General features: G+C 38.8%; 5 protein-coding genes and 1 non-coding gene across 10 annotated transcripts; 3 read left to right on the top strand and 3 right to left on the bottom strand.

Annotated features, from left to right (window-relative positions):
* Positions 1-4,193: 4,193 nt before the first annotated feature.
* adrb2b (adrenoceptor beta 2, surface b) lies at positions 4,194-8,309 on the top strand. Of its 2 annotated transcripts, none has more exons than XM_053477781.1 (2): positions 4,194-4,454; positions 5,056-8,309. In XM_053477781.1, the coding sequence occupies exon 2, from the start codon at positions 5,059-5,061 to the stop codon at positions 6,238-6,240; it is 1,182 nt and encodes a 393-aa protein (XP_053333756.1). In that variant the 5' UTR covers positions 4,194-4,454; positions 5,056-5,058; the 3' UTR covers positions 6,241-8,309. The 2 variants fall into 2 exon arrangements, with proteins under 2 accessions (XP_053333756.1, XP_053333757.1); XM_053477782.1 differs by having other exon boundaries at positions 5,031-8,309.
* A 21,090-nt stretch (positions 8,310-29,399) lies between these two features.
* LOC128507656 (actin-binding LIM protein 3-like) lies at positions 29,400-104,060 on the top strand. 4 transcript variants are annotated; one of them, XM_053478712.1, is made up of 23 exons: positions 29,400-29,699; positions 44,429-44,575; positions 64,237-64,420; positions 68,883-68,998; positions 70,984-71,110; positions 71,608-71,701; positions 74,191-74,278; positions 82,348-82,406; positions 83,747-83,818; positions 86,481-86,636; positions 87,257-87,286; positions 89,263-89,392; positions 90,021-90,110; positions 91,958-92,008; positions 93,495-93,590; positions 94,580-94,644; positions 94,757-94,910; positions 98,293-98,322; positions 99,577-99,635; positions 100,034-100,094; positions 100,642-100,649; positions 102,082-102,162; positions 102,716-104,060. In XM_053478712.1, the coding sequence occupies exons 1-23, from the start codon at positions 29,687-29,689 to the stop codon at positions 102,827-102,829; spliced, it is 2,025 nt and encodes a 674-aa protein (XP_053334687.1). In that variant the 5' UTR covers positions 29,400-29,686; the 3' UTR covers positions 102,830-104,060. The 4 variants fall into 4 exon arrangements, with proteins under 4 accessions (XP_053334687.1, XP_053334684.1, XP_053334685.1 ...); XM_053478709.1 differs by lacking the exons at positions 86,481-86,636; positions 100,642-100,649; XM_053478710.1 differs by lacking the exons at positions 86,481-86,636; positions 87,257-87,286; positions 100,642-100,649.
* A 522-nt stretch (positions 104,061-104,582) lies between these two features.
* On the bottom strand, positions 104,583-112,191 carry cct6a (chaperonin containing TCP1, subunit 6A (zeta 1)). Its single transcript, XM_053479218.1, has 14 exons — positions 111,931-112,191; positions 110,423-110,486; positions 110,200-110,334; positions 109,816-109,989; positions 109,150-109,253; positions 108,842-108,952; positions 108,384-108,543; positions 107,986-108,068; positions 107,281-107,377; positions 107,016-107,163; positions 105,753-105,886; positions 105,245-105,347; positions 105,067-105,139; positions 104,583-104,948 (listed from the first exon to the last, which is right to left on the bottom strand). The coding sequence occupies exons 1-14, from the start codon at positions 112,065-112,067 to the stop codon at positions 104,876-104,878; spliced, it is 1,596 nt and encodes a 531-aa protein (XP_053335193.1). The 5' UTR covers positions 112,068-112,191; the 3' UTR covers positions 104,583-104,875.
* LOC128508118 (small nucleolar RNA SNORA15) lies at positions 106,615-106,715 on the bottom strand. The gene has a single exon (XR_008355877.1). It is a non-coding gene; the product is annotated as a small nucleolar RNA SNORA15 (small nucleolar RNA).
* A 2,763-nt stretch (positions 112,192-114,954) lies between the features above and the next one.
* LOC128507721 (protein NipSnap homolog 2-like) lies at positions 114,955-125,982 on the bottom strand. The gene is made up of 10 exons (XM_053478796.1): positions 125,848-125,982; positions 123,369-123,508; positions 122,679-122,724; positions 120,758-120,852; positions 120,583-120,653; positions 119,555-119,695; positions 119,418-119,449; positions 116,477-116,571; positions 116,314-116,397; positions 114,955-116,217 (listed from the first exon to the last, which is right to left on the bottom strand). The coding sequence occupies exons 1-10, from the start codon at positions 125,940-125,942 to the stop codon at positions 116,153-116,155; spliced, it is 864 nt and encodes a 287-aa protein (XP_053334771.1). The 5' UTR covers positions 125,943-125,982; the 3' UTR covers positions 114,955-116,152.
* Positions 125,983-127,797: 1,815 nt separating this feature from the next.
* tmlhe (trimethyllysine hydroxylase, epsilon) lies at positions 127,798-141,638 on the top strand. Its single transcript, XM_053478492.1, has 8 exons — positions 127,798-128,047; positions 129,840-129,996; positions 131,636-131,812; positions 136,965-137,244; positions 137,386-137,505; positions 139,095-139,331; positions 140,120-140,258; positions 140,366-141,638. Exons 2-8 carry the CDS (start codon positions 129,843-129,845, stop codon positions 140,495-140,497), a joined length of 1,239 nt encoding a protein of 412 aa, XP_053334467.1. The 5' UTR covers positions 127,798-128,047; positions 129,840-129,842; the 3' UTR covers positions 140,498-141,638.
* Positions 141,639-144,179: the final 2,541 nt, after the last annotated feature.

Genomic DNA, 144,179 nt, shown 5'->3' with positions numbered 1-144,179 from the left:
TGTTATTTCAACCGTTCACAGTTTAGTACACAGTGAGACGAAACAATGTTGCTCCGGGCCCAAGGTGGTACATGTGCAAATGTGAAAGCAAGATGACAAAGTGACGACACGACAACATGACACATTTCAGTACTTTGTGGTGATGAGGTAATTAGTTGAGGTAGTGGGAGGAGACACAGGAAACAGTAAATATTTCTTGTAAGTAGCAGCGAATATAGAAAAGAAAAGAAATCCATTATTGTTATATTATATATATTATAATCCAATTATTTTTTATTGTAGAGCGACTTACTGTATAGGACAATTGAGGCAGGACACACGTGAGCAGGTGAAGGTTAACATGCAAGGACCAAGCTAGGTTATGGATGGATGGATTGATGGATGGATGGATGGATGGATGGATGGATAGTTTATTGATCTCTCAGGAATTTTTAAACAAAGGATAGTAACAGGTTTGTAGTTGCCACTGCATCATGTAGAGCACACACACACCCAAAAAAGTCACACAGTACACACGTGTTAGATGACCCATAATCTACAGGAAAGAGGATATATATATATACACTTATGCAAAACACATGCTGTATATATAGAATGAATGAACTGAACAAAACAAAATACTTCAATAAAGGGTAAACATGGGCAAAATACATTAAAATGAGGATGAACAGATCATTCAGTGGAAAGAAGACTGAGATAATGAAGATCAGTGCAGATTAGGATAAGAGATGAACAAATAAAATTGATAGTGAACAGTTGAGTCTTAGTTCTAATCAAGTGTTATTTGTTTAGTGATTTATTTTCTACATTCTTGTACAATATTGGATTTTTTTCAAAACTATTAAATAAGACGTATGGCATTAGGTAATTAAGTAACAACAACAACAACAACAACAAAGAGTTTTAAGACATGAAGGTCGGCTGTTCTGGAACACGTCTTACAAGAACAGTATTGTGTCGAGTGTGTTTGTAAAACCCATCGAGCTCCATGATGATGAAACTGTCTCTCATGAAGACCTTCCCAGGAGAACAAGACCAACACTGAGCTCTGCTGCAGAGGAGAAGTTCATTTAGAGTCACCAGCCTCAGAAATCACCAATTAACAACCAGCACCTCAGATTAGAGCCGTTATGAAGCTTTACAGAGCAGAAGGAGCAGATGTTTCTGTTAAACATGTACTCTACCAGTCAAAAGTTTGCACACCCCTTCTAACTCCATAGTCGTTCCTGATTTATTATTATTTTTTCTACACCTTAAAACAATACTGTATCTAAAATACAATATGGATACAAATCTCCATATCAACTGTTCAAACGAGATTATTGTGTATTTTGGATACAGTATTGTTTACAACATGTAGCAGCAAAGGGACAATCAAGATTTAAAAAAAGAAAAAAATCACTCAATCACTTATTATTTCACTGCAAACATTTTCCCATCAGGCCTAGCTTTATGTCCAGAATTTGTCATATACACCTTATTTTTTCATTAAATGCGGTGTGTGTTTTTATTTATACTTTAGGTTTCCTATAAGTACAGTAGGTGATCATATTGTATGTAAAGAGTTAGACCTACAGTACCTGTGGTTTGTTATGCACTCGCATGTATTTAAGTCTTTTTGCTTTTTGTTTCTCATGGTTACCTGTTGTGGTGGTGGTGGTGGTGTGTTGGCGCCTAGCTCACATTAAGAGCTCATGTTTCTGTGCTCAGTAATTATAGTGGTGTGGCTGCGCTCTCGGTTTGTGTAGTCCTTTTGTTTCGTGTTTAAAAGTGAAGATCTTTACTCGAATCAAACAACAAAATCATTGATTTGTTCCAAAGCATTCTAAAATAAATAAATAAATAAATAAAAAGCTGGTTAATAATGTTAATTATGCTGCCTGCACTAAGAAAAATGTTGCATGATGTTAGTAAATTCAGCATAAAACAATTTAATAAAAATATTTTTGCTTAGGTTAGCAGTGTCGCCTTCCACCTCCAGGTTCTGGTTTCGATTCCCACCTCGGGTCTGTTCGCATGAAGTCTGCATCTTCTCCCCGTTCTTGGTCCAAAGACCTGCAGATAAGCCTAATTGGTGTTTCCAAATTTCCTGTAGTGAGTAAGAGCAGTGGTGTGGCACCATGCCCAGCGTGTTAGATCCCCAAGTCCCTTGTGATCGGCTCCAGGCTTCCTGCGGCCCTGCGCAGGATAAAGCACTAGAGAGAATGAGTGAGTGAGCAACAGTTTCAGGATCACTGAGGTCTAAAGCCAACCTCAACCTGAGCTTACAGCTTTCTGTCTAGCTCGCACCCCTTGATGGTTTCTTAGCCTTAATGTGAACATTTGTTCAGACTTAAACAATTATACGAGTGATACATTACACGTACAGGCCAGGGGTAGCTCAGTGGTTAAGGCATTGGCCTACGGTTCGGATGATCCCAGGTTCAAACCCCACAACCACCAAGTTGCCACTGTTGGGCCCTTGAGCAAGGCCCTTAACCCTCAACTGCTCAGATGTGTAATGAGATAAAAATGTAAGTCGCTCTGGATAAGAGCGTCTGCCAAATGTGAATTACATAATAATTTGAACATTTAATGCATGTAAAGAAAATTATGGAGTTTTGGTTTGTTTTTACTAAAAATGTTTATGGTTTCGGCAGACCCCCTTATCCAGCGTGACTTTTATATAATATATCGTATTATACAGTACATCTGGACAGTTAAGGGTTAAGGGCCTTGCTAAAGGGCCCAGTCATACTGTGGCTTGGTGGTGCTGTGGTTTGGACGCCTGAACTTTTTGATTGGAAGCTGTTTGAAAGAATAAATTAGTTTGGCATAAATGTTTTATTTTGCATTATCAGACACTAAAATGAAAGGCTGTGGTTTTTTTATATCATCACAGTATGTGTGTGTGTGTGTGTGTGTGTGTGTGTGTGTGTGTGTGTGTTCAACATCCATGCCCACAGACCAGAGGAGGCAAGTTACGAGAACCAAACCATAAAGCTGTGACATGATATTGCTAACCATTAAGCTACCACACACACACACACACACACACACACACACACACACACACACACACTTAACCAAATTGCAGCAGTCTACTATTTTACCTTTTATGGTACCTTCCAAAGGTCAATACACAGTACCTTGGTGAAAAGCAGGGTACCACAGCAGCTACTCTACCAAAGTACAGTTATCTAATATGGTAGGTTTATTCATGCTGTACTTCATTAGATATGGTATAGTACATGCAGTACCGTATTAGATACCTGAAGTACCCAATATGTACCATATATCTTTTATGTAGTAACCTTTAGACCATTATGGTACATACACATGTTTTGGACAGTATGTGTCCTATTAGAACCATACTGTACTACTGTACATGGTAGAACCAGGTAGCATATAATAGTACATATACCATATATATATGCACATGAACCATGGTAGTACTATAGTGTGGCACTTGTTTATATCAGCAAATATGTACCATGGTACCTTCAAAAACCATAGTACCGGTACCATTGGACATCCATGGCCCATTGACTATAGGTGATTGTGGTCTGTGATGAGATGACACCTCGACCAGGGAGCACAGCAAAGTGGTGTAGAGAATGACTGGAGAGACGTGTAATATGTAATTAATGCAACTGAGCTAAATACTGGATGTGCTTTCACATTTGAAATAAATTAATTAAATAAAATGTAATCTACTGTATATGCATAGAAAAACTTTTTATATTATTAAAAGTTATAATAAAGTAAATAGCTCTAAAATAGAAAGGTCAAGTAGGTTCAATTCCATAATCACACCCAAATACAAATTAAATGAAGTTGGCCCTACTCCTTCCCTTTATTGTTTACGTAGTACGATTTGAGTATATCACGTTGATCTCTACGTGTAAGGCCATAAAGCAAAGACAACAACTAAGGAGATAACTGACTAATTATCTCTAAACAATAAAACTAATAGTAAAATAATAAATATCTGCAGGTGTATATATATATATATAGTAGGTGTGTGTTTTTTGTTGCTGTTTTTTTCCTTTGTTTTAATTAGAAAAGGAAAGTAGTGTAACCCCTTTATAAACAGTTATCTGGAGTGTTCGAGGAAATGCAGCTTCTGGTTGGCTGGTTGAGGTGTGAGGTCACCAGCTGCTATAAGGCTCTCAGTGTGTGTCAGAGGCACATTCAGTCACCGAGATCTCATGTGCTCGAATGCTGTAAGTGCTTTGAGAGAGAGAGAGAGAGAGAGAGAGAGAGAGAGGGAGGAAGGAAGACAGACAGACAGAAAAGGAAAGTACAAAGAGGAAGGACAGACGACCCATTAAACACGCAATTGTTGAAGAGCTCGTCTTGAGAACAACATAAACACTCCCGGAAAGGAATCTCTGTCAGGACTTTAAACAGACTATTTTATGGGTTCGAGAATCAACAGGAGCGTGACTGGACGACTGCGAGGACCTCTTTAGGTGAGTTCAGGCTTCAGATTGTTATCCAGATTGGTATATTTGTGCAAACAGTTTATTATGATTTAGTTCTGATAGCTGACTGAGTTGGTTTGCACGATCTGCTGCTCATATCCCAACAACTTCATTTTAAAAATGTTCAGCGCAATGTTAAAGAATGAGTGCGACAATGATTAGTCAGGTGTATTGATTAGAGAACATACTTTAGATATAGTCCTATGAAGATTGCAAAACTTTATCGGTTTGGAAAAGTAAATGACATTGCATGTTCAGCCAAGACACCTTACGCTGATGAGATTTTACTTCCCTTTTCATTTCATGCAACCAAAGAAACCAAAAAAAAACTTTATCTTCTCTGTTTAACTATTTTTAAAGCCGCACTTAACAATTCTAACCTCATTTGTTTTTTAACAAGGCTTTTTTTAACAACTTTCTTTTGCATTTGGTGCTTAGTACATTCATTATCATTATTAGTAGTAGTAGTAGTAGTATTTCATTTACCTATAAAAGTTTTAAGCTTTTTTTCTTTAAGTAAATTATTTCGTTTACAATTTAAATTTCTTTGCCTTGCCTTCTTAGACACTGTCTCTCTTTCATTCTGTAGATCATGGCGGAAGTTCCTACGCTCCACTGCAACAATACTACATCTCTGAACGCTACTAAGGATGCTCAGCCGTACAATGAAGCAGAGACGGTGATCCTGGGCATCATAATCGGACTTCTGGTCCTGATTATCGTCTTTGGGAACGTTCTGGTCATTACTGCGATCGCACGCTTCCAGCGTCTCCAGACCGTCACCAATTGCTTCATCAGCTCGCTGGCGTGTGCAGACTTGATCATGGGGCTTCTTGTTGTACCCTTTGGCGCTTGTGATATCCTCCTCGACAAGTGGTACTTTGGGAACTTCTTCTGCATATTCTGGCTGTCGACAGACGTCCTGTGCGTAACAGCGAGCATCGAGACTCTGTGCGTCATAGCCCTGGACCGCTACATGGCGATCATGTGGCCACTGCGATACCAATCGCTGCTGACCAAGCGCCGGGCCCGCTGGGTAGTGCTGGCTGTGTGGGCAGTCGCCGCGCTCATATCCTTCCTGCCCCTCCACATGGAGTGGTGGGTGTCAGATGAAGATGAGAGCGCACGGTGCTGTCTGAACAACCCATACTGCTGTGAATTCAACATCAACAGAAGCTACGCGTGGACCTCATCCATCATCTCCTTCTACATCCCGCTCGTCATCATGATATTCGTCTACAGCCGGGTCTACCTGGAAGCTCGGCGGCAGCTCCGAAACATCTATCGCACCGAAGGTCACATTCGGCCGCAGAACTTTGGCGGACAGGACGGGAACGAGGTACGGAACCGCAGGATCAAGTTCTGTCTCAAAGACCACAAAGCCTTGAAGACTCTCGGGATCATCATGGGCATCTTCACGCTCTGCTGGCTGCCGTTCTTCATCCTCAACGTGGCCACGGTGGAGATGAGCACGAATTACCCCGATTGGCTGTACAAAACCTTGAACTGGATCGGCTACGCCAACTCAGCCTTCAACCCCATGATCTACTGCAGGAGTCCCGAGTTCAGGCGAGCCTTTAAAGAAATCCTGTGCAAGACGAGGCCTCAGTGTCCTTCTTCGGTGAACAAATCAGGATATATGTACAGCGGACAGATGCCAAAGCAGGCGCCCTTTTCAGACTGCGGATCGTTAGAGCTGGGTACTTGCTCTTTGGCGGCAAGTTCCTCCAACACGAACGGAAATTGTAACAGAAACCTGACAACCATGATTTAGCTATTTATTGCATTCACAACATGATTTCTTGACTCTCATTTTCCCTTGCCATGCATTTCTCTGTAACGTCCGAATCAACTGGTGAGTGAACAAATGGAATATGATACATACGGCGTACATGCACGACCTTTGCTCCGAATATGTTGTTCTAGTCAAAACCAGCAACCAAAACCTTTTCCGTGAAATGAAATGATTCGGTACACAGACAGACACAGCGGGCGAAAAAAAGTGACGTTTAGAATGTCTATTTTTATTATCACAGCCTGGACACGTATACATAAGCTACCTCATGACGCTCTGGCACATGTCTTCACCATAACCACTTCCAGAAGGAGCTCCGGAATATCAGCGCGTATCATCTTCTTAAAGTATGAAGTCTGGATTTGGTTTAGATTCTTGTACACTACACTACGTTGTTAAATGAGTGTAGCTGATCTGAGACCAGCAACCTTATCATTATTATTATTATTATTATTATTATTATTATTATTTGTTTTGTTTTAAGATAGGCTTGTTACATTCCATAGAAAATCTACGCTCATGTTTTAAACCCAGGGACGTCTTTATTTTTTTTCTTTTTCTTTTTTTTTATTTCTGCAATTCCTTGTCTGAAGGCGAAGGAAATCTGAGCTGCTGATGAGACGCAACAGGTGGAGTTCTCTGGCTTCGTGTGCTATAACCAGCTGCTGTTATGAAAAGGAAAAGAATGAAATAAAGCTCCCAGCCTATCTAGTTCAACCTTCCCCCTGTTAACATTTTAGCTTGATCCCATTCAGCCGTAAGGGACAGATTTAATAACCGATCGGTAATACCATTAAAAAAAAAAAAAGTATCCATTTGCTTTGATGGACTCGGACGAGGACAGAACGTCGTGTCAATACCGCTGACACGACTTGATTATTTTTCCGTAATAATTAACCAGATCATTTGTGTTTGAATGCTTGATTGCACTTCATGCAAGAAGGCTCAGTACCAGGCTCCCATATCGCATTAATCCTTTCAGAACATGTACAGTGTGTTACCGTTTCTATTAACGCCTGTGTCCGTGTGCAATGTTTACAGAGATTCTTAAGCAAACTGTCCAAAAGGACAGCCAGGAAAAAAAGGCAACGAAAAAGAAAAAAAATCTCCTGATAGGGAGTGTCATTTTTGGTTTATAAACCTTCGCTCCTCGTGTTTACAGTGTTAGTGAGGGAATTTAGTCAAAACCCAGGAGGGTCTGGTTCTTCTACAGGATGGTGCGCTGGTCAGACTCGTTGTTATACCAGGATCATCCTTAGAATATGAGCGCAGATGTGTTTTTTGACATGACCAGAGCTTTCTTTCTTCTAGTTGTGTGTATGTGTGTGTGTGTGTGTGTGTGTGTGTGTGTGTGGTAAGGGGCAAGCTCGCTGCTACAGGTTGTCTGATTAAATGTGCACATATTTATGAGACGTGGTTAAATGGGATGTTCAGCTATGGGCTTGACGTCGTTATGTAGCATAAAGCACAATAAAAGGTACTGTATTTATGAGGCTCTGGAGTACATGAAGCATGTTTCAAACATAAAAAAAAAAAAAACTAAACGGATTGCACATTGTATATAGAGTGTATATATAGCTGTCTAATCAGCAGAGGAATAATTTATGGACGTGCACGTGACCTTATATAATGCTACAGACATTACATATCATATCATATCAGACAGACCTGCTCTGTGTCATTCCACATAAAAATGCTCTTAACATTTACAAAACTGCACTGATGCTCCTAATGCTACCCGACTGTGTGTATGTGTGTGTGTATTTTTTTTTTCTTGTATGTATGTATGTATGTATGTATGTATGAGCCGATGGCAAATGTGAAGAATTAAATGTGTTTGTTTTTAACTCAGAGCCTGAGACAATTGAGTCGTTATAAATAAGAAGTCTTTCCACCATCTAGTGGTCACAAGCTCACACTGGGTCTTAGATATTTTATATATATATATATATATACTGTATGGTGGAGCTACAGTACAGCAGGTGAATAGTGTATGGGTATCAAAATGCTTTATTGTTCATTATAATTACAAAAAAGAAGTCAATCTTTGCCGAAATATTAGTACTGTCAGCCAAAACACAGTATTGGTGCACAGTATTATTTATTTATGTGTGTTACATATAATACAGAAAATGTGCGTGGCCAAGGAAGCTACTTCTGAGGTTTATGCAACATGGAAGTGACCAATCTTCCTTCCTCATTATTCATATTTCTTTATGAGTATTGATTCTAAAATTGGTACAAGCTTCTAGAAGCGTATGACCCATAAAAATTGTGGCTTAAATTGAAGCATTTCATGCACAATTAAAGATTTTTCCCTCCCAAAAAATCTGTAGTGTCTGTAACCATGTCAGATTCATGTTGCGATGTTTTAATAATTTAACATTTTGTAATTTTACACTTTTTCAGGTTTATGTCTTTTCATGTGAAATCTAAATCGGCCAAGTTTCATCTGAATGACACTTAAGATCATGATTTTAATTCAAAAAAGTTACGGACACTACATGAAAGGGCATGAAATTGTATTTAGCAAATGTGTTTCTTTTTATCTGATAAAAAATGTCTATGTATATTTACAAAAAAAAAGGATGTCTCTGGAGCTAAGAAGCATTAATTATTATAAAAAATGGTGCTATTTGATTTTATCTGAAACTTAATTTTTTTTTACCTACTGTAGGTGAGACAGTTTTTAGCGCCAATACCATGTTTTGGCCGTGTGTATCCAACTTTTACTGAATGTCCTGTGGTCACTGTGAAGGGAATGTGGCAATACTGGAAATCTATGCTGTGGGTTTTAATGATAAAAGTAAAAAAATGTTGTGTATGTTGATGATCTGAAGTCAGGGGTTTCCACCTGCCGTCCTGTAAGGCGCGTGTCCAGCACAGTTTGTAATTCATCAACACCTAAACACATCCACTGAACCTGGAGATTAACAGATTAGTAGAATCAACAGTAGAATCACCAAACTGTGCTCGACTGCGTCCCTCCAGGATTGGGTTCGAAGATCCCTGATCTAAACAATCATCCAGTTGTCTATTAAGTAAAGCAAAATTACTATTAATAACGAATAGCATTAAGAGAAAAGTTTTTCTAAATATTAAAATAGAATGCATTCCCTTTACATAATAAAGCTTTAATTTATATGAATACATGTGCAGAAAAAGTGAAAAAAAAAACATTTATGTAAACCGAAACAATTTGTAGCAATTTATGTTGAATTTTAAAGTTTATAATTCAACAGTTAGTTCCGACCGAGTAATCTAATTGTACGAAAGCCTTTCCGCAAGTGGTGATAATACCAATGAGAATTTTAACTATACGTATCACGGCGTCACAGATGTTCTAACAATCATTAATGACACTAACTGTGTGTCTCAGCGTGGGTGAGAGTAGGTCTGTACGGTCCGCAGTACTGAGGAGAGAGCAGCTGTCTGACTAAACACTTTCAGTAAGAACACACATCTGATAACGTTATGGCGTCTTAAACAACACGCCGTCTCTGCACTCATCACTTCTAAGTCGTCCTGAATCACCTCTGAACCGTCTGTATTCAACTCCAGATGTGGATGGATCTGTGTGGGCAGAGCCAAAATAACTGGTTAAAACAACTTATAATCTGTTGATAATAAGTAAACTGAAGTGAACGTCAAGTATACAGTGAAACCTCAGATTACGAGTAACGCGGTTTGCGAGTGTGTTCCGCAAGACAAGCAAAGATTTTTAATAAATTTTGACTTGAAAAACAAACAAGTCTTGGTTTACCAGTACTGAGTATCATGTATTATGCATACGCTTATAGTTTTGACAATGTATTTTCTCTCTCTTGCGCTGCGGAATTGTGGGTAATCGTCTCCCCTGCTGGGTCTTAGTGCCCGTCTCTTAATGTTATAATCAACATCCGTGCTCGTGTGTACTGTTTACTATAACACTGTGACCACGTGTGTGCATAAATTTTATTTTGTGTCTGTTTCTTATAACACGTGTGTGCGCGCGTGTAAAGCAAAAGAAAGTCTCTTTGGAGAGGTTAAAGATCCGTTTTCTTTCTCTCTGTCGTTATGTGTGTGTGTGCGCGCGTAATTTGACACCGGCCCCTTCACACACACACTTTCGCTGTTACCCCATTCCCCCCACCCCCTCTTGGCTTCAGACACACACACACACACACACTTACTGCTGTACACAGAAACATTGCTCTTTTGCAATTCTTTTTAAAGGTAAAGTGGTAAATTTTTATTTGTTTGTTTTACTTTACAGCAGTGATTCCGTTAGTATGCACTCACGCGAGTGTCATTAGCGATGTTCCTTGCAAATTTTTCCGCAAAACTTTCCGTTAATGTGTGTGTGTGTGTTTCTGTGAAATTTAATTAAGAGAGAAGAAAGGTTTACTGTGTAAAATGAGAAGGGGGAGGCTGATTCCTCATCTTATTTCACACACAAACACACAAACACACACACAGCGCCTGCACGCTTAAACCCGAATTTTATTTTCGTTTGTTGTTGTTTTTTTCTTTCTTTCTTTTAAAGGTGCGGATTAATTTGTTTTATTTTTACTTTATATTTTGTATCATTTATTTTTATGTATTTATTTTTTGGGCTGTGGAACTAATAATTTGAGTTTCTATTATTTCTTATGGGAAAATCTGCTTTGGTTTACGAGTATTTTGGAATATGAGCCCGCTTCCGGAACAAATTATGCTCATAACCAGAGGTTCCACTGTATTCCTCACGTATACTTTATGAAGTAAACGGGCTAAATAATTTAGTTTATGAAGGTATACGCCCTTGGTAAACTACTAGTACTAAATATGAGGAATATATAAATATGTTCATATAGGTGAACTGGACCTTTAACTGCACTTTAAGTAGACATGAAGTTAAAGAAACTTGACAAGACCTAATCAGGATTTAGAACTTTTTTTTTTTTTTGTAGAAATAAAAAATTTTAAACTAATATTCTACAGACACCAAAATATAATAACTTAAATCAACATTGCAGGTCAAAACAAAAATGTGACAAACCCACAGTGTGAGCACAGTGTTGATCTGGGACGGTTGAGATTAGAACTTGTGTCATGCAGCCTCTCACTAATCAGTGAACCCAGGCTGCTCACTACCAGGCTGTAAGTTACCTCTCGACAATTTCTGCTTTAAATCCAACCAACCGTTCAACTAAATGAAAACAAAAATGATCTTATTTGATGATCACATGACTGCTTTGTATTGGTTTGCTCAGTGTGTCAGAAGTCCCGTGTTGTAAATGTTGACATCACTGCCTTGAGGAAATACACCACACTGTGGTTCTTCTCTTAACGATAGACTTGTGCTTAGTGCATTACAGTATCATAAATCCACCATCAAACACTTCAAACACATGACTGTGTACAAAATAAACACACACACACACACACTGTAGAAACCAAATATAATTATGCACATCATAACAAATGCAAATAAATCTATTTCGCCGGCTGCACACACCCAAGATGGAACAAGTCCGCTTGGAGAAATATAAAATATATAAAATAGGCAAATGTTAAATCTCAATTAAATCTCTTTCACTGTTTCAGCAGTGTATAAACGTAGGGAAATTACAACATGTACAGTAAAAGTGTCGATCAATATCTATTTAAATAGTCCAAAAAATTAATAAATGTAACAAAACACATCAAGAAATGACAAATATTATTAATGTGTGATATAATTTTATTTTATTGTAAGAATACATTATTTATGACCCCCAATAAACTGACATCCATTAATAAAGATTCAAACTAATGTACAGTTAATATCCTGTGCATGAATGATTACACTCTGTCAGGAGGAAGCAGCATTCAAAGTGTTACACTGGAATAAAACAGGGAAAACTAATGAAAGCAAACAACATTAACTTTGCATGCATATGTGTATTTGTGTGTGTGTGTGTGTGTGTGCACACGCGCACTGGTGCATTAAATAGTTTTTATTGGTTTTTTTTTGTAGTTTAGTTTAAAAAGTAAAACTGTCATATATTCTGGATTAATTATATATTAATTACAATATTTCAAGTATTTTCTGTTGTAATTTTTAATATTACATATCATAAAAAAACAGTATCTGAAAATATTAGAATATTCCCTAAAATTAATCAAGAAAGGATTTACAATACAGAAATGTTCCCATTCTGATACTTATGTTCATTTCTACACTCAGTACTTGGTCAGGGCTTCTTTCGCATTAATTACTGCACCAATGCTGAGACATTATTGATAAAACCAGGTTGCTTTGATGTACTGTTGGGTCGGGTGTTTTTCATCTTCCTCTTAGATTAGCAATAGCCCAGAGATTCTTTATGGGGTTCAGGGGTCATGCTGGAAAATGAAAACATCATCTCCATAAAGCTTTTCAGCAGACCGAAGCATAAAGCTCTCTAAAATATCCTGATAGACGCTGCATAGACTTTGGACTCGATAAAAACACAGTGTAAAAACACCAGCAGATGACATGTCACACCAAGTCATCATCACTGCGTGAACTTCACACTGGACTTCAAGCTTGCATTCTGCTCCTCTCCTTTGTTCCTCCAGACTTTGGTTTGATTTCCAAATGAAATGCAGAATTTACTTAACCCAGGGATTCCTGAAGACATCTGCGTGTGGTGGCTCTTGATGCACTAACTCCAGGATCACGACACTCATTATGAAGCTCTCCAAAGTTCTTAATTCGTTTTACTTGAGAATCTTCTTAAGGCTGCAGTCATCTCTGTTCTTCGTGCATCTTTTCCTGCCACACATTTCCCTTCTACTCAACGGTGCAACGATACAGCTCTCTTCGAACAGCCAGGTCCTTCAGTGATGACCTTCTGTGGCTTATGATTCCTGTGGGTGTTAATGATCATCTTCTGGATAACTGGATAAAAGTCAGCGTAAGGTGTAATTATTAAAAATTAAAACAAAAAAGAATTGAAATATTTAAATTTACATGTAATGAATCTAGAATATATGAGAGTTTCACTTTTACAATTCAATTATAAAAAAAAAAACACTTTTCCACAATATTCAAATGTTTTGAGATTAACTTGTATTTGGTTATGGCTTATGATATCAGTCGGTATGAATGAAGTCTTTTACAACACTTCCAACCGTATGTTTATCCGTTTCTATGTGGGTTAATAACACTGAGTACATAAAAGATCAGGTTCAGCTCCACCCGTGTATTATTTACTCTGAAATATTCCAGCCCAAACTACAAGACAAGGTTTTTTGAACTTTATGTACAAGGCAAGCACACATAATTATACTTAAGTATAGAACAAAGTTTACTTAAAGGTTTAAGCCAAGTGTACTTAAGTATATTTTTGTATCTTTATATCTTTGATAATTACATATTCAGTAATCTGAAAGCATACTTACTTATTTTTAGTTTAATGGGAGTATACAATTAGTACACTTGAGTAAACGTCTTTTTATAAAGGGCAAGCCTAACCTTTTCCCTCTCTTATATACACTGTATTATATTTATTATGAAGGAAACAGGATGTCCTCAGAGGTTCTCGAATCTGATCCGATCTGATCTGATGACTCACTGGCTTTTTATTGCTTTCTTCTGCTTTCCTTAAAGCAACCGCTTCCCTAATGCAGCTTTCTAAAGCTATTCATTTTATTCCACATATTTAATTTCAGATGTTTTATCCAAAACACACGCTACCTGGCCAAAAGGATACTTGCCATGATTGCCATGCATATGTGCATAGATATTGGCGCATTACGAGCATTAAGATGCTCGTGTAGAGTGTTAAGATGCTCTATAAGAACATTAGTGACACTGTTCATCCGGTTCATCCCAAAGGTAATGGTTTAAGCAAAACTACAGACCTGCTACTACTACTACTGTCATGTTAAGATACACACACACACACACACACACATGTACAGTCCATCCGGAAAGTATTCACAGCGCACCATGACATTTTTTCACAGCCTTATTCTATAATGGGTTAATTTTTTCTTTTTCAGAATTCTACACACAACACCCCATAATGACAACATGAAAATCATTTACTTGAGATTTTTGCAAATTTATTAAAACATCCTGTTTCCCCTGAGCAAAAAAGAAAAATTTCTGCCGCTTTAAAGTTTCCAATGAGCACAGTGGCCTCCATCATCCGTAAGTGGAAGAAGTTCGAAACCACCAGGACTCGTCCTAGAGCTGGCCGGTCATCTAAACTGAGTGATGGGGGAGAAGGGCCAGAGGTAGAGTGGCCAGAGAGTCTCATCACACCTGAGAATTTTGTTTCTCATGGTCTGAGAGTCCTTCATGTGCCATGTGCCTTTTACTAAGGAGTGGCTTCTGTCTGGCCCTCTACCATATAGGCCTGATTGGTTGATTGCTGCAGAGATGGTTGTCCTTCTGGAAGGTTCTTCTCTCTTCACAGAGGACCTCTGGAGCTCTGACAGAGTGACCATCAGGTTCTTGGTCACCTCCCTGACTAAGGCCCTTCTCCCAGATCACTCAGTTTAGATGGCCGGCCAGCTCTAGTTAAACTTCTTCCACTTACGGATGATGGAGGCCACTGTGCTCATTGGGACCTTCAAAACAGCAGAAATTTTTCTCTGGATGCACTGTACTGTATATATATATATATAAAGCCTACTAAAGATAGATTTTACCGCTTGCTTCTAACTGATCTGTTTAGACCTTGTCCTCCCGAAATATTCCACGGCTTGTCCTTCAGAGTAGAATGTTTAGTCTGAACTTCTGAAGCCTGTAGCCTCATTTGCTAGCTTGTTTGCTTCCCACACAAGGAGCCTTAGCATCCCCAGATGTGGGAGAACCATGTTTCATGTAGCTGTTGTTATATTGTGCGGTGAATTTTGTTGTCTCATTGTCTTTAGTGCCCATGTGGTGTGTTTTAGCAGCTTCTGTGAAAAAAGGTTTGTTACTAATTTATTTGTTTCATAACTTTCTCATTCATTAGCCTCTCATTAGCCAGCTAGCTCATCACTGCAGACCTTTGACCCAGAGACGATGGATGCAAGCTATTGGAAATTGTTTTATTCAACATTTTATTTGTGAAATGTGTGCTGTAATGTTAATAATTCCAGGATAAACAAAATAACACAACACAATCCAGTCGGCCTACATTTAATGCTCCCTATAGCTTTTTGCCGCCTGGTTCGACCCGACCCACAGCCCACGGGTTGGAAAAAAAACACTCAATAAATATGTAATAAACATGATTAATCCGTAGCTCAGAGAGAGGCAGTGGAGTAGCAATAGTCTCCTTAGGAATGTTGTAACAAGCGCAAAAGTGACAGAAACACTCGGTCCATGAGTGTCTCTGAGCTGTTAATGAGATGACCAGTGTGTGAGAGGTCATAAAGGCATGAGGGAAAAAGGGTCCAGACGGCCTTCAGGGAGAAACGCTTCCTTTAATCTGCAGGATCTGGATTTAATGCTGCAACACAGTCTCGTGATTTTCTCTGGGAGCTATGAAAAAACATTCAGGCGTTCAAGTGAAAGTGGGACTTCATTTAAGGCATAAAAAAGCGGTTGCCATTTACAGAAGACTTCAAGCACAGGACGGAAATGAGACTTAGTAAAACATTTGAGCGGTGTAAACGTTTTATCTCGTTGATCCCGGCAGAGATGGCTCGGAGCTCACTGCAGTCGTTCACGTGACCATTCAGCAAGTAGAGTCTCGCACCACATTACACCACATGCACATTATTATTATTACTTGCACTTTATTATAGCCGCATCTCGCCCGTACAGTCTGACCTCTCTCCAAGTCATTTCCACATGTTTGGAAAAGCTGTTAAAGGAGTTCCTGGGAGGCCGGTGTTACAGACATGGAGCAGGCATGGCAGGATCGTGGCTTCGGCATACTGAGAAAACTTTTCACCTTGACGGTGTCCAAGCACTAGTGAAACACTGGGATAAGTGCATTAGTGTAGCAGAGGATTATATAGAGAAGTAAAGAGTGTTTACTGCACTATTAAAAGTCCCGCTTTGACTTGAACACCCCTTATATGTTTGTTTCTCTAATGAACAAATTTGTAAACCGAATGACCCCCCTCTATGCGGGGTTGCGGCCGCTAGTTTGGGAACCCCAGCTGCATGCTATCTATACACGGTCAGTCCCCTCTCTGAAAGATTTCCTTACTAATTAGTTTGACTAAAAAAATATATTTTTATTCACCACCTTATTCCTGTGAGTCTAAAAGCAGACCAGAGTCACCCACTGGGCATGAGAACAGGTGGAATTTTACTTAGATGGAATCTTAATCCATGACAGGGCATTACAAATATGCACACACACACACACACACACACAGACTGGCATTCAGGGGCAATTATTTTGGAGACTAGAGTAAAACCGGATAACCAGAAACAACATGCAGGACATGTCTATGGACAGGCAGTGATACAATCTGCTGCGCTCAGCATCCCACGCCACAAAAACAAGATTTGCATAAATGTGTATTTATGCTCTCCCACAGACTTTATGTACAAGTGATTATCTAATAACAGATAACAGCACGCTCTGTTCTTTACTCTGTGCAAGGGGAACTTCACAGGTACACCACATAAAGATCTTAAAGACAAGAGACAAACAAAACTGTTATGTCTAAAAATAAAATAGAAAAGAAAAACCAAGACTTGATAAACTTGATAAAATTTCTGGTGAATGAAGGCATAAAACTGGTGATTGACATTCACAGACTAGCTGGAGTAAAAGATTAGAATGGTGAGAATGTCGTCCCGGCCGACTTGGCTCGGAGCCCACTGCAGTCGTTCCCGTGAACATTCAGCCAGTGGAACGTCTGATCCTTGAAAATCGACAGATAACTTGCAGAAGAGACGCGTCTGTCTGTGGGAACTGTACACCCGATCATTCACCAACACCACAATGTTGGAGTCCTGACCGCGCTCCAGGACGTTTCCACATATTTGGAAAAGACATTAAAGGAGTTCCTGGGAGGCCGGCGTTTCAGAGATGAAAAAAACTAAAATAATAATAATAATAATAATAATAATAATAAATTTGCATGTATGTTGTTTATCTTTTTTTATGTCCAAGTAATTGAATTGTGTAGTATAATTTATGTACTACTTCCTGCATCTGTTTAGAGTGTCTGGAAAGCTCTGTCTAGGTTATGAGGGGACAGTTTTGGAGGTACAGAAAAAAATAATATAATTATATAAAGATTAAGACACATTAAGTTTTGTTCAATTTTTTTTTAACCATCAATACTGAACGACACTTAAAAAATTTTGAACACCCATTCTTTTGTCTTTTTTTTTTTTTTTATGATAATGATCTTTTCTGTGCTTCCATTGTCCTGTTAATGCTGGTGACATTCTGAAGACGTTCCACTGTGACAGAGGCAAAGTTTAATATGTGACAATGAACTTAAATAAAATGTTGACACAGACGGAAAGATACAGTATGTGATGGAGAGACATCACGATCCACCCTGCGGAGTGTCTGACCAGTGCAGAAACGCTATGAAGAAATGCCTACTTGTGTTTTTTCATAAGTTAAAAAAGGAAAATTCACATTCATCATGCTTCTAATCTGCACTGATCTAACTCATAAATAATTCTTTGTTTATCTGCAAAAAACAAGCACAAGAAGTCTCAGCTTCCGATAAAAATCTAGAAGAATGGCACACAAAGGGAACGAGGAAGGGAACGAGGAAAATTAGCTAAAAGAAATCATGAAAGATGACGTCATCTGAACCGCAAACAATGGTCGTTCAAGTCAAAGCGGGTGTTCGATCGTACGTCTTTCCTTTATCCTTATTCTTTAACTGTTTAAATACGAGGGGCGTTCGAGTCAAACTGGAACTGTACACCGATACTGCTGATAAATCTGCTTCCAAAAATTGTAATGAGAAATGATCAACTATGTTTTTCTCACAACTTGAGAAAGAAAGGCCACGTGAAGACAGTGTACCGAGTTCAGGTCAATAACCACAGTAAGTCTCTCAAATCCACAAGATTATTGTATTTTACTTCATCCATCAACCTGGACATTTACAGGAACCTGTCGCAGAATTGTACTGTAAAAAAAAAAAACCTCTATTATTGTAAAGCATTATATTCGCATGTCTAGTCCTTTCATGCATATTAACATTTAAACATAAATGCAGTCCAAATCTCTTGGGAACGTAATTGGTAATTGTTACATTAAAAAAAATTGCTATGGTATTGTTTTTTTTATTATTATTAAATTTTTTTGTAAGTTCAGAAATTATATTTTCTCAAATATAACATTTTTGTTCTGAACATTACATACTGTATTTTAAACCTGAATGATTAAAAAATTATTTGTAGTTTGGACATTCTTAAGTTTGCTCTTCTCTTTGTTTTAGGTAAACTGGAGATTTATTTACTGAAATATTTAGGTATTTTGAGAATCAAACTTCATGTTCGTGGGTTGAATGGGAATTCTTTTTCTATATATATATATATTGCAAATTTTTAAGAAATGGGCTAGACTGTCTAGAAATAGAAAATAATAACTTTTTAAAATTTATACAATTCATAGACCGACCAGTAGATGGGTACATTTCAAAAAACAAGATGGTTAAATTTCTTTGTAATAAATAATAAAACTGTATTTTGTGAATTTTCCGATGCCCTCAGCAAGAGCGCGACCCCAGGTGGGACGAAGGTGCTTTTCTCTCACGTCCGTAACTCTCCTTCCTTTATGAAGTTTGTGTACAACTCTGGAATTTAAAGGTTTTGGCTCGACTTCACAGCTCCGCTCCGTCCTCCGGTTCTTTAAACAAACTCCTGCGTGTGTCTTAACAACGTCTGGTACGCAAAGGACCAAACTCTAGAGTCGAGCATCCAGCTTTACGGTCTGTGATGCCCTCGAGTCTGAGTTGTCTTACGCACTAAGGAGTGAGTGATGGTTTGAACGTAATGGAGGATGATTTTATACCGTTTATAAATTCCAACCGGACTGATATCTTATCAGCATAAATGTTTAGCATACAAGGTTTATCTGTGTCATAAAAAAAATTATATTGCAGCTCATAATATAATAACACAAGTAATCCAAAAGTCTTCACTGTAGACGAGTTTCGAGTATCAGAATCTAAACAGATCAAAATAATTCAGCAAATCAAACCCAGCAGGAAACTAACAAATGCTATGCATTCCATAGCTGACAAATTGGATGCATGTGTGTGTTTGTGTGTGTGTGTGTGTGTGTGTGTGTGTGTGTTACTTGTCTAAAGTGAACAAGAACCAGGTACCCACTGTCTGGGCTGTTATTAATTTTTGTTATGTTGGTTGCCGAGCCAAACTAGTATCCAAATATTCGCTCATGTCTGACCTCTTGACCTTTTGTTTTAACACGTGCAGCTTACGGTAACGTGCCTGTGTCTGGGCCTGTAACGCTGTACTTTTCCTGGACGTTCATCTGTTCACTTTAAATGGAAGAATGCGACTCGCCGCAGTGTTTCTATTTACGTCAAAATGATTCTTATCTGCTTAACCACACGGGGGTTTCACCAAACATCCTGATTAATATACAGTTCTTTTTCTGTCAAAATTAAAATAAAACATAAATTTAAAATAATTCATTTACATTTGCAACTTGTATTTGCAACTTTAGGCTCAAAATTCTAATTTTATTTACATTGCACTTTAATGTAGTACTGTTGAGCTTTAAGAGAATCTTTATTTAAATTAAAATGTAATTCCTATATTTAATTCTTATGTTGCTTTTGGTTATGCATTTATATTATATAATAATAATATATTGGTGTCAAAATGACCATTTGAATGTTATTGGTCTTATTTGTGTCTGTACAGACTAGCAATGTGTTTTTTGGGTTTTTTTTCATTTTGAGACTCATCACCTGAAAGCAAGGAGACAACAGCGCCTTCCTGCATTATTTTTATTTTTATTTTTTTATACATGGTGGCTGCAGAGCTGACTGGTGTGATGACGTGGAGGTGGATGAGAGTGCATTTACTTATGATCAATGTGAAGTTTCTGCTTTGTCTCGCATTGACACCAATGTTGGTACCAAAGTAGCCACAACCGCACCAACCATGTATCTGAAAAAAAATCATAAAGAATTAATCAGATAACAAGTTCACTTCAATTGAGCTGTAGATGGGTAATTTTATATCTTCATAAAAATGTTTTGTTTGTGGTCTACATGCATGTGAAAACAAAACGATAACCATGAAACTATCAGCGCTCTGTTTTAAAGTGTTCGTACTGAATTATAAATTATTCACTTATTAGTATATTTACATTTAGGGCACAATTTCTGTTTAAGTAAAGTATGTAAGAAAAGTAACAAAAATAAACCAGTAAACATTAGTATAATTATGTAAAACATGTTAAATAAAATTAAATACATTTACAATTGTTGTAAAAAAGGCATTACATAAGGGTTTGTTGCGAGCAAACAATCCGATTAAACAATGCGATAACAGACAGTAACAGCACTGTGATGTGTAACTCTGTGTATGAGTGGGCGTGTCCCAGGTGTTGTCCAGTGGTTAATGACACTAACTGTGTGTCTCAGCGTGGGTGAGAGTAGGTCTGTACGGTCCGCAGTACTGAGGAGAGAGCAGCTGTCTGACTAAACCCACATTCACACCCAGTCACAGAAGCACTTTCAGTAAGAACACACATCTGATAACGTTATGGCGTCTTAAACAACACGCCGTCTCTGCACTAATCACTTCTAAGTCCTTCTGAATCGCCTCTGACCCGACCGTGTCGTTCTGTTCACGGCTAAGCTACAAAGCTAACTAGCTTCTAACACAAGACTGAATCCCAAATCCCTCTCTAACCCCTGATCAAGGGCACTACTTGGTGTGTGGAACAAGGGGGGATGTACACCCTACATAGTGCGCTTTCCATTTAACGCTATTTAGGATTTTACTCCAGAACCCGGAAGTTAAGAAATTCGATATTCTGAAGTGGAATAAGTAGAAATATAAAGTAAATGTCATAATCTTGCGATTAGTTAGTTCCACGAGGCGCTGAAGGATACGTGTGGGTGGAGCAAAATAACTGTTTAAATAAACAAACAATTCATCTGCTGATAATAAATGGTGTTTGTGGACTGTTGTATAAAAGCAATATCGCACTCGAGGTTGTGCTGTTGTACTGAATATCAGCACACCTGAGTGATGATGATATTGCTTAGTTATATCAGTATGTAAAATCTACAAGAAGACATAATATTATTTTGGAGTGTACATGAAAATATTCGTTCTGTTTTACAAGCTGATCACGTCCATAGTCGTCATCTTCAACAGAAGCAAACAGATGAAGGAAACATCGCTCACCTTTCAAAAATAACGAATGCAGCGGCCTGATGAAACATGATCACATTTATTCTTATTACTGTACGGCTGCCGGGGTTAATTTATTTTATGATGGAAACTTACAACAGAATTTATAATCTAAATAGAACAAAGAGAGAGAGAGAGAGAGAGAGAGAGAGAGCACGGTCCTAGATCACTCAGACGTCTGAGAGCTGTGATGAGGATGAAGTTTGTCTTGCAATTGAATTAGCTAAATGAAGTAAGACTAGAGACTGAGAAAGAGACCCACAGGCGGTGTTCAGACCTCATGAAACATGGAATTCATCACCTCAGTTACTCTCAGCTCGCTCTGGGTGGGTTAAGTAAGTTCTTAAATTCCTCTTTTCAATTCTATTCAAGCTTTTCTAACATGCAAGCCTTTCTAATTCTGTTTAAGCTTTTCTTAGCGTCTCAGCATAAACGTGTCCGCAAACTTCCTCCTTAACTTTTCCGAAATAAAAAACCCATAAATCTGCACCCTGTGTGTCGTTCGCTGTGTGTATGGCCTCATAAATGATTATGCAGTGATAATTATAATAAGCTATTAAATAATTATTATATTTTAATAATAATAATAATAACTCAAAATATTAATAACCCAAAATATTAATAATTAAAAATAGTACACTGATCAAGACAGAGATAAGACACACCTAGTCATTTTACTTGTCAAGTGTCTTTCTGAATCCTTATAAATGTTTTTTTATCGCTTGACTTTCACTACTTGAAAATATTTTTTAAAATATAAACTAACAAACAGATAAATAAATTAATGAAAGAAAGAAAGAAATAGTACCCTATGAGATAAAAAATCATGAAAGAATAAATTACAATCATGTGAAAATGAACGAGTCATGTAAAATTAAATCTTTTATGAGTAGAGAATATGAAAAAATATCATCATAAATTATTTTAAAATAAATTATTACAATTAAACACAATGAAATTACGATTTGTATACAACCTCAAGTTCTCCTTGTGTACCGAAAGAGGTATAGAAAAAAGTAACATAAAAAAGGAAAAAGTATAAAATGTCGAAAGAATATACTGTAAGTGTGCAAAAAAATCTTGTATGGGAAAATTATAATATGGAGTCCTTAAAGAGATGTGTTTAAAAAAAACACAACACCCTTTAGGGGTCCCTTCAGAAACTTTTCATCAAATAATTATAGTTTTTGTTTGTTTGTTTATTGATTGATTGATTGATTTTACTGATGTCCCTTTACGGCCTCTGTAACATAATAAGTGGAGAGAAAAATCAATAGTAAAAGCCCTAAATTAATTCTAGCACATCTGAGATGTGGAAGTGACTGGAGAGACCCAGAGCAGTGATTGTACAAGTCGGTAAAGATGGTAAAGAATTACACTTTGGGTCTCAGGCGGGTTCTCTGGTCTGATGAGACTGAAAAGAGCTGGGCATGAAGAGTTTAATTTAGCAGAATGCCAAACTCCTGAGGGGAAAAGCATGGTGTTGGTAGCATTGTGTCCACCAGTAAGGACTGGTTAGGTTTGAAGGAAGCCCTCATGGTCCCAGATTGAAGGTTCTGGAGACGCTAATCCTGAGCATCCAGGCAAAGAAATGGCTCAGTCTATGTCAAGAGTTATGGGCATTACCCACAGTACGGGGTAGGGGTGAGTCAGTGGTTAGGACTATGGGTTACCAATTTGCCCCTGGTGGTCTCTGGAGCAAGGCTCTTTACCCTCCCTGATCCAAGTTTCCTGTTTTATGTCTGACTCTGTGCTCTGTAAAAGTTTCATTAGCTGTAATGTATGTGTGACTGTAGCAAGACCTCAATTTTGACCTGAATTTGAGACTTTGGATCTGTCTCTAATAGCCACCAACATCAATATCCAGATGTGCTGATAAATGCAGGGCGTATCACTTTAATGTTGCATTTATTATAAATATTTATCATCCTCTGATTGCAGAAAATTCCATTGCATTTCAGTTTCTATAAACATGGAAAAGATCTGGAGAGCGAATGATGTAATGACACAATATCTCTGCTGCACGACAGAGACGCTTCAGTGATGCTCTAAATCCCTGATACAGTCAGTATATCTAATCTAACTGGGATTTATGTTTCAAGAAAGGATTAGGAAGGTTTAAACTGTTCGACTTTATCTTGCTGCTGTGATTTTGCGAGTCTCCAGCGCTTCCTCTGAGGCTTTTATTCCTGTGTAAATCACAGAAATGCATCCGATTGCTTTCCAATGAGCTGTGAAGAAAATGAAAGGCACGTCCAATGATGCAGCAGACAAATCAGACACTTCAACACCTGTCCTCATGTACCTCCAGTCCACTTGGAGCACTTATTGGAAATGACAGCACTTTTCATCCAATAGCCTGTTCTTCAAATTGGGGCTGTTAAGACTGAAATGGGTTATTAGAGGAAAAAAAAAATGAAAAGAAAAAAAGCCAGATTGTTCTTTCAGGAATGTTCCTAGAGCAGTAATAGCCAGCGTTTATGGCAGTTTATCAGAGATGGGTGTGTCTATTGAACGCAGGCCGGCTGATATGGTGAGATCTTAGAAATAAATCCATATGTTCAGCATTACAGCAACAATACATCATTACCGCTGTAAAATGTTCTTCTATCCAAGCAGCCATTAGAGAGATCTTCATCAATTCACTGTGCACTCATTCATCCCTGAACTTTTCTCTTTTGCTTGGTCATGTATTGAAAGGTCTTAAGATGCCAAGGCGCGATGTGATTACTGACAAATTGCTCAGGGCTGTTTATTTTAATTATTTTATTTATTTATTTATTTATTTATTTTATAAAGCACTGCCTGTGGTGTTAAAGCGATGTGTAATCCATATTCTAAAGGATGAATAGCCTGAGGAACGAATCCAAAAAATAACTAAAGATATACCCATGTTAAGATAAATAATTTCTTTGCTGTTATGATGAAATCCCCCAGCTATATCATAATGAAAAATATACAAATCTGATTATATAATAACATTAATAAATATCTAAACTGATCCGCTTACATCATGGATATACAAGTCCAATGTTTATGATGGTCAATATCACTTCAAAGTGCCTTTGAGATTTCAGAATTTCCAAAAAGAAAATCTTAAATTTTGCATTTAACATCATATTTAATTTATTACGCCGACTTGGGCTGTTAGAAATGCATTGTGGTCAAGCTTCAGCACTTTTTATTAATAAACTGCATGCAGGCAATGTACAGTACAAGCAAATGTCCATTCTGTCATGGACAAAATGCGTAAAGAAGAGTAAATACATTTTAATCATATAGTGAATACAAAATGTACATTTTCACAAAGTTCCTGTATATCATCCTCTTCTTAACAAAATCTAAAGACATCCAAAGCTTGGAAACATCAAAAACAACCACAATATGATGAAAACAAAAACCAGGTAACTTAACTGTAAATACTTAATGTGCTTACAGCCTTTGTTTTAACCTGCATTGAAGAAAAAAAAAATAATGGTGGTGATGTCACTGAATACATCAGCCAGTTTCTCAAAGGGGAACTCCACCCAAATGACAAGGTGGACATATAGGAAATGTTTATTATTATTATTATTATTATTATTATTATTATTATTATGAACAAAAAAATAAAAGTAATTTTGTTTTAGTGGTTTAATTTTATTTTATGTCATTAAGCACTTATTAAACTCGCTGAGGTTAGCACAGCAGCATGTGGGACATGCCAAAATGACACACTCAATTATAGAAAATGGTATAAAATTAGGAAAATTCAATTTCAAGAGACTTAATTGTAATGATTGTCCTGATATGTATCTAAATGTTTGGTCATTTATAATAAAACCTCAGAATTTCATTATTTCGCAATATGACAAATAAGCGATTTTGATGAAGATACCAAAGGAACTTCATAGCTAGCTTCCTTTTGTTATCCTGAGCTTCATAACTATATAATGAACACATCCAGTGATAAGGTTATCTATAAAAGCTAATAAACTCCACTGTCCTCCATGTTGTTGTTGTTGTTTTTCCTTTAAATTGATTGGCTCAGATTTTTTTTTAAGTGACACAAAATAAAGATGTACAGTATACAGAGTGTACCGCGCAATAAACCAGCGCTAACATCACGCTTGGTTTCTCTGCTTTGAGAAGCGTACAACCCAAATCATAAATGCTTTCTGTAGTCTTTTCTTTTTACGTGTGTGAAAAGGAAGACAGCAGCGACGTCAAACTGAATGGAGCTGTTCAGGGTGAAAAAAACAAAACAAAAAAAAAAAACCATCATGATAGATCTGACAAGTGTAGCATCTGTAAGAGCCGGAGCTGAAGGCAGAATGCTTTTAGCGAGTCAATGGGAAATTCTGATGAATAGATGAAGGTAGGGGTGGAAAAATCGCCTTTTTGGAGGAACCTGTGTAAAATTGAATAAACGCACCACACTAGCAGGATAGCTAATGACAATTTTAATTAGAAAATCCATTTACTTTACTTTCACCACAAAATGAAATTGAAAGAACAGTTTTTCCCCGGATGAGAAAGGTGTTAAATGATCCATTAACCTGCTCGGTGTACAAATCTGACTGATGTAGACTTAGCAATATTGTTTTGCTAACATGCGATGACTCAAATAACCTACTGTACTTGTTTTGTACATCGATTGAATGTCAGTGCTTAGATACATATCATGATTTCACCATTTTAAAAAAAGTGTGTCCAGGTTAAAACACTGTTTTTATTAAAAACAGCTACTACACGGCTTAAAACCCTCATTGTGTGTGAGGCTCGTCGGTTGTCATTAATCTTACAAAACCAGAAGCTAACTGTGAAACTAGCTTGAGTGATTTATCCCATCTCAAGGTAAAAAATGATTTGAAATTTAATTCATCCAGTACACAAACACAAAAATGTAAATTCTAATATGTAACCCAAACAAAAATTGTATTTAAAAAATAATCTACTAAATACAAATCCATATTTTTAGAACAACACTGACACCATGTGGACATTAGGTGTAAAAGACACTTTGTAAATCCATTAGAAAGGTTTTATCAGATGTAAAGATGCTGTTATACTGTACATGACTTGCTACAGGCTATAATAGAATGATTTTTGTAGAGTCGTCCATCTTCTATGGCGTGGTCTGTTGGTGCAGCCGCATCTCTACTGCAGACGGGAAGAGACGGGACAGGTCATAAAGAAGGACGGCTCAGTTCTACGGATTCCCCTGGACACTATACAGGAGGTGGGAGAACGAAGAATGGTAGCTTAGCTATCATCATTGCTGAAACACTTCTCACCCCCTGTATGAAACAGTTAGATTTCTAAGCAGCTCCTTCAGTGACAGACGGTTCCATCCCAAATGTCTGAGCCCCACTGAAGGTCTTTTACTGCTGCTATTAGACTGTACAATCAGAGCTGCTCCCAATGAACCGTGCTCCATATTTCACACTGTTCTATACTGTTATATAAATGTTACAATATCTTAAATATAATAATACTATCTAACAAAGCAGTTATAATATCTTAAATTTGTGTGCAAAAGCAACTGTGCAATAAAACCATTTTCAATTACCCTTGTGCACTATTGCGTTGTATTGTTACTACTGTATTGTTTTTCTTTTTCTTTTGTATTTATACATTGTACTGTCCCTATTTTCTATTTTCTAATTTTTTCTTTTCTGCTGTAACAAAGAAATGTCCCCACTGTGGGACAAATAAAGGTAGGCCTATATTCTATCTTATCCTAAAGTCATGCAGCATACAGACCTTGGTTTTGAGTGTTTTTCAGTCTACCTGTATTTATTGATGTTCATCGATGCACAGTTAAAACACACACACAGGACAACAATTAATATTAACCAGGGTTGCCAAGTTTCAGCCCAACTACAAGCTCAAAAACCACACAAAAGAGCAGAAACAGATCATTTTATTAATTACTGTTTCTTTAAAAGAGGTAATTAGTATTTTAGCAAAATCTAAAATGTATAGACCGGTTCCCTGGTAAATTAGTGAGTTAGACTCTAATCAGCTAACCAACCTGAGGCATTGGAGGTTGCACAAGTTAGTGCACCCTTACTACCAGTTCCACGCCAATATTCAACATTTGTTAGTTAGTGGCTAATTATGCCCCTATGAGCACATTCCCATACAAAAACTAAAAAGATTTTACACTTTTTAAGTTTTATGTCTGAATTAAAAACTCTGCAGCTGTGCTAAACACTGGACATGTGTTCTATTTACAACTCTAAGTGTTTAGTCAGTCCTGTTCAGGTGGTAATGCTTATTGTTTCCTCAGTAAAAATGCTGACTGCAGATGCATGTTGCCCAAATCACCACAAGATGTCAGCTTTGGTATCAGTACAATTCAAGGCCTTTTACTCCTAATCTCTGACTGCTGCGGAAATAAATGTCAAAATTCTAATATTTTATATGATTTAAACCTTTAATATATTTAAATATTTAATAAGGTTTATCAAAGCCATTCTCCGTTGGATCATACTGCATACAATATACAGTACAATAATAATAAACTGTTACAAATACTATAAAACAACTTAATTTAAGTACATGCACACACACACACACACACACACACACAAATGTGCTATTAAATCAGTTTTTTGGAAGCATTAAGTTTAACTTGCTTACTTAACTTAATCTTCTTAATACCCTGCTGGAGGTGTTGATTAAAGACTTGATGTGTTAACTGAAGATTATGGGCGGTGATTCAATACAATGGACAATAATTAAGAACCTGCAGTATAGTGTTAAAATCAAGAACAAGGAAGAAATGCCTTGTGCATCCGAGCTGACAGAAAGGTGACAGTAAATCAGAGAATGACGTTTTACAACCGTGGTGAGCAGAAAAGCAGCACAAAATGCACAACACATTAAACAATGAGGGGGTCAAAATGTTGTATCAACATTCTGATTTAATTTATGGTGCAGGTTAAACTTCAGGCAGATATCTAATCACTGCAAAAGATTCATACAGTTCTTTCCTGCCAGTTTTGCGTGATGCTGTGACAGACAGAGAAAATTTTCTGAGACTGATTTAGGATCCAACAATGTATGAAACACAAAACCTTCATATATACTCCCCACCCTGGAGATATATCCGTGGTTTCTGTAGCAGTTACTTAAGGGGTCAGGTTGCCAGTCATTCACACATTAAAGGCAAATTGGGAATCTGCATGTCTTTGGACTGTGGGAGGAAACCGGAGCACCCGGAGGAAATCCACCAATCATGGAGAGAACATGCAAATTCCATGCTCACACACCCTGAGATGGGACAAATTTTATTTTTAATCTTACATTTTAATCTTATGTTTAATATAAACATTACCTGCATGACTGGAAGATAACTTTGTGGATTATATTATATTATATTATATTATATTATATTATATTATATTATATTATATTATATTATGATATGATATGATATTATGGACAATTATATGAATTGAACAGATGTAACTAATAAAGTAGCCGGTGCGTCTTTGATGTTTTAAATTTTGCAACATTTAAACAGTTTAGTATCAGTTGACTTCAAAGCGCCGTGTGTTAGAACTGAAGAAGTGAAGAAGTCAGGTGTGTATTAGGGTTAGTTGTGTGAATAAGTGTGTAATACCGGGAAGGTCCAGAGGGTGGAAGTTGTACACAGTGATGCAGGGCAGTTGGAGCTGAGAGAGGGGCAGAAAACACCCTCTCTCTTCATCTTCACACGCGCGTCTAATCACAGCAGTGCGGAGTGTCCGTGTCTCCATCATCATCATCATCATCATCCTCACCATCAGCACCACGGGACGCGGCAGGAGGAGATCGGACCTCGGTGGAGAGAGAGAGAGAGAGAGAGAGAGATGCTGCGCGCGCTCAGTCCGACTCTCTGCGCAGCAGCACCGAGCTGGCACCGATCCAGTCCGACCTCCAGCCGCTGAGTCGGTGTGTGCTCGGGGGGGGACCAGGAAACATCCATCCTGCTCAGGAGTGTGTGTGTGTGTCTCTGGGATCGAGAGAGGAGTCGGACCTCAGAGGAGCCCGTGTGGAGAGAGTTTAGTCTCCTCATCACACACACACACACACACACACCATGCTGGACTAGTGCTGGATCAGAAGACACTCTTCACCATGAGCACCAACGGTAGGAAGGGTTTATAATAATAATAATAATAATAATAATAATAATGAGCGTCTCTTCTCTAACAACCTCATGTTCACAATCTCAGGTGTTTAATGAGTGTTTAATTAACATGCTCAGTGATTTAATTGACTCTTTAATTAGGGTGTGATTAATACGATTCCATTTTGCAATCTGATATTTCTATTTTTCATAAGGCTTAGTAGTTATCACTGTCGCCTCGCACCTGCAGGGTCTGGGTTCGATTCCAGCCTCGGGGTCTGTGTGTGTGGAGTTTGCATGTTCTCCCCGTGTTTGGCGGGTTTCCTCCGGGTACTCCGGTTTCCTCCCACAGTCCGAAGACTTGCTGATTAGTCTAATTGGCGTTCCCAATGTGTGTCCCAGTGTGTAAATGAGTGAGTGTATGTGTGTGTGCCCTGCAATGGGTTGGCACCCTGTTTATTGTGTACCCCGCCTTGTGCCCTATGTTTCCTGGGCCCCCGCGACCCTAAATACAGGATGAAGCGGTAGAGACGGTGAGTGAGTGAGTGAGTGAGTGAGTGAGGGTAGTAGTAGTTTCTTCTCTAAGAACTTAATTTTCACAATTTTAAATGTAAATTTTAGGAAGGTTTTAATTAACATGCTCAGTGATTTAATCGGCTATTTAATTAGGATTTGATTCATTCGATTCTGATTTGCAAATCGACAATCCAATATTTAACGATACTCCTGAACCTACAGTACGATGCCAATTAAGGTGTCTGATTCCATTTGTATAACTTTGCCCTAATTCTGGGTTTATTTACGCAAGATGATGTAAGCCCATTCAATTATTTGCATGTAGTTTTTTTTTTCCCTTTTTATGATTGTCATTTTGATTCTTCCCAAATCATCATCTTTTTTTAAAGATGTGTTCCAGATAGTTGACCTCAAAGAATTACAATCAAAGACTGAATGTGAAAAAAAAAAATATATATATATATATATATATAAATGTGTTTAAATAAAAACTCAGTGTTCATTATAATATAGGACTCATTATAATATCTGAGGAACAAACGTGGCTGATGCTGAGCTGAAAAGTAAACAGTAGCAGATTCTGTAAAGTAGAAATGTAAAGTGACACTGAACACTTTTTAATCAGAGCCGAGTTCGTATAGGACAGCAGGGGATTTTTACACACTTTGCACAAATTTGCATAAATTATCCTCCAGCAGTGCTCCCCGGGTTCATGCAGTGGCGAAAGTCACGCACGTTCAGAAACAACATCATATTTATTTTGTACCTTTACACTCCCATAAAAAGTGTTATTTCGTGTACACATGAAAATCTTAGAGGGTCAAAAGTCTTTTAATCCAGTGCTACTGTTTTTTAAAATGATGTTTTTTGCAAACTGATGAATTACTTTCAGTATTTGTTATGTTCATTAATGTCATTTAAAAAACCCTGGGATGTTTATCGATTGTATGAAATGAATCAGAATTTAAGTCAGTTCAATCAACACTAATCAACAGTCAAACTTTCCCCTTGCTCCTGTGATCCTGTTTGGGATGCTCACATATTTTATTAGAAACACCCCTTTCTGCTGCAGTCCTCCTCAATCTAGCCTTCAGTCCATTATAGAGCTTCTGTTTTTGGATTTTCACCGGTTAGTTTCGGTGCCCAGTGCAGCCTCAGATCTGGGCTGGACCCTGATGTGATCTCCTGCTGTTGCAGCTCATCCATTCATTAATTTCATCCGTCTCACGGTTCGACATTGAACATTCTGAAATGCTTTTCTTGCTCACCATGGGAGTTAGGCTAATGTGGTTGTTCTGCTTAGATTTCTCTCATCAGTGCTAAGATTTTAAAAGTTGCTCTGGTTGGAGTTCAGTCCTGGACTCACTCAAAGCCATTTTCACATGTTTGGGCCATTAATGGAGTTCCTGGGAAGCCAGTGTATCAGATGTAAAGCAGGAGACTATATAGAGAAATAGATTTACATTTGCATTAGGGTATTTGCCAGACACTCTCATCCAAAAGTGCATAAGTCACTGGGTTAGTAGGCAACCAACTATGTACCATCCGTCAAACACTGACTCTCAAACTATGTTCTTCTGTTATACTGCACATAATCAAAAGTCCTGCTTTGACTCGAACACTATGTCTGTTGCAGTGTTCCATTGCATTGAGATTGCATTGATATCCGCATTCTCTGAAATTCTCCCTTTAGCCAGTATGGTGCCAACAACTACGCCATGATCGATGTCTCTGATATCACATCCTCACAACTGATGCAAACATTAACCTGAAACCTGCATCTGATGATTTCAGGCATTATGCTGCTTCCACAGCTGACTGGCTGCTGGTGTAATGCATGGGATCGTAAAATCATTCAGATACAGGTTTCAGATCAAACATCTGACCCGTGCTTGTTGTTCCAGACAGAATGTTTACTGTAATAGTCTCTAATCTGACCAGAATGTTTGGTCACCATTAAAAGAAACTGCTCTTAGAAGATTGTGCCTTCCAGCGGTGCCTGCAGAACATCTGTTTTTAGGGGCACAAAGGAATTCTGTGGATCTTGAACAGGAAAGAACAAGACGGAGAATGCGACCTGTGGCTACCTAAGGCTTGAAAAGTTACTGCTCCTAAAAAGAGAAACTCCTGACACCTTTTCTAACGAACAAGCAGAACTTACAATTTCCCTTTATGATTAATAAAGTACTCTATCTATCTATCTATCTATCTATCTATTTATCTATCTCGGTAACTAGTGCTGCTCTGACTTGGTGTGGTCACGTGTTACTAAGCCAGTATGGTACTGATTTTTCTCTACTCATTATTTCATTTTTTTTTCATAAATGATCCAATCATCCAGAACTAAAACAAAATGAGCAGTTTATTGTTAAACAAATTTGGGAGAAATGTTATACTACTACAAGCTGTAGTTATTTCATCCCGGTCCGGTAGTTAATCGCCTAATTAAGGGGTTAGCGAGATTGAGCTCGTACTCTACACTGATGATGAACGCGCGCTCAGACAAAACTGCTGCCTGGAAGATCCAAATCCCGCTCACATCTGGTGCACATGAACAGAAGAAAAAGAAAAAAAAACTTCTGGAATCTTTATTTCCACTTCAAAAGAACGTTTAGTGACTTGGCTTTTTCAAATAAAGTGTTTTAAACATATTGGAATCTTATCTTGTGCAAAAAAAAAAAACAGGAAAAGATATCAGACATGTGAGGGTCAGCTGCAGGAGGGACGGCTTTAACGTTCAGAACGTTCAGAAAAATCCCACCAGCCTTAATGCAGTTTAAATTCACTGTGTTGCACATTACAGGTGCTGTGGCAGTGCCATGGGGCGAAATGAGAACGTGCTGCTGCGTTTTTGTCAACCAGCTCACGTGTGTGTCAGAACCGACGTCTGCTTGCAATCTGTCACTCATATGGAACATACGAAACCCTTGACTGTCAGGAAGTGTTCGTAAACAGCTGTAACATCAGGGACGCTTCTGAAGAGAGCCTGAGTTATTAATGATGCGTGGTATCTATGAGATGTGTTCGGGACTTTTGATTGTGCAGAATGACAGAACACATTTCTGAGAGTAAAAACTCCCTTTATTATCTATATAATCCCCTAAAACACTAATGCACTTATCCCGGTGTTTCTGTTTAATGCCTGAAACGCCGGCCTCCCAGGAACTCCTTTAATGGTTTCCCTGAGGTCAGAACTGTCCGGGTGATGTGGTAATAACTCCCAGCATGTGCGGCTGAGAGTCTCATCACTGCATTCTGCTTGAAGTCTTTTGTAAATCTTCATTCAACAGAAATTTCAACACAAGTCCTGGTTTGACTTGAACGCTAGGTTGACTTGTGTATCTGGGAATCTTATCCTTTTTTCAGTCAGAACAGTGTATCTCGTGCTCATGAATCCTGGATGGATGACCGAAGAAATCGAGCTCGGCTCCACGTGAGCTTCAATGCAGGTTGCGTAATCATCCTTTCGATAAGAAGCAGAACTTGCTGACAGCGTGAACGTTGCAGGGGCGTGCACAAAAAAACATGTAGTAGAAATGCTTACAGTATTAATACAACAGCCAAATAATCAGTAATATTATGAGTAGCATCAGTGCACACGTGCAGTACTGAGTGGTGTGGTGTACTGCATGTACCGTATACTGTGTAATGTGTGTAGGGAGAGAAGTGAGCTAGAGTACAGGAGCTTAAACAGAGCATCGGGGCTGGCTGCCTGCCAGAGCATTAAGATCAGGAGATGAAGGAAACAAACCTGCTGAAAGAGGGAGTTTTATTACCAGCCAAGCACCGAGGTTACTACAACCCACTGAGCAGACATGAGCGGCTGAGCAGCTAACGCCCCCGTATATGTTTAGCTATTTACTGATGCAGCTTTACACAATCAAAAGAATTATTTAAGTTTGTATGGAATGTGAATGTGTATGAACCAGAATGATCAGATCGTCCCTGATGAACGAGCCGACGGCGACAGTGGCAAGGAAAAACTCCCTGAGATGGTAATAGGAAGAAACCTTGAGAGGAACCAGACTCAACAGGGAACCCATCCTCATCTGGGTGATAATGGATAGCAGGGATTGATCTGCACTCATACTGGGTGTTAGGAGGCTGGAAGTTTAGTATAATATCAATTAACATCAACTGTTATATAACAGTTGATGTTAATTGATGTTAATATGGAGTCCAGGTGGTTATTGGAGACTCAGGTAGACTTTAGGAAATTCCAGTCCTGAACTATCCTCAGAGAAACAGCCGTCAACACCAGTCGAGGCCAGAACCGTCTTCTAGGTAGAGAGAACCATCCCCAGACACCAGACGCATCCCAAAGAGACACACGGGGCATCCATGTGACGAGATCTCCAACCAGAAGCGGGGCACCAGGATGGGTCAGACAGGTCCGGAGGTCAGAGGGAGTCTGGATCACTGGCAGCTCAGGAACGACATGTGTAGCTCAACAGAGAGAGGGAGGGGGAGATTAGGCTTGGGTTTAATGGGACAAATGTTCATTTGGAGGTTAAAATGAGACTTTAATAGGCTGTACGTTCACGCTGCCCAAATTTTATAAAAATGTTTGGGTTTTTTTGCTTATATGCGATTTGGATTTTTTTTTTTTCATGCTGGCGTAAACAGATCAAACCTCATGGCATCAGATCTTTTCTATTCTAATGTGGCCCACTTCCATTTGTTGTTCTAAATCAGATACAGATCTGATATTTTTTCGCAATGCGACGTCAGTTTGAAAAAAATGCTAGCAGCAAGCACACAACAACGGCGAATTTCAACATTGCTTTGCGGGTAACCTGACTTTATCATTGGAAAGCATTTGAGCTGCCCATTGCATATTAAGTCTATTTTTTAAAAAGATGGCTTTCACAAAATGTAAGTATTTTTATTCATTAACAAAATGGAAAGTAAATGAACAGAAGAGAAATGCAAGTTGATCCAGTATTTGTCTGGAATTGCCATCAAGTCTTTTAAATACGGAGGACAACATTAATCCTGACCAAATGACTCCACCTCAATTAGCAGAAATTGCGGCACCAAGCCGTCAGTAGCAGATCCTGTAAGTGCTGTAAATTGTGAGTTTGAGCTTCCATGCATTCGACTTTTTTTTCCCAGCACATATCACATACAGAACACTGGGTCGGATTGAGATCTGGGGAATTTGGAGGCCGAGGCAACACCTTTCTGAGCAATGTGTGCAGTGTGTCAGGGTTAGGGCTAACGCTAACCCTAACCCTAACCAAGAATCAATATGGCATTAAAATATACGGATTTTTTTTCGTTTTCTTGCTTCTGTCTGTGATGAGGCATTACGCTCGTCTGGTGTGTAACTGTGCAGCGTGCCTCTGTAACCTTTTTCACATCATACTGTAGCAGTATGCAGGTGCAATTCTAGCATCGGACCTGTAGGGGGCCTGTAGGGGCCCTAACGAGAACGTAGCGTACAGTGTCTGACTATTATTAGTCATCTTTATGTTATTAGTAGATGTGCCTGCGACTTTGTCCGCGTGGAATTTATTTGCATATGTTAAAAAATGTACAGCGCCATCTGTTGAATGTTTGATATTAACTTACATTTTTACGTGTTACTGTGAAGTGCGCGGAACGAAGGTGTGGGATCGCGTTTATTTAGATTATATTTCAATTGCACATTCATAAGCACCTATTAATAATGTACAGCGCCATCTGGTGAATTTTGAGATGAACTAATGATTTTTTTAAGGTCGTTTTTTTTATAATATATGGGTGATTTCCTTTTAAAATTCAAAAATGGGTGATCCCATCATATACAGACTGTACGCTTCACTATTATTTGTGTTGATGAATAAAAGCTTTCCTAGACTTGCAATCAAAGAAATGACATCATGACTGTTTTTCTGTTTGCTCTGCTTTCAGAAAAGGAAAGGACTAAATCTGGTCCTTTTTTTTTTTTTTTTTTTTACATTTTGCACCAAAAGCAACCTTTAAGAGGCTTTACAGTAGCTCAGACAGAATCATTGAATGGAATCATTGCAGCTTTGGATGATTTACAGAACATACTGTATGTAAATGTAAGGTATTATGCATGCATGGACCGTCCGTGGCATCTTTTTGTCAACAGTCTCGTAAAGAACGCCATACGGACGGGCTTTACGAGACGTCATAGCGAAGCTCCTTCATGACACGGGACTTACAGCTGGCCATATGGACGCGTCAGACTCTCTGTGACGGGTAAAGTCTGAACACTAATCATGTAAATGTTTTTAAGACGATACTCCATATTTATGTCTGGTCTCCTGAACCCGTAGCCCGTAAAGCTCAGAGCATTTTAGCAGTTATTAGTTTCACTGATTTTTTTAATAAACATACACTGGGCTCAGGATTGTGCAGTATTGAGTGACGTCTCCTTTTTCCCAACACAAAATACAGTAAGTAATATAATGAACTGAATTTTAGTTTATTTGAACCAACTTAGCAAACATGACTGAGCGAAAAGTTTAAAACAGGCGAAGGAATATCACGCACACGATCTCGTGTTTTTATGGTTGTTTTTTTAGTTGTTTCTCAGAAATGAATAATAATATACTCATTAAGAGAGTTCTACATTTCTGCAACACCATTCCCATATTCCAGTTCAGGTCAAAGTTACACATTATAAAAGTAACTGTAAGTTAAAACACACCAGCAAGGCTTCCATATAAGCATTGTTTTATTAAAAATTTTTCTGCGTGGAAGAGTTTTTAAGCAGGAATCTTGTTTCTTTAAATCTTCAATGTTTGATGTTTTAAACTCTTAATGTTTGGGATCAAATAAAATTTTAATCAATGGATTTTTTTTTCCAAAGTATTATTTATTCGAGCCGTCACGTCACACCACCAGAGTTAGGGCTCTGAGACTCGACTCAGTTCGCATGTTCCCCCCGTGCTTGGTGGGTTTCCTCCGGGTACTCTGGTTTCCTCCGACAGTCCCATGACATGCAGATTAGATTAATCCCAGTTTGACTGAAGTGTGCATGTGCCCCGCCTTGTTCAATTCAATTCAATTTTTTTATTTGTTTAGCGCTATTAACAATGGTCGTTGTCACACACCAGCTTTACACAATGACACGTCAATGAACCCATCCTCATTCGGGTGATAACGGATAGCAGACATGGTTGTGCAGTCTCGTACCCTGCGATAGTCCCCTAAGTCCTGGAGTCCAGGCCTGCATAATATAATAAAAAAAATCCTGACATCTATTAAAAATACAAAGCAACTCCTGTTTAACCGAATGTTTCTTTTGTCCTATGAGGGTCATACGGTATCCGCTGCGCCTCCAACATAAGAATGAAATCTTTCTGCTCCTAAGGGTTGTTAAGATCCAGACGCAGCCCCACAGCTCTCAATACACACCCTCTTATTAGACCGAAAACATTTCCAGATTTTATTTCCCTCTCTTTTCCGAGTGACTCCTCGTGGACGAATAACCGGAAACCCATTTCCGTTCCGGAACGCGCCGTGATCCTTCTCTCGTCTTTAAATTGAGCGAGTCGGTATATTACTGTACGTCCAGGAAGTACTGTACATCTGAGCACTTTCTGGACACTAAATCAAGGCTCGGACACGTGCTGAGTAATGCTCTAACTTACTGCCCCGTGACTATCTGCAGTCGTGTTATTAATAGCTTGCTTAAGGAAAGAGAAAATTGCTTGTGCCTCTGAGTGCCTGGTGCAAAGCTGTATATCAGATGAAGCGAGATAGAAGACAGATCCTCTGCTCACAGGATCTGGCACCACTCCTGAAGTTTTCCAGTGTGTCTCATATGCGTGATCGGTGCCTCCTGATTGGCGGGGGTCTATGACGTTGCCATGGTGTTTTGTTTTTTATTTTATATGGAAGTTTGAGGCTTACCTAGCAACGCCAATCGGGATGCAGGGAGCGGGCGAAGTCAATTCAGAAGGAGGGTGGCAGTTCCGGCGGGTGCCACCCTGGAGTCTGGCGCTCGTTTCTGTGCCCAGATGGCTGAAGAGTGGCAGAGGCAGAGGCAACACAGCCAAGCCACACTAAAAGCCACCTGTGATGCGTTTGTGTTAGGGGATTCAAGAGGCGGTTTAAGGACGAGGAGTTTTCAACTAGGATTTGTTGTTTTTCTCATCACGATATCCTTCTGTATATTCAAAAAAATAAAAAAACCCTAGTTAGTCCACAATCACAAACTACTGTATACAGCAAAAGTCTGTTGCACAGAAATAGTGATTATATGCTGTATATACTCTGATTACAGTCCTGAGCAGCGGAAGGACATGTACAGGGACTTTCTGTGCTTGTGGATTTGTTAAATAGCGCTCTGAGATTGTGCACGCTGCCATCTTGGATCGAAACCCAAGACAGACTCTGACGAACGTGTTATTATTCCGTGTGTTTAGAGTGGGACGAGTTACTTCCTCCCAGAGTTTCAGCTTTTAGTTGTCTAATGATAGACCTGTGCTGCTTCCATGACTTTTATTACACTGCACTATTGCACTTTTAGCTGTCTGTGATGACCTCCAGTAACCTTCTCGTCTCTACTGTATTTCGTCTATATCTGTTGTTATATTTCTATTTTTCTTGACTTTTCTTTTAAACATATTTCATTTCAGCTGGAACGAAATAACCCGCTATTACAAATATTACAAACCCGCTATTACCGATTCCCGCGTTGTGTTACGGCTGCAATGGTAACAACCGCCATGTGGTCCATTTTGGTCTGTCTGTAGTTGTCTCCTCCGCTTCTCCTGTAATTTTCTTGTAGCTTGACTGTGTCTTTGACTTTGTGATTAGTTTGTACTTTTATGCCCCGCTGTATCTGGGAAACTTCACTTCTTATTCCACGTTTGTGTGGCTAACTTTTAATTATACCTTGTGTTGCTTTCTGCCTCTTACTTTACCCCTGCTAGGAATAATGAATGTTTAATTGCCCTCATTTAACAACGCGCCATTTTAATGAATCAAACGTTACGCCTGCGATCGTGGCACAAACGTTCAGTCGTCAGACTTTGGGCTGAGTGTGAAAATGTACAGTATAATTCAACACCCGGTCTCAGAACACTGGGCTTTATTTGGGCCACGTAATAAAGGAAATTTAATTAACTCAAGTTGTAATGGTGATTTTTTTTCCCCCTTTGTTCCAGGCATCTCAGTCTGTCTTTATTATCACTGTGCTACAGATTTTTATTTATTTATTTCCACCTCGAAGCTCGTTATGGATTGTACTTAGTGTTGTAGTGTTTAGAGTGTTTTAGTTTCTTAAAAACGCAGCAAATGTCAGCTGTTTGAATCGATGCCGCAGTAAACAGTTTCTCTGCTTATAGTAGGTTTTAAACGACTTCTGTCCCTGTGACGATTCCTTTTACAGCGTTACCTGCTCACCTAAGCTTAATTGCCTAATTATGGTGTTAATTATGTAACAAAAGACAGACCGTGTTGTTATGGGAAAATAATCCATAATACTGAAATACCTTGTTCCCCCAATGTGCTCTTTTTGTTCTATTTATCTTTATTAATAAACAATACATTACAATTTTAACGATTTATATTTACACATGGTGTTACTTTACACTCTCTCTCTCGACACTTTATATGTTTTAGTTTATGATGATTATCATCTCATCTACAGTACAAGTCCCCGTTACCATAGAAACGATAATGTCTCAGAAAGAGCACCTGTGATTTATGTTATAACTGTTAATACTGTTATTCAAGAATTGTCACAATATACAGGATAATAGTAATAATAATAATAATAATAATAATAATAATCATCATCATCATAATAATAATAATAATAATAATAATAATAATAATAATAATAATAATAATAACAATAATAATAATAATAATAATAATAATAATCATCATCATCATAATAATAATAATAATAATAATTCCAGCCATCACAATTAGGCCCATGGACGTATATTATTGTACATAATTCTACAGGCTTTATGAAAAGACATTTTGCCTTTTTATTTCCTTTATATGGAAATGTTTTGGACACTCACTATATCTTAAATGATCTTAAGTTTTTATGTGGGATAAATTACTTGCATATTAATCAGCATAAATTTTTATCAACTTCCACCAATGTAAAATTTGTGTGCGGGCATGTGTGTGTGTGTGTGTGTGTGTGTGTGTGTGTGTGTGTGTGTGTGTTTACCATCATTATCTAAGAGCAAGCGACAGAGCAGAAAGTATAGGCTGGACCTTTCAGCTCTAGTCTAAACCCAGAATTATCGGCCCACGCTCCTGCTAAACCTGTCTTACATTAACGTACACGCCAGTGACAGGACGCTCCCACCATTGCGCATCGCATCGTCTGCGGCTCTTCAGCTTTCTGTGATCCTCAACAGTTCCTTCATTTTTTACACAATTTCTCAAAGATCTGTATTTTTATTTTTGTTTTTTAGTACAATCTAGTGTTTCTTCTTATTCTTTTTGTATTTTTTTAAATAGTTTGCATTTCCCTTCAGTTAGCTCACCTTCCAATTCCTACCCATAACAGATTATATATAGGTTAGGGCTAAGCGCTATCGGCCTTCTTCTGCGTATGTGAATCACAGACACCAATGATTGGCTGATGTGGCCGTGATTGACAGGGGAAAGAGGTAGTGCCCCTCCCACCCAGAGGGCATGCCCAGTTTGGCTCCCTTTGGTTCCTGGTCACAAGTAGATTTATTAACATGTAAACTCACTTAGTGTCTGCTTCGGCTTTTAGACTTGATGATATCTGGCCTCATCTTGATCCAGTTATATCCTAGAATTGGCGTTCAAGTCAAACCAGGACTTTGGACTGTACAGAACTCAGTCCTGAGAGTAAAAACTATCAAGGGAGAAAGGGACTGTCTGCTTCACGTCTCAAACGCTGGCCTCCCAGGAACTCCTTTAATGGATTTCCCACATGCGTAAAATGTCTTAGCTCCTGTAACGTGCAGGTGGTGTTGGTGAATGATTGTGTGTTCTGTTCCCTCAGACAGATGCATCTCTACTTTATCGCAAGTTGGGGACAAGCCATCGGTCGAGTTTCCATTTTTTTAAAATCTTTTTATTTTAATGGTTTGTATTCCTGTATTATATTGTCTGAAAACAAAAACTCTTCCTCTGTTTGGATTTCCTTCCATTGTGGTGAAAAAAAACAACAACAATCTCTTATCTTCAGTGTTCTTGTGTGGAAAAGTGAGATTTCCAGAACAATCTCCTATTGTGGTTTGGATGTTGGCAGGCGATGGTGGGGATATTTTGGATGCCGCCTACTCTTGCTTGACCCTTTTCTCACTTCTGCTAGGTTGTGAGTGTGAACGTAGTACGGTGTTGCAGTACAGATTTCACTGTTGGTTTATGATAGAAGAGAGCTTCACATGAGAGTTCGCATCAGGACATGCACTAAAGAGCCGTCTCAGAGACGCTGAAAAGCCTCTCGGTGATGAAGTGGTCTTGCAGTTCCACTCCAGCTTTCCAGTCGTCATTAGGAAAGTCAGGAAATCGGACTTTATTACTAACAGACTCATCGGATGCTTTCGAGTATCTACACTCGTGCACCGTATTAGTTTAGCTCTCACGCTTCAGCAGGTCATGTCTGCGCATTCACACCACAGCTTTTACATTTTACTGCTTCTCACAGGAGATTATAAGACTGAGATTGGGTTGAATTTGTGTCATTGTGAGCGGTCTTGCCAAGAAGATCAGGCTTGAGGTGTTTGACATGCTTTTTGGTGCACCACTGCTGTCAAGAGTGTTTATTTGAGCTACGCGTCAACTCGAAACGGTCCTTGTGGCCAGTCTCCAGGAGAACATCAACTCTCTTTACTGTTCTACATTTTCAACCCCATTCCGTACCAAATCCAGAGACTTTCAGTGCAACAAAACTTGAGCACTTTATACCAACCATGCCAACATGGTGAAAGTGTACAATCACATGGACGCCGTGATGTGTTGTTGATCCGCCCCTGGCCTTGTTGGCTTCTGACTCCTGACTTAACGAGGAAGACATCGAGTCAATCCAACCCACATATTTCCCGCACTCTTAAACGAGCACCGAATCACGAAGCGCCTCCTGCGACACCGAACCCCGTTTGTGATTCGACCAGCCTACGTTACTGCTGCTGGCGGCTTCTCCTTTCAGCTTGTTAATGGAAACATTATGTGCTCCTCCAACCCACGCAACATGTCCTGTTGGAACGAGCATGAGAAAGAATGAATAAGTGAAATCTAAGAAAGAAAGGGACAAAAAAAAAAAAATCGCTCGATTATTTTGGATTTAATTTCCCACAAAGAGAACAAGTGCAAGAAGTCTGGAGGCGTGATCACGCAAAATGTGAATGCCAGATAAAATATCCAGTATAATAACTTTTAAGTGGTTCAAGTAAGCCGATTGTTGAGTATAAAAAACAAAACAAAACAAAAAACTCAATCACCTTTCCTGCACAAGCCTTTGTGTTTATACTGTAAATGTGCATCTTGCAGTTGTTTCATTGAGCTGTTGAATCCGTGAATCCTGACTCTGCCGTGTTTGCCAGTGAAGCTTTCTGTTGTTTGTTTAATCAGGGTGTATTGTGGCAAAATGGCGTGGCGCGTGCCGATCCGCCGGCATTGTTAAAGAAACAATAGAAAAACTGACACTGAGAGCGACTGAGAGAAAGAAACAGAGAGAATCTGGAAATCACTCGGCCTTGCATAACACCACAGCGAGAGCTGATTTGGAATAAAAAATAATGTTTAGATATTTGATGATTTTATTTTTTGTGGGTAAAATCCTGACTTGTATAGTCTGTTCAGTTCTGGTTTATTATGTTTTGAATTAGAAAAAAAACTAAAAACGAATATATTACCTCTTATATACTTTATATATCTTATATTGTGTTTATATATTATCTCTAAAGTTTGTTTGCGAGATTTCAAGATGCTTTATTATAAATAGAACAGTTTTTAAACCATTAATCATGTAGGATATACAATACTGTCAATAAATGGATTCAAATTAATTATAACACATTTAGGTTGTGTGGCTGTCATGTTAATCACTGAAACACAAATATGTAAAGTAATATACAGTATAATGTGTATTATAATATAAAATAATGTATATAAAGTAGAAAACAGTACTATAAGACAAAGTGTATATACTGTGAATAAGGATCTGCCTTAAGATTCACTTTCAGCAAAAAAAAAAAACATAACGTTATCTCATTTAAACATCTTAATTATTTGATCGCTTCTCAATCGCATCTGAACCGTCCGTCTTGTTCCGTGCAGAGACGTGAAGGACATGAATCTAACGTGTTCCTCAACTTGTGTTTATAGAAAAACATCTTTAATATGTGTACAATCACATATTAAGGAAACTTATTTCGAAGCATCGGTCTGCATACTTAGTTTTATTGAGAGAGCTGTGTAATAATAATTACATGTTTTTATATAAATCTGTACACAGATGTTGATTCATTATTATTATTATTATTATTATTATTATTATTATTGTTGTTGTTGTTGTTGTTGTTATTATTATTTAACCATATGCTTGAGTTTTATATTTTGCTTACATTGTCAAATCAGTAGCTTTTTATTAACAACAGAAGGTAGATGCAAGAAACACACACACACACACACACACACACAATTCAGTTATTACACTAACACGTTAATATTTTAAGCTTTTGCTCCCTGGGGCAAACTTCCCTCCTTATCCTTCCAAAGTCAGCCTCACCCTGCTGCTTCATAGTGGTCACAGATGTTGCAAGATATTACATCTGGTGGAGCACATCTGGTACAGATTTAAAGAAGGTCCTTATTTTTTAAATGCAGTAATCAGTTATTTCACCTGAAGTGGACGAAAGATGTTTACTGTGTGTGTGTGTGTGTGTGTGTGTGTGTGATATTAGGACCTATTGATTGATTGATTGATTGATTGCAGTGTGTGAGGTTGGAACGCATGTATGCATTATATTATAACATGGCACTGCTGACAGACCGTGCTGTGACATAAAAATAAATTATGGATGACATCTCCAGTGTGTTTTTCCAAAAAAGAAAAGGAAAAAAAAAGCATAAATTTATTGGTGCTCCAACTCTGCTCCAGAAAGATTAGCTCTTTCCCTGCTCACGCACTGATAATTCAAGTCCTCATTCCATACAAAAAAAGTGTTCTTGAATAAAATCAGTTGACTTCCTGAAAGGGGACAAGCAAATACATCATTATTTTTTTTACATTTTTTGAATAATATTTTCTTCTCTTCTTTCCGCAGGCCCCTACCGACACCCCAGCTACGGTGCGGGAAGCGGAGGCCACGGCCAAGACTCCATCTCCTGCTTCCGATGTGGGGACGTGTGCAAAGGAGAAGTGGTGCGCGTTCACAACGTCCACTTTCACGTCAAGTGTTTCACCTGCCAGGGTACGGAGCTCTTCTTTTTCCTACACAGAATCATGCTGAATATGAGATTATGAGATAGACGACCGCACATTGAACAAGATGTGTGCGGCGTGTAGGATCTGTAGCCCGGGTCAGTACACGTCCGGCTGCTGCTGATCTGCTACACGAGTCACTGAAAGCCTGAGCTCCCCAACCGTGCAGTCCCATAATGCAATTATGCTGAGGACTCGTCACTTGTGACATGTCAATAAAGAAGGTCTGTACTGCTCCATCACTGCACCAAGTCATGCATGAAATTGATTTTCACTTTCCAAACAAACAAAAAACCCTCCATTAGTCACAGAGCGTGGTGGAAGACTGGAAGACTGAGTGTTGCTCGTCAGCAGCACGACAACAAGATCTCGAAATGCCTTGTTTCTGATTATACCAGATCTTTAACGTGGCTTACAGGAGAAAAGAAAAGCATTACAGACCCATTCTTTACCACTCCGGGTTCGGTTCTTTTTCAGCATAAACAGCCCTTGGTTTATGATAAATATATCAGAAATATCGCAAACAAGCTCTAGTACTGTCCCATCCGACCCCCTGGTGGTAAGAGAACTCTAAGCATGTAGAGTCATATAAGGCGAGTTCTTAAGGTGAAATGTTGTATTGTGAAACACGTTGTCCCATAGGAAATAATGTCAATCCATATAATCCGTTCCAACCACCCAAAAATGTTACCAATTTCCAACACTAAAATTATATTTTTGCATATAAAAACAATCAAAACATTTAGAAAAGACATGTAAATGAAGTAAAATATAAAACAAATAGACATTTGACCTCACTTAACCTTAGTTTATGATTATGAAAGCGGCTCCCTTTTCTTCTTGCTACCATCCTCGCTAACGTTCTTGGTATGCCGAAAATGCAAGGGCAAATTTCTTGTAAAATTTCGGTCCTTAAGACAAAAATTCGTGAGGCGTGGAGTTAGTTAGCCGAGGGTCCACTGTATATGTGTGATTTGATCAAGCTAAAAATGCTTTGGTTATATCACAGAGCTCTCTTATTCACTTCCATACTGGTGTTTGATGTAACCTTAGCTAAAACCCTAAAACCTGTGTCTGTGTGAGCGGACGCATCACACCGATGCCACACGAATGAGCATGAATGAGGATGTATGCAGGTGTTTCTATTAAAGTGGCCAAATGGTGTACATGGCGTATTAATATGTTACATGACATTTGAGATATCGCTAGTTAAAGGTCTCATATGTTACTATATTTTTAACACGTTACACAGGTTTTAGAGCTCCACCAGAGAGAGATAGAGAGAGAGAGAAAGAGTGTGTGTGTGTGTGTGTGTTTTGTGTTAATGCCCCAGCTGAAGCACCACTTAATGCAAAACCGAGGAACAAGCCAGGGGAGGGGCTCTTCTTATGAGGTCACATTAGGGGAGAAAGCTTAAAGCTTGTTTAAGATCCAGCCAGTACAAACATGAATAATGAACAAAAAGCAGGAAATGGTGTTGGTTATTTCTTTTTTTTTCCATAATAGATGCATTTATTTATCTATTTATTTATTTATTTATGCATTTATTTATTTATGCATGTACAGATCGTTGATTGGTCGGTTTGAAATGGGGGGTTATGAAAGTAACTGAGCTAAAATTCTTGGTTGTCAAAACATTGATGCAATGTTAATTTTGTGATGTTATTATTGGAACACTATTGATGTTGGTTTTTGATACAAGTTACAATAACTTTGATAAAATGACGTTGGATCCGCATCGACTACAGTACGTGACGTTGTGATAATATGAAACAGAAAATAGCAACTAAGGTGTTTTCCAGACATTATACACCATAAATGCTGTACATAAAAGTTGCTATTGTGTAAATAAAGATGTATCGAGATTGTATTTGCAGCATTGTGTTAAAGTCGTTACTTTATATCTCACTGTCATTTATCGAAGTAATTCAAGTTTCATAAACAGCATCAGTTGTTTTTTGGGTGGACAAAATTGCAGCCTACTGTATAAAACAACGTACATAACTTTTAATGGTTTAAATGAGCGTTCGGGTTGGAAATAACTAAACATCATCCTACTATTAGAGGAGAAGCAGGTAGAGGAAACCCGGGTTAACTCACTCTTCCAAGCTGCTGTGTGATTCCTGGCCTTTCTTACCTGAGTCGCTCTTTCTGTTCACACAAAAGCCGCTTTGGTTAGTGCAGCTTGATTACTTAATGATATTGATCCAGCTGTTTTAACAGCTGCACAATCTTTTGTCCTTACTACAAAACCCTTACAGGCTTAAAAACCAGTTCCCAGGCCAGTGACAAATTACATTTGCATAACGCTGACTGGCTATTTATTACCGTCATTGGAATTTCTGGACGAAACCTTCCAGCGCGTAAATCACCGCAAGTCAAGAGTCCATATATCATCATCATCATCATCATCATCAGCTTCGTCTGGTGCGTCCGCAATGCACAAAAGCACAGCTGTTTCGGAAAGACAGTACGTTATTGTCGGCTCGGACAAGGAGCTAGGTCGAGAGAGGGTGGTGGAACAAGTGAGCTGTGTGAGCCGTGGTCAGACAATGGCATTTCAGAGCTTTGTGCAGAATTTCCAGCTACACATTCACAATTGTTTTCCATGAAATGTCTGGGAGGATGAGGTTTCTCTCTCTCTCTCAAGGCTGGCATTAGCAGAAATGTACGGAGCCCCTAAAGGGACATGAAAGGGAAAAATCCATCGGAGAGAAAATATTCAACTCTTCAATTTAATTCTTGCTAACAGTTTTCTCACATTCTCACTCATCGACTATACCGCCTTATCCTGTGTACAGGGTCGTGAGGGGCCTGGAGCCTATCCCAGGAGACGTAGGGCATGAGGTGGGGTACACCCTGCACGGGGTGCCAATCAATCACAGAGCATATTCACACACTATGGGCGGTTTTTGGGGACGCCGAGTAGCCTAATCTGCCTGTCTTTGGACTGTGGGAGGAAACCAGAGTACCCGGAGGAAACCCAACGAACACGGGGAGAACATGAAAGCACACAGACGGGCGGGAATCCAACCCAGACCCTAGAGGTCGCCCCCTACAGTGCTAACCGCTAAGCCTCTGTGCTGTTGTATTTCAATAATCATTGTCATTATTTATAAATGACTTAATTAGGCGTAATTGTGGTTTAGACTGACCCTGAGATTTAATAATTAACAAATGCTGTGCTAAACTGCACTAAAAACAATCATATAAGCCTCTGCTTCATGCCGAGACCTTTTAACCAATCATAGACCAGACAGACGAGACGAAACTTGCTAACAGTTTTGCGTACAGTTTTTTTTTTTTTTATGATTATTTTGTAATTAACTTTACAGAGACTACTCGTCTACTTACATCTCTTTAAAAAAGGTTGTTTTTTCTCTTCTGTGCATTTTTTTCTTTACCGAAGGGCTCAGTAGAAATGACCCGGAAGAGAATGATTCGTTTGGTGTGATATAATCACATAATTATCTAAAAACCACTTGGGAAACCACGAAACTTGATCTTCATCGAAAGCCCATGAGGATTGTTGTTCTGACCCGCCTTGTCTCATGACTGATGGCGCTAATTAAACTCATCGTCTCATCTCATTTATTATTTACGGACTAGTTCGCCGTCGCACTTCAGTCGAGGCCAAAGTCGGATTGGTTTTCCACAAACGCCTGACATTCTGAACTAAATGATGTCTTTGTCACTTTGTTTATCTTAAAGTTGAGACATGTCAAGTCAAGTGGACGTCTTTATTGTTAGGTTGGAACACTTCACTACCCGTCCATGCAGCTTCTTCGGTCTGAGTGAGGATCCACAAATCTGTGTCCAAGGTATGTGTATAAGGTGAGACTAGGAGAGAGAGACGTTAGACAGTAACCCGTCGACACACTAAGACAGAGAGACTCGTCCACACCGAAGGCCGGACAGTGAAGTTTAAAAAGAGCACTTTACAAGGGTGAGTCAAAAATTATCCTCATTCTGGCTTTTAGGAACTTTTGGGAAAGACAAATACATAATTCGTCAACATAATCTCCTGACTTTTCAATACACTTTGTCCGTCTGTCGACGAGCGTTCATCTTTCCTCATTAAAAATGTTTTAGTCTGAGCTGTGAGCCACGAATGCACATTTCATCAGAAGTGAATCTTCATCTTCGTCCGTCTGCTTTCAACCAGCCGTACCAGATGTCGAGAAAGTCTGATGGAGTGAGATCAGGACTCTAGTGAGGACGCGTTAAAACCTCAAATCCAAGTCGACAGTGTGGGCAGAAGAGTGTGGACGTGCATCGTCACGCGAGATCAGAGAGAATCCGTGTCTCGTCACCAGTAATGATTCGCTTTAAGAAACTTTCACCTTGTCAGAGTATCGCTCCACATTTAGTTTGTAGATATCCAAACACTTCTGTTTATGCTCTTCAGTGAGTTGTTTCAGCACCAGGTACACCCTTAGAGCACAAAAAAATCACTGCACGCTGCTCTTATTTTAAGGAAATCATAAGTGGGGATCCATATTTGCTCAGACCACAGTTATAAATGAACTGCAGTGACCGTGGAGAGAGTAGCCTTGAACGGAAAGAGCTGATAAGACATTGCGGCCAACAGAAGTTTTAATATAACCGGAGTGCAGATCATTTTTAAATCTCACCATCGTAATATAGGCAGTGAAGAGATGTACATTGGAGAGACAAAACAACCTTTGAATAGGAGGATGTAACAGGGCAGAAGAAGCAACATCTCAAGACCAGAATCAGCAGTGTACTTATACCTGAAGGTCGATGGTCGCAGGAAGATCAAGACCTCTTCACAGGTCCGTCAGGAAAGCCACACCTACTGTAAGGACTTCCTCTACTCTCGCCATCTTTAGTCATTAGATCTTATTGACGCTCCCTAATCTATCTTCATTATCCTCCTCATAGCCCATAACGATGGACGCTCCGCCCCACTTTCACCTTCACCGAATGAGCTGTTCAGGAAGAGGGGAACCTTAGACCCTGGAGGAGATACATTTATGGAATCCTACAAGTTGAGGAGTGAAACAAGAAAGAAGTCCAGATGACACGACTCAACTCCCGGATAACCTGACCTGAGAATCTTCAGACATCTTCCCTGTTGAGTCTGGTTCCTCTCAAGGTTTCTTCCTATTGCCATCTCAGGGAGTTTTTCCTTGCCACTGTCGCCGTCACCCTTGGCTTGCTCATCAGAGACATTTCATTTATCATTCATTCATTTCATTATTATCTAGACACATTTTTCTCACACATACACACTTCCAAATATTTTCTTTTCTTTTCTTTTCTAAAAAAAAAAAAAAAAAAATCTTTAATTTTTTTTTGTGAAGCTGCTTTGGGACAATGACCATTGTTAAAAGCGCTATATAAATAAAATTGAATTGAATTGAATCTTGTATGTCTTACGTTATACAACATTCCTGAAGAGCAGATCTGAAATGCTCTCTCTCTCTCTCTCTCTCTCTCTCTCTCTCTCTCTCTCTCCATTCCTCGTGCCTCAGGAAACTGCTCTTCTGTACGATGCATTCATCTGAGACAGATCAATAAACTTGGCTCAACGTGTCCAGGCTGTTAGATGGAGCAGAAGGAGATCTCGTGTGCTGGGAAAGAAACACTGATGCAATACTTATTTTTCTTTAATAGACCTGGGAATGCTTTAGCATTATCCCTGATTGTTTTTTTTGTTAATCAATAAATATCTTTGAGTCGCAGTGATAGTTTATCAATGGGATTCATTTCTCAAGCTGGATATGAAGGAAATCATTTATACACATGTAGTCAGATTTACTTCATTTAGTGAAGTCTAAACACCTTTAAGGAGATGATCGACTTTAAATTAACCTTAATTCAACAAATAATAAAAACAGGAAGAATACCAATGATTAAAAAAAAAAAAATCAGTTCCCAGCAAGATTTTCCCTTTATGGAGTTTTGTGGGCGTGGCTAAACACAAATGAGCTTGTGGGCGTGGCTTTGCACTTTTAAGGAACATTAAAACTGTAATGAATGAGTACAAAACAAAACTAGAAAATCTGACCGAAAATTTTTGATTTACCATAAAAATAAGAAAGTAATCGTGTGAGCGGTGAACGTGTTTCAGACTGAGTGAAGGTAAAATAAATCTGCTGTGCGTCTGAGCAGCGACCTGGTCAGGTGTTGGGACTTTGTTTTCCATTACAGTTCCCAACAAATCGCTTAAATCAATTAGGAAACGGCGGGACGGTTTGTGTCCTGGACAGCTGAGGGTGATACACCAAGGTTCTGTCCATCTCTCTGTCTCTGCCTTCGTCCATCTCTCTGTCCATCCCTCTGTCTCTGCCTTTGTCCATCTCTCTGTCCATCCCTCTGTCTCTGCCTTTGTCCATCTGTCTGTCCATCTCTCTGTTGGTCTCACTCTCCATATGAATATCTTTCTTACCCTCTCTCTGTCTGTCTTTGCCTTTGTCCATCTCTCTGTCTCTGCATTTGTCCATCTCTCTGTCTGTCTCTGCCTTTGTCCATCTCTCTGTCCATCCCTCTGTCTCTGCCTTTGTCCATCTCTCTGTCTCTGCATTTGTCCATCTCTCTGTCTGTCTCTGCCTTTGTCCATCTCTCTGTCCATCCCTCTGTCTCTGCCTTTGTCCATCTCTCTGTCTGTCTCACTCTCCGTATGTATATCTTTCTTACCCTCTCTCTGTCTGTCTCTGCCTTTGTCCATCTCTCTGTCTCTGCCTTTGTCCATCTCTTTGTCCATCTCTCTGTCTGTCTCTGCCTTTGTCCATCTCTCTGTCCATCCCTCTGTCTCTGCCTTTGTCCATCTCTCTGTCTCTGCCTTTGTCCATCTCTTTGTCCATCTCTCTGTCTGTCTCACTCTCCGTATGTATATCTTTCTTACCCTCTCTCTGTCTGTCTCTCTTTCTTTTTCTCTTTTTCTGTTTTTTTTTTGTCGGTCTCTGTAGGTCCGTCTCTCTCTTTCTTTCTCTCCCAACACACAGTAACCCGGGTCACGGGTTCGATATATATCGATATAATAATATTAGGCTCATTACAACAGTGCGTACAATAACATGAAGATTAATATAACCCTAAAAGAATTCATCAGGTCCATGTCTAAAATCAGGCAGGACTTATATATGCTTTTTCCTCTCTTTTCACTGGACTTTATCTCTCTGGTTCATGTCACTCCGTCTCTTGTTCTTTTTCTCCTTCTCTTTTCAGTTATATTAACTTTTTTTTTTTTGTTCAGAATAATTGTGCAGCACAGATTTGATCAGAACGCTCTGCTGCTTAGGGCCCGTGTCCGCGAGATCTTTCTGCCGCAGGAGCGAGGCTGTGCAATACGCTAGATTTAGATCAGTATAGTAATAAATCCAGTAATGGGTGGAAGTGAGGGAGAGAGGAAGCGCTTAACGATGCCATCTCCCTGCATCGGAATATGGGATGGAGTGTGTGTGTGTGTGTGTGTGTGTGTGTTACTGAAAGTCAAGCTGTCAGATTACATCTCTTTCCAAGCCAGCTAAAGTCTGCATGACTGCTCTCGTTCCTGAAGCTGGACGAGAAGCTTCACAGGAAACCAGGCTGAGTTCCAGCCGTACAATAAAACGAAAGGGTTTTAATGTGATGGTGAAATGTAATGCAGCGGAAGGATACGGCGTATCGTAGCGTAGAATTTGATACGCAGCTCCTGATGCTCGTGTCTTGAGTATCACACAGTCCGTTCAACAGATAATAAAGCATAATAAAGTTTACTTTCATTCTGTACTATAAAAAAAAAGGCTAAAAAAAAACCAAGAAGTAAAAATACGGTGTCTGTCACAGTCTAACACGTTAACGTGGTGGAATATTAATAACATCCTATGGACCAAAATACAAAGACGTGATACACTCACTTACACACACTTTATTTCTCGGCTTTAAAAGAACATTTTCTGGCTCATGATGCAGATGTGAGACTGAAGCGGCTTTCCAACATTCCTGAACTTTGTGCTAAAGCATGCAGGTTTGTCAGGATTGTCATTTTTGTCACTCGACACCTGACGAGCTGCTATGAACTGTCACGACTTGTGAAGACCTGCTCTAATACACATTTTAGCTGTTAACAATAACCCGAACCCCTGCGTGTTCTGGGGTTTTACAGAAGTTACACATCTGTAATAAACCCCATCATACGTAATGTAGAGTCTATTGGAGTGACTATTTAGTAGTTTAGTGTGGCTCAAAGCTCTCGATCGTCAACACTAATCATTTAATCGTTGAATTCCATTATTTTACTTTTACTTATACTGCACTGCTTATCCATGACTCATACTTGCACTACCCATAATTCAATGCTGTCTCTGCACTGTTGTACTTTACAGCGGTACCTTGCTGTATAAATTAAATTTGTTCCGGAGGCGAGGTCTTAAGGAGAAAAATTCGTCTTGTGAAACACATTGTCCCATAGGGAATAATGTAAATGTAGATAATCCGTTCCAGCCGCCCAAAAATATTACAAGTATTAACAATTTCCAACACTGTAATTATATTTTCCAATTCAGTTCAATTCAATTTTATTTGTATAGCGCTTTTAGCAATTGTCATTGTCGCAAAGCAGCTTTACACAATCAAAAGAATAAATAGCATTTTTTTTTAAGTTGTTTATTTTTGCAGATAAGAAACAATCAAAACATTTAGAAAAGACAAACTAAAATATGAAATAAATAAATATTAAACCTCACTTAACCTTAATTCATTCCTCTTGGCACCAGCTGCTTTAAAAATCAAACTGAAAGTTTTTTTGCCACTGTACTTGATTGCACTATGGGTCCCAAGAATGTTATGTCTTTACCAAATCTAGCAAAAAAAAAAAAAAAAAAAAGAAACCCGCACACACACTTATTCACTTGGCTTTCCATTGACGCAAATTCCAAAAATCGCTCGTATGCTGAATTTGTTTGCCAAGGCAAATTTCTTTAAAAAAAACCCTGGGTGCCAGTCCAGCCCTGGGCACTGGTGATGAAAAGTTTGGATAATTTTAATGACTCGGTTCTTGGAAACTTGTTCATCAAAATGAACGGATCTTTATTTAAGTCATTTGGTCCATTTCGTTCTTTTGATCAGAAATAAAATAAAATGTTACATTTTCAATAGACAGACCCCCAATATGTCTACACACACAAATTTTGATTATCGTTCCATTAATGAAAATATTACAATGCAGCTAAGGACATATTATAATAAACAGAATGAGCAGCTCACCTCTCATATCCTCTAGTCCTAGTCGTTTACTCTTTTGAATCTGAGGCAATTCATAGCGTCTATCGGAGTCACGTGACAAAAGAACGAACGACTCGGACTAGAAGACTCAAACGTAACCACTCATTTCTGTTTCCTGTACATAACCTACGGAGGTTTTGCGATGCTTTGCGCGTCCAGTAGAAAATAAATAAATCACTTTCCGAGACTACTCGTTCTTCTGAGTCACGTTAAAGACTTGCTTAAGAAGAACGAATCGCTCATAAACGACCCATCACTAATAGGCACAAGCATGCACCCTCTCTCATACACTCATTCATACACGCACTCACTTATACATGGTTAATTAAACTTTATCTCTCTGGCCAAGCTTTTTGCAGGTATACAGGGTTGCCAGATCTCCAAAATATTTTCCCCCTAACTCCTTCTAAAACTAATGCCCACATCCCAGGCACCAGAAAGTCTCCGTGCCTTATTTTTTATTTAATGTGACACCTTGTTTTAAAATAATATCCCAATCTGATGTAAAATATGCACAGCTTTCCGTCACTCAATCGTGTTTTTGAATCCAGGGATGGACTGGATCAGGTCCATGGACTGGTTTAGCGCATGGAGTCGTAGTCATGCTGCAGTTTGGTTACGTGACAAATTATGAACTACAAGAAATAAAATCTGTACCTTTACTGATGTTTGTTTAAGTGAAAGTCTCTCTATAGGTACCTGACAAACAGGATTAAACGTCTACCCCGCCCTGCGCATTTCCCCCTGGTTCAGATAAACCAATCAGAGCGGCTCGTCTGCTCGATGGATCGTATGTCTGTTAAAGCAGACCTGTCAAACCGTTCCCATTACAGTCAACTTGTCCGGACTTGTAGCTCTTGACAAATTAATTGACAGATTGGAACGTCAGCATGTCAGACTGGATGTCTTATATACGTATTGAAGTGAAGAGTGCTTGCAGGAATAACACTCCATTTATCTTTATTCGCTTGTGATCTGCAGCCTGGCAATTTGTGTGAGCGAAAGCTTTTCAAACTCAGCCAAACCTCAAAGCCCATAAAGTGCATCGACAAGAAGAGTGCTCTGGGTTTCTGATGGTGTCTCGGCTTGAGTCGGATGCTTGTGCAAAGTCAGACGTCCTGTCTGCGCTCAGTAATCAGGAGAGAAGCGAACACACTGACTTAATGAAAATACTCCCAGTAATAACTCAGGCGGCTAAACGGAGAAGGAACGACGAAATGAAACTCCAACAAGAAAATAATAGAGAAAAAAAAATTTACTCCTTAACCTGATTTAGCTAAGCTAAAGTGAACGCAACCTTTATTTTCATTGTTTGTTAGCTAGCTAGCATAGCAAAATTCTGTTGGATATTCAGTAGTTTGAAAACGTTCTCCCTTGATGGTGTCCAAGCTCTAGTGAAACACTGGGCAAAGTGCATTAGTGTATCAGGGGATTATATAGAGAAATAAAGGGAGTTTTTACTCTCAGGACTGTGTTCTGTTATTCTGTACAATCAAAAGTCCCACTTTGACTCGAACGCCCCTTGTATATGCAAATGTAAAAGTCTGAAGTGTCCTGATGAGAAAGTGGAAACGTTCACACTACCAATCTTTTTTTTTTTCTTAAATGCAAATTTCGTACAGCCTTCATCATGTAAGTCTCTATGAATGAGCCGTTACTATAGAAACGATATTGGTTTAAAACTAGAGCATTTATTTATTTTACTATTAATATAAAAAAACTAATGCACATTCACTGATTTGAGAACACCCCCATGCTGTGGTATAAACATGTTTAAATGGGATCTTTGGTGCTGTTTATCTCCGTAGTCATGACAGAACACTTGTTATAATCACGTGAGACAGTCTTCTTATTTTCACTGCTTTCCTCAGAATAATCTGTGTGTTTCACGGTCTCGAAGGCTTTGTGACTTGCTCGAGCATGTTGGATTAACACTGACGGCTTTGTTTTTTTTTTTAAGGTGTTGATGTGCGTAATTACATAAGAAATATTCTTGTATGAAAAACAACTGAGGTTGAGGTTGACAGATTTTTGAAGATCTGGGAACTCCTATTTCACTCAAACAAACTCGGTGATGTCGCAACACAAAAACGTTAAATACCGCGCATAGCGTTCCACAATCGCACAACATCAGCGACACATTCCTATAGGCAGCGAACACTGAAGAAGAACCTGAATTTCTTATACGATAATTGTATTAATTTCCATTAAAGATGTAACTGAATTGGTCTTTGATCCTGCCCCAGTTCCCACCCCTGTACACAAAGCTCCGCCCCCAGAACCTATGATGGTAGCCCAGAAGTAGCATTAGTGATGCCATGTGTTGTTTATATAATAAAGGGATTAGCTTTACATGTACCTGTGCAAGTGCACTGTTGCTAACTTTGATTCATTGTCGGGGGAGGGGGGCTCCGCCCACTTTTATTCTGTTTTTTTTTGTAGCTCAGCATCAGCATTTTTGCTTACATGAGAGTTATCTGCTGCGCAGCGCTCTTATCAGTTTCAGGTTTTTCTTCTTTTTAAACTGATTGATAAGGGGCGGAGCAAAAGCAACTGGTTCTGGCATCCTGAGGGCGTGTCCCCGGAAAAGACACATGCATTAACTAGTAGCAGAATAATGTGTTCTGGTATGCACCCTGGTTTTAAGGTCATGGTTCAGTACATTTTCGATATAATAAGGTAAAAAAAAAACTTTTATTATTAAATAGTGCAAACTTTTTAAAGTGCAACAATTTACAGTGCAAGCTTGTTGAACACCGGCCATAATTTCCTAAACACATAAGAAATGCACGTAGAGCACGTGCCCTTGATCGTGGGTTTTGATTCCTGGGTGATGCCACAGAGAAGATTCTAGAGGAGCAGCACACTCACACTTCCATATCGATCCTCTCAATAGTGACACCAGCCAATCAGGAGCATCTGTAACCTCATGCAAGCGGAAGCGGCGGATAGCGCTTTCGTCCCAGTGAGTTATTGCCGCTGTAATGACGGACGAGCAGCAGTTTGAAAAGATCCGGTCGGCATCTGTTACTACTACAATGATTTAAGAACTGCTATTATCGTAACCTGTGGTGAGAAAAAGAAAACGTATTCAAAACCTCCATGCTCAGCTAACAGGCTAGGCCGTGAAAGCACAGCACAGACGTTTGTTTCCCGTAAAAAGATTTTACCTGTCAAAAAGAGGACATTTTGCTGCCTTTTAATTTTTATTAGCTAGCAAAGAGGGGCAGCGGGGGGTTCAGGAGGTTGCGACTATGGCTTGCTGATCAGAGCATCAGGGAGTTTGAGTCTCTACACTGCCAGGTCAGTTGGGTCCATGGGCAAGGTCCTTAAACCTAAATCACATTCAACCCAGCCAAAGCACATAGCGCCAGTCTCGAGCCTGGTTAGGAAATGGAAGGGTGGCGACAGGAAGGGCATCTGGTGTCAAACCTGTGCCAGATCTTGCAGATTAAATGATCTGATGTGGCGACTCCTAGCATAAAACTGACAAAGAAAAAAACATCAACTAGCAACACTGACAAGCTATAATCATTGTGCTGCTTGGACCACAACTCGTACCCAACGATGTCCTTCAGTGTGGGACAAATACCAAATATGTGTACTGTTACACTCATCTTTATTGTTATTTGTCAATCAAGTGCTTCATAATTCCGAAGGTTATTTATATAAGGAAAAAATAGTCTATTTGAATTCTAGTGGATTCTGACTTTTTGGTCGCTGATGTTTCTTTGAAGCAGATCAACAGGAGAATCCTTTTCTCCCCTGTGAGCTCTGGTCCGGCTGTGGCAGGAATCAGCCTGGTGGCTCGTGCGCCCAATAGCATTTGCGTCGGCCGGTTGTCAAAAGGTCAGCATGGTATTTGATTCCTGCTGACAGAAGCGAAATAATGTGCACATTAGGGGTGTGTGTGTGTGTGTGTGTGTGTGTGTGTCAGGACTGCAGGACTGGGCGGAGCGTGTTTTTATGTCTGGACCAAATGTCTCTATGAGGAGAGAAATATATATACTGTAGGTTCGACCTTGGAGGAAGATTTGGCTTAGTTTATTACTAAGATTTGCTTTTGGTTTGTATGATCTGAGCGAACGCTCTCTCTCTGAGTGTAGGGTTGCTCTTCCGCTCACACTCAGAGAGCCTTCTTTCTTTCTTTCTTTCCTTCTTTCTTTCTTTCCTGTTGGAGCAGATCATCCATTACTCTGACACGCAGCAGTAGCAGTGTTCAGCATTCTGCCTGAGTCTTCTCACTGCCTCCTTAAACCAGATATCGATTCAGCCGTTTGCACCGCAGCGCCAGACGCTTTACACGTCTGAAGCACTTTACATGTCATGACTGAGAATATGTAGTGAATAAGCCACACACCATCAGTCTGAATGAGCGGAATGACGCTGTTATAAATGTTTAATTAGCCATTGCTCTAGTCACTAACTCGCTCACTGAACGGATGGGAATCACCAGGGCTCACACGATACGATATCATCACGATACCCACAGTACTGTTGGTGCTGATCCGATTTGTGTTATGATCATTTTATTCAATTTTTTGTTTGATTTTATTAAATAACCAGATTTGCGCACGTGGAATTTAATTGCACAATCATAAGCGCATATTTAAAAATGTACAGCGCCATCTGTTGGATTTTTAGATGAACTAATGATTTTTTTCAAGGTCGCTTTTTTTTATGATATAAGTGTTTTCATTTTATTTTCAAAGTGGCATATTATCTTCCCGTGGACTGATTGCAACATATGTATAGATAAAAAATAATTTTTAAAAAAGGCACAATTAGTCACGTGACTAGGGCTCATTATAATATTGGAGTCAGAAACACAGCGTATGCTGAGCTAAAGGAAAGAGAGCAGAGTTTACACAGGAGAGCAGGAGGAAACATGACATCAGTGGATTTATACCCACTTTGCATAAATTTGTAAATGTAACTCAAATGCATCACACTCAAGTATTTCACGTCTCGTGTTCATGTACACACCAAAATCTTTAAAGAGTCAAAACATGCGATGAGAAAAGACGGATATATCTTTAAATAAAACCTGAGACCGACTTCCTGTTCGAACCTGAGACGGATACAGAGAGGTTTCGTGTTCCTCCTCTAATACATTAACCACACGGTGATATGATCATCCACAAACTGGGTTTAAGGAGATGAAAGTCTGTGATTCAGAATTTCACCAGCCTGCTTTGACCCAGACCACTATGCTAACGAAATGAGCTAAGTGTTATAAATGTGAGAGAAGCCACAGAGCGCATTCAGCATGCTCAGCTGAAAGAAAAACGGCCCTCATCCACTTAATTCTCTCGGGCTTCCACAGTTTTATAGTATTGGAAACCTGATAGATGGTTCATTCAGATGGAAATGTCCATCATCCCCAATCCGGAGTGAGACAGGCGTGCATTTGTGTCTGCGCAGAGACGTTGTGATGTAACAGCGCTGTGATGGTACGGGGAAAACGTCCTGAAAACGTCGCGAAATTAAATCGATCAGTTTCAACGTTTCAAAATCTCCAATCACATGTTTATTTATTTAAATGACGTCACGCTAATCAATATTCTTAAAACTCCCTAACTTCTGCTATTTTTTCTATTTACTAAGGGTTATGTAATGTCTTGTTTAAAAATAATGTCGAAATGGTGATTTAGTGAGTTTATTATTAGGGACGTTCAAGTCAAACCAGGACTCGTGATGACTTCAGGCGCAGTAAATGTTTGAAGGGGGCAAACGTTTTAAAGAAGGCCATACGTCAGTGAATGACGAACCTGGCGGAGTTGGCCATTTTCTCATGTTTGGGACATTAAAGGAATTCCTGGGAGGCCAGAGTTCCAGAACTTTCTACCTTCATGGTGTCCAAGCACTAGTGAAACACTGGGATGAGTGCATTAGTGTATCAGGCGATTATATAGAAAGATAAAGTGAGTTTTTACTCTTAGAATTGTGTCCTGTCATTCTGCACAATCAAAAGTAGTGTTTTGACCTGAACGTCTTTCTTATATTTGTGTTAATTACGTGACAGACTGTGCCAAAGATAGTCATTGTATTCAATAGAATTTCTTTGTCATGCTAATATGGCATGTTTAGGTGAACAGGTGTAGGATGTAATAAAATACCAGACACTCACATGGTTACATTTCTTAATTTTTTTATATATAAAGAATAAAGTTTTATTCACACACAAAGCAGCACAATCAATCCACAGTAATTACGTTAGATAAATTAATGGAGCTTAAAAACTTTAAACAAACAGCATATAAGAAAAGCAATAGGGCAAGCGAATTCTGAACTCTCATCAATTAAAAAAATTCCTAAATTCACAATGTATTGCACACTGCCTGAACTCCTAGTGCGCCCTCTTGTGGTGCATAAGTTAATAGATATGCGAGATACAGAGAAATATTATGTAAAACAAATATCAATAGTTAATACATGTCTAGTAACTTAAAATTTTAAACACACTGATAACATTTTAAACCGTACTAAATTTTTCCCCAGACAAAAAACAAAGGGCTAAAATAAGTGATTATCTGAAGCTAATTTACACTGAAGAATTTAAGATTTGATGAACAAAAGCTATTCGTTTATGTTTTTATCCATCTTTAAGTAAAAGAAAAAGTAAGGAAATTAGAGTGTAAAGATCTTATATAAGATGTATTCCGCTTATCTTACTAAACCTATTTAGTAAGATTTGCTCACCTTTAGGGGGCGCTGCAGAGGATCACTGGATGTGCACTTTATTCGTGACATTTACATTTACATGTAGGCGTTTGGCAGAAGCTCTTATCCAGAGCGACTTACAAAAAGTGCTTTAATGTTTACATCATTGGATACACACTTACACTGGGTTAATGACTAAGTGACACAGGTGTTACTGTTACTGTTCGCTTGCGTCTCTTTCGTTTCGGCTCGGTGTCACAGCTGTGTTTCTGACTCAGGTATTACGAGCCCTAATCATGTGACTTAATTGACAAATTGTTATATAAATAAATAATATTTAAATCATTATCGCAACACTCAGCTATTAAAATGATTAAACTTTTATTGTGATTATTTGAAGTAAAATATAATCCAAATACATTTATAGACAGAAATCCAAAGTCATATAGGTGTTACAGTGAATTGTTTGTGTTTATGTTTACAGGCTTTACTGTAACACACACTTACAAACGCAGCTCAGCCAATCAGATTTCAAAAACTGAACTTATTCGTTAAGTGTTAAGAAATCTGTAATAAACACTGACAGCTTTACAACAGAGAGTACTCTAGTACCCTTTAATGGTGTGTGTGTGTGTGTGTGTGTGTGTGTGTGTGCGTGTGTGTGTGTGTGTGTACAGATACAAGCCACAACAGTGGCAATTACAAACACAGGCTCTGATAACAACCTGCTTCGACTCTCTGGCTTTCTGTCCTTGTTTCTATCAGTCTTGCTGACACACACACACACACACACACACACACACACACACACACACACAGAAGTGATAAAAGTAATTGTACTGCATTTCAAGACAGAAAGGCCGGGGCGGAGAGGAGGGCTGGCCCGTCCATCCCACTGTGCTGAATTTTAATTGTGTCTGTTGGCTGTTGATAAATACGTAATCGACCTCTATACTCTACACACACACACACACACACAAATTCACAAGCTTATACACACCTTCCAATGCAATCCCAGGCTCAGATTAGGCCAGTATGGAAAAACATGGACACACACACACACACTTTATTTATGGAGCTGTTGAATTATGCATGGCACCGGAAAGCGAGGCTAAACTGCAGGGCGTGCAGATGTCTGCGCAGGGAGTTGAAAGCCTCTTCTCTGCGGTGACTCGGCTGGCACAGGCTGCCATTTGTGTCTTTCAGTGTGTGTGTGTGTGTGTGTGTGCGCGTGTGTATGTGGAGTGAGTACTGTATTGAAATCTGGCACAGGGTGAGGGTGTGTCACAAGGATGTTTTTAGAAAAAAGCGCTGTGATGGAAAAGTGCAAGGCCCAGAGCGCGTAGAAATAAATCACGCATGCGAACAAGTATGAACACTGGATGTTTCTGTATATATATATATATATATATATATATATATATATATATATATATATATATATTTATTTATTTATTTTTTTTAGCAGGTGTAAAAATCACAGCTCTGGCATCCCTTTCATAAACAGTCCTGTTTGCTGTTATGCTACAAATGTTTAAAAAGTAAAAGTAAGCATGGAGCAGCGAAATCCCGCTTCCATGTATTAGTGTTGGCGGCATGCAGGTTAGGATCATTGGCGTTCCCAAATTGCCTGTAGTGTGTGAATGTGTGTGTGTGTGTCCCCTGCGATGGATTGGCACCCTGTCCAGGGTGTACCCCACCTCGTGCCCTAAGTCTCCTGTGATAGGCTTCAGGTCCCCGCGCCCCTGACTACAGGATCAAGCGGTAATGACGATAAGTGAGTGAGTGAGTGCATTAGTGCATCTCAATTGCAGTTCCTCCTTTTGAACACTAGGGGCACTAATAACTTTCTACAGCTAAATGGGGTTAATGCTTATCAATTAGCATCATTAAAAATATATATATTTTTTAAATACACTGTTCACTCAAAATCAGAAACGAATTTCTCAACAGGATTTAAAATGCTAACGACCTTCCTGCACATTAGGAACAATGATGTCATTTTTATCTACCGATACTTAGACGTATAGCCAAGATATATTCCGTATTTCATTACAGTACAAATGTCTCCATACAGTAAACGCAGGGTGTCAATTACACGGTTCCGCTTGCTCGGTCTATGGGAAAGCTAGAAACGGGAGCAACATGACCTCCACACACACACACACACACACACACACACACACACACACTGGTTTTATTAACTTTCAAAGGACCTTCCACTGACATTTATTTCTGTATGACTGCGGATAATAAAAACACAATTTAGTTTGTGAGAACATTTTATCCTTTATCACACACACATGCACACTCACACAAACACACACTTACACAAACACACACACACATATACTGTACACACAGGCGTGTTCTGCAGTGCCTTAAGGGAGCGTGCATGCAGCAACTCGCCAGTGTAAAGAGGAGTGGGAATAGAGGGACAGAGGAGCGACACTGTGTGATGATTGGACTTAAGCTAATAATTCTTTGCCTGATGACATTTTCACAGTTTATAAATTAAAGTGCAATACGTAAGAAGATTTCTGGTTAAAGGTTTATGAAGAGCTGTGTGATATAAAACGAAAAGCTGAATTCTTTATTCTTTTGAGGACATTTTTATATTCAAGCTTTTTAAATAATATTTTAGGACATCCTCATTGTCTCGTTTCACATAAACGTGTATTTACATGTATTTAATGCGTTTACTCAGACTTGTGTGGATCAGGCGTTGTGTTTATCCAGGCGTCCCCAGGCATCCAATGACTCATGTGTTTTCTGTTATATAGTAAAAAATAAAAACAACTGGCTTGTGATATTCATAAGTCATTCAAGAACTTCTTTGGCATCATATGAACTCCATTTGCTATTATATATATATATATATATATATATATATATATATATATACAGTGCATCCAGAAAGTATTCACAGCACATCACTTTTTCCACATTTTGTTATGTAACAGCCTTATTCTGAAATAGATTAAATAAATTTTTATTAAATAAATTTTAGAGGTCTACACACAACACCCCATAATAACAACATAAAAAAAATTTACTTGAGATTTTTGCAAATTTATTAAAAAGAAAAAATTGAGAAAGCACATGTACATAAGTATTCACAGCGTTTGCAAAATTGAGCTCAGGTGCATCCTGTTTCCCCTGATCATCCTGTTTCCCCTGATCATCCTTGAGATGTTTTTGCAGCTTAACTGGAGTCCACCTGTGGTAATTCGGTTGATTGGACATGATTTGGAGAGACACACACCTGTCTATATAAGGTCCTACAGTTGACAGTTCATGTCAGAGCAAAAACCAAGCATGAAGTCAAAGGAACTGTCTTTAAACCTCCGAGACAGGATTGTCTCCAGTTTAGCAACTTATCTGAAATAAAAACTGGCACTGCCAAGACAGAGGTTGGATCAGTTAACCGTCTTACTGCATGTAAACAGAGCCGTCTTATGTTGGTTTGGAAAGTGTCTGGTTTAATAGTGAGCACTAAAAACATAAGTGTTTAAAAACTGAAAGTCAGCGGCATAACGTGACGTTTTAGGAAATAAATATTATGACTTAAGTACCCCTGTAAACTCCAGCTACAGTATGTTTCCGCAGCCAGAAGGCGGTTGTCAGTCTCACGTGTCTCAATCAGCGTGTCTGTTAAACAGTTTAATTTCCTAATGATGTAGTATCAAACAAACAAACCACTTTGGTAATTGTATTTATTTTAAAATAAACAATTGCCGGTTGTATTTTCCACAGTGTGCGGCTGTGACCTGGCCTGTTCCGGATTCTTCCAGCAGGCCGGCGAGTACATTTGCACCCAGGACTACCAGCGGCTTTATGGCACAAAATGTGACAGCTGCGGGGAATTCATTACCGGGGAGGTGGTGTCGGCTCTGAACCGGGCTTACCACCCGAAGTGCTTCGTCTGCACCATCTGCAGGTACTCACAGCACATCTCTCCATTATGTATTAAACATTTCAGAAAACACACCTAAATATATATACTGATCAGCCATAACATTAACATCACCACCAGGTCAATTGAACAACAATGATTATCAATTATATACGAGTAAACTGGTGACAGGATCAGGGGAACCCAAGGCTCATGCCCACGGGAACCCAAGGCCAGCAATCCGGTCCGATTCTACAGAAAAGCCAATGCAGCCACCAGGACACCCAGTGCACCACAAACGCCCACTCATGGGGCCCAGTACGCAAAGAGTCCAAGGATGCCAACCCAGTGGCACAAGGGGAACCCAAACCTAGGTGTCATTTTATTTGAATATTCATGGTTATAACATTAAGGCTGAAAGGTGTTTGTATATGAATAAAGTGATTGACTACAAAATGAGAAGTTGACTTTGGCAGTTTTGAGAATTTTTTATTATTTTTTATTATTTTGTTAGTATTACTGCTTATAAACTGACGGAAAATTATTTTAGGTCAAAAAGTTGTTAAGTCCAAATGCCAAAATATTTTGATCTTGTCAAATCCACCTCCCACAGTTTTGTTACAATAGATAAGTTGAGTTTGGGGTTGATGTAAATATGCACCTTGGTATTGGTTTGTTGAGTTTTAACTATATATTTCAAGGAAAAGAAGTACAAAAAACATTTTAATTACAAGATCATGAAATGCATTAAAAATCTATATTTAAAAAAGTTCAGATTACAGCATCATCAGCCTCCTCCTCCTCCTCCTTCTCTACCCGAAGCCCATGACTGCTGGGGAAACTCCACTTAACAGAGTCTAAACCTCCATTTTCTCAGCATTAACATTCTCTAAAAGTCCATCGAACACATTTTGTTTACTAATGGCAGCTTCTGTTTTGAATATCAGAATTTATACTGTAATATTGTGTATCTACATAAAGACACAAGCCTTGTTCTTTCAACCTGTTTGCTTTTTAATCTCCAGATTTTCAGCTTTATTAACTTTCCTTTTCTTTTCCTTCTAACTAATCGTGAAGTCCTTCATGTCTACAATCCGTAGAATTCAGAAGAAACAGATATTTTCAAACCTTTTACGACATTAACAACCTGTAAACCTACGTCTCCTGTTTGCATGGCTTTCACCTTTAAGAGGCTAACTGAGAGGAAAACGGTGTGACATTTTTCATCACAACTCCTAAACAAACTAGGACAGTCCTCAGCTGCAGGGCCGAATCTCAGTGTCAGGAATGTTCACTGCAGCTTGACGATGATCCGGATCTCAGCACGAGTGGGGATGAGCTTCATGCCATCTAGAGCAGACCACACACAGCGACATGTTTAAAAGAGATCTATAACGAACAGGAGATTTCACCTGATGGTCCACTGATCTGTACAGACGCATGCCATATTTCATTCACACAGATACAGAGATGAAACACTTAGTTTTTGTTTTTTATTATTATTATTATTATTATCAATAATGACGTAGTTAATTAATTTATGTCTGCAGCCAAACTGTCATTTAAATCTCTCTAAACAGAAAGAAATATTTAAAATATTTGCAACAATCCTATTATATTATATTTTTTGTCCTCACAAAGGGTGCAATACATATACATGCTGTTGTGAGATTATTTAAAGCATATCTAGGAAACAGAAAATACTGGAAATTTCCAGCTCTTGGAAGGAGATCGTTAAAAGCTACAAGTGTAAAGTCATAGACAACATAATTTGAAAAGAAAACAATCCTATCATAACCTAAGCTGGATAATTCAATTTACAAAAAACATATGAAAAAGATATGTAAATGAAGTAAAATATGAAATAAATAAGACATTAAACCTCACTTAACCTTAATTTATGATTCCTCTTGGCCCCGGCTGAAAGCGGCTCCCTTATCTTCTTGGAAATTCCTGATGAAGGTCTGATGAAACGCCTGCTGAGGTACCACTGTATTCGGTTTTTACACGGTTGCAAAAGAGGATGTACCTTCAGGGCTGGGTTGCTTTTTAATTAATTTAGCCAATCCTGGATTAATTCCGACGTAAGTTTAGTAAAAATACTGAAAGTTATAATCAGGATGGGAATCAGGAATCAGATGTTTATGAAATAAATGTGACCGGTGAGACCTCAGTGTCCTAAAAACTATACCGTATAATCCAAGCGGACAGATTACAACTACATACGGTGTGTGTGTGTGTGTGTGTGTCCTTCTTTCTCCTTCTGGACCAGGACCGAGCAGTGCTGTCGTAGCCCGGAGCTCCCAGCAGGGAGGAAACTTAGATTCTAAAACAGCAGAGCCTGAGGGAAATCTTTACTGCTCTTGTCATTAATTGTTCTATTTAAGTTTGTTAGAGTTCTTCACCATTCCGGTAGTTTTCCATAGTTGAGACAAGCTGAGGCTTTACTTTGGTTTTAAGTGATTATGTCCTAGAAATTGAACTTTCAACTACATTTAAAGCAATCGTACATATACAACAGTAGCAGGAAAAATTGACTGTAAAGGTTTTATTGCGCATTAGATTAGAGAATAAATGCATGTCTCCTGGACCGTTCAGCTGCTCAGTTCAGTGAGTACAAAAAAATCTGAAGTCTGTAGGAAATGTTAATGAATCTATTTTACACATGTCAAAATAAACCCTGTATACAGTATATATATATATATATATTTTTTTTTTTAAATGGAGTCACATGGATAACATTAATGACCCTCGTGTTCTTTTCACTTGTGAACACAGTAAAACAGAAGCTCCACGTTACTTTCAGATGCTTCCGAAATGGACGTTTAACAGTCGATTGGGATCTCAATTACACTCTCTGATCAGCAGTAGCCTAAAATTAAGAACGAACAAATCCAAATTCAGGCACAATTAATCTCTGCAATCTTCCCAACATCGCTATAAAGTAATTATCCCCGCTCTAATCCGCTCAGCTGCCAAAGCCTCTTTAGTTACACATGTGGGCGAATGCTGGAAAAAGGTCATTCAATCCTATTTAATCTTTTAATCACTTTCTGTCTTGAGCTAGAATAAAACTAAACGCTGAGACAGTTAATAACCAGCTATCTATATAAACAAATATAAGGTTTTTCTCAGTACATTAGTCAGAACTCGCTCTTTTAGTGATATCTTCATGGTTCATACCTTAGAGGACCAGAACCCAGACGCCTGTCTGTATGTCTGTCTAGACAGATTTTATCACAGCATTACACAAAACTGGTTAGGGAGAATTTAATCAAACTTTTGCCGTCTTTAGATATTTGCCTGAAGTTAAACCTGCATCATGAATGAAATCTAAATGTTGAGTTTTGACAGCGTACTGGGCGCGTCTTAAATCGAACGCTGGACAGAATTTAATAAGGCTTTTGCAGTCCTTAGATCTCTGCCTGAGGTTTAATCTGCACCATCAGTGAATCTAAATGTGGAGTAAAAGTGATGTTATGAACAGTTATGTGTGGGATTTAATAATCTACTGTAAAATAATCTACTAATGCGCTACTGTCTCAATGTAAACAAACACCTGCACCAATAGATATTAATTAGAAAAGATAAAGTGAATATTTTGACTGGGATTAGTTCATATTTTCACTTTGGCTGAAATAACAGCGCTGAAGTGGTATAAGTGAATTTTAACACGCTGGAGTGGTTTTAAGACAAAACTTCATCTTTATCCTTTTATCTACTTTTTCCATTTCTCATCTGTGATTCACTCTCCGATTACCGAACAGGGAGTGTATTTGTCTGAGCACCAAAGAAGGACAACTTAGTGTAAACAAGGCGTAAGATACTCAACCTTACAGAATGGGATTTCTTTGTATTAATAAGTTAGACAGAGAGTTCTGCTGTACAGAGAGACACACAGACATGGACGTGGGCTTCAACCTCAAATAATAATAATAATAATAATAATAATAATAATAATAATATCACTGATTACATTAAAGATCAGCAGATTTGTTTCAACTTTAACCTTTTAACTGTTTCTACAAACTCTTTGAGTTAATGATGGATACTAACTGGTAAATAATAAATAAAGCTGGAGCTGCTACAGAGTTGTTATGTTATCCTACGGGACGTACAGTTTATGGAAATCGGTCACGCTATGAGACGATGGAATTGAATCCAGACCTCCTGACCAATCGAAACCAATCGTTCAGAGTGAAATAAAATATATGAGGAAATCGGGGCTGTGCGGAGTGATGTCTTTGCCCTTGCTTTGCTCCGTCATGGTGTTGTATTAATCAGATTACGCCATTCCAGTGTCACACTCACTGCAGTGACCTTCCAGGAGAAATAACAGCGTGTGTGTGTGTGTGTGTGTTTATCTGTGTGTCTATAGCAGGTCTTATCTAAGAAGTGTATGATGACTCTACGTCATGAAGTCATCATACATTTCATGCCTTGTGTGTGTGTGTGTGTGTGTGTGTGTGTATACCTCCTAACATTCCTCATTTCACTCATGTCACAGGAAGCCGTTTCCCATCGGAGACAGGGTGACCTTCTGCGGAAAGAAGTGTGTGTGTCAGCAGTGCTCACACACACTCGCCAGCAGCAACGAGCCCGTCAAGATCCACGGGCCGAGCCGTAAGTCCGATCTCTCTCTCTCTCTCTATAAACACTTCACTGATGGTGAGGACTCTCGAGGTGACACAGTGAACCTAACGATGGAGGGGGTGCCATTATTTTTGTTCACAACTCATAAGTGTGGAATGTTTTTTTAAAACATGGATTGAAACAAGAAACGTGGATTAAAAAATTACATTTGTGTGAATACACAATTATACACTTAATTACACACACACACACACACACACACACTGTGATTGTTTCTCCATGGAAAGCAGATGCAGTGTCACACAAAGTGAGGACTCGTAGCTCTAATCAAGTGAAGTAGAATGTGTGTGTGTGTGTGTGTGTGTGTGTGTGTGTTTATACAGTTTTGTTCGTGTCCACCTGAGTTTCCTTCTTGTTATTCGGTTTCCTCCCTTTTTCCCTCCCGCGTCCCCACACATGCCAGTCGATACACTGACCAGGATAAAGCTAATAAAGGCCTTTATTTCTGCCACATTCTCAATACACTTCCCAAACTCTCCTAAACGGAAATTCTTAAGAGTTTTTTGGTTACTGTTTGGGAAGACGAGGCGAGGCGAGGCGAGGCAGGGAGCCGAACACACTCCTTCCAGTGGAAAACAGATGATTAGGAAACCTTTCAGAGTCTCTAACGCAGCCAAGTATCATCTGTTGGCCACATTCTCTTGAGCACGTGTGCATGCACACACACACACACACACACACACACACACACACTTGAAGTGGTCTCTAGTCATCACTTTGTGGTTCATAAACATCCCATCTGAGTATATGGTGAGTCGTTCATCACACAGACGGCAGCGGCGCAGGTGTGAGTGTGATATATAACGATATATGATGTGATTATGGTTTAATAATTGCCTCTAAGTTTCAGGTGTGAGCAGCAAATGATCACATTTACACCAAGTCGAGAGAAGCTGATGTCATAAAATACAGCGTAGGGGGGATGTGGTTCAGTGTCTGTATAACCAAAATTTATCACCATCATCTTATAAATAATAAATACGTTTGTCAGCCCTCTGGGGCCCCCTACAGACCTGGAGCCATGAGCAGTTGCCTTGCCTCGCCTGTTGATGAGCAGCGTCTCTGCGGGATACCAGCCTGGTCATGTGATGAAGCACCACTACTGCCCCGTATAAATCACTACACACAGGCTTACAGAAACTAACAGCCATATGTTTTTGCCGCCGCACGATTGTGACCTCTTGAGTCCTGAATGTCCTTATATGGAGGATGTGACCTTTCTCCCAACTACAGTGGAACCTTGGATTATGAGCATAATTCGTTCCAGGAGCGGGCTCGTATTCCAAAACACTCACACAACCAAATTTAATTTTCCCATAAGAAATAATGGAAACTTCAATTATTCGTTCCATCACCCCCCCAAAAGAAAACATAAAAATAAATAATTAATACAAAATATTAAGTAAAAAAAAAACAAATTAACTTGCACTTTACCTTAACAAAAAAGTAAGAATAAATCCCGACAGATAAGTGTTTCCGTTTGGAAAGGCGCTGTGTGTGTGTGTGTGTGTCCTACAGATGTAATAATGTCCTCGCCAGTGTAGGAGCATTTTTAAAAGTAAGCATTTTTCCAATTTAGCTTAAAAACACACTTACATTTTAGTGTCTGTTAAAAAAAACTATGAACATAAATACAATGGTTTCCACTATTGGCCTCCACTGTCAATATTTGGACTTCAGTTCCTAGATGGATGGAATGAGGACTGCTATGTGTAATTCTTCCTTATAATTTTTTCTTATAAGTTTATAGTTATCAGGTCCTAATACAGAGACACAATGATGAGGTAATACTTGTACACCAGAGTACAGTCCGACTCTAAGGAGGTTAAGATGTGCATGTCCTGAGCCCGTGCCGGCAACCTGCAGATCACTAGGTGTCACGCAGACACACCCCAGTAGGCCACCACCTTCCCTTATACTTTATAACTCTCTCTCTCTCTCTCTCTCTCTCTCAGACTGCGCCGGCTGTAAGGAGGAGATAACTCACGGTCAGTCGCTCTTGGCTCTGGAGAAACAGTGGCACGTCGGCTGCTTTAAGTGTCAAACCTGTGGCACGGTCCTGACCGGAGAGTACATCAGCAAGTACGCGCTTCTGTAACAACAACACAGAAAATTACCCGTATCAGTTCATCTGACGCTCATTTTTTTCTTTTTTCATAGATTTTGTCACATAGGCAAAGAAATATCAGAGATATCTGCAACATGATCACATGCGTTTATGGTTGTTTTCGGGTTGTTTCTGTAAACAAATAACAATAATAATAATAATAACAATAATAATAACAATAATAATAATAATAATAATAATATCGTGCTGATTTTGCACCATAAAAGTAATGATAACTTTTGTTGTTCTTTTTTTTTTTTATCTTTGTTGACCTTTGCTGTGTTTTGAGTTTTAAGGGTTGTAACTTAACCCTGCTGGAAAAAGGTCATAAGGGTTAAAGGTCATGTGGTTATGATCATTTAAGACAAGCAATATTGAAAGCAGGAAAAAGTCAGTCTTATCCAAGTCTCTGTTCCATGCTTGTGAGGAAATGTTGTTCTTTATCGTGTGTGTGTGTGTGTGTGTCTTTTAGAAACGGTATTCCGTACTGCGAGTCGGATTATCACAGGCAGTTCGGGATCAGGTGCGAGGCGTGCAACAGATACGTCAGCGGGAAAGTACTGGAGGTGTGTATTTTCTAACTTGGTTTAATAATTTCTCACTGTTTGCTGCATGTGTGTGTGTGTGTGTGTGTGTGTATGGGTGTGTGTATGGGTGTGGTCTCTGTAGTGATGTAAACATATCATTAGTAACTATTAATACTTTGTATACTTTGTAACATATAGACTTTATTGCCTTTGGGTAGCAACTGATTTGTGTGTGTGTGTGTGTGTGTGTGTGTGTGTGTGTGTTGACATGTGGGCTGCTTATGCAATTTCCTGTATTCTGTATTTTTAGATATTTGGGTTTCTTTGCACATTCTCCTACCGTACACATCCTTACCACCTCCTCACACACACACACACACACACACGGTCTCTCTCTTCTTCTTTTTCTCTTGAGTGTTGTGGTCTCACTGTCTCTTTTCTTTATCCCAGTATCACACACTCCTGTGTTTACTCAGCTTCACAGTTATCAATATAATTAATCAGAATAACACTAAGAATTATGGATTATAATATGTACAGTATATCAACTCTTTCATAATTAGTTTTCATTTGGACAAAAACGAATAAATGAACCTGAAGGCCAGCGATAAACTTTAGCGCTGATTAGAGTCAGATTTAAACTCCAGATCCCTGCTGTTTATTCTCTTATTCTCATTCCATAACTCTGCATTTCAGAGTTTTTTCTTCGCCTTTCCGCCCCGAGACGGTCCGTGTTCGTGAGCGTTAGCGTTAGCGGTGCATCGTGGTGCGTCTTCACGTCCTGCCACAGCACGCATCACCTGTACCGCCGCCGGAACGTTTCATCTCGACGCCTGATCTCGTGGTTTAAATTACAGACGTGTCCATGAGCGATTAGTGTAGCATCAGATGTGTCACGCGTCACATTAAGCGCGAGCGATGAGCCGAAGGCGGCCTGCGTGCAAATCTACACCATAGAGTTCATACAGACGGGCGGCGTCTAAAAATAGAGGTTCCTCCTTAATGCTGGTGCCGCGATCGTTTAACGTGAGGAGCTTTTGACAGTTCTGACACTAGTGTGTGTGTGTGTGTGTGTGTGTGTGCGAGCGAAAGAGAGCGAGAGCATGTGTATTATAAAGCGAAATAAACCTCCTACTAGAACTATACTGTTCCCAAAACCACAGACTCTCTGCATCAGTCACGAAGCCGCTCCTTAAACTCCTCATGACTTAAGGATGTCAAATCAATTTGCATATTTTCACCATTTTCCCAGACACCACCTGCCTCTCTGTCACTCCGTCTCTTCCTCTCGTTTTTTTTTTCCCCGACTGAAAGATTTCAGAAGCCTCCGTTTTTGAAAGAAGCAGCTGCTTCTCACTACAACTTTTCATTTCTACAGTCGCCTCTGTAATTGCTCTCGGATTGAAAAACGTTTAGAGGCCAATTAGAGCCTCATAATTACAGCCCTTTTCTCATCCCCTGACATCATCTTGTCTTTTTGTCTTTCTGGTCATCTGGTGTTTTTGTTCTTTTGTGCTTCCTCTAGAACTTTATCACCGACACTTTGTCCCGAGTTGAAAACCAACATTAACGTTAGATGTGATCAGTTTCAGGGCTTTTGTTTATACAATAACCTGCAATAAAACATGCAGATTTGTTTTTTAGATAAATGCTAATATAAGATAAAAAGCAAACCTCTCAGGGATTACGGAGAAACCCTCCATAGATGTGATCCTCTGGTGATTCAGTACATTCAGGTGGTCAGCTGACTTCATTTTATTGCCCCATAACGTTACTGAGTCTAGACCTGAGTAACTGATCAACCCCAGATCATAACACTGTCTCCAGAGGCTTGTACAGTGGACACTATGCATGATGGGAGCATCGCTTCATGTCCTTCCCTTCTCACCCTGACACGCCCATCACTCCGGAATAGGGTCAGTCTGGACTCATCAGGTCACATGACCTTTTTCTATCACTCCAAAGTCCAGTCTTTATGATCCCTAACAAACTGAAGCCTGGTTTTCTTATGGACACACAGATGTTTAGTCCTAATACTGTGAGTTCTCATACTTTCATCCTGTGAAAAGCTCATACTTTCACTGTTAATCATAGCTCTTATTTCTACTGGACAGTTCTACTTGGTGTGTCTTCACCCAGCGTTTAGGTGATCTCCCATCACATTCATGGTTTACAAATCCCCCATGAAGCTTAGCGTTCAGCACCGTCTTTTCAGGTTGTAATAACGTGTTGGACGGTTCTTCTCCCAATCATCATCATTTTAATGCTTGTTTGAAACCTTTCAATATTTTTTATCCAGGCAGTCTATAACTCAAAGTTTGTTGAAGTGCAGTTTAATTAGGAAGCAGTCTGGTTTTTAAGAACATTTCTAAGGTTTTGTGAGCACACAATCTTCTCTGTGTTTAATGTTCGTCCAAACAAACTGACTGAGATTGCTGTGAGGACCGATAGCTTATGTTGCTCATAATCTAAATACAAGAAAACATATGAATCTCTCTCTCTCTCTCTTTCTCTCTTTCTTTCCACAGGCTGGTGGAAAGCATTATCACCCGACCTGTGCGCGCTGTGCACGCTGTCAGATGAATTTCAGTGAAGGAGAGGAGATGTACCTGGCAGGTGTGTTCGCTCTCTGTACTGTGTGATATTCAAATTCTTTTTTTTTTCAAAGTGAATACCCAGGAACATACAGCATGTACATGTATAAAGGGTAAAGAGGATTTTCCGGAAGCGGGCTTGTATTCCAAAACACTCGTAAACCAAATCGAATTTTCCCATGAGAAATAATGGAAACTTTTTTTAATCTGCAAAAAAAACAAGAAATCTCTCTAATGACACTCGATTGAGCGACACACTAACGGAATCACTGCTGTAAAGTAAAAATAAAACAAATTAACCTGCACTTTACCTTTAAAAAGAATCGCGACAGAGCAGTGTTTCTGTGTAGAGCAGAGAGAAAGAGTGTGTGTGTGTGTGTGTGTGTGTGTGTGTGTGTGTGTGTGTGTGAAGGCGAAAGTAGGAGGGGTCTCTGTGTGTGTGGCACGGTGTCCAATGACGCGACGCACACAGAGATCATTGTGCACACAAATAGCAGGCTAAGCCTTGAGCAGAGAAAGAAAATGGATCTTTAACCTCTCTAATGAGACTTTCTTTTGCTTTATACATGCGCACACACGTGTGTTATAAGAAACAGTACATGTGCGCTGTACACACAAGCATACAGACACAAAATAAAATGTTTTACACACACACATGTGGTCACAGCGTTATAAACAGTACACGTGTGCATGGATGTTGATTTTACCAGTGAGAGACGCGCACTAAGAGCCAGCAGGGGAGACGATTACCCACAATTCCGCAGCGCAAAAAAAAAAGAAAAACCGTTGGCTTAGTTGTGATCACGTGATGCTCGGCGTCAAAACAAGAAAAAACAAGAAGTCCACCCTTAGCAGCATCAACTGCAATCAAATGTTTAACAACTTGCAATGAGTCTGTCACAGCGCATCTTTGCAGAATTGATGTAATCAGCCACACTGGAGGGTTTTCAAGCATGAACCGCCTTTTTAAAGTCATGCCACGGCATCTCAATTGGATTCAGGTCAGCACTTTGACTAGGCCATTCCAAAGTCTTCATTTTGTTTTTCTTCAGCCATTCAGAACTGGACCTGCTGGTATGTTTTGGATCATTGTCCTGCTGCAGAACCCAAGTTTGCTTTGGCTTGAGGTCACAAACAGATGGCCAGACATTCTCCTTTAGGAAATTTTAGTACACAGCAGAACTCATGGTTCCATTTATCACAGCAAGTCCTGAAGCAGCAAAACTGCCCCAGACCATCACACTACCACCACCATATTTTACTGTATTTTGCAGTTCCTTGGATGTTGTCTTTTGATTATGTTCTTGGAGGTCTTTTGTGGCCTCTCGGATGAGTTGTCTCTGTGCTCTTGAGGTCATTTTGGTCAGCCGGCCACTCCTGGGAAGGTTCACCACTGTTCCATGTTTTGAACAGTGGATACGTGGATAATGGCTCTCACTGTGGTTCGCTGCAGTCCAGTGGCGGACTGGGACAATAATTCAGGCCGGGAATTTGACTCCACTCCCAGGCCACCTCTGCTGCTGCAGTCACCACCACCCTATTCATGTAATCTACTGGACTGATAAACTTGTAGGCTAACCCTATTATTGTAACAGGTAGACTACCAGATGCAATATAAATGAATAAAAAAATAACCCTTAACAACTCACTAGGAACACACCATTTATACTACCAAACCAATGACAAATAGAAAATTGGCTTTTTAAAAGAGATAATAAGAGACACATTCACATGTTGAAATATTTACATTTTATGTATTTTCAGTGCTCAACTCTAGTATATCAAATGCATCAGAAACACAAACACAAATAAACTTAACAAAACCCATGACAGCATAAGTAACAGATAACAATGTTTACTCAATTATGGCATTATGTGGAACAGACCAGTAAGAGTAAACAGTAAGTAATTAGCACTACTAGTACACCAGTAGGCGTTTGAATTGGGTGATACTTTAAAAAAAAATCTAAATCCTTAGACTGTGGACAGGCAAAATAATCAAAAGAGATATAAAGGCTTTCACTGTCTCCTTAATCTTTCCCTGAATCCTTCTCTCTCTCACTCTGCACATGTAGTTGCTCTGCAATATGAAATAAGCGTGTTCAATAATCTGTACTTATAATTGTGCAGCCATCAGTTGTATGTCCCCAAAATCAAATCAAATTCAAATTCAAATTTTATTTGTCACATACACAAACATACACAGTACGAAATGTAGTGAAATGTATTATACGACTGCCATTGACCCTAAAAGAGAGTTAAATTTTACAAATAAGAAATAAATATGAATAAAAGAAATACGATAGAAATTAAATTACAAAATTAAATTAAACTAGGAAAAATAGAACTAAAAATAAAAAGTCCTACTACTGATCTTATAAATCATAAAAAAAGCACATGTTGTTTAAAAAGTATAGCCTGCTGCCTGCATGTTTAGTTTTGCTTATCTTTAACTTTACCTGAAGTCAAACGCTCTGACTCACACGGTGAACTGTCCACCACCTCTAGCTCAACAGCAGGAGCATTTACAGCACTAGTGCTACTGCTGCTGCTTCCTTCGTCACCTTTTCAGACGAAACCAGACTTGACACAGCACAGCAGCACTTACATATTGTTGCTCGTTTGTTGGTTTAGTTTTATCGATTGTGATGATCTAAGTGATTTGGATGAAAGTGTTCGTCTGCCAAATTATTATAAATATAATGTAGATGTAATCTTGACCGACCTGTTCCCTTACTGGCGAACATGGCTGGGATTTTGCAGCAGCTTGCTGCGTCTGCGGCCAGGGCTTTTTTTCCTTTTTTTTATACGCTGACTCTCTGCTCCTCCTTTGCGTTTACGCTCCATTTTTTTTGAACGATTTAGTCAGATATACCCTGTCTCTGGATATAGCCAGATATTAGGCAGTGCGTCGCTGACGTTGGGTCATGTGATGTGGGAGTGTAATTTTCCCTCCTGATCTTCTAATCTTCCCCTCCCTTTCCATTGCCTGATTCGTAGATTGAGAGATCCGTCAATTAATTCGTAGTTATACACCAGCCTATCACATGCCAGGCTGATCGTCTGCACAGCGGCAGCCGGCAGGCCAGAACGACCGTCAGGCCACCGGGAAATGTCCCGGTGCTCCCGATGGCCAGTCCGCCCCTGCTGCAGTCCCAAAGCTTTAGAAATGGCTTTATAACCTTTTCCAGACTGATAGATCTCAATTATTTGAGGCATGATGTCTAGCTTTTGATGATCTATTGGTCTACTTCACTTTGTCAGGCAGGTCCTATTTAAGTGATTTCTTAATTGCGAACAGGTGTGGCAGTAATCAGGCCTGTGTGTGGCTGAAGAAATTTAATTCAGGTGTAATAAAGTTGAGATAAGTTTTAAAAAACACCTTTTTTACACAGGACTATGTAATTTTGGATTTTATTTTCCCTTAATAATAAAACCCATTATTTAAAAACTGCATGATGTGTTTACTTGTGTAATCTTTGACTAATATTTTAATTTGTTAGATGATTAAACATTAAACTGTTACAAACATTAAATTGAAAAAAAGAAATCTCTAAAGGGACAAACACTTTTTCACAATTTTTTTTGGTGTTTTATATATATACACACACACACACAAACACTACTAGGTGTGTAACATAGTGACAATATGCGACACTGAACTATAGAGAATAAATGAGTGATTAGTTTGCTAATTAATTTGTTCTGGCTTTACAATAAATATATAAAAATAAACCAACCCACATGGAAAGAACCTATATGAGGATATATGCGCATATATGAAACCTATATGGAGTACATATGCATATATATTATAATATATCTGCTGCATATAGGCAAAATTGAGGTGCATATATGTGCATATACAGGCCATACTGGTCATTTTAGCTCATATCTCACTTTGGCAACTGTCATACATGATGCGCTCATATTTTCTATTATCAAGGCAATAACTAAGAACTAACTAAATAAAAAACACATTTTAGAATTTCTGTCGCATTATCTGCTAATGACCCGAGGCAGGACACGCCCACACGCCAATCACACGGAAATCAGTCCGGCTAATTTACATACTAGGCCACGCCCCCGGACAAAGAAACTCTTCAGAATGTTCTGGAAAGTGGGAGGAGTTTACATTTACCTCAGAAGAAGACTTTGTGGCCCTGACGACGAACGGGAGCGTTTTGAAGAAAGAATCCAGGAGGACACACTGGGTAAGTTATTAAGTCTTATATAACTCTTATTCTGATAATATTAAACTATATTAGTAAATATTTTCCTCACTTCAGCTAGCTCTTGTCAGCTTGTGACACCTAGTTTAGGTAAATCATGCTAACATGCTGCCTTTCTGTATGTAGCACAAACATGATATTTCCCGGTGGCTAAGCTAATGCCTTATGGAGTTTACAGATGTTTATAAACGTTTTAATAAATAATCATTTATTATTATTATACTGTCTTATTATTTTTGTCTTTTCTAGATGCTACATTGAAGAAGTGGCCGGCAGCCACCCGAGGGCAGACAGGCACATCTATCAATTCAAAGCTCACGAAGCTGAGAAGGTCCTCAAAATATATATATGTTTTCTTCCTGTTGAGTTTTTTTGTCTTATTTTTGTTCTTTTACTATTTGATTGTTCTTAAAAAAATAAAAAAATTAAATTTCTACATTTTGGGCTTTTATTTATGTTGTCTAACAGCTATGGATTTTAATAATTTTACTAATATCTAGGTAAAAATATAGGTGCATATATATAGGAAAACGGCCAATTTTATATATGTCACATATATGTCTATATGGGTACATATATGCACGCACGCATATATGTACGCATATATGTACATATAATATAGGAAAAGGGCCAATTTTATATATGTCACATATATTAAAAACCTATATCAAACCTATATTAAAACATATATGTTTTATATAGGTTTTTTCCGTGTGGGAAACAACATTAAACAAACAAAACCGCTGCTTGGGCGGGTATTGGGCAGCGAACTTATTCACTCGATTCCTTATTCATACTGTATTTAAGGAAACAGAAGTAGAAGAGTTCCTGAACTCCAGCGCTGAGTTAAAGATGGCTTCTGTTTCTCTCTGAGGGAATCTCTAAAGCAGTTTCCAATACTTTATTAGCTCCAGTAAAGTTCGTTAAGTCAGCATGTGGCAGCTTGGAGGTCCAAATCAATACCACTGTAAATACCCAGAAGGCATTGCAGTCAAATACTGTTTCCTTTTCAAAACAAGAAAGAAGCATTTGTGAATTAAGATAGATAGATAGATAGATAGATAGATAGATAGATAGATAGATAGAACAGAAACAATAAATGATATCAGAAATGTGTTTAAGCCCTGAAGTTAAGGTGTTGGACGACTGATCAGACGGTCCCAGGTTCCCCAGCACCACCAGGTTGCCCCTGTGGGGCCCTTGAGCAAGGCCCTCTGGATAAAGCCATCTGCCAAATGCTGTAAATGATTGTTTAACAGCCACTTAATGTATTTAACTGTAAATATCTCAACGCCTACGTTCACATTACAAGCCACATTCTAATTTTTCAGACGCCTCACGTTAGCTGATGCTAAAACTGCCATGAAAGCCCGATGACGTCAGTACCCTGCGCATGTGCAGAGGCAAAACGTCGCGTGAATTCTGATCAGCCCATTCTCATGCAGGTCACATGACCAGGTACCGGATATGTATCAGATGTAGGACAACATTCGGAAGGAACTCAGATCCGATCTGAAGAACATCAGATCTGTTGGTTCAGACAGCCGTACAAAAACATCAGCTCATGAGTCACTCCAGGGTGGTGATGTGAACGTAATCGAATAGAAATAGAAGCTAAAAACAATCTCTTCAACAGTGTTATTGTTGCTGTCAAGCGTAAGTGTGTTAAGGTTGGAAAATCAATTAAAAGCAGCATTTAAATGTAAAGTAGAACAGATTTTTTTTATTGATTTTCCCTGAAAGCCTTCTCAGACTTACATCACAGGACGGGGCAGAGCCCAAGAAAAAAAGAGAATTGCCTTAATGTATGGATATCTCTCAAACACAAAGTGACAAACATGAAATTGTCGACAGTTTTAGATAATAATGGGATTGTCTACAATTTTCCAGAGACCCCACTAGTCACTTGGAATCAAATAGAAGCGATTTGGGAAGAATGCTTTGTTTTTCTTATTTTTGTTTTAGAGAAGAATGTGAAATTTAAGATGTGACAATCTTTCCTTCTCACACTTTATAATGTTAACTTTCCCATGATTTTTTTAAACATTATTTAACGTTTTACTGGGAATCAGTCGATATATTTTTATAGCTAGCTAGATAAATAGATAGGTAGGTAGTTTTTTTTTTAAACATAACTTTAATGTAATACGAGGGTGAGTCAAAAATTATCCTAACTCTGGACTTTTTCAGCATGCTCTTCTTGCTTTTCAATACACTCCGTCCATCGGTCAACAAGATTCCGTATTCCCTCATTAAAAATGTTTTATTTATGTATTTAGTTCTTCATCAGAACTGAATCTTCACCCTTGTAGTTCTGCTTTTAGGGGACCAAGAAGGTGAAAGTCTGATGGAGTGAGATCAGGACTATAGTAAGGAAGTGTGTGGACGTGCATCATCACGTGAGATCACGGCGCCCTATCAGTCCTCTGCGTTTAATTTGAAATTTAGTCTTCAGCTCTTCAATAAGCGTCTCACTGATCGTTCAACTATTTTCCTAATGCTGTTCCAATATTTCTGGCCCTTGAGAATCCCAGAAAACTGTTGGCGTTGATGAATTTTCCAGCTGATGGTCGAGTTTTTAGCTTTTTCCCGGTCTGTGATTGAGGATGTTTCCGTTCCAGACTCTGCTGTTTACTCTCAGACTCGTAGTGATGAATCCGTGTCTCGTCTCCAGAACGATTCTCCTTCACCTTCCTCAGAGCATCGCTCCACATTTAGTTTGTAGATATCCAAACACTTCTGTTTATGTTCTTCAGTGAGTTGTTTCGGCTCCAGGTCCACCCTCAGACCACAAAAAAAACATGAATCACTGCGCGCTGCTCTTCTTTTATGCAAATCACAAGTGGGCTGCCACATTTCTGCTCACACCGCATTTACAAATGAACTGATGTAACACGTTCACACCTGCACAGCCGTGACAGTAGCCTTGAACAGAAAGCGCTGATAAGACAGGACTTTTAATATAACTAGAATGCGGATAATTTTTGACTCACCCTTATATTAACGAGCAGTAATATAAATGATGTTGCCTGTGGATTGTGTCTATATGTTATTTTCAGCATCCCTGTGATTTATATGTGTGTGTGTGGGGGGGGGGGGGGGGGGTAAACAACAATGCTGCACTTAGGCCCAGATTCTTGTTTGTTTGCTCCCGTTGTCAGCAGTAAGTGGGTCACACACGTTCTGCACTAAAAGCTTTGTGTGTTTTCTACGAAAGTGCTGCTGTGCGAGTCTAAACACGCAACTTACACACAACAACACGCCAAGTGCACTTCTGTTTCTCATGCAGATATGAGAGCTAAAACTGCAGGGGGGGGGGTAGATTTTAGGACCTTGAACTAAATATATTATTAAAAGCTGTTTATCCGTGAGTGCTGCTTTTGTCATGCAGCTCACGTTATAAAGAGCAAGAACACACACTCGTGCATCGGTTTTCCTGCGTGTAGAAATTTGAGTCTTTAAACAGCACTTTTATAAATTTTCCAAAACCACAATCAGTCACACGGAACAAAGGAATTCGCTTTTATTGCAGGTTTTCATTCGAGCTTTACTGCATAAGAACGTCTTAATTGAACAACGTTATCCTCGTTACTGAAGTTGCATTTTATCTTTATAAGTCTTTTTTTGTTGATACCACTTCACAGCAGTTTTAAAAAATACACACACACACACACACACACACATGTTTCCATGTGCCTTGGGGTTCTATGATGAGCTACATCTTTTATAGTTCTTAAATAATAAAATACTGGACTTAAACCAGGCCGTGAGCCCGAGAGTTCCTGCCTCCCGTTCACACACACTAACACGTATACTAAACGAATGGCTTCTCGTTTTAATCAGTTCTTTTGTGTTACAGGTTCAGAGGTGTGGCATCTGATGTGCAAGCAGGCTGCGAGGACGGAGAGGAAGCTCAGGGTGAGGGACGCAATTTTAACTACAGTCGACATCTTCATGATTGTCTTTCAAACACAAGGCCAGAAATTGATTGATTGACTTGATTTTACTGACTTTAAGCTGAGGATGAAAATCCCACCGCCAGCGTCCATCACAACTCACACACATCTCAGTCATGGAGAGTGGATCTGAGCTCCACAACGTATAAAAAGGCCTGGAATGAGTAGACACCTAGACACCCAAACCCAGGGTTAGGCTCGATACACACCAGGACACACATGCATGAAATACTTTAATAAAAGAGTCTTACCGTCCAAAACAGTACAGTATTGGTGCTGATTAAATTTTTTTATATGTTATACCTATAATAGAGAAAATGTGTGCGCCAAAGAAACTACTTTTAAAGTTTATGGAACATGGAAATGACCAATTTTGCCTCCCTAAAAATGTCTAGTTGCTAACTTCAGGTTATTTTATATGCGCCATAAAAATGGCTATTTTTCAGCGTTATACTGTCTCGATTTAATCAATAATCATTTAAAATGCAAATGATTTATATTTCTTTGAGTATTGCTACTTAAATTGGTGTAAGCTTCTAGAAACATATGAACTGTAAACATTGTTTTTTGGTAAACACTTAAAAGCGAAAAATCTGTAGTGTCCGTAACCATGTCAAATTCATGTTGCAATATCTTAACAATTTTGCATTTTGAAATAATACACTTTTTCAGGTCACTTTTTTATGTGAAATCTAAATCAGCCAAGTTTCATCTGAATGACAGTTAAGATTGTTGAAAGATTTGAATTCAGAAAAGTTAAAGACACTTCAACATGAAAGGACATGAAATTGTAATTTTAATTTTTTTTTATCTAATAAAATATAAATGTTTATGCATATTTACAAACAAATGAAGCATGGACCAGGATATACAGTATATCTGTAAGATTGATTCTTATGAAAAATGGTCTTAAATGATTCTGTCGGAAAATTTACTTTCCACCTGGTGAGACACTTTTTAGCACCGATACCATGTTTTGTCCGTATGTGTAACATTTTGGCCTGAACTTGCTTGCAGCACAGCATCGAGAGCGGAGCATGGCGATTATCTTAGCATCAAGCTAACCGAGTGAAATGAACAATAACATCAATCCTGATGATTAACTTCTCAAAGAACCGTTAGTGCTAATATCAGTGTGTGTGTGTGTGCGTGTGTGTGTGTGTGTGTGAACTGATCTAACGCTAAGTTTACTGTTAGAACTACAGCTTTGAGCAGAGCTTAGATAAGTATATAAATTAATGATGTGAGTGTGTGTGTGTGTGTGTGTGTGTATATGTGTGTGTGTGTGTGTGTGTCTAACAGCTAAGACGCACCTCAGAGGCCTCCATCTCTCCACCAGGATCCAGTATAGGATCTCCAAGCCGAGTCATTTGTGTAAGTACTGCTCCACACACACACACACACACACACACACACCACAGTAAGAAACTATGCCTGTCAGAAATGTGGTTAATGAAAACAGCTTTTAGTAGTTTGTGTTTATTATTTGATTGTTTGTTTGTGCAAATTATTGCCCCTGAAAAATAAATTATGAGAATAAATGATACAATTTTTTTATTCAGTAATTTAATATTAGCACTCAGCGAAATGCTCCTTGCTCCTCTATCACACTAAAATTAAAAGATTATAAGATAAGTGATTTTTTTTTAGGCCTCTAGCTCGATCCCTAAATTCGCACATGTACACAAAGCCCCGCCCCATTCTCAACCATATACACAAAGCTCCGCCCCTATTCTCACCCATACACACAAAGCTCCGCCCCTATTATCACCTATTTAAATGTGTAGGATTAGCTCTCGGATGTTAAACATGTTTAAATCATGTTTCGTGAGTCCTTGTGCTTGATCCTTGATCCTTAAACTCACACATGCACACACAAAGCCCCACCCCTAAGCTCACCCATATACACAAAGCCCCGCCCTATTCTCACTCAAACAGAAAACAAGCCCCACCTCCTATTTTCTCCCACCTACACAAAGCTCCACCCCATTCTCACGTATACTCATAAAAAAAAAAAACGTCCTTATTCTCACACATACACACAAAGCCCCACCCCTATTTTCACCCGTGCCTGCAAAGCTCACCTATATACAAAGCTCCGCCCCCAAATTGTCCATGCAAACCATCGCCACTCTCTTCTCCGGGAATAAATGACTCATGAAAAAAGCTTTGTTGCTGACCTCACCACCACATTTCCCATTACTGTGTGTGTGTGTGTGTGTATTTGTGTGTGAGCATGCAGTTATCTGTTGTTTGAACATGTTTGCATGTGTATGCATGTGTGTCTGCATGATACAACCATTTAATATGAACGTCATTATAAATTACATCAGAGTATTTTTTGTATGAGATAATATGTACATTGTGATTTTTTTTTCTAATTGTTAAAGTGCCACTATGATGCTTTTTCAAATATTTTCTTTCATGCAGTGTGTCATGTAGCTGTATGTGAACATAAACTATTTGCTACTAACTTATCTGTGACGCTGACAGTGCAGGATAAATCAAGTTTTTGTCTATTAAAAAAAAGAATCAGCTCACATTCGCCTAATCGAGTCGTTAGCAAATTTATTTTTACTCTGTTACGGATCCACGTCACTCCGTAACAAATTTGCATAATGTCCGCCCACGTTCTACGTCGCGAACAGCTTGCCCGCCAACTTACAATTAACGTTACCACACTCTTGTTAATGTGACCGAGCATTCACGCCGGGTTCGCTTAAACACTTTATAATATAAAAAAACAATAAAAAAACGAGAGCACACAAAATCCTTTTTAACTGTTTATTCTCCACCATTCACCAAAACTCTAACACTCGCGAAGTGCGCATGCGGCAAGCCCCGAGGGGAAAAACACACACGCGAAGTGCGCATGCTCCATGCATGAGTAGTAATGGTGGAACAGCGCTGGCATCATTTGTTTGGACGAGAGAAGGAGAGATTGTTGTGGATCATTTTCTTTAGAAGATTTTTTTAACCGGATTCTCTTTGACTGGACATATTCTCCGGACTTCTCACCCTCCGTCATCGGCCTCTCGGACTTCATTAACCCCGGTGAGACCGAACCATACTCGGTATACTCGGATAACACACATACAATAAACACGGACTTCGGACATTTTCCACTCACTCGCACACATACCGTTTATTATATATAGTTTGTAAATATTGTTTATATCTTTGTTTGGTTGTTGTGCACCTTTTTCGTTTACTTTATTTAGTTTTGTATAATACACGTTTGCTTTATCTACTTGTTTGTGTTTGTCCTTTTTGCTCACCGGCCTTTTAACGCAACACCGACACAAAGATAAAAGACCTCTCGATTTTTGTAGCCACAGTTGATATAAAATTAGCTGGTCATTACGCGGTAAAACCGACGTCATCTTTTCTATGTATTGACGCGTCTCCAGAGCCGTCGCTCAGTTATGGTCATGGGCGTTTCGTTTTTCGGCACACGCTGTAGCGGTAGACCAATCATAAATCATCGCTCCATCTGACCAATCACAGAAGTGAGGGCTCACGGAAAGGAGGGGTTTAGACAGACTGAATCTTCAAACTGCTTCACCCGAGTCGTTTACGAATCATTTAGATATGGGGTAAAATTAAATCTATTTTTAGAGAAAACTGAAGTGTTTTTTGACCTTGCATACATGTAAACCTGACTCACTAAGCAATATTATCAACCTTTAAAATGGCATAATTGGGGCACTTTAAGTAATAAACTCATTGAAAACTGCTAAAGTGATGATAATGTGTGTGTGTGTGGGGGGGGGGGGGGTAAAATAGAATAAAAAAATTAACGAAATGTATAAAAATCATATTTAAATATATTTTTTCATATCACACACTGAAGTTTGAATGTGACTGAGCATTTGTGTACAGTATGTGTGTGTGTGTGTGTATGTTCAGTGGTATTTTCCGTCAGATGCCTGCTGTGATGCCATTTCCAATCTCCATCTGGATCTGTGTGTGTGTGTGTGTGTGTTTATCTCATGTGTTCCTGTCTCCTCTGTTCTGTCCTGTGTGTGTTCTTTAGGCCCGAGTGGAGAATGAGATCCTCAGTTACAGGGCTCTGTCCTCATTACCTAAGCTTAGCGCTGTATACCGCGAGCCACGACCCGATCTCATTCCGTACGAGGCGTATCACAGATACCTCTCTGATGACAGGCTAGAGCGTTACCGCTACGGGGAGGTACTGAGACGCTAGGCTTAGTGCTAATGCTATCAGTACTTGCATCACCCTTATCGTCCTCTTTAGTGCATCCTGATGAACTGATATCGGAATGGCGAGAGAATGGGTTTGGCCTCCTGCTTTGGCTTGCGTGAGCAGAAGGATGGAATTGGCTGCATGGGTTTTCTGAATGATTCTCTGGTATGACTGGAATATCACTGATTATCCTGTTTCACTGGAACCAATCATCGTTCGTACCTGTAGTGTGTATCTTTTACTTTTTAAACGTAAATTGTAAGATACACTCATACGATCCCCAGTGAAGGCTACACACTACACTAAACCATGATGCCTCCATGACAGCAGTGAGGTACAGTACTGCATGGTGCCCTTATTTTCTCACATTGTGAACATTTTCAGTTAAATACTGTATATCCAAGATGCCACGGTGGTGTTCGTGCAAACGCTCACGTTTCACCTGGATCACGCTTTTCAGCTTCTTTTTTTTTTCCCTTTAGTCCACCTCGCATCTTCTGGCATGGACCTGAAAAGGATTGAGTAATGGAGTGTGAAATGAATTTGTGCTTGCTTGACTTCTTTTTGATTTTCTTCTTTTCTTTCCTCCTCTGCAATGACCGCAGTCTCTCGGAACGCTCTCGGTGTACTCTCAGGTACTGAAGCTCTGTGGTCAGAATTTACAAAAATATCCAGGCGAAAACACATCATGGAAATAATGGATGCTTTTTTTTTTTTCACGTGCCATTTTATTTCATTTGAGTTTGAGTCTTTGTTTTATTTTGCTGTATACAGAACATTCTATTGTTTAAAAAAATCATGTTTCATAATGTTTAGAGTTTCCTGAAGCTGAAAATGTGCTTTGGTTGCCCTTGTGCTGGTACAGAGCTCCTCTGAGGACAAAAACTCAAAAACTAAATTATGAGTGGAAAATTATAGTTCTGTTCTTTACAATAACTTGAATAAATAAGCATTTACATTTACAGCATTCCGCAAAAACCCTTATCTAGTGTGACTTTTGAAAAACATTTTTTCAGGCATGGTACTCTATATGTAACATTTCAGGGTTCATCAATCTGTAACGATGTCATCTTTGCCACTTTTGTTTGTCAATATAACCCGCGGTTGCCAGATTAGGTCAAACTGACAGAATCCCGCTTAGGCAGTTCTAAAATCCTGCATACAATAAAAACAAGCATGAAGTGGACCCGCTGTATAAAAAGGTTTATATGGTATGAAAAGAAAACATAAGTCAAGGTGTATTTAAAGGATTTAAAAAAAAATTGCGCTTATGACAACTATGAACTGGGAAGGATGAAGGCTCACACGCACGCATTTACATGTAGAGATTTGTAGTCAGCAGATAAATTATTATCTTTTTAAACCATATTGTAACATGCTACAAAGAAAGCGCTATTCACCCTCTTCAATATACCACAACCTTGCTGATGCCCATGAAGGGTGAGCATATGCCCCTCCCACCCAGAGGACACGCCTATTTTTGCTCTCTTAGACCCCCAGCTACAGAAGGGCGTGCCATCACCTGGATTTAAACCTGTGATTTAAATTTCAGTGTAACTTCATATTTAATAATAGTTCAATCAGCCGTGCTGATATTCAGTACAACAGCACGACCTCAAGTGTGATATTGCAGATCCACAAAAACTATTTATTATAACCAAATTATGATTTGTTTCTTTATTTGACCAGTTATTTTACTCCGCCCACACATATCCTTCTGGGGCGGAGCTAACGACGTTATATTTCCACTCATTCCACTTTAGAATATCAGCTCCGTTAACTTTCTGGTTCCGGGGTTAAGTCCTAAATGGAAAGCTAGTACACTATGTAGGGTGTACAATCCCTTGTTCCACACACCAAGTAGTGCCCTTGATCAGGGGTTAGAGAGGGATTTGGGATTCAGCCTTGTGTTAGAAGCTAGTTAGCTTTGTAGCTAAGCGTTAGCCGTGAACAGAACGACACGGACGGTTCAGAGGCGATTCAGAACGGTTTAGAAGTGATAAGTGCAGAGACGGCGTGTTGTTTAAGACGACATAACGTTATCAGATGTGTGTTCTTACTGAAAGGTTGTGAATGTGGGTTTTGTCAGGCAGCTGCTAACTGTGTTAGACGTTATTAGTCTTCTGTCTGTACAGAAGTGAGCGATGCGGGTTAAACATCACAGTGCTGTTACTGTCTATTATCACCACTCATGGAACGCATCTGTTGCATTCCATTTTAAAATCTATTGTTTTAATTAAATGATAAAAATATGTCTATTATTTATATTTGCATGTAAACTTCTTTAGTGTCTGTATTCTAACAAAAGCAGGCGTTCTTTCAAAAACTAAAAGTAGTTCAAATATATAAACGTATATCTGAAATAGCGCTTAAACTTTGGCCACGACTTAATGGACTAATCGTGTCAACATATTAAATTCATTCGCACTAAATAGTGTCCACACTTCCTTTTATTGTAAAGTGGAGATATCACGGAGTAGATCTGTATGTTCAATTTATTATTCCTTACCTACAGTAAATCTAATGGCGATGATGTTAAGTTACGGTAGTAAGAACTGATGTACTGTAGTTTGTGACGTGATGAAGTGATCCTGTGCTCCATATTTGACAGGATATCTACGACAGCTTGGACCTCAGACATCGGCGTTCCTCCAGCCCGGGCTACATCGACTCGCCGACGTACAGCCGCCAGGGAACGTCTCCCGCTACGCCACGCTCCCCGCAGCTCTACTACCGCTACGGTCAGTCCTCATCCACCGTCCTGCCGCAGGGTCGTGTACAAGGTCGTTTAGATTTGGATTGTAGTCCGGCTAACTGGAGATTTATTTAAACAACAATGCAGACACAAGACGCCTGAAACAACTAAAAGTAGAAGCAGTTTCGAATGTTGTTGCATGAACGTACTGCTTGTTTAAACACTGTGTGATTTTCAGCCCAACATCATAAAATAATTCTTTGATCAGAAACGATTAATTAAAATCTGACAAAACAGCAACAACAAAGTATTAAACAGTACCCAACAGACAAAAACCTTCTTATTTCCTCACTCTCACTTCTAGGAGTTGTGACGAGTTTAAGCTGATTTTTAGATCACGCTGATTGATGACGTAAGCAGAACAAAATTGTTCTCTTTAATTAAAAGTCTACGGTCAGAGTTGCTTTAATTGTGGCGTGTAGAACGCACACTATCACACAGTCTGTTAAAGAACTCAAAGATCTTCTAAACGTCTGCTGAAATCACATAGTGTTTAAAAATAAATAAATAAATAAATAAAAACGGCCCATGTTTGGGATCATGGGAAATACGGGTCGTGTCTGTCCAGACTGCACTCATGCTCTGCTCTCTGATTGGTCTTGGGCTGACTGCAGGCACCGATAGCGGCAGGAGTTCTCCGTGTTACAGTCAGCTCGACGCCAGATCCAACATGTACCAAGCACCCAAGCATTTCCATCTGCCAGGTAGGCTGCTGCTGCTGCTGCTCCTGCTGCTTCACCTCATTCTCACTGATCATTCGTCTCTACTCCTCTAACAGCCTTGGAAAGTCTGAAAATGATCCCAAGTCTGATAGTCACACACCTTAAAACTCTTCTATCCTCCTGCACACACCTCATTCTCTCCTTTCCATCAGCCGCTCCACGTTGGTCCCCTATGAAATAACCCGGGGCAATCAACAGCAGCAGTGAGTGTAATTAATATCCGTGTCGGGGGTATTTAAGAGAACCTTGCTACTGCGATATTAAATATTTAAAACCATAAATCAAAATGTCTTGCTTTCCATCAACTGCAAGCTTTCCAGTATCGATGTGTGTGTGTGTGTGTGTGTGTCTGTTTTTGTGTGTGTGTGTGTTTTATGCATCTTTGAGACACTTCCAGATAGCAAAGAATATGATGGAAGACGTCTCGCTGCTGTTCAGCTTCACTCTCAGATGACTTTCTAAGCAGCCAAACGTTCACGTCTGATTATTTTCATATTCTATTTGGAAATCATTTTTTTAGACAAATAACCAATATTAGGAAAGAGACAAAGTTTCAAGTTCAGTATTATTCAATTTGCAAATGTATCTTTATGAAAATTAAGATCTCGGGGGAATAATAATGTTATGGTAATTTAATGATGGTGGAACGAAAGGCTTTTTGGTTCATTAAATAAAAGAAAAAAAAACAATAAAAACTGTGTGAGCTAAAGCAGGCGGTTTCATTTAAAGCCAAATAATTAATTAAATTTCTTGTGCAATCCTTTAAAGAATGAATACAAATGTAATGCATCAAAGTACAGATAGAATTAAAACTGAAACAGCATTTTTTTTTATGTGAAAGTTTCAATCAGAAACTTTCTCAGACAAGACGGTTTTATTTAAGTGATATCTTGATTCAGCAGGTCTGGCAGTAAACCGGACGAGTGTGATGTGTAGAATTTAACTCAGCTGCGCAAAAAATGTGGCTAATGACAGTTCATTCCTGATTTAGCAAAGGGGCAGTTACTTACCTAAGGGTCATTTTTACCTTTAGGCATTTGGGTGGCAGATTCTTTTAAGCACTTTTGCTTTTAAAGAATCTGCCAAATGCCTAAAGGTAAAAAAGTGCTTTAAAGTTTCTGTCATTGGATAGATCCTCACCCTGGGTTACTAGGTTACTCACTATGTACCGTCAGTCACACATTGTTAGGAAGAGTGTTTTTATTTCTATTCTTTTTTTTTTTTAGGAGGGGGGGGGGTAAACCCACGATCATTTCAGGTTTTTATAATGTGTTAAACAGTTCTTTAACCCGATTCCAGTCATGTTTGTCTTGGTGGTGTATTTTTGTTCTTATATCGGGATGATGAAGGAACATGGTTAAAACGTCAATAAAAGCCTCAACTGTTTTCACCTGCACATGGAAAAGAATTTACGGTTTTAAAAACGATCGCTGTAATAAAGCGTCAGACCATTTTCAAGGCTCAGGAAGTTCCACGTTCTTCAACAGCTTGCCTTCTTGGAACTTTTTCAATGTCATGGCCGACCAATGAAAGAAGAGATTTGTCCCTGTGTTTTTCTGAGACTGACTCTGGCGTGACTCTTCTCTGCACTGCGTCCCAGGGACACTTCAGCAGAATAAATTCCAGCTATTAATCTGCAGCAGAACTGAATGCGTGCTCTAGAATGTGAGGAATTAGAGCTCTCCAGTAATTTTCTCGTTAAACTTGAGAACTTCGGGTCGGGCGGTGATCGGGGATATGACAAGAATGTCCTTCTTTATGTCCTTCTTTATGTCCTCCCTTTCTACCTCACTGCTTTTTCTTCTTCTTCACTTTCTGTTTCTCTTCAGCTACTGGGGAGACCAACATCTACAGGAAGCCTCCCATCTATAAGAGCCATGGTATTTATTCAGAACCAGACAATCCTGCGCTAGTTTAGTGCTAATGTATAAATCACAGTTTTCAAACTAAATAGTATTTTTTGTCATTTGAAACAAGGTCACTGTGTACTGTGTGTGTGTGTGTGTGTGTGTGTGTGTGTGTGTATTCGTAGTATAAACCCTTTTATTTCCTCTGATCTTGTTTCTTTCCTTCACTCCCTCTCCTGCTGTTCTGTCCCTTTGGTGAATCGTCCTCGCTGTAAGTACCGATCCTCATTCCATTAAGTCTCCTCCATCATTCCATTTATTAAAAACATCTATTATGTTACGTTCATTATAGTTTATTTAATTACGATTTATTCAATTTGATGAAGTTATATTGATGCATCGATGTGAAGGTGGAGATTTGAATGCATTTATTTTAAGATGGAATCTTTATAAAAAAAAATATAATAATTAGAATAATTCATGCTTTTAATGTACAGTTTTATGAATGCACAATTCTTCATTTCAGTTCATTAAAATGTGCAGTCATGGTTGGAATGAAAAAAAAATCAATCAATAATTCAAATGTAAAAATCCACTAAATCAAGAATAATTCTACATAATTGTACTTTTATATTTATATTTGTATTTATTTATCATTTAAATTCGACAGTCAATCCGGGACTTGTGATGACATTTCTGGTGAATAAAGGCATGAAACTGGTGATTCACATTTATAAAGACTTCAAACACTTCCTGGACTTCTTAGCCTCAGTAAAGTCCTGTACAGTCCTGACGCGCTCCAAGTCATTTCCACAAGTTTGGAAAAGACATTAAAGGAGTTCCTGGAAGGCCAGCGTTTCAGATGTGAAGCTTTTAGTCTTCTTTCTAAACTCTCTACCTTGATGGTGTCCAAGCTCTAGTGAAACACTGGGATAAGTGCATTAGTGTATCAGGGGATTATATAGAGACATAAAGGAGTTTTTACTTTTAGAACTGTGTCCTGTTATTCTGTACATTCAGAAGTCCTGTTTTGACTCGAACATCTCTATACTTAATGTACAGTATCTAATTAGAATAAGCAAATAGAATAAAAAAATGAATGCATTTATTAATTTATTTTGCAATCAATCTTAATCAAATTAAAGGAGTTCCCGTCTCTGAGTGATTGTTCGGTGATTACGCTCAACCCGAAACATCAGATTAGACGCCTTTACCGCGTCTAGAAGCTCGTGATGACAGACTGAGCAGCAGTGGTCGGTCTAGAACGTTCTACTGATTAATGGAACAGACTTTAAAGACTCTAAAGTTTCTCATTCGGCTGTAATTACCCACAATCCTCAGCTCCCGAGTCTACACTCTCCACATGTTCATGTGTTCAGTCTCCATATCTCTCTCTGTATTCCTGAACCTCACACTCGGCCTCGCTCTCAGACATTTCCATCATTTCTATGGGAACACCTTCTGAGATTACCCATCAGCCATTTCTCTTATAATTCCCCAGATGATGACGATTACGTAGCTGCGAAGACTAAAACAAGCGAAGAGATCGTGTCTTCCCCCTTCTCATCTCCTGACCACTACCAGCACTACTACCCCTACACCGGATCACCCAAAGGTACGCCCACTGAGCTGGGACATCTTTCCATGTTTCTCGCTTGTGTTTCTTAAATTACAGTCAGGTCCATAAGTATTTGGACAGTAAGGCAATTTTTCCGCCTGTGTACACCATCAAGGAAAGTTTTGTGTGATGCTGTGACAAATGTATGTAATGTAAGTGTGTGAAACGTAAAGATATAATTGAAAGAGTGAGTTCTGACCAAAGTACAGACAAAACCTTTTTTTTTATTTATACAGATTAAAAAAAATCTGAATCCTTAATGTAAATAGAAAGGGAAATTTTTATACCAGTGGTCTCTCACGTGGGTGTGTGAAATTAAGAGAGGGAAAACTTTTTCAGGTTCTACTAAAATTCCTAATACAGTGGAACCTTGGATAGTGAGTAACGCGATTTGCGAGTGTGCACCCCCCCACACACACACACACATATACACAGACCCCTCTTACTTTTGCCTATACAGTTACACAATCGAGTGTCATTAGAGAGATTTCTTGTTTATTTTTCCAATAAAACAGTGTTTCCGCGCACAAACACAAACACATCTGTCAGGATTTATTTTTTCCTTTTTCCAAGGCAAAGTTCAAATTAATTGTTTTATTTTTACTTTATATTTTGTGTTAATTATTTTTATGTATTTATTTTTTTTTTAGGCTGTGGAACACATAATTTAAGTTTCCATTACTTCTTATGAAAAAATACGATTTGGTTCACAAGTGTTTTGGAATACGAGCCCGCTTTCTTAACGAATTATGCTCGTAATCCGAGGTTCCACTGTAATCACTTTACTTTGCCTGTTAGCAAGCTAGACTGAGCCCGCCTGAAAAGCCTGAAAAGGTCCATTAGACCCCATGGACGTACAGATCTCATGATTTAAACACTTTCAGTTTGAAAAGACTTTTAAACATTTTACATTTTAAGACTGATAGAGGAATTAATGATATTTATCCTTCTTGTTTTTATCTTTCTCTCATCTCTCTCTCTCTCAGTTCCTCGAGCTCGCAGGTTTTCCTCCGGAGGAGAAGAAGACGGCTGGAACCAGAGCATTAACAGAGTACATATAGGACACACAGCATGATTTTCTCACTTCATTGCTCGCTCACTTGCCCTGCTGATGTGATCTGTCTCGACACGGCTCAGGGATTCTCTCTCACGTTCCCTTCCAGATCCAGGCCGGAATCGGGAGGATGATCCTGAAGGAAGAGATGAAGGCGCGGTCTGGTTCCTATGACAACGACCCTTGGGCCAGTGCACGCAACTCTCGCAGCGGGAGCAAAGAAACCCTGTCCGGTCTGGGCTACAACAACACTGTTAACGGCTGTAAGGACCAGCTCGCCACACACAAACACACACACACAACACACACACTTAGATGAGTAGACAGGAAGTGCTCTGGATGTTTGTTCAGTGATGATGATGGTTTAGAGAATAGGATTTAGTGATGTTCACATTAAACCTTTGATGCACTTTAGTTTAGGTCTCTTCTCTTCTAAAACCCCTTTAGATTTTAAATGTAAACACAGTGTCTTTAATCATCAGTTAACAAATTAATCCCAACAGGAAGTCTGTAGATAAATGTACATTTTATACACTGGTTCGTTCGTGTCCTGCGTGGATGCAGATTATTTAAGGAGAGCACTGCGGCACAGCGACTATCAGCGTCTAACATTCGTCTGTCTCCTGTAATGTACGCGTTTCTCTACAGGACATGACCGAGAACCAAAGCATGAGTAGGTGAAATGAAAGTAGAGCTGTGCGTGTGTGTGTGCGTGTGTGTGTTAAATAATGAGGATGTCTGGCAGCTTGACTGCATCCTACTGTGACTGGATTAGTCAGAGAGAGAGAGAAGGGAATCAGGGAATCCCTCCTTTGTATCTCAATCTTATCACAAGCGCAACACACACACACACCCCACCCAACACCCCCCCTCCCCACCCAAACCTGTGACGATGACGCCCACACCGACACGTCCGTCATGTCCGATGTTGTTCTTGTGGCTCTTTCGGAAAGCGCTACAGCTCTTCCTGCTGTCTGTTCGACTGTCTGACTGTCTCTCTTTACGTGTAATATTTTCATTTCTGAGATTTTATGTGATTTTATTCAAAACTAATAGAAGCTCCAGACTGTCTGATTTGGGAGAAACTAAAAAAAAAACTCATTTCTTAGAGCAAATCTTACAGTATAATCACAGTAGGCAGCTGAGTCTGTGTATTATTCGTTATTTATCATGGAACCATTTTCTAATTTAACGTCTATAGTGTTAATCCTGTACAGGATCCCAAAGGGCCTGGGAGGGGGGGGATGGGGGGTTTACGGGCAATTTGGAATCAACAATTAGCCAATTAACCAATCTGCATTTGGACTGTGGGAGGAAACCAGAGTACCCAGAGGAAACCCACGATGAACGAATGATACACAGATTCAGGTGTTAAACCCATTAAACCCAGAGCTCTAGCAAGAACTGAACACGCGACAGAAGCTCCTCACAATAGCCATTTTACATTCCGGTGCTATAAAACTGCTAAAATGACGCGAGAACAACTTTGGTAAGACGTTCAGTCATGTCCGTGATGTTAAAACGCTGTAGTTATGTTTTCGCTGCTAGGTGATAAAGGCAGTTGTTTTTGGTTTGTCTGAGAGTAGCGCTGTGTCTCAAAAGCGAGTGTGTGAATGCTTGCAGGATTTATTGATGTCGGGGTTATCACTGTAACCAGAAGCAGCAGGTGAATTGATAAGATTTAGGAATCAATCCAAACAGGCTCAAGGTCACAGCAAGGGTAAAAAAAAATTCTTCAATGGCAAATAATTCTTTATGTTTGTCATACACAGTATGATTCAGTAACTCAAGGCCCAATTATTATTTATAATATAATATAATTTTTTATTTTTTATTTATTTTTTTTGCAGTTCATTGTTGGGGAAATTTCTGTTAAAGCAAGTTTAAGTGTAGGATGTGTCTCTCCTTCGGTGATACATTGATCCAAACATACACTAGGTTTATCTTTAAGGTCCCATATTTAACTGATGCCAGAGTGGCATGTGTGTGTTAATGCTCCAGCAGAAATACCCTTTAAATAATGCATCTTATCATACCTTAATCTCTCTCTCTCTGTTTCACTCCTTCTTCAAACACTTAATGTCTATCTTAATGAGCGACTGCGGAGCCACGCCCCACGGAGAACAACACAACTGTGCAACGAGCCGGGGGAGGGGCTCTTCTTATATGAGGTCACATATGAGGACATTCCTCATTAGATGAGGAAAACTGATTGCCTTTGTTAAATAGAAAAGGACATAAGGCAGGGAATTTTGAGACGAGGGATTGGAATCACCGTTTACCAACTGATTTCGAATATTATCACAATACCCAGGTGCTGATTTAATTTGTATTGTAATATTGTAAGTATCATGATTTTATTTTTACTTCCTGATTGGATATTAATATTGTTTTTCAGATTTTGTTACAAATTGAAATAATCTTAGCAGATAATTAACTTGTACTACTAGCATAGGATGCTGCGCTGTGTGACCAGTCTGTAGCACGCCACCTGCAGGATTATAGAGGACGTGCGAGATTTCGCCAGCTCAAATGCAAACAAAGATGAAAAAATATTTTAAACAAAAATGTAATTAGGAATCAGTGACTGTGATTGAGAAACATCTGAATGTGTAAAAAACAAATTTGATTTGAGAGGTGCGCTTTAAAGGGATTTCAGGTTTAGAGGAATAAAGAAACGAGGATTGTTTTTAATGCAATTCACAGAAATGATTTTTCCTTATGTCACTGAAGCTTTAGGTATAATGACATAAAATCTACATTAATATTGGCATATTTTCAGAAACTGTGCACAAATACAAGGACTCAAAGCGCTCAGATAAACAACAACTCATTACTATGCTGAATGTTCGACGATGAAAGTTTAGACTGAGTGATGATGGTGTCGCGTTGCTCTAAACTCGATGTGCTGTAACTCATTAAATCAGGATTTTAGCACGGATCGAATTTGTGTTTATCCATCAGTGTAGCCCTTGACCCTTTATTTATGAGCGCCCCAGCCTTAATGTGATAGACAGCAGTGACGAGTGAAGATTATTAACACACACCCACACACACACACACACATCGTGCTGACCTTACGCTTTGGCGGTGATTAAACGCTCAATGTCAGGATAGAGAAGCGTAATCTCGAGTGCTGGTGAGCGTTCATCACTCCTCCACCTGCCATGAGCTTTTTCCCTGCTCTGTTCATCACACTGCTGAAACAAAGTACACTGTTTTATTAAGTGTTGTGATTTAATTGTATGTAAATGTGCTGTCACAGTCAAGCAATGAGTAAGATGTTCTTCATTTTCGGCTCCTGTCTGGATGTCTGATGAATAAAGCTGAGATTGGGCTCGAATTCCTTAAGACCGACGGGAAAATAAACACCACTGATTTTTGACCTCTGAACGATACACAAGGTCAAACTACGACAGTAAGCCCCGCCCCCATCAGAGTATGGCCTGTGCTTTTTTATTTCCCCTCTGATTTCGTTCCCATCCTCTATTATTCATGAGAGGCAGAATGAAAGCGCCCACATTAACACCCATCACTCTGTCTGTGAGAGAGAATAGAGAGCGATTATAAACTCTCTCTCTCTCTCTCTCTCTCTCCTCTCTCTCTTCTCTCTCTCTCTCTCTCTCTTCTCATCTGTCTATCCAGCTCCCAGATCGCCGTACAGCGCAGACACTGGTGAGTCATTTACAGAGCTCATGTCTTCTCAACTTTCTCTTATCGTCTTCTCTGTGCTAACCTCGGATGATTCTGTACATCTCCGCAAATATGGGCCTCGATAAAGAACCAGCTGGGCTTTGAAAAGTGATTGAAATGTTTTGTATTATACTGTATGCAAGATATGTTTTACTGCTTTTGTTAATTTTTGTTAATTATTTAACAATATTTTATAGAAAGATAGATAGTACAGCTTTCTGACAGTTTATTACAACTCTATTAGAGTAAGCGTGCACAGAGCGCCCTCTGGTGTTGGCGCAGCACCTTTACATTGGCCCTGTCCTTTACTGTGTATACGATACACTGATCAGCCATAACATTAAAACCACCTGCCTTATATTGTCCAGCTCTCTTGTGCTCCACTAGACCTCTGAGGGTGTGTGTGTGTGTGTGTGTGGCACCAAGATGTTTCCAGCAGATTTAGAGCAGAGGTCATGCAAGTTGTGAAATGGAGCCGCCTTGTTGTTGTTTCTTTCTACAGTACGCTCAGATAGAGATCTGGAGAGTTTGGAGGACAAGACAACACCATAAACTCTTGTTCCTCAAACCGTTCCTGAGCAGTGTGTGCAGTGTGTCAGGACACATTACCCTGCTGAAAGAGGTCACTGATATCAGGCCTCTGATACGTGAACTTGGTCAGTAAGAGTATTTAGGTAGGTGGTGCGGGTCAAAGTATCCTCCACATGCAAGGTTTCCCAGCAGAACATCACCCAGAGCGTCACACTGCCTCCACCTCTGGCTCGCCTTCTTCCCATAGTGTATCCTGGTGCCATCACCCCCCCCCCCAGGTAATAGACGCACACCCCTAGGCATCTACGGGATGCAAAAGAAATCATGATTAATCAGAACAGGCCACCTTCTTCCTTTGCTCCGTTGTCCAGCTCTGATGCACACGTGCTTATAGTACATTTTGTCTAGCAATTACAATCTGGACCTTCTTAAAGTCCCTCAGATCCTTACACTTGCCCATTGTTCCTGCTTCCAACACACCGACTTCGAGACTGTTCCTCAGACACTAACACTTGCTCTCGAACCGACTCCAGCAGACGCCACTGTAACTAAATAATCAATGTTATTCACTTCACCTGTCAGTGGGTTTAATGTTATGGCTGATTGATACATAACACCATTACGTGTTTAACATCAGCTTATTTTGCAGTTATTTCAGCTGAGCTGTGTGTGTGTGTGTGTGTGTGTGTGTGTGGTTTCTGACAGATCCATTCATCTCGAAATCAGCTTCGTTACCAGGCTATGGAAGAAACAGTATTAACAGAGTAAGTGGAATTTCTGTGGAATGGAATCATTTTCAATAGGCACTGGTCATGGTCACTGTGGATCCTGTGTCTATGCATGACACACACACACACACACACACATATATATATACAATAATACACATCTGGGGGAATGTAGCACAGCCAATCCAGTAACCAAGTTGGAAGGAACCCAAAGAACTGCAGAGGAACCTGCGCAGACACAAGGAGAACGTGTGCAAAAAGTGCTTATTAAGAACACACTCGAAACACCCACATGCTTCTCCAGTGGAGTTTTAACTCTCTTAGGAGTCTCGTAATATATATAGAGAACTTCCATATTATTATTATTATTATTATTATAGCCGTAGCACTTTGAGCTCAGGATGACGTTAATGATCTGCTCTCGCTCTTTGCAGCCCCACAGTGCCGATTACTTCCACTACGACAGCAGCAATGCAGTGAACTGGGGCTTTAGAGGTACGCATGTTCTCAATCCAGCTAAATATATACACTATATGATCAAAAGTATGTGGACACCTGAACATCCGTTACAAGGACACTTTATATAGGACACAGTTTTATATATATATATATATATATATATATATATATATATATATATATATATATATATATATATAGAGAGAGAGAGAGAGAGAGAGATGTATAGATAGAGTTGTATCTGTGTGCTGTTACGTTACAGGTCTTAGAGAAGAACTCAAACGCCTAAGCTCACTAATGCTAATTGTAGAATGTGTGAATGTACAAAAATCACACACACACACACACACACATACACACACACACCAAGATCTAGTTTACAGCCTTCTCAGAAGAAAAGAGTGACGTGCAGTAAAACAAGAGGGAATAAACCTAGAATGAGATGTTCAACAACAACCTGTGGTCAGGGGTGCACATACTTTTGACTGTTTAGTGCATATGAGTATACTGAATATAAAATCTATATCAGTGTTAGAACTGATTCTTGCTTTTCTCTCTCTTTCTTTTTTTTAATCTGTTTCAGAATACAAGGTTAGCAATCACAACCTGATACTGAGGAACGCGGGAGAAGAACCAGAACTCTTTTTATTTCATGATTAAAATCCTTGACCTTGAGTGTGTACTAGATAGTGACCTTGAAAGGGGACAGAACACACTGAAGTTCAGGTTGTGTTAATTCTGCAGTGAGCAAAAATCTAAAAATGAACCAACTAGTGCCAGGAACTAGCAGACGGTAGCTTAGCTACGAATAAAATAGGCAGAGATGATGCTAAACCTCAGCTAGCTAACAACCTGCATACATGCTAGCTAGCAGCGATGTACAGTAACACAAATAACAAGTGAACTGGTGTGAGAAATTCATTCCTAGCATCAGTTATGAGAGCAAACTAGCTAGATAGCTAAATGAAAAATGTTTGTCTACATGTTTACATTTTAAGTTTATAATAAATTAAAATGCAGTGAGGCCGTGTTGAGTTTGTCCGTGCCGTTTATGGCCTGTTGTAGCTGTGTGTAGCTGTTATTAAAACCTGGCCCTCACTTTTTTTTTTACTTTCTTTTAAACATTAAGTAACAGAAACACTGTGGTATATTTTGACGCTGTGTATTTTTATTAAAACGTCCTATAGCGTGAATTACACGTTATGGCTGTAGTCAAGACCGCGGTTGTCAGGTCCAAATGCTCAAACCGACGTTGTGTACTAGCAGCATAAAGAATGTTGAACATGTCTTAGAGGTAAATGAGTTACTTCTGAGCCACGCTCCTCAAGGGATCAGCAGAGCTGAGCAACAAACCAGGGGAGGGGCTTATCTTATATGAGGTCACATTAGGTTCTAATCTAATGGGTGTGTTTTTAATAAAAAAAAGGGGGGAAAGGACAGAAAGCAGGGAATGTTTTCTTTCTCACTTATGGACTTTTGCGCCACCTAATATAAAACATCTCATGACCAGACTCAAGTCCTATGGCTACACACAAATTTATTTCTAGAGCATTTTTAACAATAAACTTTTTCACAAAGCACTTAAGATGTCTTTAATATTGTTCCTGATTTTATTTAGTGTTTTTTTTACTCGATAAAGATCGATACAGTTTTGTATAAGAGTTCAAAATATTATTAAGTTTATATATACTGTAGGTTTATAATGCAGATAAAAAAAACAGGTTAGTGTTTTATAGCCTCAGCTAAAAAGTAAATTGACGCTTTTACCATGATTGGACTTCGACATCAACACAACACAGACTATGAATAATTTTTTTTGCTTCAGAGCATGACTTTACCTGCAAGACTGCACAGCTATATTGTGAACTTCTACATAAAAGTTTGTTTATTTAACATTTACAGCAGTATCATGTACTCACGAACTGTATCAGGCAGTCAGATGCATCGTCCACATCTGGAATGAATGACATCATCATTAATTGTTAACAATTCATTGTGTCGGTCATCTTTCTGACCTTTACAGATTTATCCCTATCAGGATCTCATCGTTACTGTTCGAGGTCGTAACCAGCTTCCAGGTGACGTGGACAGGACGAGGTTAGAGGTAAATCAGTCTTATAAAACATGTCACTACTTGTCACTACATTCCTCTTATGCAACAATGATTCGTCAGTGCAAATCATATGTAATGTAATTAAATAGATAAGAAGACTGAAGTATTTTAATCCATTTGTGTAAAATCTGCAAAACGATACTTTATAGCAGCTATAAACATTCATTTCTTTAAATCTATCTTTCTCCTATTCTCTCTGTTAATTAGACAGAAAACCACAGCGTGTCATGTTACTAAGGAACCATGAAGTGTGACTCCTTTGTTCTGACAAAGCACTGACACTGGAGACTCCTTCCTCAATTAAATGTTTAACATCCCCTTAGAAAAATATTTTACTCAGATCTCACCATTCATGCAACGCTAATCACGACCTGTACAAGTCACCATGCTGTTTCCATGGCAACAACAGCATATTAGAACCAGAACATTTATATAAACCTGAACATGTTTGACCAATCAAAGTACAGAAGCATTTGAGTGTTTGCATTTTTACAAAGAGTGGTGTTTTATAAATAATATCTCATAACCATGTTCTGCTTCCAAGAGACACCTGTCCCCGGACGAGTTCTTCCAGGTGTTCGGTATGACGATGGCCGATTTCGAGCACTTGGCACTGTGGAAACAAAACGAGCTAAAGAAGCAGGCGAGGCTGTTCTAAGGAACCGAACCCGCCCCGAACCTGACCCGAGTACCTCAGGGCCGACAAACAGACAGCTCTGGAGGAAGGACGTAAACCATCCGGACCGGAGGTCTGTTCCATCAAACCAGACACGATGAAGCCTTCTACTCCACTGTGGACTGATTCACACACAAACGAGACTATGTTCAGATCCAGCCACCATCAGACAGATTAATAAATAATGAAAGACTCGCCCTTTTGTGGAATCGTTTCTGACTGAACTTTGGGTTGCAGCGTTTAGAAGAAGTATACGACAGAACATTGCCTTATTTCTGACAGAGTGGGGTTAACACCAGCAAGTGTGCTAACAGCATGGACTGATTGATATTCGTATGAACCCTGCATCGTGTCTCTGGGATTGAAGAAGGTCGTATGTCTGGAGTTCTTTCATAGCCATTACTTGTAAGAAAGCGTGTTGGAATGTGTATGTTTTGCAAAACCAAAGTCTAGCGTGTATCTAACTGTGCCATATTTACACAGGAATGATAATCGGATTGTCCTTCTTCTTCAGGTGGAAAACGAATAAGATTTATTGTATGATTGAGCAGAGTGTATATTAATGAGATATAAGGGTTGGCTTTATCAGGACTAGATGCTACTTGAATAATTTGAAACGATGTAAACTTTACGATGAAGAGACATTTATGACATTTTAAAATGTTTACTTTTAAGATTTCTAGCCATTTCTGTTTATTCCGTTTTGCCTTAATTATTAATGAAACTTTATTTACACATCAGCTGAGACTTGTTTAGCTTTCAATTTTTGATTAATACTTGGACTGGAACTGTGCGGCTTGTGGTGATTCTGGTAGATCTGTCCAACTCTTCTCTGTGATATAATACTAAACCACAACCAGTCAGAAGTTGGACTCGCCTCCTAATTCAATTATCTTCATCTTAAGTGTTTTCTACATCATAGAATAATGCTGAAGACATCCAAAGTAATCTCTGGAAAGTTTAAGTGACATTGCGATGTTTTCATGAAGCGTTCCTCCCAGCTCTGAAGATCTGGATGCTAAAATGTATGATGTTTCTTATAAATTCTCCTCGGTCCTCCTTTTCTGTGACGCTCCTCACGAGAACCAGTTTAATGGCAGGCGGTTTTGCAAGTGCATTTTTTTTTTTTTTTTTGCAGTTTTCCAAATGGACCAAGCTTCACAACAGGAAGGGGACCAACTGCAAACTTTACATTTAGTCATTTTGTGGGTCTCCAAAAAAAAGAAGAAATAGGATGTTAAGCTCATCTGAAGTTTTTCGGCTGACAAAATACCACACACACTTTAGGGGAGCTCCAAAAGCTGGGTTAACTTTTTAAAGAAACATATGGGAGCTTTAAAGTAATGGACTGTTGCTTCTCTTCCCTTAGTTACTTTATTCCATGTGTTATTTTCTAGGCTGGATGTCTTCAGTATTGTTTGACAATGTAGAAATAAAAATAATAATAAAAAAAAGTCACATTTTTATTGTACTGCTGGAACGAAGTCTCAAATTGATTTTTAAACATTGATTTTTAATCATTTTCAGTTTATAGAGAGAAACTAGTGAAAGAAATCCTGACTTTTATAGACCAAGGTATAATTAGCTAATTTAAACAAGAAATATCTGTAAAGGAATACTGTGGTCATTTTAGGTAAATAAATAAAATTTAAGTAAATAAAATGTAAGTCTAGCCAATTTCATGTGGTTTGTTCTGTCATTGTTTATATATAAATAAATAATCACGCTCAAGGTATTTCATGAACGAAAACATTTAATGGGTACAAATGAAAAAGTATGTCTGCGGTTCAGTGCTTAACAAAAATCTCATAAATAACCCAATCGACTGGAGGAACTGTGAGAGACGATGCTGACGGGAGGGGGAATGCTACCAGACATAAATTGAGCAGACGTGACGATGGCGGGTTTCTGACGCTGTTAGGACCCGGGCAGGACACCGTCAGCGCAGAACTCTGGGCATCCTGGTGCCGAACTCCAGGCCACCTACCAGCCCTTCTTCATCTCGCGGGTTTATGGTGCTCGATTGGTTTAGCCTTTGAGGGAAGACATTCCGGCTCTCATGATCTCGTCTACCAGGAGGATGTTGCTAGCGATTACCGTGCTGAAGAGAGAGGGAAAAGAAAAGGAGGCGGGTTAATGAGATCTTAGGCTGCTTATTGGATCTAGAAAATAACGGTGAAAGAATTAAAAATACTAAAGCGCATACTCGCTTTACTCACCAGGAGTGAAGGAGCTGTTTTTTAACATTGTAGTTATCCCAGATACCAGCCTCTCCAGACACCATGGGTTCACCTGAGAACACCAGAAACAGTTTGCTCAAATTTCACTCTTGATAATTTAGTCCAAAGTAATTTTTGCTAATTAAATACAGAAAAAAAAGCTGATTTCGTAACACACCTGTGCTCAGGTCCACACCAATGAGCTGGCCGGATTCTTTATACTCAGTCTGCAGCTTCACAAGAGTCTCCTGTGGATCGTAGCCGGAATTTCGAGCCAGAACCTACAACGACACACACAATACCTCAACATCTGAACACTTCATGTAGTGCACTGAACGGGAGAAATCTAGCAACTCTTATCTAGAGGCTTTAGAGGACTTGAGGGATTTTATTATCCATGTTAATTATTTTTACTCACATAAGTGTTAGACACCACTCACAACCCAAGCTTTTAATCAATGACATTTAAAAGTATAAATGACATTTTAAATCTGCAGCAATTTTAAATACACCTGCACATTAAAAACACTTACTTTAATGCAAGTATCTTGGGGGTTTTACACGTTATACACACTGTTCTACCTAAACAATTATTTTAGTCACTGTTTCCGGAAAAAAAAGCAAACATTAAGTGTGATTCTTGTAGGTAAAGTATAATTGGAGTGCATTTTTAATCTTTCTAGTACCTTTGGGATGATGAGCAGAGCGTCAGCAAACGCCTGCACGCCCAGCTGAGCTCGTCCCTTCACCTTGGCCTTGTGTTTCATCAGAGCGTCAGCCGCAGCCACCTCGAACGCTCCCGCTCCGGCTACGACGCTGCCTGTTCGGAGAAAAAAGTGCTTGCTTATTTATAACAAAGGCTTCAACAACGTTTTATAACTTTATATAAACAAGTTTGTACGGGACTGTTGTGAGGGTGCCCACTTGTGGTAGAACTTGGTAGTACGATCATCATTACAATACAAAAGTACTTGAAAAGAATCAGCATAAATTATTCTTTAATACAACACGCTTGGGTGTGGAAACAGAGCGAATTATGTTTTGTAATGGACAGCATCGGCGTAAAATTGGATTTTTTTGTATAATAAACATTTCAATATGTGACATGCGACATGGTCTGTGAGAAAAAAAGTATGCTTAACCAATTCATTAATGACCAAACCTAATAACTGAGAATAGTTTATGTTTTGTGAAATGGGACAAACTGTACTTTTTGTCTTTAGAACGGTTGTAATCAATTGAGGTGTGAATCAGAGGTAGACTACTGAATTCTTTTCAACACTGATGGTCCATTCGATAGCAGTAATGTTTATTAACTGTTTCTGCAGGTATTTAAGCATTTAAAAAAATAAATAAATGAATAAAAAGCTTTTAACAGTAAACTAAAACACTGAAATGTAGTGCAAGTTGTACTGTTGATAAATGAAGCGGCAACAAAAAACAAACAGCAGAAAGGTTGATAAGGTCTTGTAAATAAAATACGATTAAGATAAGATTATATGCTGTATAATTGTTTGCTGCTCCACTCAGATCAGTCATCACACACATTAATGTACCACTGTGAAAACGAAGAGGGAGTTAGCATAGTACTCTGGCATGGTGTCTGACTGTGTTTACTACAAAAAGAGTAAAACAGAATTCGGCCATGCGCAAACCTGTGATTATATAAACGAGATTTACACTTTATTATAACTATTATTGAGTTTGATTCATTAAAGATACGATATGCTTTAAAAAAAGTTAACCTCTCTAACACAAAACATGCATCTATTTTTGACAGCAGTGTGGTTTCGCTTTAAACACTTCCCTTTACGTTTAGAGCCAGATATTGGCCAAAACAATAATCTGTCTGAGCGGCCTTTATCTTTAACTCTTTACACCCCCTCAGTACAAATCAAAGCTCCGGTCTGTACAAAAATCATGGGGAATTTCTCAGCCTCCGCTCGTACCGTCCTCGATGGCGTTCTTGACAGCACGCAGCCCATCTCTCACGGCTTCTTTGATCTGAGTCAGCGTGTGTTTGTTTGGTCCTTTGACCAGCAGAGTCACGGAGCGTGGGTTCCCACACTTCTCGATGAACGTGTACTTCTCCTCTCCCTGTTAAACACACAAACAGTGTAACGAGTCAACCATGCTAACTCTCACTTCTGATCATCAAAGAACACAACCTGGAGCCAAACTATAACCTGAGCAGTACAGAGAGGACAAACTGACCAGCGTGTGTTCGTAGACGAGACCGGCGTGGCCCAAACACTCCGGGGTGAGATCGTCTACAGAATTCATGGCAACACCACCGCAGGCCAGAGTGAGTCTATGAGAAAAGACAAGATAGGAAAATCAAATTATCTGAACTGATAGAGTGCTATCAACGGATCTGCATAATTATCTGGTCATCCTCAAACATCCTCATGCTGTGTAATTGATTGTTTGCTGCTCCGCTCAGATCAGTGACCACATGGCAATGTACCACTGTGACAAGAGGAGAGGGAGTTAGCGTAGTACTCTGGCGTGGTGTCTGACTGAGTTTACTACAGAAAGAGTAAAACAGAATTCGGCCATGCGCAACCTGCGATTATAAAAACCAGACTTTAGTATTCATTTGTCATCACAAAGCTTGGTGTCTTTAATCATTTACACAAATCGACTGTGATACAAAATTCACGTCTTAATATGATTGGTTGAGCCTGATGCATTTTTATTCTTTTTATGTAAGTGATCAATACTGTACTCCTAAACCTACCGAATATCTAGCTTAGCTTCAACCTGCTCAAAACACATATGTTAGCTCACAGTTAGGCGAAATGTGAAACGATTGCAAATTGAGGTTGATCTGTAGTTTTCTTTAAAAGTCAAGAGAGTCTGTGTAACATGTACGATAAGAATAACTTTTCACCATCTAATTCTGCACGTGACCCGTACCTCTCCATGTTCCTCCTCTTAGCCCGACGCAGAGCCACGATGCCTTCTTTAGCCAGCGCGTCCAGAGAGAATGGATCGATCCCCTGCGCACAAAACAGAGCTCAGTCAGTCACCCCCAAAAATCACAACCCACATTTAAAAAAAAAAAAAGCATACAGTGTCCTGGTCCCATGAATACATGTAGGAAGAACGGAGCATCTTCTACTGCAGAGGTGTAGACCACATGTTACTGTAGCACAGTTCAAGACCAAGGAGAGCTACAGAAGCACCCACGGGTGTTCACTGTGCGTACGAAATATGAAGTCTTTTATTTGATAAAAAAAAAAAAAAAAAATAGTCAGGATTCAAGACTTTACCTAATACCAGTTAAACACAGACAGAAAGAAGGACAGGGTTACCTTTTGGTTGATGACCACGAAGCTCTTCTTGCTGTCAGCACAGACTTTGTTTTTCAGCTCGATGATCTTGCGAACGCGCTCCTCAATGAACTTCCTCTCCGCCTTCACCAACTTCTCTCTCTCGCCGGCGCTCTTGTAGAAGAATCCAGCATTCACCTCGCTGTGAATAAAAACAAACATACTTTTTTTACAGATGGACACCGTATTTAAAAGGTTACCATGTCTAAATAATAAACTACAGAAAAGTCCTGTATATACTGTAGGATTGATTTAATCAACTGTTAATCTTTTTGCATCGTTTATTTTTTTTTAAAAGCTCCGAAATTAAACGTCACCATACGTTAACACGAGTTAGCAGACAAATGAACCCGACGCCAGCCGGAAGCCCCGCCCGCAAAATTAAATCTATAAAATATCATACACCTACTCTACAGCAAAGAGAACCAGATCATATTTACGTTTTCTCGTATTCCAGAGAGACATTGCAGGTCAGAATGTAAGCATCTTCCACTCTCTTCTTCATATCAGGATGACGAGCCCCATGGTCCAACACCAACCCTCTGATTAACCTGAGGGATAAAAACAAGGGACAAAAATTAGCCTTTTCATTAATAACTGCTAAACCAATGTAGCTTTATTTTATAAAAAAAATAATAATAATATAATATCAGAAAATTTGTCAATTTGTCAATTGTCAATTTCACAAAATCCCAACACCACAACCTCCAAACCCATAACTTTCTGAGAACATAATCGAATCTCTTACTGTGTATCGCTGTCCGTCTTGTGTTTCATCTCCATGATCTCCACCATGTAAAGGTCAATCGGTTCGTTTGGTTTCTTGATAGCCAGCACAGCGTCCACCACAGCCTAAGGAAAAGCATACGTCAAGGGTGATTTATCAAAAAATGCCCAAATATGGAAATTAAAGTCACAACTAACCCCGCCCACCCAACAAATCACCAATATAAAAGATATTAATTTCTTTTTTTAAATAAAATCACAATCAGCTCATGGGATTAAACAAAAACATCAAGACTAAAACATAACTACACTTTTAGTAAGCTCATGTAGCGAGACTAGCATGGCGACTACATTCATTAAATAGAAACATGTTTTAGACAAAGGTTTTGTCCTGGTCCCATGAATACATGTAGTAAGAACGAGGCATCTTCTACTGCAGAGGTGTAGACCACATGTTACTTTAGCACAGTTCAAGACCAAGGAGAGCTACAGAAGCACCCATGGGTGTTTACTGTGCCTTCGTCTCACCATCACCACCATCATCACCGGCATGCACGCAGCTACTGACAGGACACTTTAAATACCATTTAATACTGATAGCAAACTATCAAGCAGCAAATTGTAGAAAAACAAAATCAACCAATTACTCCTTCGTCCTGTCATCACAAAGGACCTGGATGAGACTCACCTCAGTGAGCAGGTCAGCCAGCTCTGTGTGGACTTTGGTCCTCAGCGAGGTCCTGGCCACATTCACCAGAGTCTCACGGTCCATCTCCTTAGTGACCTTCACCTCCTCGAGCACAGCCAGAGCTTTGTCTTTCGCAGCCTCGAACCCCTCTGCAATGATCCTGGGGTGGAGGCCCTAAGCACAAAAACACCACAAATAGGATTAATAATTACAGTATTGACAACATAATTCCTTTATAATATAAACGTTCATAAACATGGCCTTTATAAACCATGTTTCTACATTAAAACAATGTTTCTACATTAATATTTAATCTCTACCTGTGTCCAGATTGGTCCAGAATAACACGTTTAATTGTACTGTAACCATATCGGTCCTACAAACCTCAGAAACGTAATTATCCGCCTGTTTCAGTAGCTCTCCGATGATAAGGACATTGGATGTGGTACCATCTCCAGTAATGTCGTCCTGCGCCGTAGCCACCTTGGCGATCAGAGAAGCCGTCGGATGCTGGATTTGCTGCGTAAAAAAAGAAACATGGAAACTGAGTCTTTAACATTAAAGCACAGTACCTTCATGAAGGTTACATTTTAACACGTGCTCTTACCATCTCATGCAACAGAACGTTGCCATCTTTAGTGAGCTTGATGTCTCCGGCACCGGACACAAGCCTGCAGAAACCAAAAGGTAAAGCAAAAGGTAAACAACAATCCCCAGTGTACTGCAAGCGTTGGAAAACCTTGTACAAAAAAAATTAATAAATAAAGTCCGATTGTCTTTATGAACCACTTTTTTCATGTGATAAGACAAAAACTGACACTGATGATGCTGATAATTCATTATAATCTGACCAAAGTGTTTTGCTGTCATTGGACCGAATAATTAACTCAGAAATAATCAGCAAGTCAGCTTTCCTGTTCGCTCAGGATCAATACAGGTAAGAAATAACATTACAGCAAAACAAGACAGCGTTATTACAGCCATTATGGTGTAAATTTGATGATTTCTAAATTAAGGGGAAAAAAATATTTAAAACTTGCACTACTATAGTTTTAAGTTTATTAAATAAAATATTTATATTAAGAAAACACACCGTTAAAATTTATTTAGTGGTCAAAGCTAAAATAAATATATTAGCTTAAACTACAAAATGTTCAAATATTTTCCCCTTCATTTAACTATTGGGTTTTTTATTGTGTTGTTAAATGTTCTTATTGAGGCGTCTCATTAAGAGAATGTTTTCCAAGATTTATCACTTAAAACTTAAAAGTTTATTCTAATATTATACTTTAGGAATTAGTTTACAAACTCATTTATTCCAGACCAGGTGTGTACTGTCCGTAATAAACTGCAGTCCAAATCACCATTTATTGTGCAGCACTGATTCAATGCAAAGAAAATTTGTACACAGTTCAGGTATTTATGAATTAGTTAAATCATAGGTAAAGTGTTTCCAATGTTAATTAAAGAAAAGTAGAGGCAGTAATAATAATAATAATCTGCAGGAAATAATCCTGAAAATAGGGCGGAAGACAGAATAATGCAGGAAATAAGAAATGATTAACTTATTACAACCACAATTTTAGGTAATAAGGATCAATGCTAACACAATGTGCTTAGACGAGTCTTTTATTGAGGTTGAAGTTAAACGAAAACTCGAGATTTCTTCCAGTTTATTCTCGAACAGCCGGGTCTCAGACACACAGCTAAATTAGCTCAGATGCTAGTCACAAACCATGTGGATCAGATTTAGTGCAAACTAGCTAAGCTAAAATAGGCCGAGCTAAGATAGCTAACTAAATATCCAGTTAAACCACCGAGTTAGTATGGTGATTTCCTATCACTACAACTAAACACCGTTTTAAATCGCAGAAAATACATAAAAATTATTCACAATGACTAGGTATAATACTTCACTAGCTAAACCAACAGGCTGCAAATCCCAAATTGTGTTGCGTTTAACCCAAAAGTGTACTATAAAGCACTACAAAGGGAGCAACAGCAGGGTTACAGCGCCATATTTAGTGCGCATGTACACTGGAGCAGAAGTCGATTGGGGTGCGGCCCGCGCTAAACTGCGCATGCGCTCCCCCCGCGCAGGCCTTAAGTACTCACATCTTCATGGTTCCTTTCGGTCCGAGATTACTCTTCAAGACATCCTGCAGTCCCCGAGCCGCGCTGATGTTCACGGCAAGGGCCGCCTGAGCCCTCGCCACTTCAGCTTTCGGGTTAAGTGCCTTTACAGCAGCCATTGTATTGCGCCACGGCCTAGTGGAAGAGGACCGGAGAGCGGCTCCACAGCTCGAATCAGGCCGGTTACTGAGGCTAGCGGAGAGAAAGAGAGAGAGCTAACGGCTAGCCGGGCTTCCAGAAAGCTCTAAGCACGCGCTCTTTTGGTACAGCCTTCAGTGCATTCTGATTGGTTGAATAATGCGTCACGCAAACACGCAGCGCTGATTGGCTAATAGGCATGTCTGTCATTTGTGCACGACGGTGGTGATGGCGAGATGGAGCATCGTTCTACTGTCACCTAGTGGCCAAGTTCTGTGTAACAGAATATACACAATACTGTATACACACATACAGGTGCATCTCAATAAATTAGAATATCATCAAGAAGCTTATTTATTTCAGTAATTCAGTTCAAAAAGTGAAATTCATATTATAAAGATTTATTACACACAGACTGATATATTTTAAGTGTTTATTTTCTGTATTTTTCATACATATATGTGTGTGTACACACACATTCAAGTGTTAATAGGTGTAGGGCAGCTTATCCTGTATACAGGGTCGCACGGGGCCTGGAGCCTATCCCAGGAGACTAAGTGGGGTACACCCTGGACGGGGTACCAATTCATCACAGGGCACACACATACAGTGGTGTGAAAAACTATTTGCCCCCTTCCTGATTTCTTATTCTTTTGCATGTTTGTCACACTTAAATGTTTCTGCTCATCAAAAACCGTTAACTATTAGTCAAAGATAACATAATTGAACTCAAAATGCAGTTTTTAAATGAAGATTATGTTATTCAGGGAGAAAAAAAACTCCAAATCTACATGGCCCTGTGTGAAAAAGTAATTGCCCCCCCTTGTTAAAAAATAACTTAACTGTGGTTTATCACAGTTAAAAGTTCAATTTCTGTAGTCACCCTCAGGCCTGATTACTGCCACACCTGTTTCAATCAAAAAATCACTTAAATAGAAGCTACCTGACACAGAGAAGTAGACCAAAAGCACCTCAAAAGCTAGACATTATGTCAAGATCCAAAGAAATTCAGAAAAAAATGAGAACAAAAGTAATTGAGATCTATCAGGCTGGTAAAGGTTATAAAGCCATTTCCAAAGCCTTGGGACTCCAGCGAACCACAGTGAGAGCCATCATCCACAAATGGCAAAAACATGGAACAGTGGTGAACCTTCCCAGGAGTGGCCAGCCGACCAAAATTACCCCAAGAGCGCAGAGACAACTCATCCGAGAGGCCACAAAAGACCCCAGGACAACATCTAAAGAACTGCAGGCCTCACTTGCCTCAATTAAGGTCAGTGTTCACGACTCCACCATAAGAAAGAGACTGGGCAAAAACGGCCTGCATGGCAGATTTCCAAGGCGCAAACCACTTTTAAGCAAAAAGAACATTAAGGCTCGTCTCAATTTTGCTAAAAAACATCTCAATGATTGCCAAGACTTTTGGGAAAATACCTTGTGGACCGACGAGACAAAAGTTTAACTTTTTGGAAGGTGCGTGTCCCGTTACATCTGGCGTAAAAGTAACACAGCATTTCAGAAAAAGAACACCATACCAACAGTAAAATATGGGGGTGGTAGTGTGATGGTCTGGGGTTGTTTTGCTGCTTCAGGACCTGGAAGGCTTGCTGTGATAGATGGAACCATGAATTCTACTGTCTACCAAAAAATCCTGAAGGAGAATGTCCGGCCATCTGTTCGTCAACTCAAGCTGAAGCGATCTTGGGTGCTGCAGCAGGACAATGACCCAAAACACACCAGCAAATCCACCTCTGAATGGCTGAAGAAAAACAAAATGAAGACTTTGGAGTGGCCTAGTCAAAGTCCTGACCTGAATCCTATTGAGATGTTGTGGCATGACCATAAAAAGGCGGTTCATGCTAGAAAACCCTCAAATAAAGCTGAATTACAACAATTCTGCAAAGATGAGTGGGCCAAAATTCCTCCAGAGCTCTGTAAAAGACTCGTTGCAAGTTATCGCAAACACTTGATTGCAGTTATTGCTGCTAAGGGTGGCCCAATCAGTTATTAGGTTCAGGGGGCAATTACTTTTTCACACAGGGCCATGTAAGTTTGGATTTTTTTTCTCCCTAAATAATAAAAACCATCATTTAAAAACTGCATTTTGTGTTTACTTGTGTTACCTTTGACTAATAGTTAAATGTGTTTGATGATCAGAAACATTTAAGTGTGACAAACATGCAAAAGAATAAGAAATCAGGAAGGGGGCAAATAGTTTTTCACACCACTGTATATACACACTCACACCCTCAGTCACACACTACATGTCTAACCTGCATGGACTGTGGGAGGAAAACCGCCAACACGCAATCTCCATGCACACAGACCCGAGGCCGGAATCGAACCCTCGACCCTGGAGGCCACCGTGACGCTAGCCTACTAACAAAAAAAGTGTATATGTATATGTGTGAAGAATAAAATAGCAGAACATTCTGTATGTAGTGTGTCTGTCTAAAACATCCACTGTGCAAAGAAATTTTGTGCACATAACTGTTCTTTTTTTTTTTTTTCAAAACAATTGCTGTGTAACAAGTGTGATGGTACTTTTTTTTTTTTTTTTAAAGGAAGAGGACCGGATACAGCTCATGATTACAGCCCAGAGTTGTGTGCTGATTGGATTAGTGGGACATTCATGTAGATCAGCTTTTTGAAGAATTTTATTATAGAGGTATATGAGATACATATGTTTATGATATGAGATATACTATTAGAAACATATGCCTAATGCCATTTCAAAAGGACATTTGTTCACCTGCGTAGTAATGTATTTTTGTTTGTTTTTTTGCATGAGGAAAGAAATAAAATCTTGTCCTGTTTTCCTTCAATGTAAACATAACTCGAGGCACCAGAAACACAAACAATCCGTAGTTCAATCATAAATTTATTTCAGTATGTACAGCTAATCTTCTCAGAGCAGTGGATATTAAATAAAACCACATTAAATATTAGGTATGAATTCATTCATCATCCAGACAGAATCTCTGAGTAGAACAACAGCTTGTGAGGTTTGTCAGTTCTCCTGAAGTCGAAGGTTTTCTCATAAATTCATTGACGATGTGATGAAACAAAAGACGTGGCGACGATTCGTTTGTCTGATCGATGACCTGAAACGGACAAACACCACAGCCGCAAACGAAAGAAAATAAGGTGAAATTTATTGGACTGACATAAATGAGACTCACTTTTAAGGAGAAGACGTCGCACTTGAACCATTTTCACTTTCGTATCTCTTCCAATCTAGTTTATAAATTCCAGCGCATTTCTCACATCTACAACCAGCATCTGGCAAACTGAGTTCATTTTATTTTATTATTCTGTTATAACCTCACTATATACTCAATTTATGCATTTCTTTTAGACATATATTTCTGCATACAAGTCTCTCACTACCTGTAATAAATCACACACACACACACACACCCCTTCAGTTTCTATTACAGATCCATTACTTCCTGTTATAAAACTGAACTACAGTAAATATGAAGACAAGAAAGTTCCAGATCAGGATATTTTAACCGGAGTCTCCTCCAAACGTATGCGCGCGCACACACACACACATAATAACAAAAAAACAAGCATACTGGAAGTTTTTTTTTTTAAATAAACATCTCAAAATAAAGTAAGAGTCAAAACATCCTGACTAGATTTGAAAGAAAACATTGCCAATTTGTTATGATGTGAACAACACAAGTGATGTAACCGCTGTATCCATGGTAACAAGAAATAACTGGAGAATCAAACAAAAGCAAATCATTGTGGGAGATTTTATATCAAAAAAAAAAAAAGATTTAGAGTTCTAGAGTTCTGCATCTGTTCAGAGTTAAGTTCTGTTTTGTTGAGAGATTTGGATCAAAATGGCCGCAGTTTCTAATCAGACATACATAAGGAAATGTAAGTAAAAATAAAGGAAAAAAAAAAAGTTACAATGCTACAAATTTTAAGTTGTTTTTTTTTTTTACCCCCCTCCCAAAACACAGCGGTGCAAAATCTGACTGAATCTCGGTTTGTGATCCGTTTTTAAAAACGCTTTGATTTGTAGCTTTCTGTCGGGGTCGTCACGGCGACGCTACTTCAGGGGTGAAGTGCTCAGCGGAATCATTATTCTCGATTCCATGTGCTGAATCAGTGGAACTAATGATGACAAGGAAAAGAAAAAAAAAGACAGAAGTGTTAAAGATTTGGGATTCACGTTCCATTTTTAAAGTATAGACCAAGTCGGAGACTCACCTGTGTAGTAGACGACTTCGTCCCAACCTTCATGCTGCCAGGCTGCGTTTCTAGTCTGCTCCCTCGACTGCAGGTCTTTATACGCTGAAAGGAGCGGACAGGTGAAAGAGATTAGACAGTGTTTTATACTCGTTATATATTAGTTGATCTCGGGCGCACTCACCCCACAGGTGATGTACCATGTACAAATTCCCGATCTGAGAGAAAAAGCCTCCCACGGCCTCGTTGTTCTGCTGTCGGAGCTCAATAGCCCGAGCCCTGGAAATACATCACAGACAGATTTATTGTCTGACCTGCAGTAATGGGACTCTGACATGATACTGGGGCTGAAACGATTTCTTTGAGTAATTCGATTACAAAAAATGCTCGAGGCAAAATCTTCTGCCTCAAAGCTCCTTTTAATTTTTTTGGGCAAAAAAAATTTTGCTCAATTATTTGTTTGGCGTGACACAGCGCGCTTCCGAATGCAAGCCGCCAGTAAAAACCGCCAAAGAAGAAACGCTTACGTCACCGAAAAAAGGGGAAGGAGACGCAAACAGTTAGATGTGTATTGATTTGAGGGAGCATTCTGTTGTGGGCTGCAAAAAGGAAAGTGAGCGATAAAATAATTAACGAGCCAACAGAAAAAGAAAACGACAGAAATTGTCAGTAAAGGCTTATGTTATGCCTGACCTGTAAATTTAAAAACTTTTAGTCCTTAAAGTTAAGTTGCACAACTTAGTGTTTTTGTATAATTCTTTATTTTAATGTGTGTTATGCGCTAAAATGCTCCCCTTCCACGAATTGCCCCCCCTACATGATCTCTATCAAATATATTAGGACACCACAATCAAAAATTCATATTATTATTATCAAATATATTATTATTATTATTATTATCAAATATATTATTCCTATTATAATTAACCCTGGGCACGTGACAGACTAATGAACGAAAATTAAGACACGTAATACAAATCCTCATATAATGTTTATTTTGTGGCACATTTATTTTGCAGGTGTTTGTCATGTAATACAAAAATGTTTAAACTAAAAAAATATTGTTTATGATGAAAAATTACACCAAACGATTTTTATTATAAAATAAGCTAAATAAAAATATACAGATTGTATATGAAAAAGATATATAATTTATATATTTGTAAAAAAAAATTATATTGCTTATTTTATAATCAAATTCGTTTGGTGCAATTTGTAAATCATAAACCTATGAATTTATGTTCTAATATAATATTTGATAGAAATTAAGTTGGGGGGGGGGCAGGGAGGCATTTTAGCGCATAACAGTGTGCCCGAGTTTTAAAATAAGAATGTATGGCACTGTAATGCACTTAATTCATCTCAGTCAAGCTATTTCCTTGTTTTGTGAATAATGACAATGTTTATTTTTAATGAAATATGCATTTAAAATATAGAAATTAAGTTTTTCTAAAATAAAACCCAATTAATCTTTGTTTCTCTTATATATTTTACATTGCTGTTTAATTAAGCAAAATGTAATTTTATCTGACTACTCGATTAATTGATTAAATCTTTGGTAGAATACTCGATTACTAAAATGTTCGATAGCTACAGCCCTACATGATACTAAAATCCGTTCGAGGTGATCGGATCAAAAATTGGCCAGCACTAATCGTTCAGAGTCAGGTGTTTAGTCAGTAAAGGAACGGAAGATGTGTTTTCATCTTAATCGCTGATCCGAGATCATCAATGACGTGTTCTCAGGCAACATCCAATCAGAGGTGGTGCAGAAATAGTCTGGAGAACTGGACCAGTGTTATTTAACGTTATTTATCAAATTTTGCTTGTAGCACACAGTAAAACTGCAGTCGACCCCCTAAAATTCGCAGGGATTTTGTTACTAGAGCATCACGAATTGTGAAAAACCGGATGGATGGTCAAAGAATGTTTTTTTTTTTTTAAAGCATGCCTATTTTTATCATTTAAACCCTAAATATGCTCCCAAAACACTTTAATTATATTTCAAACTCCGCTTAATACATTCCCCTTAAAAAAAAAAAAAAAAATATATATATATATAAATAAAGGTAAACCTGTACACTGTACAGTGCTGTGGTGTCCCCTGCATTGCTAGAATATTAAACACCGCTGTTAAACCTATATATATTGTAATTCATGCGAGCATGTTTTCTTTGGTATCAGTACTGTAGGGTAAATACGGTAATAATTCACCGTCCCAAGCCACGTTTTCGTGGTTCACTTTGCGGGGGTCGACTGCATCTATGAACAATCGTCGCTACCCTTGCCTTTATTATACCAAAATTGATGGCTGTTTAGTGCCTTTACAAAGCCCATACTTATACTTTAGCTCCACCTTCAGCACCTTGTTTTTAACCTAACAAACAATGTCAAAGCGTATTAGAAACAGGGATTGGGGGGTTGGCATCAATTTAAATCCGTATCACGTTTACAGCAAAAATTGTGAAAATAGGAACCAAGCTTTGATGAACAAATCTGGGCCAGCTACAATTTAGTCAAGAAGCTCAACAGGGGCTAAATATAAGCACTTTATTAATTTGAAGGGTTTCTTGGTATGGGCTAATGATTTGTAAAACTTTTATACATCACAAGACAACATTTTAACATCTTACGTCCTCCCTGCTACAGTAACTTCCCCTGACACGTGTGCTGAATAAGACTTACCTTAAAACAGGCTGCGCTAAAATGTCTGTCGTCAGCAAATCACCAGATTTATTTATGATACAAATTTTGTTGCATTAAATCAGATCGGCATACAGACATGCAGAATCGAATGATTTTAAAGCACATAGCTCACAAAATTATTATTATTATTATTATTATTTTGCAGGCAATAACTTCTGAGTATTGAGGATTACGGCAAGCAAACAACGACCAAATTGGCTTTAATTTCTTTTAGATTCTATTTCAATTTGTGACAATTTGTTCAATTTGTGACCTGAGGCGTGTTACCCTGCAGTTTCAAATTTCAGCAGCTGTAGAGGCAATGATAAAACCAGTTCCGAAAGTTAAACAGTCGCCAACGTGTTACTGTAAAAATAAAATAAATAAATAAATCATGAATGTAATAAATCAGATTTCATTTTACTATTCAATTTTCTTACCAGTAATTTCCCCACTCGATCATCGTTCCAGGCTAGAAGAGAAAACATCTATAAGTGTTCAGTCACTCTATAAATAAATAATGCAATGTTCTAATGTAGAACGTGTGAAAGCTCTAAACATGTGACGTTCTTTGTACCCGGAGCTGGTAGGATCTGAGTTCGTATATGTGGGGCCCGTCTCTGGGCACAGGCTCGTTCCAGAAGCTGAACTCAAGCAGCAGCTGATTTCTACGAGACAGCAGCATCTTTCCTCGCTTCTCTCTGTACTCCATAAACTCCTGACAACATACACATGAAAATAACATTTTCTCATAACAGTCAATTCGATTTGATTTAATGTTTCGGCTTCGTCATTTAACGTAATTTAGTAAGTGACGTCCCAAGTTTTTAGAAGGAATAAAAACTAAGAAAATAATGATGATAAAAGCCATAAATAAAATGATAATAAATTTATTACATAAATAGAAGGATAGTGCTCAACCCTCAACTGATCAGTGTGAACGGAAAAAGATCAGAGATAATTATATTGGGGGGGGGGGGGGGGGAGGTTATGTGACCTGATGAGTCCAGATTGAACCTATTCCATTCCAGAGTGATGGGCGTGTCAGGGTAAGAAGGGAAGGACATGAAGCGATGCTCCCATCATGCATAGTGTCCACTGTACAAGCCTCAGGAGACAGTGTTATGATCTGGGGTTGATCAGTTACTCAGGTCTAGACTCAGTAACGTTATGGGGCAATAAAATGAAGTCAGCTGACCACCTGAATGTACTGAATCATCAAGTTATCGCATCTAAGGGGTTTTTAGGACATATTCCAGTTATTAAATGTTAAAGAGTGGCTCTGGGAGCATGAGGAATCATTTTCTTACATGACCAGGACATCACAGATTTGTGTTCATTCAAACGCACAAGGATTATGTTTACAGGATAAATCTACTTTTTTAAATCGGGGTAATTTATTTCAGCTCCTGGGTGTAAAAAGTTTAAATAAAACCTTGTGGTATAATATGTAATTGTAAAATAGTAAATATCCAATAATATAATTAACTAAATAAGTAAAATGACTAAAGTCAACGATAATACAGTCATCATGGGAAAGCTTAAATGGAGGTTTCATAATGCATGAAAGTTAGTGTAGTGACTCTGTAGACCCCTGTCACACACCTTATTCTTCTTAAGCTTGTTCATGACATCAGTCAGGGCGGGATAGCCTCCTCTGTATCGCCAAAGATGCACTGCGAGGAACAAAACAGAAAAAAATGTGTGATATTTGCAAACCTATTAAAATGAAACAAATATACGGTAGGAAGGAAATTTTTTTTTAATCTGATCCAAGCACCTGCTTGATCCTGCTCTCCATACCAGGTGTTCCAGGTGCCCACCAACTCACACGAATAGTCAGGGTTGGCATGGATAGATGGCAAGACTTGTTCGCTGTGTGTGCAGAAACAATTATTACACATTAATAAAAATATTTGGGCATATGAAGCTAGACAGCTCTATGAACACACATTTACAACACACCTTTTTAATAAAATAACTTAAATTAATAACTACTTAGCACTTAGCTTAAAGCTTTTTAGAGTGTGTTACGCTGATGTGCATGTAGAACTAAAGCAAGGTGTTTCAAAAATATTATCCAAGAACTCCAAAATTTTTCCCAAAAGCACAAGTTAAAGGTGTAAATTATACATCTGATCAAAGTAGGGCTAAAACGATTCCTCGAGTAACTGTATTACAAAAAATGATCGAGGCAAAATCTTCTGCCTTAAAGCTTCTTTCAATTAATTTTAACAGCTTGCGTTATGTTTTTGCGCAATTATTCGTTTGGCGTGACACAGCGCACTTCCGGATGCAAGCCGCCAGTAAACACTGATGAAGAAAAAGCGCTTGCGTCACCTAAAAAAACGGAAGAAGAAGCAAATAGTTAGCTGTGTATTAATTTGAGGGAGCGTTCTGTTGTGGGCTGTAAAATGGAAAGGAGCGATAAAATTATCAGCGAGCCAAGAGAAAAAGAAACCAGCAAGAAAAAACGACAGAAATTGTCAATAAAGACTTATGTTATGCCTGAGCTGTAGATTTTTAAACTTTAAATTCTAAAAGTTAACACGAAGTGTTAATGTGTGTGTTATGCGCTAAAATGCCCTCCTGCCACGAATTGCCCGCCGTACATAATCTCTATCAAATATATTAGGACACCACAATCAAAAATTCATATTATTATTATCAAATATATTATATTATTATTATTATTATCAAATATATTATTACTATTATAATTAACCCTGGGCACGTGACAAATTAATACACGAAAATTAAGACACGTAATATAAATTCTTACATAATGTTTATTTCGTGGCACATTTATTTTGCAGGTGTTTGTCATGTTAAACAAAAATGTTTACACTAAATAAATATTGTTTATGATGAAAAATTACACAAAACTATTTTTATTATAAAATAAGCTATATAAAAATATACACGTTGTATATGAAAATAACAATTTATATATTTTTTCCCTATACAACATGTCTTTTTTATATTGCTTATCTTATAATCAAATTCGTTTGGTACGATTTGTAATTGGTAAATCATAAACCTATAAATTTATGTTCTAATATAATATTTGATAGAGATTATGTATGGGGGGGCAATTCTTGGCAGGGAGGCATTTTAGCGCGTAACAGTGTGCCTTAGTTTTTTTGATACTTAAGTCATTTGAAAGAACTTTTTTTTAAAATAAGAATGTAGGGCACTGTAATGCACTTAACTCATCCCAGTCAACTTTAAGCTATTCCTTGTTTTGTGAATAATGACAATTTTTATTTTTGATAAAATGTTGTATGCATTTAAAAAATAAAAGTAGATTTTTCTTAAAAGAAAACCAATAAATCTTTGTTTCTTTTATATATTTAACATTGCTGTTTAATTAAGCACAGTTAAGTACATTTTATCCGATTACTCGATTAATCAATTATTATTATTATTATTATTATTTTATTACTCGATTAATCAAATTTAAATTTTGGTAGAATACTCGAGTACTAAAATATTCGATAGCTACAGCTCTAGATCAAAGCAGTATTAGTAGTAGTAGTATCATTAACAAAGAAAAAAATTTATTAATCACTCAGAATCTGCAGAAAGGTCTAGAGAAAAAAATAATAATGATTAAATATGAATCAAATTTGGATTTGTTAGGAAAAATTTATGAAAACACCAACTACTTCACAGCACCATCTCAATATGGATGATCTTACCAAAGTTTGTTATAATCATCAAGGCACTCTGGCTTGACATTGTGAACTGTAAAAGAAAGGCATGTTATGCACAGCAATAAACCGTGACCTCGACTGACTCAAGGAACAAATCTGAACGTTACTCTACTGTAATCTTGCCGAGCAAACAATGCAACCAGTTACACACTAGGCTTGTGCGATATTAATGGTTTAATGGCTATCCAGTGACGATTCTAGCACATCAACTTATGCCCAATATATTTCCCGTATGTCTTAAGCTGTCAATATAAGGTATCAATCGATGTTATTCCCTTTACTCGTCAGCTTTTAACGGTATGGCTGATCAGCGTATAAATACTCAATTGTGATGGGATACTATATTATTTATTTAAACACACTAAGCAGATTAACATTAAATTATTTTGGCCATGTTGATATAAACATGGACTGTTATGCATAATTTTTTTCCTCCCCCTCAGAACATTTTTAAAAAATCCACCACCCAGGTGAGCTCTCGTAACCCTCTCCTCCTAGTAATCAACCCCTGACTCCAGGGCTGGTAAAATATCAGAACACTCTGTCCTCTTATACAATAAAAAAAATATTAAAAGAATATATAGAATCCTGATTTTTTTTTTTGTTAAATATACAATAATAAATATCGCACAAGCCTATGAGACAGGAGTGTTGTGCAAATTAAAGTGAACGTACACTGAATTTTATACAGGTTTTGCTCTTCTTTCTTGGCCAGCAGGTGAGAGTGTGCATCCTTCCTGGGGTCGACTTTCCGCACAAAGAGAGACTTGAACCAGCTGTCCTCACGGTTTCGGTTCGAGGACGCAGACAGGGTTCTGTGAAGGAAGAGAAAGATTGATAAACTGTAAGGAAACGGCTAAGTGAGAGGGTCTAAGATACTCTGTGAACAAAGTGATATTTCAATAAGTGATCACATCATGGAGCCTAAGGATGTGTGCATTCACACCTTACATGCCAATAAAAATAATCTCTGGTGCGGTTATTTTGTTTGTGTAGTTCATGTGAAGAAGTGTAACCACTTCCGTCTGGACCTTACAAGCGAGCCAAGACCACTTGAAAGGGTGGGTCCATTTACAAACGAGCTCTGGTGCAATTTGATCGAAATGTGAACTCACCACGAACCAAAGATACGCAAACAGCAAATTTGCTTTTCCAGCGTTATCTGATAATGATGACTGAACCTGAGAAGTTTGTATCTCAGTTAGTTAGTACGACACTGTAAAAGTTTCAAAGGCTGTCGAAATTAAGCATTTCACTACATTTCGTACTGTGTATGAGACAAATAAAATTTGAATTAGAATTTGATTAAATACCCAAGAGCATTAATAAATTTAACACTGTCCAAAGGAATCTCCTCCAGATGCAAAAGAGGAAAGAGTCTATCAAAAGATTAAAAATTGCTGCTTGTCTTTTATTTTCTTTCTTTCTTTTTTTTTCTGTGGTAGGGGTCGGCCCTGGTGACTGCCTGGATAAAAGCTTGTCGTGAAATAAAACCACATTCGCACTAGCAACTGTTTGATTCGTCATCTGGAGCTTTGTATTGTTTTAAGTGTATAATGCAGTGATAGGGAGGAAAAATAGATTCAGTTATGAACTGTGGTTCTTTTGCGTGTCTTGTATGCCCACACTGGGGATACTACAAAATAGAGACGCACCAGTCGATCAGCTAGAAACTGGAACTAGCTGATCAGACACAAGCTCGGATATAACAGATTCTGCTCAAAGTGCAAAAGCTACAAAGTGGCGCAACAGAAAAGCATTTTCATGCCGTTACAACACACAATAAAAACTTAAGGCAGTAAAGGCAGTAAAGCGTCACTTTCTTATAATCCTAAAGGTGGCGTTTTAAACTATTCCCACACTGGCATCCTGTGTGGTAGGAATGAATTATTTGCTTAGTTTGTATAGAATTAAAAAAAGTATTGTGGATAACAGATATACATGCTGCTCAAAAACAATGTTTATTTTATTAATTTTTTTAAGTTAAATGTTAAACTCCTGCATTTGAAATTAGGTTGTACTTTTTAAATGCTGTGCTTGGGACAGGCTACATTTAATTACTCACGTTCAGTGAAGTTCTGGAATCAAGATAAGTTATGGGTTAAGGTTTAAGCCAGGTATTCAGGGTTTTTTTTCCTTCTGCTTCTTCATTGTACAGTACTTCGGTTGTTGTTGTTTTTTAAACGTGCTATAAATAAATTTCACTTGACTTCTATAAAGCTTTTACATTATAACTTTTCTTCCTCCAAATATGTTTATATAACAAAATCAGAAGAAAAAAAAAACCTGGATATGTAGAAAATAGCGATACTTAGAGAATCGTGATAAACAAATCGGCACAGAGATATCGAGATGATATTATATCTGGTGTAACGTTACAGGTTGTAAACATCTTTTTATCAGATGGTGAAAACACCACCGTATATCACTTACACACCTTTTGGTGCGATGTTGAAAACACCAGTGTGAACGCAAAGTGAACCAGGACCAATGTACGATTCACTTTGTGTTCACACTGGCATCTTCAACATCGGCCCCAAAGATACATGAACTACAAGTGTGAACACACCCTAACGTGTCAGTTTTTTACCTATTGTCTGTCTCTCCCAAACACCCACACACACTTACTCAGCCTCTCTCTTTCTTCCCTTTTCCTTGACAGCTGCCATGACACTGCTGAACTTCTCCTGTAAGTTACTGCATTAAGTCACATGTACACACACATGTGCTCCTGGATATTATCATACACACACTTTAAAACTCTCCCTGGTCACAAAAACATACTTTTTCTTCTTTTTAGAACATGACTTAACATGACGTGACCTTGAACTCCACAGCTAGTGGCCAGTGCTGGTTCTTTAATGTCCTGCGACACAAAAACAGCCCTTTTTTTCATTATCTTTAAGTTTTATAAATGCTTCCTTTAGACTAAATGAGCCGCACTGCTGCTGAAATGTGAGCGAGGACACCTGTGTAAATCTCCTCAGGGAAACGCACGAGCTTCACGAACCATTGAAAGGAATGTGAGCTCGCTAGCTAAACCTGCTAGCTGCTAAGCGTAAACACGAAATAAACCGCCCTCGGTAACACGGGATAAATTGTTTAGAGCCGCAGTGGGAATTTAGGGTCGTAGTACTCCAAGCTCAGGGCTCACCTGATGGTCACAGCCGCATGCTGTGTGTGCCTCAGCCCGTTGTTGGCCCGCTGCAGGCTCTTCCCCAGGCTCTGAAGGACTCGGGCCGCCGCCATCTTTACTCAGTGTCGGTTAACCGCCGCTCGCGCTACATAACTGCAGCATGCACTGGTGATGACGTTCCACATTCCACCGCTAGATGTCAGCAGAGGGGCGAGGAAGCAATGTTCCCGCCATAATCTCACTCTCACTCAATTATCTTCTATACCACTTTATCCTGTATTCAGGGTCAGGGAACCTGGAGCCTATCCCAGGAGACTTAGGGAACGAGGCGGGGTACACCCTGGACAGGGTGCCAATCCATCGCAGGGCACACACACACACACACACACACACATTCACACACTACGGGCAATTTGGGAACGACAATTAGCCTAACCTGCATATCTTTGGAATGTGGGAGGAAACCGGAGTACCCGGATGAAACCCGCCAAAAACACAGGGAGAACATGCAAACTCCATGCACATAGAGCCGGGAATCGAGCCCAGACCCTGGAGGTGCAAGGCGACAGTGCTAACCACTACACCACTGTGCCGAAACATGACTTTATGGTATCTTCCTTCTATATAAATAAATGTAAGGTTTTATATGTACTGTATATAGGTCAAAACCTGCTCTCTTTTAATGATATTTTTACGTTTTATACATTGGAGGACCAGAAACCAGTCTCAGAAAAAAATTCTGTATGTTTGTTTGTCTGTCCAGCCAGAATTTGTTACAGCATTACACAAAACTGTCTGGTCAGAATTTAATGGAACTCTTTTAGTCTTTAGGTATTTGCATGAAGTTAAACTTGTGCCATAAATGATATCAAAATGTTAAGTAGAAGAAAAGTTTGAGCACTTTTTTTGCCAGATTACAAACCGCAAGTTTTGACAGCGTACCGCACATGCGTCAAACTGTCGGCATGTCTGAAATCAACCGTTGCACAGTATTTAATGAAACTTTTGTGATACGTAAATATCTGCCTTAAGTTTAAGTAAAATCAAAATGTTGAGTAAAAGCGATGTTATGAACAGTTTTGTGGTGGATTTAATGATCTACTTTATAATAATCTACTAATGCGCTACTGTCTCAATGTAAACAAACACCTGCACCAATAGATATTAATTAGAAAAGATAAAGTGAATATTTTGACTGGGATTAGTTCATATTTTCACTTTGGCTGAAATAACAGCGCTGAAGTGGTATAAGTGAATTTTAACACGCTGGAGTGGTTTTAAGACAAAACTTCATCTTTATCCTTTGATCTACTTTTTCCATTTCTCATCTGTGATTCACTCTCCGATTACCGAACAGGGAGTGTATTTGTCTGAGCACCAAAGAAGGACAACTTAGTGTAAACAAGGCGTAAGATACTCAACCTTACAGAATGGGATTTCTTTGTATTAATAAGTTAGACAGAGAGTTCTGCTGTACAGAGAGACACACAGACATGGACGTGGGCTTCAACCCCAAATAATAATCATAATATTAATAATAATAATAATAATAATAATAATATCACTGATTACATTACTCTTTGTGCTCCAGTGTATGAAACATAAAGATATTATTGAAAGAGTGAGTTCAGACCAATGTACAGACAAAACCTTCAATTTAATTATATCTTATCCATCGTGACACTGCTGAAGTGTTCACTCTGTTCTTTCATGAAATGTAAAATAATATAATTGTGGTGGAACGTTCTTTAGACCCCTAAATGTTTTGATAAATCCTGCTTTACACCAGGACAAAAACAACTTTCAGAGCCCTGTTTCTTCTCAGAGAGACGATCTTGTGGGTCGAGTCAGCCAATGACGTCATTCGTGGGCGCGCCTTGAGGGTGAAGCAGCCAATAAGAGCGAGGAGATTTCCCTGGCTCGTAACCGCGTGAACGTGGCGCGCGCGCGCGTGCGTGTTCCTGTTCCACGCGCTCAGAGCGAGAGAGAGAGAGAGAGAGACAGACGGTGCGCTGTGGTCACATGATGTACTATAACGTTAAAGCACAGAGACGTAAGGCTGTTCGGTTTAATTATTAATTTCCGTGACTGTAACTGCGGGATTCTTTTCATGCAAGGTGCGAATTAAAGATCATTTTGGAGAAGAGAGAGGGAGACGGAGAGAGAGAGAGAGAGAGAGAGCAGTTCTGCAGTCCAGCCATCTTTCTCACACTCATCCGTGAGTATGCTTCATGCACTTTGTTTCCATGCATGCAATTCATTCTTAATAAATGCATTTATATACATATCTATTGTTATATACAGTACATATGCATTAGCTAAGAATGTAATCATGCTATTACAAATATCATACTTTATATAAATCATGCATGACGTGTTTAATGTTTGCATGCATAACTAACTAGGAAAAATGTTCCATTTGTCAGTCAACATATTTAGTAACTGTAAAAAAAAAGAAAGAAGCAGGAAATGTACACTGACGGATAAAAATAGTTTTGCACAGTGCTATACCTGCAGTGTAATTTGAGTTCTGCAAAGTTACATTCAATACATAGTTAAACCATAGAGCAATGTTAAAATCAAATGAACCATTACCTATTACATTTGCCTGATACCTTTTCTTTTATTTAAGCCCACTTACAATACTGTCCAAAAGTCTTTAGTATGTATTAGGTTGTTATATTGTGTCTATCAGCTTTGCATTATTATGTACAAAATTTTTTGTTCTTTCCAAACATATCTTGAAAATTAACACATGAATAACATACAGAAGAATATTTGCATGCATGCAAAGAAAGCAACGTATTACTTGGTCAGAGTAGTTTACAGAAGAAAACAAAGAACTTAATGCATAGGTAAATAGACAGGACAGACTGTGACACAGTTACTGGAAAAAAATGCCATAAACAAAGATGCATTTAAAAACATTTTCATTTAAAATAACCTTTTATGAATGTCTATCTAAATCCAGGAACCTCTGTAGTCCAACTAGGGTCCGAGGAGGCCAGTGGTGACTGTTGTATTTATTCCCATTTGACAACTGTGGTAGGACCTCTGGTCAACACTCTCACACAGATTTACACACTATTTGAGAATGCCAATTAGCCAATTATCTGCATGTCTTTAGACTGTCGGAGGAAACCCACCAAGCACACAGTCCCAGAGGAGGGAATCGAACCCTGGAGGTGCAAGGCGACAGTGCTAACCACAACAACAGTGTGCCACCTTTATAAAGGTTACTAAAGAGTAATAAAATAAACACAGTCAGTGTGAAAACTCTTTTTGTGCAGGTTTTCAAGTAAAACAGCTATTAGGTTTACTGAGAATGTTGGAGAATATGAGTTCTTTCTATTTTCCAAAGCGTTTTAAAAAAAACTGTTCTGTAATTATTTAATAATTTAACATAAAAAAGAAACATAAAAAGTTATGTTTGGAAAAATTGAATTTTTATTTTTTTTTTACATAATGATGTTAAACATATATTACAGCATTTGTAATCAAGATAACACGGTGCTAAGACTTTTGCACAGTACTGAACAATCCAGGAAGGTTAAAGGTCTTGCCTGAGGACTAAACCATGTCAGCCTGGCAATCCTTTATGGATTCGAACATAAAACAAAATACACTTTTTCAGATATTCATTTTATTGCCTCCTTGCATTGGTGACTCAGTGGTAGGTTTTCTCGACTGTGCCAAGTTGTGTGTAGATCAGATGGTCTGCTGTGGTGACCCCCGACAGGAGGAGCTGAAAGACTAATACCAGACTACCATTAACAACCATTTTATTACCTACATTACCCATGCCTAATACATTAGATATTCCACTATGCATTGGATATTTTTTGTTCTGTTTTACTGTAAACCAATTCACTAATTCCTCAACCATCTCCGGTAGAATCCTGCAAAATAATAAGTAATTAATTTTTTTTTAAGAATTTCCCCACTGATGAGCCCTGGAAGTTCACATACATCTATTTTATTAAAAATGCACTGCATGTTTTTTTTTACAGATCATGCCTTTACTCCGGACATTTTCGAAGCTGCGAGGGTCTGTGCAGTCGGTGTCTCTGGCCTGGGCATGTGCACCCTTGGTGGTTAGAAGCAAAAGATGGCAACACACGGCACCTAAGGATACTTGTACCTGGCAGATGCTCGACGACTGCTTCGGTACGTGTGAGTTTGAACCCGAACGGTGTCCAAACAGTCGGTGTTTGTTACACAGGTCAACTGGGTCATCGCTCACGTGCAAACAAGTTATCTGAACAAGTTGTCACTTTTAAGTAAATATTAACACACAGGAGTGATCCACTTTGCGGGGTGTTTGACCTGTTACCAACCTGTATCGAGTCTTTTTTGTTATTGTAGCACAGAGAATTTAACAAATGATACAATATAAAAACAAGACAATCTAGGCAAGGCACGTTTATTTGTATAGCACATTTCATACGCAATGGTAATTTAAAGTGCTTTACATAAAAGAGAGGAAAATAATCATAAAAAGAAATAGAAAATAATAGCACTAAAACTTTTAAAATTATTTAAATTTGATTTAGAATCTAAATAAAACTGATGAAAATATATGACACGCTAAAGACATTTTGAGTTAAAAAATATGTAAACTCCTCTCCTGAACATTCTGCAAAGTTGTAGTTTATCAGCTACAAATACTGCTGACACTGGAGACAGTAAATCGGTGCCCATAACTATAAGTTTAAGTGTAAATTTTTAAAAAAATATTTGAGTGTGTAATAATGCATTGCATGCATTATTAATGCTTTATTAATACATTATTATCAACACAGTCTTGACTTTCTGTATCGTCTTTTACAACCACAAGGTTATAGAAAGGCCGAGGTATAGAACAAGACTGTTGTTCTGAATAGATCTTTAACTGGAATGAAGACGTCTTTTTAAGGGTCAAGGTCGAGCAGCTTGTAACTTTGTTACTGTTTTACATTTGTCTTTAAAATTAACTATAGCTCTGTTAAAGGCGGATTTCTAGCTGTTTGTCTCTGTGACAGTCCAGCTTCAGACTGAGGAACAATCCGGCTTTGGAATTTTCACTTCTAGGTATAAACATGAGTCCGTTCCGAATTGAAAAGAAGGAAAACGAATAACTACAGATTTCAGTGCATACAGTTTATTATAAAATAGGGCTGGGTGAATCATCAGAAATTACAATCAGTTATAAGTGTAATCTTGCCCATGTCAGTTATTTAAATTGTGTTGATACTTTTTAAATCATTTTAATAATTTCTGCACTGTCTGTGTTCATGTCACTGACCCCTTGAAATGCATACCATCACATGTGGAGTCACATGACACCATGGAAGCAATACAGAGGAGAGCTCGTTCAGTAGGAAAAAATAATAAACCCCAGCTCTAATAGTTGATCGTGTCCACAGTTTAAACCTTGTCAGTAAACCATAAGCGCAAAAAGCAAAAAAACCCATAAACAAAATTCAGAGTCCAGTAGCCCTTAAAGCTCAGAGCGTTTTTATCCATTATATGCTTTTTTTTTTTTTTAAATAACACATGTAGTTAGGATATTAGGTTCAGGATTGTGAAGTACAGAGTGACGTCCTTTTTTTCAGCACAATTTAAAAATAAAAATATATACAGTAAAACTATCCGAACGCCCTGTTATGCTGTATTTATTTATTGCATGTCTGTGTGTACTGTATATGTTTCTGTTCATCAAAATCTGTTTATCCATAGAGCATCCGCTGTGTGAGTGCCAGTAAATGAGCTGATATTGTTAATATTGTTAGGCATTTAAACCAAACCTCCCTATTTTAATCTGCAGAGCTCCGTTACGGCGGCCTCGTGATGCACTTCAACTACGTGTGGCTGAGGGATCACTGCCGCTCGACTTCGTGCTACAACTCCAAAACCAACCAGCGCAACCTAGACACCGGCAGCATCGACCTCGACATCCGGCCCACAAAGACCCGCGTGGACGAGGAGACTCTTTTCCTCACGTGTAAGTTCAGACGTGCTGACTGCGCAGAATCAAAACTTTTATTTCAGCAAGACGTGCAATGTTTGACTCCGGTGGTTTTATAATTACTAAACAACGATAAGCCACAATAAGGCAGGTAAAGAACTTTAACCCTTTATAAAAGACATGAGACGGGTTATTTAGTAACCACGGCACCCTGAGATGATCTTCTGTCTGTTACTTTGACCAAAAGGGAGGCGGGTCTGTGCTTCGACTTGCCTAGGATGTAAAGAATATTACATAATATATGGGCAGAAGGAGTCAGGATCACCTAACGTCCCAGTTTTCCAAAATACTCTAATATCTCAAATAAAAAACACTATAAAAGGCTTGATTGAACAAATACACTGCCTGACCAAAAAAAGGAAATATTAGAACACAGCGGTGCCTCGGCAAACAAATTTAATCTGTTCCTGAGGCGAGTTCATATTATAAGACGCATTGTCTCATAGAAAATAATGTAAATGATAATGATACGTTCCTGCCACTCAAGAATGTTACCAATATTATTAATTTCCAACACTATAATCATATTTTTGCACTTAAAAACAATGAAAGCATTTAGAAAAGACAGGGAAATTAAGTAAAATATGAAATAAATAGACATTTAACCTCACTTAACCTTAATTTATGATTACTCTCGGAACCGTCTGCTTTAAAAACCAAACTGGAAACGGCTCCCTTCTTGCTACCGTCCTTGTTAACATTCTTGGGTCATACAGGGGTGATAGCTTTTTCGGCACCATGCCGGATTTCTGGCATACTGTGGCTGCGAAAAAAAAAAAAAGCAGGTTCGCGGATATTGATCTGTCATTTCTCTAGATCTGAACTGCGCAGGTGAGAGCAGCTTTAACGCTCAACGACCCAAACAATACACATACTAGCCGATGAGCCAATCAGAAGCAGGGAAGGGGCGGCCCTTGTGTCTTTGTCAAATAGATTGATACAGGTTAAGGCAATGCTCCATGTGCAAAGGTGTTTTAGCTCCCAAACTGTACAATTGTGTGTCTCATACTGGTAAGTCATGGCTATGTTTATGAAGCCAGGGGAAGACATTAAAGATATCGATAAAGGCATAAAGAATAAATGGCGCTGGGCTTGGATTGAGGATGTGGGTAGTGATGGAAAGCCCTTTGGAAGCTGGTGTCAAAAGCTCCGGCAACCAGGAGCATGATATATGAATAGTGGTATGAATTTTTAATATGGCGGGCCTTCCGAAGCCATCGGAGATGCAGCTTTTTCCATGATTCACTACCTGTATAAGTGCTTATTCAGTCCCAAAGAGGGGGCGCAGATGTCTTTTTCAGAAACGCTAATCGGTAGAAAGGAGCGAAACACGCACAATTCATTCCATGATGTTTTCTGATGGGTATGCGCTTTTCAGCAGAGAAAATTAATATAAATGAATAAATAAATAAATAAATAAAGCCCCCTAGCTACAAAAAAAACAACAACAAAAACAAGAGTTGCATTGTGTTTACTTTGCTTCAGCACTTCGAGGACAGGAAGGATTTGTTTTAGCTTTGTAGAGGAGCTTGTATGGCTATAACATCTGTAGCATTTACTTCCAGTGATTGTACTAAGACGGGCTAATAATGTCAAGCTAGGCACTGAACATATTAAGAAGAAAAGGCTGTGTTTTCTTGAATAATACTGGGGGCATAATGACAATAATGATGATTAGGGTTATACATAGGCTATTCATATATTCGGGCCCAGGGGCCACAAGTTATGCGTTAAAAGTGCGTCGCATGCATAGTACCCCACCCCTACTCACGTCGGGGGCAAGAAATAAAAGTTCAGGCTCAGGGTTTTTTTTTTCACTATCAGCACTGGTCATATGGTGCTGTGTCTTCACTAAATCTTAAAAAAAAAAAAAAAAAAAGCAAAACACACACGCTGTACACTGCTTGGCCCAAAAAACAAAAAAAAGACACTATTTCAGATGGTCAAATTATTTGGCTGCATCAAGCAAATAAAACATCAGATTTTTTGTATTATACAATATAATATAATAATATAATATCATTATAATTTTTTAATAGGGGGCTCCCACATTAAGCTGCTACTGCCTTTCAGGAGGGCCGCAGACTATCACGTGTTTCTCCGAACCATGTGACGCCAGCCAACCTCATCCTTTCGAACTGCTCGCTCACAACCGTTCGGGGCGGAGTAACACACTCGGAGGACAGCGCTATCCGCTCCTTCCGCTTGCGTGAGCTCGATTAATTGAACATTTTAACTTGATTACGATTAAGGAACGATTATTGTATTAATTTTTTTATGTTTTTTTTCCCCTCATAGTTTACTGACAAGTTTTGTACAATAAATATGCTCACATATTAAAAGTGAGAGATTTTTTAATAAAGGGTGCATTGCTTGATTTTAAAATAATTGAAGGAAACACACACTATCTACTATCTATGATTATTTATTGAACATAAATGTTGAACAACTGAAATTAAAGCACACATTGCCTAAAACGAACAATCACTTTGTTCTTATAAAAAAGTAAAAATAAATAACTTGCACTTTTGGAAACAAAAGTGTGTCGAGAGTTTTAACAAGGTGTTTAAAGCCGCTTCGCTCCACTGTAGCCAAGGGAGTCATATCCTTTGTGATGTAATAACAAATAGGGTCAGTTATTTCTTTCCATCTTCTTGAACTCTTCTCATACTGTGTGGTATTTGTGAACGCTTGTGTTATCGACATCTGCTTTGCGGAGGCAATTGTTGCTGGGCGCTTGTCGGTACCTTTTTGTTTTTTTTGAGCCATGCACTGTTCATATTCAGTAACGTGATTGTGCTTTAAGTGTTGAAACAAATTGGTGGTGTTACCTTTGGGTGTCGAATTTTGTTCGATGTCATGGCCTGGTCATAGCTGCTCTTGTTGCTCAATTGTCTCAGTGTTTAAGCTCTCCATGCTTGACATGTCGGCAGAATAACGTGACGTAACGGAGCGGGGTCACGTGACTCCACACGCGGTAGTGTTTTTAAAGGGAAAGTAATCGAAATAATCGACCTGGGAAAATTTGATCAATTATAGGTTCTGAATGTCGATTTCGATTACTTTTCGATTAATTGCCCAGCCCTACTGTAGAGTCGTGATTAATGTTTGAGCGCAAAGTACCTCTCATCCCTCCCTTCTGAGAGAAACATCTGATTTTTTTTTTAAAAACCTTTTTTTTTTTTTTTTGGCCAGGCAGTGTGTGTTCTCAGACTGTGACACTAATTGAAAGGCTGTTCCATAACTGTGGGGCTTAAAGAAAATAAAAAACTCTTCATTGCCTCTTCATTATTTGAAGGATGAGGGATGATAAAAGATCTAAAGTTCGCTCAGGTACTGCGACATGAGGCCGTTCAATACTTCTTGTCTAATAAACATGAAAGTTGAATTCAGAGGTTTACTCAGATTCATCATGAACATGAATTCCGTGTTGTTTTCTTTAAATCGCTCTGTTTCCTGAGGCAGAATGACTGTACAGTGTAGATCTTTAGTAAAAGGACTTGGGGGGTCCTTGGATTAATTATTTATTCAGTCTTTTCTTAAATCAACACAGGGTCAAACATATTCACACACACACACACACACACACACACATGCACAAACACACACTAATTAAGTCATGCTGAAAGTCCCAAAAAATGTCTTTCCATTTGCGAAGCCCAGGGTCTCTCAACTTCCTGTTAATGATGATGATTCGTTCCATCTGGTCGCTCCCCTGTGCAGTATAAAAAGGCTTTGTTTGTTTGACACCACTCATGGGATTGACCACACGGGACAATGGGAAAGTCCAAGTAGCTCAGTGTAGATGTGAGACAGAGGATGGGAGATTTACACAAGTTAGAAACATCTCTCAGAGCCGGTTCTAAACACCTGCAGATTCCAAGATCAGCTAAAACTATGTATGGTAAGGACAGGTGCAGGAACGTGGGCAGGGTCTGGAAGAAGGTCTATGTCCCTTTAGGGTGAGAAAAACCACCAAGACAAAGGCCTGCTATGAACTGGAAACTGCTGGAACTCCAGTGTCACCATGGACTGAAGGCTGAAGGACAAAAAAGAAGCTTCTGCTCCAAAATCCACACTTTTAAGCAGGACAGATGAGCTCATGGACAAAAAGATTGCGAGTAACTTGGTCTGTGAGCATTTTGCAAGATGAGAAAAATAAAAAAATAAGTTTTAACTTGTTAAATGAGCGAGGTCTTTATAGACGAGTACTGTAGTGCGCATACCCTTTGTCTGCCAAGCGTCTCGTCATCACAACTGAGCCAATAGTTCTCCTCTCTTGGGTGATCGTCTCCCATGCTCAATGCGCGTGCGTCACTCAACATCCGTGTGCACGTGTACTGTTTACTGTAACATTGTGATTACATGTGTTTTCTTAGAGAGGTTCCTTGTTAAAGAAATTTCCCGACAGAGCAGTGTTTCCTTTAGAGAGTGTGTGTGTGTGTGTGTGTGTGTGTGTTTGTGTGTTTGTGAAAGTGCTCTGTCGGGATTATTGTTAAAGGTAAAGTGTAGGTTAATTTGTTAATTTTTACTTTATATTTTGTATTAATTATTTTTATATGAACATTTTTGGGCTGTGCAAGGAATCATTATTTCCATTATGGGGGAAATTTGCTTTGATATATGAGTGTTTTGATATACAAGCATGCTCCTGGAACAAATTATGCTTGCAATTCAAGGTTTAACTGTATATGTCAAGGTCTAAAACATGAGGCGTTCAATCCAAAGAACACTGTAGCAGCTGTTAAGCATGGTGGTGGTAGCATCGCACTTTGAGGCTGTTTTACTGCCAGTAGAACTGGTACATGCACAAAGTGGACGGAATTATGACGAAGGAGGAGATTTTATAGAAACGTAAAATTTCAATCGGACAATGGGCCCGAACACACATCAGAGCTGGATGTGGAATGGATAAATCAGGCTAACTTTAAGGTATTTAAACATTGATTTGTGGAGCATCCTCAAAAGTCGTCTCATTAAACAGATTTAATTAAACACCACCAAACAGTCGGATATCCAACCAGAGTTCATACAGAAGCTTGTCGATGGTCACCAAAATTACCGGCTAAAACACATTTGACTGAATATTTTTCGGTGTGTATCATTTTGACATCAACCCTTTCCACAGGGCCTGATGGTCACAATACACGCTACAACCTGGACTGGCTGGCAAAGACCAGCTACGAGGGCCAGACCCTGAGTGCCATACAACCACGCATCCTGTGGAACTCAGAGATTTACGGCAGCGCCAAGGTTCCTTCTGTCAGCTGGGAGAATTTCATGAGCTCCGATGAAGAGGTGAAGATGTTTCTGAACAACTTCTTATTGTACGGCATCGCGTTCGTAGAGGACGTTCCGGCCACGATCGATGCAACTGAAACGGTGACCAAAAGAGTTAGCATTATCAGGTAAGACGTTTTGTTTGGAAGTTATTAACATATTATCTTATCTTACACATAAACGTTACCAGCGCTTTCTCAAATTTTACACCACAGATTTTCCCATTTTTTTACATGCACCCTGACCAGAAGTTCTCATTTCATTTCCAGAGAGACGATGTACGGCCGAATGTGGAGTTTCACCTCGGATTTTTCCCGTGGCGACACCGCGTACACGAAGCTGGCCCTGGACCGCCACACGGATACGTCTTACTTCCAAGAGCCTTCTGGGTGTGTATGCAAACAATCACGCAGAGGAAGTAAATCCCGGCTTTGTTTCGGTTCCCCTCTGCCACCTCTGTAGTGGTTTAATCTTCCCGCTGTACGCTTTGCTTCCTCGATGCTACACCAGGCCAGTCACGTCTCTGTTGCATAACTCGGATCTACAGCCTTGAAATCCTCATTGAAGTGCTTTAGAGTGAAAACGCTGATAATAAACACATTACTCTCCTGTATTGTTTCGTACCTTTGAATCGAACCCTGCCGCATTTTCTTCTTCGTGCAGGTAAGAGAACATCAATCACAGCCAAACCCGTATCATACCGAGGCGAGACCGGCAGTCTCGTTCTAGCGCCATGTGTTTTGAGTTTTTCTGTTTTTGTAGATGTTAGCTTCTAAACTGAGTCATAGGACAGAGCAGACGTGCTGGAATGTGATGCTGGAATTCTGGACTTATATTTATAGGATTATGAAGTAATTTATTCAGCATGGCTCTGTGGTGCTTTGTTGTTTTTGAATTTTTATTATCTCACAGTAATAAACCAGCAGGATATACTGGAGACCTACTGGGGATGTCGTCAGAACACAATGTAGTCTGAAGAACATCAGCATCCCAGATATCATCAGGACTAATGTCAAGCTGCATACAAATTTTATCTTTAGGACACAGAGTAATTAGTGATAACTTATTTTAAAGACATCTACTGTACATCTTCCTGCCCTCCGAGAAGCTCAAACTTTTTTAACTTTCCAAAGCTTTAATTGTTTTTTTTTTTTTCAAAAATTTGAGTGAAGCACCTTGATGATGCACTGTTCATCCCTACACGTATCACGTTAATTTAATGACCTGTAGTTCCAAAACAAAACAATCTTGGCTAAGCATAGAGTACATAGTGGATAGACTCAATTTAAGAGCGAAGTAATGAAGCAAGATCACAGTGCAGTCATGTGGCAGTGTGTGTGTATTTGTGTACCTTCAGTATGACATCACTTCCAAAATGGTGTTGTGACTAGAAGCTTGTTTTTTGTTACTAAAAGTGAGTTTCGTTCTGTTTAACAATTTGAATTCGATGCTTAATAACATCTCACATTTTACTGTACATTAAACCTTTTCTGACTGATTTCTGATTTCTTAAACAAATTGTTATGAAACAAATTAAGAGTACGATGATTGGGCTCAAGCACCTGCGCTATCGTCACTCGTGCGACTGGAAGGACAGTGGCCACATGCATTTAAAGGGGACATACCAATACTATTATGACACAATGTAAAACCATATGATTGTGTATAATTAAGAAAGCAATTAGCCACTTTTTGCCATAAGTTTAAATCCTCGCCACGGCTAAATCGTTCAAAATATTGAAAATCCCTTACCAATTTTGCAATTTCAATTGTGGTTCTTTCAAAAAGTGTTCCATGTGGTCTGTGTTTATAATGTCCTTTAAAGGAGACGTGGGTCTGGAATCTATTGGGTTAAATATTTCTGAACATCATGATTAGATAGATGGCCAGTGTACTGAAAAAAAATATGTTTTTGTTTGTTTTTTTTCCTGCCCTTATCAAACTCCACTCTCGACTTTCTCACACTTTCTCTCCACAGGATTCAGGTGTTCCACTGCCTGAGACACGAGGGGACAGGAGGCAGGACGCTGTTAGTGGACGGCTTTTACTCAGCGAACAAAGTGCTCGAGCAGTCTCCTGAAAACTTTGAGCTTCTCTCACGTGTCCCCATCAAACACGAGTTCATCGAGAACCTCGGCACCCATCAGAACCACATGATCGGCATCGGGCCGGTTCTCAGCGTCTACCCCTGGAACAACGAGGTCTACATGATAAGGTATAGGAACGATCAGAATGTAATGAAACAACCAGATACACCATATATGGTATTGTTTAATTCCACTTATGTTGTGTGTTTTAAAGCTGCAGTTTTGTAGTTTTATTGCTGCATATTTGAGACTATAAAATATAAAGATTTTTTTATATATTGAATGGTTTCATCCCCAGTGTTTCCTCAGCATATAAACGACCCCCCTTAAGAATTCACAGTTTTTGCAAGAAGTTTGACTTGGAATGCGAATCATTTTCGGCATGTGACCAAACGCGTCAAGTCCAACTGAACGCCGGCTAAGTTGCGCGTACGTCCGGGAGCCGTTCAAAACTTGTTTGCGTTAGTGGTAAGCCAATGGAAGCGAGTTTACAAATTTTTGTGTTTTTTATTTTTTTATTTTGTGCAAGATTTTGTGAAGACACATCACCATGGGTGTTAAAAATGTTAGCAAGAAGAAAAGGGAGCTGCTTTCAGTTTGTTTTTTAAAGCAGCCAGTGCTTAAATAATTCATAAATTTAGATTAAGTGGGGTTTAATGTCTATTTATTTTATGTTTTATGTTTTGATTGTTTTTAAATATGATTATAGTGTTGGAAATTAATAATTTTGTTGGGTGGCTGGAACGGATTATCTGCATTTACATAATTTCCTATAGGACAATGCTTTTCGCAATACGAAATTTCACCTTAAGAACTCGCCTCCGGAACGAAATAAATTGGTACGCCGAGGTACCGCTGAATTTAAGATAAAAAAATGATATTACATTATAGTGCCCTTGTTGTTAACGTTGCTTAGGTATAACAACTACGACCGTGCTGTGATCAACACGGTTCCACACGACATGGTTCGGCGCTGGTACGCGGCTCACAGACAGCTCACTGACGAGCTCAGGAAACCCGAGAACGAGCTGTGGGTCAAACTCAAACCGGGCAAGGTGACAAAACCTATAACATTCTTTATGGTATAGACGGTAGACATCAGTTACACTCTGTATCAGAAGGAGAAAGTGTTCAGTACTTTTGCTGTTCTTTGTCCGTTAAGGTTCTCTTCATCGATAACTGGCGAGTGCTGCACGGGAGAGAATCCTTCACAGGACTTCGTCAGCTCTGCGGCTGCTATTTGACCAGAGACGACGTTCTCAACACAGCGCGCTCGCTGGGCCTTCAGGCGTGATCGTCAACCGAACAGCACTCCAACACCAAACACCAAAAAACAAGCTTTAACAGACTAGACTGAGAAAAACCGAGAACTGCTGAAATCTGTCAATCTCAGTCATTCTCGTGGTTCTATCAGCCTTATTAAAGGTACTTTAGGAGAAACACACAGGGAAGCGAGCCTGGGTAATAAATACAAGGAAGAGAAATTCTAGCACTTTGACATTGATGAAGATGATGATGATGATATTTGGTGGTTATGCATTTAAATAAAAATGTAAATGCTTTATTTTTTTTATGTAGAAAGGGATTTACCGGCACACCATGGTTCATTTTCATGTCTTTTTTTTAAGATTAACATAGAAACCCAAAAATATTATTATTAATTATAATATAATTAAGATTTTAGTATTAAATGTCATTGCATTAATAAACTAACATCGAATTACAGTGATTAAGATGTTATAGGAGCTATTATGTTTCAGTTGCAGTACCTATATTAATGAGAAGCATTTTATTTGGCATTAATCAAACCCGTTCCAGTGTACACAGTGTTATATATTGTTCTCCCATTGAATTTACGCTTTACAGTCAGTGCACAAGAGTTCACACTGAACTTTCATTTCAGTGTCTTTGGTTCTCTTAATAAACTAAATAAAGAACACAAAAAAAAAAGCTAAATTGTAGATGTTTCACCCACTCACAGCTTCTGCTTGTCTGAGGATCCTGAGATGATGAATGAATGAATGAATGAATGAATGAGTACTTTATCATTCAGAAACATTACAATAGTATTGCACATTCAGATCGAAATTACATTGACTGATAAAAGGGGCAAAAGGTAATAAGAATTTATTGCACAGTAATTAGGTTACAAAAATATATATAAATAAATAAATTACAGGCTGATTAAAAGATATATTGTACATCTAATAACAATATGTTGCGGAATAATGAGTAAGTAAAATATATATAAAGTTACCCAACAGCAATGAGAAAAACTGTTGCAGAGTCAAAACGCATGTAATTGATAATTCCAAATACCACCAAATACTGATTTCTTAATGTTATTTAGCCAAAGCATTAACACAATTTGTTTACCAATGATTTGCATTTTGTTTTATTTGAGTTATTAAAGCTCTGCAAATACTGCATGATCTTGGGTTACTTTGTTTTCATTTCCTTTAATTGTACACTCTAAATAACTTAAACAACTATAATAGGAATTTAGGATATTTTTGGAATTTTGAATTTAGGATAAATATTGTCAGCAGTTCACAAAAAATGACACAAAACTGTTCGTCTCACCAACACATGTACCTGTAAGGAAAAAAACACTTTTTTTTCAGAGCTGTATCGCATGAGTGGTGAAATATATATTGCAGAGTTAGTAACCTGCAGGATATAGTAAACATATTGCACCACTAATGATATTACATTGTGCAAAAAAAAGCGAAATTGTGTATACCTAGAGAGACAGGTGAGTTACCGTGAGTTTAGCAGTCTAATGGCCCGAGTGATGAAGCTGTTACAGAATAAACGTGAGCCTTTAACAGCTGGGGAATAACGTCAGGAGTAACGTGAGTACAGTCAACTTTAGGAGATTATTATTATTATAGAGCCTTTAGTGCCGTTCCTGTGCCTGAAACAAATTCTCCATGGTTCATGATGTCTTGAGTTTCCATGTAGCTGTGTGTGTTTGCCCGTCCTTACACTATTCTGTAACTGTGTTCAGTAACGCAAGTGGAATGTATTACTTGTTTTGTACATTCGTTTGGATCAATTTAAATAAACTCGAGCAATAACCTCATTCGACGCTCACATGGTGTACACACTTGATGAGCCACACCCTGTCTCGCTGATGCTGATAAGAAAGTAAACACATACAAGTCTTCTCTTAAACAGGTTCAGTGGGAAAGTTGGAAAGTATACATCAGCTTATTTTTCACCCACACCAAGAGACATGTGTAAAACTTTTGAAATACACACAACCCGGGGTTAAAGTTTGGACACCCCTTCTAACTCCACGGACATTCCTATTTCTTTCTACACTGTGACACAATACTTCATTATCAAAAGAACACAATAATCTCCGTACATATTGAGATGTATATCTGCCCCTTCTGCTCTGTAAAGCTTCATAACGGCTCTAATCTGAGGTGCCGGTTGTGCTCAGTTTTGGTCTTGCTTTCCTGGGAAGGTCTTCATGAGTTTCATCATGGGCCTCGATTGGTTTTGCAAATTCCTTAAATTATCTAATGCTATGCTATGTCCAAACCTGTGTCCAAACTTTTGACTGGTACTGTACATAATATATGTACATACATCTATATTTCCATTCATCCATCTAGAAACCTCTGTAGAGTCCGTGCAGGCTAATGGTGACCGTTATATTTATTACCATTTTTAGAGATATTTATACACTACGGGAAATTTAGGAACGCCAGTTAGCCTAATCTGCGTGTCTTTGGACTGTGAGAGGAACCCAATAGTACCCGGAGGAAACCCACCAAAAACATGCAAACTCCATGTACACAGACCCTGAGGCAGAAATCAATCCCAGGCCCTTGAGGTGCAAGGTGACAGTGCTAGGGTTAGGGTTAGGGTTAGGTACGCCACTGGCAGTCTATAAATGATTGAATATTAAAGGTTACATTTAATAGTTTTACATGTGCCCGCAACTTCATTCACGTGGAATTTAATGGCACACTCATAAGTGTGTTTTTAAAAAATGTACAGCGTCATCTGTAGAATTCTGCAGAACAAAAATTTTTACATGTTTCCATAAAGTCCACGGAATAAAAGTGTAAGATGTTTATTAAGTACACTTTAATTACACACTTATAAGCATCTATTAAAAAATTTACAGTGCCATCTGTTGGATTTTGAGATGAACTAATGATTTTTTTTATTAGGGCGTTTTCTATTTAAATTTCAAAGTAGCATATCTTCTTTCTCGTGGGCCGATTGCAATGGAATGTGTTGCGTCTAGCTCAAATACATCTGAGCGACCCCATCAAAATTCGTTCAGTAGCTCTTACATGATGCGAGAACAAACAAACAGACAAAAATTCCAAAAACCATCTTGATGTATTCTATTACACACCCCTAAATAACTTTGCTATGTATATTACGGTTTAAATTGCAATTGTAATTCGTCTCTAAGTAATCGCAATTTTTTAATCAAATCGTGCGGCGTTAGTAGCAACTGATTGTTAAACGCTAGTGTGGCCTTAATTGTTTAAATTGGTGTTAAACCCTTAAACCTCACAGCATTGACAATTATTTTTTTATATACAGCGTCTTCCAGAAAATGTATACACACTTCAAGAAAAGGAAAAACTTAAATAAATATTTCAATACTAAATGTATTAAGACATCATGAGATTAATAGAAGTTACATTTGACCTCTACAATTACAAGAGGTGCTCAAAGTGGTGTCCATTAGCTTCCAGACATTTCAAAGTACGGCGAACTGCTGCTTGTGTGATGTCGGTCAAAGTGTCCGTTGAGATTGCCCCAAGCGCATTTTCAAATTCTTCTTCAAGGGCCGGCAGCGTAGTGGGTCTTCTGCGATACATAACAACATTTAGGGTTCCCCACAGATAAAAGTCCGCAGATGTTAAATCGGGATAAGCTCTCACGTCTTTGGGACCATCTTGTTGAATAAAAATTCATCACTTCCATAGAGTTGACGTACG

This window comes from Clarias gariepinus, chromosome 19 (assembly GCF_024256425.1).
Source record: "Clarias gariepinus isolate MV-2021 ecotype Netherlands chromosome 19, CGAR_prim_01v2, whole genome shotgun sequence".
NCBI classification, from domain to species: domain Eukaryota; kingdom Metazoa; phylum Chordata; class Actinopteri; order Siluriformes; family Clariidae; genus Clarias; species Clarias gariepinus.
This window is presented reverse-complemented; position numbering and strand designations above follow the sequence as displayed.

What these genes read in the sequence shown, in the direction of transcription:
- tmlhe (XM_053478492.1), top strand. Translation starts at nt 129,843, where the DNA reads ATGCCTTTACTCCGGACATTTTCGAAGCTGCGAGGGTCTGTGCAGTCG. An exon ending in TACTTCCAAGAGCCTTCTGG is followed by an intron (nt 137,506 to 139,094) that starts GTGTGTATGCAA and finishes TTCTCTCCACAG; the next exon opens with GATTCAGGTGTTCCACTGCC. An exon ending in TCAAACTCAAACCGGGCAAG is followed by an intron (nt 140,259 to 140,365) that starts GTGACAAAACCT and finishes TTGTCCGTTAAG; the next exon opens with GTTCTCTTCATCGATAACTG.
- adrb2b (XM_053477781.1), top strand. Translation starts at nt 5,059, where the DNA reads ATGGCGGAAGTTCCTACGCTCCACTGCAACAATACTACATCTCTGAAC.
- LOC128507656 (XM_053478712.1), top strand. An exon ending in CAAGTGTTTCACCTGCCAGG is followed by an intron (nt 44,576 to 64,236) that starts GTACGGAGCTCT and finishes TATTTTCCACAG; the next exon opens with TGTGCGGCTGTGACCTGGCC. An exon ending in GCAGCTCTACTACCGCTACG is followed by an intron (nt 89,393 to 90,020) that starts GTCAGTCCTCAT and finishes GGCTGACTGCAG; the next exon opens with GCACCGATAGCGGCAGGAGT.
- LOC128507721 (XM_053478796.1), bottom strand. Translation starts at nt 125,942, where the DNA reads ATGGCGGCGGCCCGAGTCCTTCAGAGCCTGGGGAAGAGCCTGCAGCGG. An exon ending in CATGCGGCTGTGACCATCAG is followed by an intron (nt 123,509 to 125,847) that starts GTGAGCCCTGAG and finishes CTTCCTTCACAG; the next exon opens with AACCCTGTCTGCGTCCTCGA. An exon ending in ATCGAGTGGGGAAATTACTG is followed by an intron (nt 116,572 to 119,417) that starts GTAAGAAAATTG and finishes ATGTATTTCCAG; the next exon opens with GGCTCGGGCTATTGAGCTCC.
- cct6a (XM_053479218.1), bottom strand. Translation starts at nt 112,067, where the DNA reads ATGGCTGCTGTAAAGGCACTTAACCCGAAAGCTGAAGTGGCGAGGGCT. An exon ending in AAGACGGACAGCGATACACA is followed by an intron (nt 108,953 to 109,149) that starts GTAAGAGATTCG and finishes TTTATCCCTCAG; the next exon opens with GTTAATCAGAGGGTTGGTGT. An exon ending in TGGTGTGGACCTGAGCACAG is followed by an intron (nt 105,140 to 105,244) that starts GTGTGTTACGAA and finishes TGGTGTTCTCAG; the next exon opens with GTGAACCCATGGTGTCTGGA.